The 121896-nt window shown below is 41.8% G+C and overlaps 3 protein-coding genes and 3 long non-coding RNA genes across 6 annotated transcripts; 5 read left to right on the top strand and 1 right to left on the bottom strand.

The window, feature by feature from the left end:
* The first annotated feature begins 1304 nt into the window (after positions 1–1304).
* LOC115588031 (uncharacterized) lies at positions 1305–5926 on the top strand. The gene is made up of 3 exons (XR_003985266.1): positions 1305–1427; positions 1889–1957; positions 5524–5926. It is a non-coding gene; the product is annotated as an uncharacterized LOC115588031 (long non-coding RNA).
* Positions 5927–17004: 11078 nt separating this feature from the next.
* On the top strand, positions 17005–26848 carry LOC115588025 (uncharacterized). Its single transcript, XM_030428261.1, has 6 exons — positions 17005–17120; positions 17335–17378; positions 23321–23677; positions 23775–24065; positions 25341–25451; positions 25801–26848. Exons 2-6 carry the CDS (start codon positions 17342–17344, stop codon positions 26007–26009), a joined length of 1005 nt encoding a protein of 334 aa, XP_030284121.1. The 5' UTR covers positions 17005–17120; positions 17335–17341; the 3' UTR covers positions 26010–26848.
* A 20907-nt stretch (positions 26849–47755) lies between these two features.
* LOC115588024 (uncharacterized) lies at positions 47756–51974 on the top strand. Its single transcript, XM_030428260.1, has 8 exons — positions 47756–47797; positions 48015–48112; positions 49732–50097; positions 50195–50485; positions 50927–51046; positions 51469–51555; positions 51744–51815; positions 51898–51974. The coding sequence occupies exons 2-8, from the start codon at positions 48076–48078 to the stop codon at positions 51972–51974; spliced, it is 1050 nt and encodes a 349-aa protein (XP_030284120.1). The 5' UTR covers positions 47756–47797; positions 48015–48075.
* A 122-nt stretch (positions 51975–52096) lies between these two features.
* On the top strand, positions 52097–54454 carry LOC115588030 (uncharacterized). Its single transcript, XR_003985265.1, has 3 exons — positions 52097–52140; positions 52230–53052; positions 53202–54454. It is a non-coding gene; the product is annotated as an uncharacterized LOC115588030 (long non-coding RNA).
* A 1117-nt stretch (positions 54455–55571) lies between these two features.
* LOC115588745 (uncharacterized) lies at positions 55572–88677 on the top strand. Its single transcript, XM_030429515.1, has 7 exons — positions 55572–55595; positions 56014–56126; positions 57975–58018; positions 58949–59284; positions 85181–85468; positions 85637–85730; positions 87743–88677. The coding sequence occupies exons 1-7, from the start codon at positions 55572–55574 to the stop codon at positions 87825–87827; spliced, it is 984 nt and encodes a 327-aa protein (XP_030285375.1). The 3' UTR covers positions 87828–88677.
* LOC115588027 (uncharacterized) lies at positions 81761–83947 on the bottom strand. Its single transcript, XR_003985262.1, has 3 exons — positions 83525–83947; positions 82988–83165; positions 81761–82222 (listed from the first exon to the last, which is right to left on the bottom strand). It is a non-coding gene; the product is annotated as an uncharacterized LOC115588027 (long non-coding RNA).
* Positions 88678–121896: the final 33219 nt, after the last annotated feature.

The raw sequence follows: 121896 nt of genomic DNA, 5'->3' as shown, positions 1-121896 counted from the left end.
TAAATTCAGAAGCTTCTTCACTCCAAACCTCAATAAATCTCTCCTCATATCAAAGTGCTGTAAATGTCTCAGTTGTTCTTTCTGTCACACTCACAGCTCCCTACCAGGATCTGGTCCTGACAGTTAACCACACAACCAACAGTGCAACCTGCTCAGCACGAGGAGGATACCCTGCAGCTCAGGTATCATGGAAGGGTCTGAACAGATCCAGTGATGAAGAGCTGGACCTGCAGGATGCTGAGACGTCCCCACAAGAGGATCCAACAGAGAAAACCTTCTCCATCACAAGCTCTGTCAACGTTACGGGGTTAAAGTCTGTAACCTGCATCGTCTACAACCCTCACTCCAACAAGACCATTAACAAAACTATGGAGTTGGTGGAGATCAACACTGCTGGTGAGAGATCATTCAGATCAATTCATGTGGTCTGGAAGCATCTTCAGGGATGTTTATTTAACCACAGTTAAACTATGAGGAACTGGTTTAAATGAATTATTACTTGATTGATTTGACATTTGACAAATTAGTGTAACCTGTTTTTATTCCTGGAAGTTAACATAAAGTTATGAAAGGCTTAAAAAGGTTATAAGCTGTCAGAAGCTCTGCAAGTGTTTCTGGATAACGTCCCTGGAGCTGATTGTGATCGTTCAGACAATTCTTGTGAACCACGACATGTTTCAGCAGCGTCCCAGAAGCATCTCTGAATACTGAATACACATTATCTGAATAGTTTATTTATTATTTATTATCAAGCTGCACAGAGCAGATGGAGCCAGACAGGAGGTCAGACACAGAACGATTTAGTGTGACGTTCCCAGTCTCATATGTTTCTAAGTGGTCCAAGTTCAGGTTTATTAACCACACCACTGAAGATGAACACGTAACACATGCTTTTCTGAGGAAACATTCATCCATTTTGTGACCTTGAAACACATGCCAGAGAGGAACAGGAGCATTACAATCATTATAGTTAGATAAAATAGTCAAAAACAGGTCCTGAGGTGGATAAACAGCCGATACAAAGAGCATAAAACTACATAAACAGATATCTGTCTCAAGAGATACACTGAACCCAACGCCATCAGTCTCTACTCCTTCCAAAAGTGATTTGGTTAATTGATGCACCAATCATCTGGAGGCTGTCTTGTTAGTGGCTCAGGAGAGAGAAGAAAGAGGAGAGAGTGGGTGGTTTGTCTATATAATCAATCATTGGTTGTTGTAGGCTCTAGGGTGGGCATAGAAGCTCCTGAGCAGCAGGTCTAATCCTTTGTTAATCTGTTGTTTCTCCTGATTTACAGATGAAAACGAGAGGAGTTATGTGGCTGCGATAGTTGGACCTTATGTCTTCGCCATCGTCATCCTTGTCCTCATCCTTGTTGGTCTCCTTGCTAGTGTTGTGTATGTCTGTGCGCAGTGCATAATGCAACGTGAGTGATCTTTGCTGATTTTCTATTCTAACTGTTGTTTTATGTTTCATCAACTCGTGGGATGGGATGACCTGATATGAATATACACAACTAGGCTGAAACTGTAAAGTAGAGTTGAGTTTGTTCAGTAAGCAGAAAACATCTGGTCACTTCATACCCAATCTGACGTCGTACATGGTATGAAGAGAACCTCAGTCAGCGATTTTCAAACACATCCTCTTATTTTTGGTCTGTATGTAGAGCGCCCGCCCAGTGCCGTCAGTCCAGAATGTCAAAGTCAAACACAAAATAAAAACGTCCTAACATAGTGTTGAAGTAAGTCACAAGCTTCAGCAGCTACAGCACAATATTATCACTCTGGTGGTTTGACGTTGCTGAAATACCCTTCTTATTTCATTTGAGTCATGTCATTTGGTTTATTTAGACAAACTTTAAGCATCCTTTGATCCTATATCACGCAGGTCAAGATCCAGATCCGCCCAACCAATCACCAATCGAACTTCATCCCCAAGACGGAGCTGAAGCTGAAGGTGAGCAGTTACTTGTGTTGATGGCAGCGACCTAGTCTCACCAGAACAATGCATGAAGCGGATGATTACAAATGCCAGCAGAGATCATCCATCCATCCATTTTCGTCCGCTTATCCGGGGCTGGGTCGCGGGGGCAGCTGTCTGAGCAGGGACACCCAGACTTCCCTCTCCCCGGACACTTCCTCCAGCTCTTCCGGGAGGATCCCAAGGCGTTCCCAGGCCAGCTGAGTGACATACGCAGACCAGCGTGTCCTGGGTCTTCCTCTGGGTCTCCTCCCGGCGGGACATGCCAGGAACACCTCCCGAGGGAGGCGTCCCGGGGGCATCCGAAACAGATGCCCGAGCCACCTCAGCTGGCTCCTCTCGATGTGGAGGAGCTGCGGCTCTACTCCGAGCTCCTCCCGGGTGACAGAGCTCTTCACCCTATCTCTAAGGGAGCGCCCTGCCACCCTGCGGAGGAAACTCCTCCACTTGAGGCAGGAACTCTCCCCCAACCTAAAGGGAGCAAGCCACCTTTTTCCGGTCGAGAACCATGGCCTCGGATTTGGAGGTGCTGATTCTCGTCCCAGCCGCTTCACACTCGGCTGCAAACCGCCCCAGGACATGCTGGAGGTCCTGGCTCGAAGGAGCCAACAAGACCACATCATCCGCGAAAAGCAGAGATGAGATCCAGTGGCTCCCGAACCAGATCCCCTCCGGCCCGTGGCTGCGCCTAGAAATTCTGGCCATTAAAAATAATGAACAGAACCGGTGACAAAGGGCAGCCCTGACGGAGTCCAACATGCACTGGGAACAGGTCTGACTTACTGCCGGCAATGCGAACCAAGCTCCTGCTCCGGTCGTACCAGGACCGTACAGCCCTTAACAGAGGGCCTCCGACCCCGTACTCCCGGAGCACCTCCCACAGAATGCCACGAGGGACACGGTCGAATGCTTTCTCCAAGTCCATAAAACACATGTGGACTGGTTGGGCAAACTCCCATGAACCCTCGAGCACCCTGCGGAGGGTATAAAGCTGGTCCAGTGTTCCACGGCCAGGACGAAAACCGCATTGTTCCTCCTGGATCCGAGGTTCAACTATCGGCCGAATTCTCCTCTCCAGTACCCTGGAATAGACTTTCCCAGGGAGGCTGAGGAGCGTGATAAATAGGGGGACCACCACCCCGGTCTGCACGCGATGCTGCGGGGACGTGTCAGCCAAGACAGCCCCACAACATCCAGAGACTTGAGGTACTTAGGGCGGATCTCATCCACCCCCGGTGCTTTGCCACTGAGGAGCTTCCGGACTACCTCAGTGACTTCGGCTTGGGTGATGGATGGGTCAACCTCTGAGTCCCCAGCCTCTGCTTCCTCTATGGAAGGCGTGTCAGTGGGATTGAGGAGATCCTCAAAGTTTTCCTTCCACTGCCCGACGATGTCCCCAGTTGAGGTCAACAGCTCCCCACCTCCACTGTAAACGGTGTTGGTGGAGGTCTGCTTCCCCCTCCTGAGGTGCCGGATGGTTTGCCAGAATTTCTTCGAGGCCGACCAGTAGTCCTCCTCCATGGCCTCCCCGAACTCTTCCCAGACCCGAGTTTTTGCTTCTGCAACTGCCCGTGCTGCCACACGCTTGGCCTGCCGGTACCCGTCAGCTGCCTCAGGAGTCCCCCGGGCCAGCCAGGCTCGGCAGGACTCCTTCTTCAGCTTGACAGCAACCCTTACTTCCGGGGTCCTACACCGGGTTCGGGGATTGCCGCCGCGACAGGCACCGCAGACCTTACGGCCACAGCTCCGGACAGACGCGTCAACAATGGAAGTGGAGAACATGGTCCATTCGGACTCAATGTCCCCAGCCTCCCTCGGGATTTGGTCAAAGCTCTCCCGGAGGTGGGAGACAAAGATCTCCCTGGCAGAGGGTTCCGCCAGACGTTCCCAGCAGACCCTCACGATACGTTTGGGTCTGCCAGGTCTGTCCAGCTTCCTCCCCCGCCAACGGATCCAACTCACCACCAGGTGGAGATCAGTTGACAGCTCAGCCCCTCTCTTCACCCGAGTGTTCAAGACATACGGCCGGAGGTCAGATGACACGACCACAAAGTCGATCATTGACCTCCGGCCTAGGGTGTCCTGGTGCCACGTGCACATATGGACACCCTTATGCTTGAACATGGTGTTTGTTATGGACAAACTGTGACTAGCACAGAAGTCCAGTAACAAAACACCACTCGGGTTCAGATCGGGGAGGCCGTTCCTCCCAATCACACCCCTCCAGGTAACACTGTTGCTGCCCACGTGGGCGTTGAAGTCCCCCAGTAGAACGACGGAGTCCCCGGTTGGAGCACTCTCCAGTACCCCTCCCAGGGACTCCAAGAAGGCCGGGTACTCTGCACCGCTGTTCGGCCCATAAGCCAAGACAACGGTGAGAGTCCTATCGCTGACCCGAAGGCGCAGGGAAGCGACCCTCTCGTTCACTGGGGAAAACTCCAACACATGGCAGCTGAGCTGAGGGGCTATAAGCAAGCCCACACCAGCTCGCCGCCTCTCACCACGGGCAACTCCAGAGTAGAAGAGAGTCCAGCCTCTCTCAAGGAGTTGGGTTCCAGAGCCCAGACTGTGCGTGGAGGTGAGCCCGACTATTTCTAGCCGGTACCGCTCAACCTCTCGCACCAGCTCAGGCTCTTTCCCCCCCAGCGAGGTGACATTCCATGTCCCCATGGCTAGAGTCACCATCCGGGGATTGGGTCGCCGGGGCCCCCGCCCACTACTGCCACCCATATCCCATTGCACCGGCCCCTTCTGAACCCTCCCGCGAGTGGTGAGCCCACGGGAGGGCGGGCCCAATCCTAATAACTAATTATTATCAAACAATCATAAGAATCTGAACCAGAAAAAAGAAGCTTTCACTCACAACCTGACTACCACAGTCAGTCCGGTTTGATTTGTATTGTTGCACTACCTATCAATGAAAGGCATCACATTGGACATTGGCGCTGACTGAATTTTGTAAATGGCCACACGGCGGCACTGTTGTTAACATGCTGTCGTACGTCACGCTCATGTGTCATGTTTCATCTGGTTAAAGCAGCAGAACTGCAGAAACATCATGTTGTGATCTGCACCCCTGGACGTAGACTCTTTGATTTGCTTACACACTTGGTCACGTTCACCAGGCCACGCCTCCAAAGGACTGATGACCAATTACAGACGAACAGGAAGTGATTACAAAGACAGATGGATACGATTTGTCTGGACAGTGTGCAGTTAGAAGACGCCACAGTAGATAGAGAACTGGATTTAGTTAATTACTCTGTAGATCAACATTAACCACTGGCAATATTCCTACAGCCATTTGTTTATTTAATTTTAATGAAATCAATAATCTCTCATCAATTATACCTCTGCCATGAAGATGCAGACACAGCAGAACCTGCCCAAGACCCAGTTCAGGAGGAGGGTGAGCTGCATTTAGTTGATAACAGCGAGCTAGTTTGGAAAGGCCAACTGAGATCATTTAAGATAATAACTCATAATACTAATAATACTAATAATATCAGTTCATGTCTCTCTTTCTCTTTCTAACCTCTCAGCAGCTGATGCACCTGATGAAACTGCTTCACTGACTGGGACTCCAGTTGGTATTCGCCATCGCACAAAGTCAAGCGAGGGCGCTGCTGCTTCTCCAGAGAAAGAAAATCTGTTGAAGTGAAATGAAGACAGCGTCTCTGATTGAGTCTGAAGTGTTTATGACAACCTGGATCAGAACTGAGTCAGGGAGGGAAAAACTGAAGAACTACTGCACATAGACTAAAATGATCCATGAAGACTTGATCTGACAAACTCAGGTCCATTAAACTGTGGTCCATTAGCTGTTAGTCAAACTCTGGTGCTGAATAAACAACAAAGCAAACAGACCAACAACCGTATGTCAGGATATTTCTGAGTGTTTCTTCTCTGGTGTCACACAGAGCTGCCAGCTGCACTGTGGCTCTGGAGAAGATGATCTTTTCTTAAATATGGCAACTTTTATCAATCACATAAAGAATCTCACGTCTCACAGGACTGAACGAAGGTCCGTTTATTTCCACACAAACAGAATCCACATTATCGCCACAATGAAGGCTCAACTTTGTTTGTTCACACTGAACCAAGCAGCTCCATCTGAAAGGCACTCAACTGTGTCCAGTTTATTTACAGCCTGTCGGCCAAGCAGAACCACAAGTGGTGTGACGGTACACATCATGATGTTGACATCCGTGTGTTTCCCAGTGTCATCTGTTAATCTGATCACGAACCTGCTGACTGTTTATAATCATATCCACCAAACATCCTGGAAGCTGTCAAAGTTACGTTTTTACATAATTACATCGTCACGATCAGTGAACTGAACGCTGTCTACCTCTATCACTCACAGGGAGGGAGGATGTTTTCTGGGGGAAAGTTTCGGGCCGACAGTCACTATGATTCTTTTCAATACAAGTTAAAAGTCGGTAGGACAGACAGGATGACAGACAGGATGACAGACAAGATGACAACTCTTTTCTTCAATGTTACCAAAGACACTTCCAGTTACCTCAGTACTGTTGTTTGGTCCTGTTACGTTGCTTTGTGGGTTGGAACATTTCTCTTTTATTTAATGAGTGAAGGAATTATTTATCCGTCAGACTGAACACCATCAGATTGACAGACTGCGGTCCACACAGACGCCAAACCGTCCTCCCTTATTATTATCAGGACATGATTCCCACCTGGAAAGCACTGTGTGAACGGGTCTGTGGTCTGTCGATTTATTATGTTGTCTATTTTCTTTTTTAGCTTTGAGTGTCCAGTGAGTGTTTCTGTATCATGTGTGTGTCTGAATGTTGGGGTTTGTGTTGAAGTGTTGGGATTTTTTTAAAAATTAAACAATGGTACTTGAAAAAGTATTTGATTTACTGTGTTTTCTTGTATTTCACGAAAAAACTAAGTACAGAAATGGTCAGAAGAAGTTGTGCGTGAACCAGAATTGAGCATAAAAACAGAATAATTAAGAATAAACCAAATGCTTCCACTCAAATGGAGAGAAGGGAAAGTGTTACCTGTGTGATCTGAGTTGAAGTCCAATATATGATTCTCACAGAGTCATATACTGCACAGTGACAAATCCTCTATTTACATGTGCAAGAAGGCAGAGAGAGCATGGTCAGGTGAAAATCAAACTTCAGCCTGGTTTCACACCATTTGGTCTGCAGATAAACCAGCTGACTGATATTTCTTTGGGAGCAGTAAAGTTCTGACAAGTTTAGAAAGTGTCAGGCTGGGGAAAAAAGGGGAAAACTATGGAGATATAGGAATTGGACCCAAATGCAGATAATCAGAGGACAAGAGGCAGCAATGAGGGGAACGAAAGGCGAGCTTTAAAACTAAAGCTGAAGTACGAAAACCAAAAGGAGCAAGACCAAAAACGAGACAAAAGCAAAGTAGCAACCAAGAGAGCTAAACAAAGTGCAAACAAAAGGACAAAGTACAAAATCAAAAATGCGGATTGCAAAACTCAAAATCCAACACATACCATGAGACAAGAAAGTAGGCAAGGCAGGAACATGAACATACACAGACATGGACAGGTGCATGAACAGACACTGGCAGAGACAACGAACGGACAAGGAGTGCAGGGAATTCACAGACTAAATACACAGACTAATGACCAGACAAGGAACAGGTGAGGAGAGAGGAGCCCAGGGGAGGTAACGAGAGAGAGGAGCATGGAGGACAAAACACTGACAGACAGAGGGAGACAGACTGCAACTAGGAAAATACACAGGAGAACTGTGAAAAAAACAAAAAAAAAAATCACCAGTGCATCTTTATTCAGCATTTGAATGCACCATTTCATCAAGGCACTGATTGTGTGTTTGAACACAACAGAAACAAACTGTAGTCTGTTGCAGTTGATGGTGTTTGCACTAAAAACAATTGTTATTTTTTCCTCTTCACATTTAAAGCCTCATGCAGCAGTTCTGTAACACACTGTTGGTGATGAACACTTCACCTGACTTTATATCATCAGGAGGAGGAGAGGAGGACTGGAGTGATTTTTTGGGGGAACTAATGTCGCCTTCTATATTGTAAACTGTTTAAATTGGCATGACTGTGTTACTGACTTCCAGTAAACACAAAGTCCAGTCCTGCCTGTTTACAGTCGCTGCAGATAATGAAGGAGTGGCTCCTCCTTCAGACGGCACACTTGCATATTTGAGCTGCCGGCTTTCTGTTCACAGCGTCACAGGTGAAGGCGTGCGGTGGAGGAACAGCTGAGCTGTGAGACGATTTGATCTGGTAGGTGCTCTTTAATTTACAAACAGTCACATTTATTGGGATGGAGGGAAACAGGAAACACTGATGATACGATCGAGACTTTTGTAATATTATCTAATACTTCCTCATGATGTTTTTCTATATTTGCATTTCACATGTTTTAAAAGAACACAGTCACACCCGCTCACCCTGCTGTGACTCTCTGATCATGACAACACAGCTGCTGTATCACATTCTTTATCTTTGTTTTTCAGTCCAGTCATGTCCTCCACCATCCTGCTGATCGTCCTTCTGTCTGGTGAGGAAAATGTTTCTTTTTAATAATTCATTCTTCGACTGAACAATTCAGGTACAATTGGTTTATCAAGTTTGAAGTATGTAGGAACGTATACACCTCTGGAATGATTGTCCTCAGTGTTTCAAACAAACGTGACAATCAGACGAGTCATAATTTGTTTGGCTGTAAACTGGATGTGTGCTCTTTGATTTGATTCTGCAGGGCAGCAGGGTGTCATCATTCTTTGAGTGATTATATTATTTAATCTCTTTTCTCTATATTGGGCCTCGGAGGCTGCTCGTCCTCTTCTGATCAAATGAAAGAAACTTTGAAAGAGCTTTGCTTTTCTTGTGGTTAAAAACTGTCATGCATCCAAGTTTTATATGTGACCACAGATTCACTTCTCATTATGAAGTCGCTCAGTGTGTTATGCAAGATATAATAATATCTAATAAAAGCAGTCGGTGAGCTGAAATGTACAAAGTTCATTTTATATCTATCAGCAGTGAAAAAGAACTTCACTTGGGGGAGAGTAACTTATTTAAACATTGACAATTGGCTTCAGATAAGAATATAACTGAGGTAAATGTGGTGAATTTAATGTGATCCACACACCAGCAGCAGGATTAATAATGTCAACAGTGTTTATTTAGAGGAAGAAACAAATGAGTCTGTGAACCACGGGGCTGGTTTGTTAAGAAAATGTACAGTCAGATTCACCAGACACACCCGTTGTTGTGGCAGAGGGAGATTTTGTGTAACATGAACAGAGCCAGGTGAGCTAACATCTCATTGTTCAGTTCCACAAAGAGCGACGGGTGAGGATCAATACAGAGATATTGATACATATGATCCCAGACATCTCTGTTCCTAAGATATAGTAACAGATCGATATCTAAGATCAGTGAGGTAGTGTTGGTGTGTGCAGACACTCAGCTGACAGAAACTACTCGTACTTCCTCCTGTCATACTGTAGTCGTATGCAAACTGCAGCTGTATGAATACGTAAGGCGCCTCGGGCAGAACATTATTGAATACAGGCATTATGAACTGATAGACAATGAGGCTATTTTTTACTTTTACTGCACTCTCAGTGATGCCTCAGGCCTCAGGTTGCATGTTATCTGATTGTAAAACGAGCACTCTCAGTCAATTAACATATTTAATACTGATTATTTTTTCCTAAAAAATCATATTGTTCACTCCCCCTAACCATATTAGTCACTATCAGCAAGTCCTTGGTCTCCTCTCCGTCAACATAAAACCCACTGCAAGAAACCCAGGTGTACTCTTTGACTCAGAGCTGATTTTCATCCCTCATGTCAATAAACTGGTCCAGTCCTGCTTCTATCAACTATGCTCCGTTTCTAGAATAAAACACACGCTTTGTTCACCTTCCACATGTTGGTGTGAACAAAGTCTGCAGTTGATCTGAATCTGAATGTTTGTACGTCAGGCTCAGAGTTTCTGTACAGGGACGCACCTTCTCCTCGTGAAGTTACTTTATTGTTTTTTTACTTTTCTCTTCATGTTACTGGTCTTTTGGGACTTATTATTTCTCTTTCACTGACAAATATGTTTTCTTTTTTAGCACACATTACAGGTCTGAGCTCAAAGCAGCTTCTTAAAGCCACTGTTGGAGGATCCGTCCTGATCAACTGTTCTCTCCCAGGATATCCACTGACGTTTTACTGGCAGGAGGGCAAAGAACATTTCTTTGAGTGGGACAATGGGAACATAACAAAAGACCCATCTAAATACAAGAACAGAACTCAATTCTTCGATGATGAGTTCAGTTCTGGAAATATTGCCTTCAGACTTGACAACATTTCTGTTGAAGATGATCAGAAAACATTCTTTGCCTACGTTAAACTTGATAAGCAGAAACCGTCTGAACGACGGTGTGAGTCCACGCTGCAGGTTTCAGGTAATTTCAGAAGCTTCTTTACACCAAACCTCAATAAATCTCTCCTCATATCAAAGTGCTGTAAATATCTCAGTTGTTCTTTCTGTCACACTCACAGCTCCCTACCAGGATCTGGTCCTGACGGTTAACAACACAGCCAACAGTGCAACCTGCTCAGCACGAGGAGGATACCCTGCAGCTCAGGTATCATGGAAGGGTCTGAACAGATCCAGTGATGAACAGCAGGACCTGCAGGATGCTGAGACGTCCCTGCAGCAGGATCCAACAGAGAAAACCTTCTCCTTCACAAGCTCTGTCAACGTTACAGGATTTAAGTCTGTAACCTGCATCGTCTACAACCCTCACTCCTACGAGTCCATTAACAAAACCGTGGAGTTCGACACTGCTGCTGGTGAGAGATCATTCAGATCATTTCATGTGGCCTGGAAGCATCTTCAGGGATGATTATTTAATTACAGTTAAAACACGAGGAACTGGTATAAATTAATTAAACCCGGTTTGATTTGACATTTGACAAATTAGTGTAATCTGTTTTTATTCCTGGAAGTTAACATAAAGTTAGGAAAGGCTTAGAAAGGTTATAAGCAGTCAGAAGCTCTGCAAGTGTTTCTGGATAACGTCCCTGGAGCTGATTGTGATCGTTCAGACAATTCTTGTAAACCACGACATGTTTCAGCAACGTCCCAGAAGCATCTCTGAATACATGCCGAGTTTATTTCTGACAGAAGCAAAACTGCAGCGGTGTCAAGCTGCACGGAGCAGATCGAGCCAGACAGGAAGTCAGATACAGAACGATGTAGTGCATCAGGTTAATCTTCCAAAATAAAACACCCAGTGCTGACTAGGGCTCTACGGCAGAATACAGTCAGAAATATCAACAACAAACACACTTAAAACAGACGAATAACAAAACAGTTTAACTGTGTACCTACTCAAGAACAGCAGAAGCACAAAAATTAAGAAGAATTGATGAAATGAACACAATCTGAGCCAGTCGAACACATGAAACGCTCCGTGAAGTTGTGTAACAGAGACATTCCCAGTCTCATATAATCTTACATGGTCCAAGTTCAGATTTATTAACACCACTGAAGATGAATATGTAACACATGAGGAAAACATCCATCCATTTTATGACCTTGAAACACCTGCCTGAGGGTAACAGGAGCATTAAACTCATTATAGTTCTTTTAAAGTTCAGATAAAACAGTCGAAAACAGGTCCTGGGGTGGAAAAACACATACGAAGAGCATAAAACTAAATAAACTGATATCTGTCTCTTCAGATCCACTGAACCCAACATCATCTGTCTCTACTTCTCCCCCAAAGGAAGGTGAGTAGTATTTTGTTAAACTATGTAGTTCTGGATTTGATTTGGCTACATGATGCACCAATCATCTGGAGGCTGGTTGTTAGTGGCTCAGGAGAGAGGAGAAAGAGGAGAGAGTGGGTGGTTTGTCTGTATAATCAATCATTGGCTGTTGTAGGCTCTAGGGTGGGCATAGAAGCTCCTGTGCAGCAGGTCTAATCCTTTGTTAATCTGTTGTTTCTCCTGATTTATAGAAGAGGGGAGTCATGTGGCTGTGATAGTACCTGTTGTCCTCGTCATCCTTGTCATTGTTGGTGCTGTGCTGTTCTGTCGGTGGTACAGAAGTCAACGTGAGTGATCTTTGCTTATTTTCTATTCTAAGTGTTGTTTTATGTTTCATCAACTCGTGGGACGGGATGAACTCAAGCACCAAACAGAAACCGTCTGACCTGATATGAATAAACACAACGAGGCTGAAACTGTAAAGTAGAGCTGAGTTTGTTCAGTCAGCAGAAAACATCTGGTCACTTCATACCCAATCTGACGTCGTACATGGTATGAAGAGAACTTCAGTCAGCGATTTTCAAACACATCCTCTTATTTCTGGTCTGTATGTAGAGCGCCCGCCCAGTGCCGTCAGTCCAGAACGTCAAAGTCAAAATAAAGCTTTGTTAAAAACATCCTGACATCGTGTTGAAGTCATTCACAAGCTACAGCAGCTACAGCACAATGTTATCACTCTGGTGGTTTGACTTTGCTGAAACGCACTTATTTAATTTCATTTCAGTCATGTCGTTTAGTTTATTTAGACAAACTTTAATCAAAACTTTGATCAAAAATCAGTTCTAACCTCATCATGCTGATTCAGCAGCAGGGAACCATAAAACCTTGGTTTGATTTAGCAGAAATACACTCTTCAGATAATTTTAACATTAATCTTCTCTACCCACGATGGAGCTCAAGCTGAAGGTGAGCAGTTTCTTGTGTTGATGGCAGCGACCGAGTCTCACCAGAACAATCCATGAAGCTGATGATTAAAAATGCCAGCAGAGATTATTCAACCCTAATAACTAATTATTATCAAAGAATCTGAAGAATCAGAACCAGAAAATAGAAGCTTTCACTCACAGCCTGACTACCACAGTCAGTCTGGTTTGATTTGTATTGTTGCACTACCTATCAATGAAAGGCATCACATTGGACATTGGCGCTGACTGAATTTTGTAAATGGCCACACGGCGGCACTGTTGTTAACATGCTGTCGTACGTCACGCTCATGTGTCATGTTTCATCTGGTTAAAGCAGCAGAACTGCAGAAACATCATGTCGTGATCTGCACCCCTGGACGTAGACTCTTTGATTTGTTTACACACTCAGTCACGTTCACCAGGCCACGCCTCCAAAGGTCTGATTGTCCAATTACAGACGAACAGGAAGTGATTACAAAGACAGATGGATACGATTTGTCTGGACAGTGTGCAGTTAGAAGACGCCACAGTAGATAGAGAACTGGATTTAGTTCATTACTCCATAGAACAACATTAACCACTGGCAACATTCCTACAGCCATTTGTTTATTTAATTTTAATAATCTCTCATCAATTATACCTCTGCCATGAAGAAGAAGACGCAGCAGAACCTGCCCAAGACCCAGTTCAGGAGGAGGGTGAGCTGCATTTAGTTGATAGCAGCAGCTAGTTTGGAAATACCAACAGAGATCATTCAAAGATAATAACTCATAAAAACAACAATAATAATATCAGTTCATGTCTCTCTTTCTCTTTCTAACCTCTCAGCAGCTGATGCACCTGGTGAAACTGTTTCACTGACTGGGACTGGAGCTGCTTATCACTGTCACACAAAGTCGAACGAGGACGCTGCTGCTTCTCCAGAGAAAGAAAATCTGTTGAAGTGAAATGAAGACAGCGCCTCAGATTGAGTCAGAAGTGTTTATGAGAACCTGGATCAGAACTGAGTCAGGGAGGCAACAACCTGAAGAACTACTGCACATAGACTAAAATGATCCTTGAAGACTTGATCAGACAAACTCAGGTCCATTAAACTGTGGTCCATTAGCTGTTAGTCAAACTCTGGTGCTGAATAAACAACCCGACAAAGCAAACGGACCAACAACAGTATGTTGGGATAGTTCTGAGTGTTTCTTCTCTGGTGTCACAAACAGCTGCCAGCTGGACTGTGGTTCTGGAGAAGATGATTTTTTCTTAAATATGGCAACTTTTATCAATCACATGAAGAATCTCCCGTCTCACAGGACTGAACAAAGGTCCGTTTATTTCCACACAGACTCGACATTATCGCCACAATGAAGGCTCACATCTATTATACCATGGTCTGGGGGAATACTCGATTCTGATTGGCTGCAGGGTGTCCATTAACCCCTGATATATGGACACCTACTAAGTAGTTCCAGTCAAATTGTCTGTTCATCGTTATAAATTAATGCACTAGCTGGCGTATCAAATCTGAATATGTTATTTCCAGCACTGAGTTCAGTCCGTCAGTCCTTCAGTGTCTTATCCTCTGAACACCACAGGATGGAGACTGTAACATACAAGCTGCAGAAAGTTCACTTCCCCTCTAAACTTACTGATACGTGAATAATCTCACATCCCGTTCTCTGTTCAGCTCTCTACTTCAGGCTGCGGCCACAGTAACGTTACACACGGCTGATCATTTGTTCGTAAAATCTTGCTGTTGATTTGGGGACAATGACATGACTGGTTAGCTAGCTAATCGTGTTAGCTAGCATACTGTCAAATTATATTTACTGTTTGTCAACCATGCGCAATGTTACTGACTTTGAATCTTGCTAGCATAGTGTTAGCTTTCTGGCTCATCGCTGAGCGAACTAGAATATCTCCCGTTGCCAAGTCGTATCTATGGTCCGTCCTATTTACTGGAGGAGTGAACAACGTCTCCGTTGCATAAGAATCTTACGGTAGAGTAATGACTGTTCCAGGTATTAGTCAAACCCTCAGGCGTTACCAGGGAAACAGTTATGGCTTGTGAAAAACTTTATATTTTGATTGTAAAACACATGAAAATGTAAATTAATGGTCCGAATTTCTTTTCTTTGTCAAGTGACCATGGTATAAGCGGGATAATGCCCTTCAAGGTGTCCATAATACAGGAGTTAATGGACTTCGCGGAGGCAACCGTTCTTAGGCCTCCGCATCGTCCATTTACTCCTGTTTATGGACACCTGGAAGGGCATTATCCCTTACTTAGTTCACACTGAACCAAGCAGCTCCATCTGAAAGGCACTAAACTGGGTCCAGTTTATATATACAGCCTGTCGGCCAAACAGAACCGAAAGTGGTGTGACGGTACACATCATGACGTTGACATCCGTGTGTTTCCCAGTGTCACCTGTTAATCTGAACATGTACCTGCTGACTGTTTATAATCATATGGATGTTCTGATGTGTTGTGATTGAGATCCAGACCCACCAAACATCCTGGAAGGTGTCAAAGTTACGTTTTTTGCTCTAAGTTACATAATTACATCGTCACCATCAGTAAACAGGACGCTGTCTACCTCTATCACTCACAGGGAGGGAGGAGGTTTTCTGGGGGAAAGTTTTGGGCCGACCGTCGCTGTGATTCTTTTCAATACAAGTTAAAAGTTGGTAGGACAGACAGGATGACAGACAGGATGGCAGACAGGATGACAACTCTTTTCTTCAATGTTACCAAAGACACTTCCAGTTACCTCAGTACTGTAGTTTGGTCCTGTTACGTTGCTTTGTGGGTTGGAACATTTCTCTTTTATTTGATGAGTGAAGGAATTATTTATCCGTCAGACTGAACACCATCAGACCAACACACTGTGGTCCACACTGACGCCAAACTGTCCTCCCTTATTATTATCAGGACATGATTCCCACCTGGAAAGTGCTGTGTGAACGGGTCTGTGGTCTGTCGATTTATTATGTTGTCTATTTATTTATTTTTTTAGCTTTGAGTGTCCATTGAGTGATTCTGTATCATCTGTGTGTCTGAATGTTGGGATTTGTGTTTAAGGTGTTGGGATTTTTCTGAAAATTAAACAATGGTACTTGAAAGTATTTGATTTACTGTGTTGTCTTGTATTTCACTATAAAACTAAGTACAGAAATGGTCAGAAGAAGTTGTGCGTGAACCAAAATTGAGCGTAAAAACAGAATAATTAAGAATAAACCAAATGCTTCCACTCAAATGGAGAGAAGGGAACGTGTCACCTGTGTGATCTGAGTTGAAGTCCAATATACGATTCTCACAGAGTCATATACTGCACAGTGACAAATCCTCTAAGAAGGCAGAGAGAGCATGGTGTTGTGAAAACCAAACATCAGCCTGGTTTCACACCATCTGGTCTGCAGATAAACCAGCTGACTGATATTTGTTTGGGAGCAGTAAAGTTCAGACAAGTTTAGAAAGACGGGGAGAGTTGTTGGAAACTGAAAAAAAAACAAAAACAAAACAACTCACCAGTGCATCTTTATTCAACATTTGAATGCACCGTTTCATCAAGACACTGATTGTGTGTTTGAACACAACAGAAACAAACTGTAGTCTGTTGCAGTCGATGGCATTTGTACTAAAAATAATTCTTATTTTTCCCTGTTGACCTTGAAAGCCTCATGCAGCGGCTCTGTAACACACTGTTGGTGATGAACACTTCATCTGATGGAGGATCTACACTTCTGCTCAGATACCAGAGCACGAAAACAAACTTTGTTGAGACAAGACCAAGATTACAGGACATATTTCAGTCGCAGTTAACTGATGTGGATCGCTGACTTTTCCAGCTGTTTACTGCAGTGTTTGATCGCAGAGGGACGAGGAGACACGAACAAATAATATAAAGTCAGGTGAAGTTCTTTTAGTCCACAGAACATTTCTGGAGCTTCACAGTAAAACAGAGTTGCAGCATTTTGCTAAACAACTGAAGCAGCTGACACTTGATTTAAAACATGAATGGCTCCTTACAGCTCTCCTGGTGGAATACAAGTTTTTGGAAGTGTTGGCGTGTACATTTTCTGTTTTACTGTGAAGCTCCAGAAATGTTTCTAGACTCTGAGACTTCACCTGACTTTATATAATCAGGAGGAGGAGACGAGGACTGGAGTGATTTTTATGGGGGAACTAATGTCGACTCCTTTATTGTAAACTGTTTAAATTGACATGACTGTTACTGACTTCCAGTAAACACAAAGTCCAGTCCTGCCTGTTTACAGTCGCTGCAGATAATGAAGGAGTGGCTCCTCCTTCAGACGGCACACTTGCATATTTGAGCTGCCGGCTTTCTGTTCACAGCGTCACAGGTGAAGGTGTGCAGTGGAGGAACAGCTGAGCTGTGAGACGATTTGATCTGGTAGGTGCTCTTTAATTTACAAACAGTCACATTTATTGGGATGGAGGGAAACAGGAAACTGATGATACGATCGAGACTTTTGTAATATTATCTAATACTTCCTCATTATGTTTTTCTATATTTGCATTTCACGTTTTAAAAAGAACACAGTCACACCCGCTCACCCTGCTGTGACTCTCTGATCATGACAACACAGCTTATCTTTGTTTTTCAGTCCAGTCATGTCCTCCACCATCCTGCTGATCGTCCTTCTGTCTGGTGAGGAAAATGTTTCTTTTTTCAATAATTAATTCCCCGACTGAAGAATTCAGGTAGAAGTGGTTTATCAAGTTTGAAGTATGTAGCAATGGATACATGAACTTTACTTAAGAGAGAATAAATTATTCAAACATTGTTAATTGGCTTAAGATAAGATTATAACTGAGGTAAATGTGGTGAATTTAATGTGATCCACACACCAGCAGCAGGATTAATAATGTCAACAGTGTTTATTTAGAGATTTAGAGTTTATTAGGGACTGAACGAGGGTCCGCTTATTTCCACACACAGACAACACATGATCTCCACAATGAAGGCTCAACTTTGTTTGTTCACACTGAACCAAGCAGCTCCATCTGAAAGGCACTCAACTGTGTCCAGTTTATTTACAGCCTGTCGGCCAAACAGAACCAGAAGTGGTGTGACGGTACACATCATGACGTTGACATCCGTGTGTTTCTCAGTGTCACCAGTTAATCTGAACATGTACCTGCTGACTGTTTATAATCATATGGATGCTGTTCTGATGTGGAAGTAGAATCATGTCATTAATCAAGAGCATAGATTTTCAGTTTGAGAGCATGATTTCATTCCTTTTCAGTGACACAGCTCCTTTGCGTGCTCAGATTTTTTTCTCCTCATGCTCACATTTCTCCTTCTTGCACACAAAAATTTTGCTCGCATTCAAATGTGCCCTCTGCGCGCTCAGATCTAAAGTGCACGACAACCCCCCAGTCAATGAGAGTGTGTTCTCTGCATTTTCACTCGGGTACGTTCTCTAAAAATGTCTTTTTGTCAGTACAACGCTGTTTTCACCACCTGGAGGCTTGTAGATGGCGAAGTCCTGCACCCAGCCACAGCAGAAAGTCTCGTAACTTTTTTAAAAATGTTTTTTTTTTTTTTCTATTACATTAAAACAGTAAATACAGATGAGGAGGACACAAAAAGCAAACAAACATCTTTTACAAGTGACATACAAAGAAAAAAAAAAAAAAAACGTTACGAGAAAGTCTCGTAACTTTCCAAAGACTTGTGGCTTTTAAACTCCTGCATTGTGTAGTAACTTACACCAAAAACAAGGTAACTGACGATGTCCATGTATGTGCATGGAGGTAAATGATCCAGGTCTCTGTGCCATTCCGCTGCAGGGAGCTCGTATGGGTCGATATTTTGGATGTCCGAGAGCTTCTCCAAATACCGCTGTTATGCGCTTGGTGTGAGCTTGTTCCTTAAGGTCCCTTTTCTTTCGCCTTATCTTTTTGCATTGCTTTACTTTCTTCCGAAAATGTTTTTTTTTTTTCAAAAACGCACACATATTGCATCGTTTTGGCCGACCGTCCATACGGATCTTGAAAACGCAGCACCTGAAAACGGCCTTTTTTGAAAACGGGTCTCAGGGTGGAGAAATCAGAAAATGCAGCCCTCCCGTTTTCATGTGGACGGCAAATCTGCATACTTTCCAAAATGATGACGCCATCGCCCCACCCTGCGACGTCCCATAACAACAACAACAACAATGGCCGACTACATGCTCGTGTTCATGCCGCAAAAGATATTGAGCCTTTCTTGAAACATTTCTTTGAACTTCATTTTTGCCTACTGTGGAGAGCACTATGGTGTATGAGACTTTGTTTGCCGTAATCTGAGATTTTTGATGACGTCATCTGTCGCAATCGACCCGCTGCAGACCACTGTCGTAACACCTGATCCAGGATTCAGGACACTTTTTGTTAATGAATTGAACTGCATTACATGCACTCTGCAGATCTTTGTGGTCTGGTTGGCTATGCAATGATGGCCCTTTTCTTAAGTAATTGTTAATCTTTCATGCAGCCTGAGCTTGTGGCTATTTGTCCTCTCTTGGTTAATCTGCCTCTTATTATTATTATTATTATTATTATTATTTTATTTTTATTATTATTATTATTATTTTTTTTTCTATGTTTTTGTTTTCATTCTGTTTTGTTTATGTGTGTGTGTGTGTGTGTGTGTGCGTGCGTGTATGTGTGTGTGTGTGCACGTGTGTCTGTCAGTCCTCCCCGTTTGTCTGTGTACATGTGTGTTTGTCTTGTCTGCTCTTGCTCTCCCGCTCCCCCCCCCCTCCTCGCCCACCCACTCGTTTCCCATACTCCTACTCTTTAAGATAAGGTACAATTGATCATATAAAGGGTTTAAAGATTATTCACCTTAATATTAGGAGCCTTGCACCAAAAATTGATCTTCTCAGGATCTGGGTCCAAATCCATAAGCCAAACATTATTACTCTCTCTGAGACGTGGCTGCATGATAGAATTCTAGATAATGAGCTGAAGATAGACAACTTTGTGCTTTATAGAGCTGACAGGGGCTCCAAAGGAGGCGGTGTGGCAACCTATGTTGCGTCTCATCTTAACTCCAAATGTATCACTCCCAATGTTGAACCAGTCCATTTTGAATGTCTTTTTACCAATATTATTTTTCATGAAAACAAAACATTAACTATTGGTAATATATACAGACCTCCTTCAGCCCCTGCTGACTCTATGAAATGTATTTTGTCAACTGTTAACTCTTTTGAGAAACATAGTGAATTTATTATTTTGGGTGACTTTAATAGCAACTGGCTTAGCCATTCCTCTACAAATGATAGACATTTATTTCATGGTGCAAATTTTACCCAGTTAATAAATGAACCTACCAGAGTTAATTCTCGGTCGTCATCTTTATTAGATTGGATACTTGTTACAAATCCCGAAAGGATAATCAAATCTGGTGTAATGTCTGACTGCTTTAGTGATCATTGTTTTACATATTGTGTTTGGAAAATTAAAATTCCTCGATCTCCTCCTAAATATATTGAATTCAGGCAATGTAAAAAGATGAACTCAGACCTTTTCATATATGATCTAATTAATATTAATTGGGACAGATTTCAATTAATTCCCTATGTTGATGATGCTTGGGATTTCTTCTGTCGTGAAGTGGCTAATGTTATAAATAAACATGCTCCCATGAGAACCATTAGAGTTAAAGGTTCACATTTACCCTGGATCAACTCCGACCTTATAAGCCTCTTCAAGGACAGGGATATGGCTTGGGCGAAATATCGCTCATCAAAACAATCTAATGACTGGGAAGTATATAGACTTTTAAGGAACCAATGTAAAACTAAATCAAGAAATGCCAAATCTGATTTCTATAATGATAATTTTTCTCAAGATTTCCATAACCCTCGGCATTTTTGGAGTCATCTGAATAGTATTCTTAACAAAGGCAGCAAAAGCTCTATCAATCAGCTTCATATGAACAATAGTACTATCTCTGATCCTTCTCTCATCTCCAACGCCTTCAATGAACACTTCTCATCTGTTTCTCTGCATACTACCCCTTATACCATGGCTGAACATGTTATTCCCCCTGCTTTAAATGGCCTGTTTTCTTTCAGGAAAATTATGCCTCTTGACGTTTATAATGCTATTTGTGAGATGAAAGAGAACTGTAGAGCTGGTCCAGATGGTTTAGAACCTAAATTTGTGAAACTTGCTGCTCACATATTGATGTATCCTTTGGCTGATTTATTTAACCTTTCCCTGTCCACACATTGTATTCCCTCCATATGGAAGTGTGCTCGAGTTGTTCCCCTTTTCAAAGGTGGAGACTCAACAGAGGTAAATAATTACACACCTATTTCTATAATCTCGGTAATTGCAAAAATCTTTGAAAAACTTATTTTTTGTCAATTATTTTATTATGTCACTCAAGCCAACATTTTATCGCCATATCAATCTGGATTCCGACCTAATTTCTCCACAACTACAGCTCTTCTTAAATTCACAAATGATTTGTTTTCAGCATTTGATACTGGCCAACTTACAGGTGCAATTTTTATTGATCTCTCCAAAGCCTTTGACATGGTTGACCATTATCTTCTCCTTGACAAACTCCATCATATTGGACTGAATCAGAATGCAGTCCTTTGGTTCAATTCTTATCTTCACAATAGGCATCAATATATTTATGTCAATGGGTGTCAATCCAGTCAAATGTTAGTTGATAGGGGTGTCCCACAAGGTTCTATATTAGGTCCACTTCTTTTTTCCATTTTTATTAATGATTTACCCCAATTGTGCACTACCTGTCATGTTCATCTTTATGCTGACGACACTGTTATTTACTGTTCTAATCCTGACATATCACAAATCCAGTATAATTTGCAACAAGATTTTAATATTGTCGAAAACTGGTTTAAAAACAATAGACTTGTTCTCAATATGAAAAAATCATGTTGCATGGTGTTTGGCACAAAATATGGCTTATCACACTTACCTGAGTTATTTATACATTTTAGTGAGGGAACTCCACTAGAGAGAGTAAATGTATTTAAATACCTTGGTCTTTGGATGGACCCTGAGCTTACTTTTAAACCACATATTGATTTTATTTGTAAAAGAGTTTATGGCTGTCTGGGTTCTCTCTACCGTTCAATTAATTGTTTCTCATTTCAAGTCAGGAAAAGAATCATTTCACAACTCTTACTTCCCATACTAGATTATGCTGATGTTGTTTATCAAAACACCACTGACTCCATCCTCAAACCTCTTAATATTTTACACAACTCCTTATGCAGATTTGTTTTGAGATGTCCATTCAGAACTCACCACTGCAGTATGTACGAGGCCCTCAATTGGCTTCATCCAAAATCCAGGCGTCAGTTTCACTGGGTCTTGTTTCTTTTTAAATGTATCCACTTAACTGTTCCACCGTACTTAAAACAGCTCCTGGTCCAGTATACATCCCCATACCCTCTTAGACATATGACTAATCCACTTTTCACAGTCCCTAAAATTCATAAAGAAATGGGTCGCAAGTCATTCAAATTCAAAGCCCCATCTGATTGGAATAAGCTTTCTTCCTCTTTAAAGTCCATTACCACCTTTTTCATCTTCAGATCAAATTTATTTTCGCATTTAAGAACAAGCTGTTTATGTTTTTGATATTGTTTCTGAGTTTTTCTTTGTTTTACTATTCTATTCATAAATTGCTGTGGTATTCTGTTGCCTGATGTTGCACTCTATTGCAATGTGGTTACACCCGTATGTATATGTATTCGCATATGTATGTATGCTTATATGTATGTATATATGTATGTATGTATGTATGTATGTATGTATGTATGTACGTGTTTAAGTAGGTTTGTGTGTGATGGGATGGGTGGGGCATGGGGGCTGTGGAAGTGGTAGAGCAGTGTGTTTTTGTGTTTTTCCGTCTGTTGTGCATTATTGTAATGTATTTATTTATTTATTTATTATTATTTTTATTATTATTTTTTTTTTGCGTTATCTTTGTATCTGTGTTGGGACCCCCTCGAAAACGAGATGCTGCATCTCAAGGGGTTATCCTAAATAAATTGAAATTGAAACTTACTGTCCTTGTAGTTGAGTGTGAGTCTCAGCAGCAGTTCAAACTCATTAACAGTCCACACAAACGATTCTGGTTTCTTTGCACAAACTATTTTCATCTTCTTCTTATTGTGTTCAGTTTCTCCGTCTACTTTCTGTTTGTTTACAGCACGCAAGCTTAATGCGCATGCTCCGTCTCTTCTTCTCCATTTTTGGTGAATGTCAAGCGCCACCTAGAGGCCTACAGTGTTTTCGGTCGTTTTCAGTGGATCCGTGTGGACGCAAATATTCTTAAAACGATTACGAGGAAGACGGAGGCAAAAAAGAATGTTTTCGCCCGTCTGGACGGCCCCTCACTGCTTGTCATTGCAGCCACAGTAAAGCACATTATAGTTGTAGCCAAACGTGACACCTGTGATTCTGATGAACCTGAGTGTTTATAAATGTATGCAGTTTGTTTTTTCATGATCTGTTCATGTTACAGGTTTACTTTTGTGACATTCTCAGTGTTTTGATGGCACTCATCATTTCACTTTATGATGACAACCATATTTTCTATTCTAGCACACATTACAGGTCTGATCTCAGAGCAGCTTCTCAGGGCAGCTGTTGGAGGATCTGTCCTAATTCCCTGTTCTCTTCCTGGTAATCCACTGACATTTTACTGGAAGGAGGACCAGTCTCCTAACCTTTTGTGTCACTGGGGCGGTGGGAAAACATTGCCAGGATGTGACAAATACAAGGGCAGATTCCAAGTCTTCAATTCTGAGTTTAGTTCTGGAAACATTTCCATCAGACTTGACAACATTTCTCCTGAAGATGATCAGAAAACATTCTTTGCTTTCGTACATTTTTACGATGAGCAGAAAAAAGTCGCCAAACCGTTTGAACAACGGTGCAGATCCATCCTGCAGGTTTCAGGTAATCTGAGAATCTTCTTTACAACAAACCTCAATTAATCTCTCCTCATATCAAAGTGCTGTAAATGTCTCAGTTGTTCTTTCTGTCACACTCACAGCTCCCTACCAGAATCTGGTCCTGACGGTTAAGGACATTACCAACAGTGCAACCTGCTCAGCACGAGGAGGATACCCTGCAGCTCAGGTATCATGGAAGGGTCTGAACAGATCCAGTGATGAAGAGCAGGACCTGCAGGATGCTGAGACGTTCCTGCAGCAGGATCCAACAGAGAAAACCTTCTCCATCACAAGCTCTGTCAGTCTGACTGGGTTAAAGTCTGTAACCTGCATCGTCTACAACCCTCACTCCCAAGAGACCAGAACCAGAACCGAAGAGATCAACACTGCTGGTGAGGGATCCTTCAGATCAATTCATGTGGCCTGGAAGCATCTTCAAGGAAGTTATGTTAAAGGGATATTCCCCTGTAAATTTAATCCATGGTCTAAATCACCGTGAAACTGTGTTAGACTCCCTCTCGAGAGATACAGTTTGCAGAGCGCTAGCTTACATAGTTTTAGCATCCTCAGAAACGACCACACGACAACAATACACTGCAGTAAATGGATCCAAATATAAACCGCCACCAAAAAGCCACAAATAATGCTCAGAACAGCACCAAACTTCAGCAACAGTACAAACAGGGTCCCAGCACATATTTCGAGGCATCAAACATTTGATATCACTGCCGTATTTGTCGGAAAATATCAACAAAACCACTGTTGTGCCTGAACGCGTTCAATGAACGATCGTTCATGAACTCTTTCATATTTTGGCCGAACGTGAACTGAACGTACTGTATTTCTGCCTGATGAACGTTATTGTGAACGCGTTCATTCTGGCGTTTGTGAACGGCGCGTTCTCACAATTTAACTTCGTTGCTGAAGTTTGGTGCTGTTCTGAGCATTATTTGTGGCTTTTTGGTGGCGGTTTATATTTGGATCCATTTACTGCAGTGTATTGTTGTCGTGCGGTCGTTTCTGAGGTTGATAAAACTCTGTAAATTAGCGGTCTGCTAACTTGATCTCTCGAGAGGGAGTCTAACACAGTTTCACGGTGATTTAGACCATGGATTAAATTTACACCGGAATATCCCTTTAATTACAGTTAAACTATGAGGAACTGGTTTAAATTAATTATTACCTGTTTGATTTGACATTCGACACATACATTTAATCTGTTTAACCTGTTTATATTCCTGGAAATTAATGTAAAGTTATCCTGAACATCTAAAACCAGTCCAGTCCAAAGTCAGTGCAAAGCTGTTGTTGAGATATTTGGAGCACAGACATGGTTAGGATCTCTTTTGAAAGGTTATAAGCTGCATTTAATTAAAAAATAAAACATCCAGTGCTGACTCAGGCTCTACAGCACAATACACTCAGAAATAATAACAACAAACACACCTAAAACAGACAAATAAAAAACTGTTAAACAGCGTTTTGTTAAACTGTATAGTTCTGGATTATTGTCTTGTTAGTGGCTCAGGAGAGAGGAGAAAGAGGAGAGAGTGGGTGGTTTGTCTATATAATCAATCATTAGCTGTTGTAGGCTCTAGTGTGGGCATAGAAGCTCCTGTGCAGCAGGTCTAATCCTTTGTTAATCTGTTGTTTCTCCTGATTTACAGATGAGGGGAGTCATGTGGCTGTGATAGTTGGATATGTTGTCCTCGTCATCCCCATCCTTGTTGGAGTCATTGCTTGTGCTGTGTGGTTCTGTGTGCAGTGCATAATGCAAAGTGAGTGATCTTTGCTGATTTTCTATTCTAACTGTTGTTTTATGTTTCATCAACTCGTGGGACGGGATGAACTCAAGCACCAAACAGAAACCGTCTGACCTGATATGAATAAACACAACGAGGCTGAAACTGTAAAGTAGAGTTGAGTTTGTTCAGTCAGCAGAAAACATCTGGTCACTTCATACCCAATCTGACGTCGTACATGGTATGAAGAGAAGTGCAGTCAGCGTTTTTCACACCTCTTCTTATTTCTGGTCTGTATGTAGAGCTGTTTTTTTATTGATAGTAGCGAGCTGGTCTCACCAGAGCAATCGGTGATGGTTGATTTGGTTCTATCTTTATGACCCAGCTCAAGATCCAGATCCACCCAACCAACCACCAGTCGAACCTAATCCCAAAGACCGAGCTCAAGCTGGAGGTGAGCAGTATTTTTCTCAGAATCGAGCTGGGTTTCAGCATCCCACAATGAAGACAGAAATTACTGCAGACCGCGACACCTTTGAGAAAGAAAAGCTGTTGGAGAAAGAAAATGGAAATGAAGACAGCACCTCAGATTGAGTCAGAAGTGTTTATGACAACCTGGATCAGAACTGAGTCAGGGAGGCAACAACCTGAAGAACTACTGCACATAGACTGAAATGATCCTTGAAGACTTGATCAGACAAACTCAGGTCCATTAAACTGTGGTCCATTAGCTGTTAGTCAAACTCTGGTGCTGAATAAACAACCCGACAAAGCAAACGGACAGACAACAGTATGTCATGATAGTTCTGAGTGTTTCTTCTCTGGTGTCACACAGAGCTGCCAGCTGGACTGTGGTTCTGGAGAAGATGATCTTAAATATGGCAACTTTTATCAACCACATGAAGAATCTTATTTCCACACACAGACTCCACATGATCTCCACAATGAAGGCTCAACTTTGTCTAGTCCAGAGAAGGTAAAGAGTCACCTGTGTGACCTGAGAGAACTGAAGTCCGATATATGACCCTCATGTGAGCAAAGAACTAATCCTCTATTTACATGTGCAAGAAGGCAGAAAGGGAAAAACACTGAGCTTAATCTGATGATGATCCCACGTTATTTAAAAGTGTACAACCGTTCATCTGTGACGGCGGTGGCTTGTTGCCCTTCAAGGCTTTGAAAGGAAACTCAAACCACTTGCTGTCGTGTCTCCCTGGATGCCCAAACAACTTTTTCATATAGAAGATAATGATGACCATAACTGATAATCTAAGGGTGGAGCGATGAACTGAGTGTAGTGGAGTGAGAGTGGAGACAGAGGCATGTCTTTAGAAAACATCACCTCAATCCAGGACGGATACAAACAGCTTCAATGACCCGTTTCCTGCAGAACATGAGGGAAGTAGTTCTGTGTTTGTTCTAATAACCATTTCTTTGTCTTAGCTTGCTAACAAGTTCCGTTCTGTTCCGTTTTCTTTTCCGCTTATCCGTGAGGGTCGCGGGATGTTGCTGCATTTTTCCCGCTAAGGGGTGGCGGGGCTTACTGGGGCCAAATCCAGTTTTATGGGCGAAGGCCAGGGTTCACCCTGGATGAGTCGCCAGCTCATTGCAGGACCCTTACTGATGGCAGTGGCTGCCACACAAGGTGCCAACTGCACATCAGGAGCAACTTTGGGTTTCAGTATCTTGCTCAAGGATACTTCATCATGTAGCACAGTCTTGCCCCAGGGGAGCCGGGATTCGAACCAGCAACCTGCTGCTAACAAGTGTATTGATGTAAAATTTAGTTGCAAGTTTCTGATCCAAATAGATATTTGCATTCAGAAACCTTTCAATACTGAGTCTTGCTGGAGAATTGTAATGGCTTTATGTGCAGGACTGTATTATCAGCATATAGATGGGCGTTATAGTTTGTTACAGAGGATGTAATATTGTTAATATAGATTGTGAATAAGACAGGACCGAGTATTGAACCTTGCAGAACCTTTAGACGATGGTAAAAACACGGAGAGATCGTTTCCTTCAGTCACACATTGTTGTCTGTGAGACAGGTAGTCCTTGAACCAGTTACAGGAATTACAATCAAAATCAACATCACTTAACCCCTGTATTAGCAGACGATGGTCAACAGGATCAAAAGCTTCTGTCAGATCCACAGAGAAGGCAGCACAGTTTTCACTTTATCAATGACAGGACCATGAAGCCCAACACTGAAACACTGTGGAACAACTTCATTCTGACCCTGTGCACATCACTGACCTGCTGTAAATCCAGACTTTGATCATATAATTGCAACTTTATAGCCTCATGTGAGGCAGCAGGTGTGATGAGTGCTTGGTGCAGGCCTGTGAGTCCAATTTTTATGCTCCATAGCAAACTGAAACCATTTTTTCCAACTGGCATCACTGATGAGTGGTTTAATTAAGACTGCGCAGCTGTTTAGTCCCAATCCCTTGAGTCCTCTTCACATTATGTGTGTGGAGACACTCTTACTTTCTAAATTTTATAAACTATCATTGAATCCATCTCATAACTGTGAACTTCAGACGAGTGATATCAAAGTGACCTCTACACATTTCTGTTCATCATTTGGTGACTATGTTAATGCTTGGTTTGTGGGTCTGTTTATGTGTATCCTACTCTGTGACACAGTGATCCTACAGTAATAAATACATACAGTACAAAATGTTGTTCTTTTGGGCCGGGATCTCCAGCCCCTTTTGGTTTGTTCTGTTAAACTTGTAAACAAATAAACGTTGAATATTTCACAGAAAATCTGTCTCTGGTGTCCTTTTATATATCCTGATCTCTGTGGAGAGCCATCTGTGTGCAGACAGGCTGTAACAGCTGCTACTTTAATTAATACATCATTTAAAGACGTCACTGCTTCTAAAGCTCCTATTGTTCATTATCTAATAACACCTACTATCAAACAGCTTGGTCACAGGTATGTTTTGTAGCTAATAATTGCAGAGTGGGTAGATGACATGAAACAATGGCCAAACATAAACTACATCGACATAGTAAATTATCTCAAAATTACAAAAGCACAGAAGCTTATAGCTACCTTCACAGTAACAAAATTGGGAAAGTGCTGTTGAAGAAACATAGCGACTTTATATTTCTGAAGCCAGCAGTGCAGCCCAGCCAGAGCGTCAATCAGGCCAAACATGCAGCGTGGATGATGCTGAGGGAAAGTGGAGTCGTGGAGACAGGCGGCTGCTCGTGCAGTGCCGGGTTGGGGAAGTCGTGTAGTCATGCAGCAGCTATTCCGTGGAAGGTATTCATAAACCCAAAATCTCCGTTCTATTGTTTAAACATTGGAACAAATAAATATATTCAAGGACATTAAGTTATTGTGCTTTTATTGCTGAAAGGTATATGCTTACGTTCATGCTTTATAGTATGTCAATAATAAGTGGAGAAATTATGAAGATGCTATTGATGTCATGGTTGCAGGTGCAGAATGCTGCATTCAGTGGAAAGACAGGGCTTGCATGCACAGATGAACAGCGCAGGTGGAATTCAGGGACTTCAATGAACCTTGAGCTTAAACAACTCAGTCAGATTGACTTCAGGCACCACAAGGCAGAACAGCAATACGTGAACTGTAGGGCTGTAGTGACTGAACCACTCCCAAATACACCACATCATCTGATCTGATGTCACTTTTTGTAAATCTTTGCCTCCCTGTGTTAATGTGATCTTGTGTTGACCTTTTCTCTTGCTTCTCTCTGTGTTCAGAACAGTTCTGGAAACAACAGGCCTGCAGGGGAAGGTCGAGTCCAGCAGGCCAGAAACAAGTGGGACCATTTAAAGAACAGAAAGAAGTAGCTGCAGGTTTGAATGATGATGTGGAAACTAAATTATATTTGTTTTACTTATGCAAGTTAATAAAGACTTTGCTGACGTGATTGATTTCCACCACCTTAGGATTGCAGATATCCAGGGACAGCAGAGGGTCAGCGGGAGGCCCGGCGCTGCTACTGGACCTGGTGTGTCCTCATGGATGAGGTGTTAGGACAGAGACCTTCCTCTGTCCTAACACCTCATCCATGAGGACACACCAGGTCCAGTGACCAGGAGGAGGATGAAGACGATGAGGAGGAGGAGAGGCAGCCAGGGCCGAGGAGGAAGAGGAAGAGGATGAAGGAGGACATGAGGCTGCAGAGAGGATGGAGAGACTCTTCTCTGCTCCAGAGGACAATCCTTACATTATGTCAGTTGTTATTTAGTTAATTTATGAGTTATTTTAAAATTATTTGTTCATAATTGTTCATTTTATATAATTCATGAAATAAAATATTGTTCTATTGTTACACGTTGTCTATTCCATTCAGTATTTACAGCTTAAGTATAATTTATAACAGCAAACAGCATCAAGTGCTACTTTTCAGGGACAACAGGAATGTTTTCTTTTATTATAAAGGTCTTTACATTTAGAACTATTTGCAAAATTACAGCATAAATAACTATTTACAGATTATTATTATTCACTATTAACAAAAAATGTGGGTTGGTACTCAGGTTGTTTGGGGGTCCAATCCCCTCTGTCCTCTGTCTGCAGTTCTGACTCGATCGACGATATTATTTCATAATATAATAAATAATAATAATAATAATAATAATTCTAATAATAATAATAATAATAATAATAGTAATAGATTATTACAAAAAACACAACTATCTACCAAACAAATAGGAATAATGCTTTTAAAATTAAAACCATTTTGATGTGGCAGTCAACAGTCTGTGGAGACAGGTAGTGTTTTTTTTATTTATATCTTAATTTGAGGGAATTGTTGAAAATAACTAAACAACAAACAAAGCAAACGGACCGACAACAGTATGTTGGGATAGTTTGGTGTGTTTCTTCTCTGGTGTCACACAGAGCTGCCAGCTGGACTGTGGTTCTGGAGAAGATGATCTTTTCTTAAATATGGCAACTTTTATCAATCACATGAAGAATCTCCCGTCTCACAGGACTGAACAAAGGTCTGTTTATTTTCATACACAGAATCCACATTATCTCCACACTGAACCAACAGCTCCATCTGAAAGGTGCTCAACTGTGTCCAGTTTATTTAACGGCCTGTCGGCCAAGCAGAACCCGAAGTGGTGCGACGGTACACAACATGATGTTGACATCCGTGTGTTTCCCAGTGTCACCTGTTAATCTGCACATGTGCCTGCTGACTGTTTATAATCATATGGATGCTGTTCTGATCTGTTGTGATTGAGATCCAGACCCACCAAACATCCTGGAAGGTGTCAAAGTTACGTTTCAGTGAACAGAACGCTGTCTACCTCTATCACTCACAGGGAGGGAGGAGGTTTTCTGGGGAAAAGTTTCAGGCCGACCGTCACTGTGATTCTTTTCAATACAAGTTAAAAGTTGGTAGGACAGACAGGATGACAGACAGGATGACAGCTTTTTTCTTCAATGTTACCAAAGACACTTCCAGTTACCTCAGTACTGTTGTTTGGTCCTGTTACGTTACTTTGTGGGTTGAAGTTTGGAACATTTCTCTGTTATTTGATGAGTGAAGGAATTATTTATCTGTCAGACTGAACACCATCAGATCAACACACTGCGGTCCACACTGACGCCAAAATGTTCTCCCTTATTATTATCAGGACATGATTCCCACCTGGAAAGCGCTGTATGAACGGGTCTGTGGTCTGTCGATTTATTATGTTGCCTCCTATTTATTTTATTTTTTATTGAGTGTCCAGTGAGTGTTTTTGTATCGTCAGTGTGTCTAAATGTTGGGGTTTGTGTTCAAAGTGTTGGGATTTTTCTGATAAACGATGGTGCTTGAAAATGTATTTGATTGACTGTATTGTCTTGTGTGTCACTTTATTATATAAAACTAAGTACAAAAATGGTCAGAAGAAGTTGTGTGTGAACCAAAATTGAGAACAAACAGAATAATTAAGAATAAACAAAATGCTTCCACTCAAATGGAGAGAAGGGAAAGAGTCACCTGTGTGAACTGAGAGAACTGAAGTCCGATATATGACCCTTGTGAGCACAGAACTAATCCTCTATTTACATGTGCAAGAGGGCAGAAAGAGAAAAACACTGAGCTTAATCTGATGATCTCACGTTATTTAAAAGTGTACAACCGTTCATCTGTGAACTTCCTTAACGTTCAAGGCCTTAAAAAGAAACTCAAACCACTTGCTGTCGTGTCTCCCTGGTTTAAGATTCCCAAACAACTTTTTCATATAGAAGATAATGATGACCATCAAGATAATCTAAGGGTGGAGCGATGAACTGAGTGTAGTGGAGTGAGAGTGGAGACAGAGGCATGTCTTTAGAAAACATCACCTCAATCCAGGACGGATACAAACAGCTTTAATGAGCCATTTCCTGTAGAACATCAGGGAAGTAGTTCTGTGTTTGTGTTAATAACCATTTCTTTGTCTTAGCTTGCTAACAAGTTCCGTCCCATTGTCTTTTCCGCTTATCCGTGAGGGTCCCAGGATGTTGCTGCATTTTTCCCGCTAAGAGGTTGCGATGCTTACTGCGGCCAAATCCAGTTTTATGGGCGAAGGCCAGGGTACACCCTGGATGAGTTGCCAGCTCATTGCAGGACCCTTACTGATGGCAGTGGCTGCCACACAAGGTGCCAACTGCACATCAGGAGCAACTTTGGGGTTCAGTATCTTGCTCAAGGATACTTCGACATGTAGGCAAGGCAAGGCAAGGCAAGTTTATTTGTATAGCACAATTCAGACACAAGGCAACTCAAAGTGCTTTACAGGCACACACAAATTACATTAAAAGACAAACATTTCATTTAAAAGACATTAAAAATTGCATCATAAAAAAAAAAAAAAAAAAAAACTCAGAGTAATAATGCAGTTCAAAGACTTCAGTTAAAAGCAGTGGCAAAAAGAAATGTTTTAAGTCTTGATTTAAAAGAGGTGAGTGTTGGAGCAGACCTGCAATTTTCAGGGAGTTTGTTCCAAATATGTGGCGCATAGTAACTGAAAGCTGCTTCTCCATGTTTACTTCTGACTCTGGGGACTGAAAGCAGACCGGTACCTGACGATCTCAGAGGTCTGGATGGTTCATAACGCGGCAGCAGATCAGAAATTTATTTTGGCCCGAAACCATTCAATGCTTTATAAACCAACAACAGGACTTTGAAATCTATTCTTTGATAGACAGGAAGCCAGTGTAAAGATCTAAGAACTGGAGTGATGTGATCTACTTTTTTGGTTCTTGTTAGGACTCGAGCAGCAGCGTTCTGAATCAGCTGCAGCTGTCTGATGGAGTTTTGAGGGAGTCCTGTAAGGACACCATTACAGTAGTCGAGTCTGCTGAAGATAAATGCGTGAACAAGTTTCCCCAAATCCTGCCGAGACATAAGCCCTCTTATCCTGGATATATTCTTAAGGTGATAGTAGGCTGACTTTTTAACTGTCTTAATATGGCTGCTGAAATTCATGTCTGAGTCCACAGTCACACCAAGGTTTCTGACTTGGTCTGTAGTTTTCAACATCACAGACTGAAGCTGAGCAGAGACTTTAAGTCGTTCTTCCTTGGATCCAAAAACAATTATTTCAGTCTTATCTTTGTTTAACTGAAGAAAACTCTGACACATCCAATCATTGATTTGTTCAATGCATCTACTCAGGGTATGTATGGGATTATAGTCCCCTGGTGATATGGTTATGTAAATTTGTGTGTCATCTGCATAACTATGGTAGCAAATGTCATTGTTTTCCATTATTTGAGCTAGAGGGAGCATGTAAATGTTGAATAGTAGAGGCCCCAGAATGGAGCCCTGGGGTACTCCGTTTGTCATTTTTATCCGTTCAGATGTGTAGTCACCAATAGACACAAAGTAATCTCTCTCATTTAGATAAGATTTAAACCACTTTAGTGTTGTACCAGAGAGTCCAACCCAGTTTTCCAGTCGGTCCAGTAGTATATTATGGTCGACTGTGTCAAACGCAGCACTGAGATCCAGTAATACTAAGACTGAGATTTTTAACGAGGGCCGTCTCAGTGCTGTGATGTGGTCGAAATCCTGATTGGAAAGCATCAAAACAGCCATTTATTATTAAGTAATTGTTCAGCTGTTGAAAGACAGCTTTTTCAATTATTTTACTTAAAATTGGGAGGTTTGAAATGGGCCTATAGTTATTCATTACTAATGTGTCTAGAGTTCTCTTCTTCAGGAGTGGTTTAATGACTGCTGTCTTAATGGCTTGGGGGAAGACACCTGAGAGAAGTGATGTGTTAACAATCTGTAGCAGGTCTGGAATCATGCAGTCTGAAACTTTTTTGAAGAACCCTGCTGGTAAAATATCCAGGCTGCAGGAGGAAGACTTCAAATGCTGTATAATGTCTTGAAGGTTTTTGTCATTAATTGGATCAAATTGTGTCAGGGTATTAGAGTTGGGTTTAGGTGGACAAAACGACAACACACCTCCAGTACCTGGTAGAGTGGCACTGACCGCTTGTCTAATGTTCTGAATTTTGGCAGTGAAGAATGATGCAAATTCATTACAGGCCCTGGTAGACAGATGTTCAGCTGCTACTGGCACAGGAGGGTTTGTTAACCTGTCGACAGTAGCAAACAAGGCACGAGCATTATTTTTGTTCTTGGTGATAATGTCTGAGAAGAAGGACTGCCTTGACTTTTTTAATTCTAAATTAAAAATGTAAAGTCTCTCTTTATAAATGTCAAAATGAACCTGGAGATTTGTTTTTCGCCACCTGCGCTCAGCTTTTCGACATTCCATAGCACAGTCTTGCCCCAGGGGAGCCGGGATTCAAACCAGTGACCTGCTGCTAACAAGTGTATTGATATAAAATTTAAAATGGCTTTATGTGCAGGACTGTATTATCAGCATATATATAGGCGTTATAGTTTGTTACAGAGGATGTAATATTGTTAATATAGCTTGTGAAAAAGACAGGACCGAGTATTGAACCTTGCAGAACCTTTAGACGATGGTAAAAACATGGAAAGATCGTTTCCTTCAGTCAAACGTTGTTGTCTGTGAGACAGGTAGTCCTTGAACCAGTTACAGGAATTACAATCAAAACCAACATCACTTAACCTCTGTATTAGCAGACGATGGTCAACAGGATCAAAAGCTTCTGTCAGATCCACAGAGAAGGCAGCACAGTTTTCACTTCATCAATGACAGGACCATGAAGCCCAACACTGAAACAACGGGGCCCAATTTTATTCTGACACTGTGCACATCACTGACCTGCTGTAAATCCAGACTTTGATCATATAATTGCAACTTTATAGCCTCATGTGAGGCAGCAGGTGTGAAGAGTTCTTGGTGCAGGCCTGTGAGTCCAATTTTTATGCTCCATAGCAAACTGAAACCATTTTTTCCAACTGGCATCACTGATGAGTGGTTTAATTAAGACTGCGCAGCTGTTTAGTCCCAATCCCTTGAGTCCTCTTCACGTCATGTGTGTGGAGACACTCTTACTTTCTAAACTTTATAACACCATCATTGAATCCATCTCATAACTGTGAACTTCAGACGAGTGATATCAAAGTGACCTCTACACATTTCTGTTCATCATTTGGTGACTATGTTAACGCTTGGTTTGTGGGTCTGTTTATGTGTATCCTACTCTGTGACACACTGATCCTACAGTAATAACTACATACAGTACAAATTGTGTTCTTTTGGGCCGGGATCTCCAGCCCCTTTTGGTTTGTTCTGTTAAACTTGTAAACAAATAAACTTGGAATATTTCACAGAAAATCTGTCTCTGGTGTCCTTTTATATATCGTGATCTCTGTGGAGAGATGGTGTGCAGACAGGCTGTAACAGCTGCTACTTTGATTAATACATAATTTAAAGACGTCACTGCTTCTAAAGCTCCTATTGTTCATTATCTAATAACATCTACTATCAAACTGCTTGGTCACAGGTATGTTTTGTAGCTAATAATTGCACTGTGGGTGCAAATCTTTCCATTCGGCCTCATTATATCTTCGTATGTCTTTCTTAGTTTTCTTCTTCCTTCTGTTGCTGTTTTTCTGAGAAAATGTGCAGGACTCATCGTGATATTCTCATGTGACTAACTGGGTTCAGTACTTTGTGCAGCTTTATTTTTGCTCCTCTAACAGAAAACAATAACTTACATATACATAAGTATACGTATCTGAAAGAGGAAGTGGTCTGTTGGTGCAGCGATGTCTGACACATTTTGCATCATTGACAGTTTCGTGTGCAGGCTTTGACATCAAAGAAGGTTAATTCTTTGATGGCTTTTAATTTGCAGATTTGACAAGAGGATACTTTGTATGTGGGACCTTTTCACAGATGGTCTGTTTGGCTCCTTTGACTTTTAAGTAGGACAACACAACCTACCAACATCTCAATTCATACTAATTTAGGTACTAACAAATATGTGATTTCACCCAGATGCATTTTCCATCATTCCCATCCAAACCACCGTTCAGTCCCCTTCATGATTTAGCCTGACCAATCAGGTTAGCGGACAGGTTACAAACAGTACTGACTCGATAGAGAATATCATAATAATTTAATTCATGCTCATGTTTGCTAAGGAGAAGTACAATATATGACCATTACTGTCTTTCTGATTTAGGCTTTTTCCTGTAATTGTCTGCAGACTGTCCTATTTAATCAGATGCACACAGACTTCAGGACCTGTTTAAAGACAAAGTACTTCATAATATTTGTGCTCATTTTGTGTTAATAACATGTTGAAAATCGATTTCAGTTCCATATTTAGTCCAAAACATAGTGTTCCTGATAAAATACTGACAAAATTGTGATCGCAGACACTTTTTCATGCCTTTATCTGTCTAAAGACTCCTCTCATCCCTCAAGATCCTGAGATGGCAGCTTTTGATTGACAGTCTCTTTTATATACAACAAAGCTTCATTTCTATATAATATCATAATGATATAGGTTCGGCTGACCTCTCATTGGATCATTTGCTGACCACTCAGAAAACACATTAAAGAGCCGAAAATATAATAACTGTTTGCCTGAAATCTGATCAGGGTCCAGTGTGACCAAAATGAAACATAAAACTGTATTTTTCCTTTAAATTACTGGTGGATGCTGGTATTTGTCAATAATTCCACAAATTCCAGTTCCTTTACGAAACGAGACCGCGACGAGGATGTGAGAGGAGGAAGGATGAGACGCTGTTCAGTGAAATATGAGCCAATCAATAATTAAAGTGTGGCCTGATGGATGAGAAGGAGCAGTGAAGATGAATATGAGGTGAATAAACATCGCTGCACAAACAGGACACTTCTGGTTTGATGCAGAATACAGTTCCCTCCTCTGACTCTCTGCATACTGCAGACACAATGAGGCTCTTGAGGCTTGACAGTCAAAGCGATCGATGAGGCAGTTATAAGTGTGGATATTTGTACATTATACATTTCTGCAGAGCCACACCGGCTGAAAATCACACAATACATGCTGAGTAATTCTTCTTTTCATGAGAACAGACACTGGCAGGATGTTCTGTCAAAAAGTGTCTCACCACAAGCACCTTACAGACAGAGACGTCATGTGAAGTTCCCTTGTTTGTGTGTGCAGACATCCTGCAGGTTGTGTGCACACCATAGCGTGGGAAAAATGTATGCATGTGGTTTTTAACATGTGAGATCCGTTCTCAAAGCTGTAGATGCATTATCTGTCTGTCACTCACTGCGTTCAGAGAAGCAGCGCAGACGGAGGAAGAGTGGAAGCAACACAGGTCAGTTTAATATCATTTCTCAAAAGCTGTTTGTATCAAATAAGAATCACTGCTTTTGCTTTCTGTTTTAAGAGGAGTTAAAATCTGAACATCTGATGTTGAATATGGTCTAAAGTATCATGCTGAAGTTGAAGTTCAGAGACGTGTCATTGATTCATTTTAAGGCTTTGAACTACGCTGTGACCTTTTGTCTTCAGTCTTGTCTCTTTTAAAATGTTTTCTGTTTTAGCTTATTTTCCAAATGCGATTTTTAAATGTCTTTAAATGTTATTTTGGGTCAAAGACGTGGCATGTCAAATCTGGTGTCTAAAGCACATTCATAATGTAGAAAATAAATATTACCAAACTGTCCATCCTGGGTAATGTACAGGCTTATATGTGTTTCATCAGACCTGGAAGGATGCCATGACAAATTATCAAAAAGCAGTTAAAGAAGCAACAACTTCATTCTTTTCTAAATTAATTTTAGCTAATCACTCCAACCCCAGAAATGTATTTAAAGTTATAGAGTCAGTAACCTCCCCCTCCTCCACTCCCTCCATCGATGCCTCTCAAGAAAGGTGACTCCTCAACTTACAGGCGTTAAAGCAAAGAAAAATCCTGAGCCGCGAACTTTTTGCGTGTGTGTGAGAATCAGTGGTGTAGTGGGGATTATTAAACATTTATTATTAAAAATATCTAAAATTGTCAATATTTTTAGATCATACTGGAAGACATTGCACAGGACACACAAACACACACACACACACACGCTTACTTGACTGTAATCTCGTCTCTAAACAGGCGTGCAGTCTGTCCGTATCTTGTGGGGGGGGAATCAGTGGTGTAGTGGGGATTATTAAACATTTATTATGAGTTTTTTTAATCCATGTACAGTTTTGTCAGAGCAATTTTGTTCTGCAATGAACATGCACCAGCGTATTCTCAAGTCGTATTGTCACACACACGGTCAGTCATTGATGCCGGTATGTCAGCTGTGGTTGTTGCTTCCGGTAATCGAGTTGTGTGTTGGAGAGTGCAAACAGCTGCTCTATGAATGGGCTCTGATTCGTGACGTGGTAGCACTTTTTCACTGCTAGTTGCATAGATTAGCTTTCTGGAGCACAAAGTGCAAGAGCAAGAGCACTTCTTGCACCAGCTACCAAAAGGCTTACCGTCTATGGAGTTAGAATCATGTCAAAACCTCACACACACACACAAAACTTTGTTTTTAGTTTGTACTTGAAGGATACTTTTTTGTACTTGAAGAAATATATTTCTTTGTATGTGTAAAACATGCTGTATTTGTTTCTGAAGCATGATGTATTTGTTTAATTGGTACATTTCTTATTTGCAAAACAAAATGCATTAGTTTGTGAATGATGTTTTGCATTTGCAGACCACACTGAGTTTGTTTGTGAATCGTTGGGCGTGAGTAAAACAAGTTTTGTGTGTGTGTGTGAGGTTTTGGCATGATTCTAACTCCATACATTTCTTTTATTTCGCCTACTTTAAAAAATCTGTATCATTACTTCTGTTATTTCAACCATTTATTGCAATCTATTTTTATCGTCCTTTGTAATTGTAAATTGTATTCTTGCTTTGCCTATCAAAGCACTTTGTAAACCATGTTTTTAAAAGTGCTATAGAAATAAAGTTTAGTATTATTATCATATAAAGTCAGGTGAAGTGTCGTAGTCCACAGAACACTTCTGGGGCAACACAGCTACTGTATCACATTCTTTATCTTTGTTTTTCAGTCCAGTCATGTCCTCCACCATCCCATCCTGCTGATCGTCCTTCTGTCTGGTGAGGAAAATGTTTTTTTTTAAATATAATTCATTCCTCGACTGAACTATTCAGGTACAATTGGTATTTCAAGCTTGAAGTATGTAGCAATGGATACATTAACTTTATTTAAGAGAGAATAAATGATTTAAACATTGTTAATTGACTTCAGATAAGAATATAACTGAGGTAAATGTGGTGAATTTAATGTGATCCACACACCAGCAGCAGGATCAATAATGTCAACAGTGTTTATTTAGAGGAAGAAACAAATGAGTCTGTGAACCACGGGGCTGGTTTGTTAAGAAAATGTACAGTCAGAATCACCAGACACACCCGTTGTTGTGGCAGAGGGAGATTTTGTGTAACATGAACAGAGCCAGGTGAGCTAACATCTCATTGTTCTGTTCCACAAAGAGCGACGCGGGAGGATCAATACAGAGATATTGATACATATGATCCCAGACATCTCTGTTTCCTAAGATATAGTAACAGATCGATATCTAAGATCAGTGAGGTAGTGTTGGTGTGTGCAGACACTCAGCTGACAGGAACTACTTCCTCCTGTCATACTGTAGTCGTATGCAAACTGCAGCTGTATGAATACGTAAGGCGCCTCGAGCAGAACAATAATGAATACAGGCATTATGAACTGATAGATGTGGACTTTTATTGCGCTCGCTGTGAAAAGGTTTGCATGTTATCTGATTGTAAAACGAGGACTCTCAGTCGATTAACATATTTAATCCTGATTATTTGTTCATAGTTGACTCGAGATCAACTGCAAAATGATCGCACATTTTTAAAATCTTTTCTTAATGAACCTTTAAGTGAAATTGTTCAAGTTTTAATGCTCTTATCAACATGGTAGTGCACAAATCTGTTTTATTATTGTGTCAACAATCCAGAACAACAAACACTGTTCAGAATATTCTCCACAACGACCTCAGAGGTCCTGCAAGCTCAGAAAATCTGCCGAGAGCGAAACAACAGATGGACACACTGACCTGAACGTGCCATTTATCAGTAAAATCAATACAATGTAGTGTCTAACTTCACACTTGTAAAGTTTAACTAAACAGTGTTAATCGACCTGAAAGCTGCAGCTACACATCTAGCTCTCAGTTTTGACAGTTTGTCTCATGAAGAGTTGTCCAGGAGTCTCTGTCGCAAACTATCCAGCGTGGTCAGCCTTTGGGGAGGAGGAGGACGAGGACGAGGACGAGGGCTGTGTGTTGGTGGTGTTTGAGGCTCCACTTGGCATCAAGTATGATTGTCAGGCTGAACACCATCAGACTGACACACTGCTGGCTTTTCCATCCACACAGACGGTATCTTGCCTCTGTATCTTTCATACAGACTCACTCGCATTTCCTCCTGTTTACTTTTCATTTGACATCAAGACTTTGGGTGCATGATGATAGGAAACAGTATTAGCACCTAGTCCAGGAAAAAGAAATCGAGCGATGGTCTTGTCAACAGGAGCACTCTGAATACTTCTGATTGGGAACAACTGACAACGGCTATTTGGACGCAGGCTCTTTGTTCACACGTCAACACTAAAACGGCTCTTGACTTCCTCGGATGGTCGAGAGATGAAGTTGTTCATGTTGGTTCTTGTATCTCGTTTTTTTTTTTTACTTTTCTCTTCATGTTACTGGTCTTTTGGGACTTATCATTTTTCTTTCACTGACAAATATGTTTTCTTTTCTAGCGCACATTACAGGTCTCATCTCAGAGCAGCTTCTCAAAGCCGCTGTTGGAGGATCCGTCCTGTTCCCCTGTTCTCTCCATGACAATGGAAATCTCAGCAGGGTTTACTGGCAGGAGGGTGAACAACATTTCTTTCAGTGGGACAATGGGAAAATAACAAAAGACCCATCTAAATACAAGAACAGGATTCAATTCTTCGATGATGAGTTTAGTTCTGGAAATATTGCCTTCAGACTTGACAATGTTTCTGTTGAAGATGATCAGAAAAAATTCTTTGCCTACGTTAAATTTGATAAGCAGATACAATCTGAACGACGGTGTGAGTCCACACTGCAGGTTTCAGGTAATCTGAGAAGCTTCTTTACACCAAACCTCAATAAATCTCTCCTCATATCAAAGCGCTGTAAATGTCTCAGTTGTTCTTTCTGTCACACTCACAGCTCCCTACCAGGATCTGAATTTGACAGTTAACCACACAACCAACACTGCAACCTGCTCAGCACGAGGAGGATACCCTGCAGCTCAGGTATCATGGAAGGGTCTGAACAGATCCAGTGATAAAGAGCTGGACCTGCAGGATGCTGAGACGTCCCTGCAGCGGGATCCAACAGACACAACCTTCTCCTTCACAAGCTCTGTCAACGTTACAGGGTTAAAGTCTGTAACCTGCATCGTCTAAAACCGTCACTCCCACAAGACTGTTAACAGAACCAAAAAGATTGACGCTGGTGAGAGATCCTTCAGATCAATTCATGTGGCCTGGAAGCATCTTCAGGGATGTTTATTTAATTACAGTTAAAGTATAAGGAACTGATTTAAATCAGTTATTACTAGGGGTGTCAAAGTTAACACGTTAATAACTCGTTAACGAAACATCCTCTTAACACCTTTAATTTTTTTAACACGCGATTAACGAGCGGTATTTAAAAAAAGAAAAAAAAAGAAACGTACATTGTTTGATTTACGGCTGTCGGTGGCACCTGTAGTCTTGATCCAGAGGGCAGCAGAAGAATAAGAAAGGGAATCAGAAGAAGAAGAAGCAGGGTTGGCGTTCAGTAAAAACACGGTGGACTGAAAAGCGAAAGTGAAAGTAAATGGAGAAAGGACTTATGATCGGCAAATTCACTTTCAAAACACTGCCAGATGGTTCGGTTGATAGGACAAAAGTTATCTGCACGTACTGTCGACATGAAATGAGTTACCATTGAAGTACGTCGAGTCTCAGATATCATTTGCAATCCAAACACACGGCAGATGCAGAGAGTCCACCGCCCTCCTCCCCAAAAGCTGACATCACCATGTTTTGATCCCATTTAGGGTGAGGTGATATTTTTTGAGCCTTTTATTTTCCTGAATGATTTGAAGTGTTGAATAAACATTTTCATAAAGCAAGCATATTTGCCCTTTCTTAAGAGGGCAAATAAGAGTATTAAGAACATGAAATAAAATGAAAATACATTAAGGTACATTTAGAACAGAAAAAAAAAATGCGAGAGATTAATCGCGAGTTAACTATGGACAAAATGTGATTAATCGCGATTTAAAAAATTTATCGTTTGACAGCCCTAGTTATTACCTGATTCACATTTGACAAATCAATTTAACCTGTCTTTAGTCCTGGAAGTTAACATAAAGTTATGAAAGGCTTAGAAAGGTTATAAGCTGTCAGAAGCTCTGCAAGTGTTTCTGGATAACGTCCCTGGAGCTGATTGCAATCGTTCAGACAATTCTTGTGAACCACAACATGTTTCAGCAACGTCCCAGAAACATCTCTGAATACGTGCCAAGTTTTTTCTTGACAGAAGCAAAATGGCAGAGGAGAGAGTGGGTGGTTTGTCTATATAATCACTCATTAGCTGTTGTAGGCTCTAAGGTGGGCATAGAAGCTCCTGTGCAGCAGGTCTAATCCTTTGTTAATCTGTTGTTTCTCCTGATTTATAGGCGAAAACGCGAGAAGTCATGCAGTAGTTGGATATGTTGTCGTTGTCGTTGTCATCGTCATCCTTGCTGGTTTCTGTCGGTGGTACAAAAGTCCACGTGAGTGATCTTCGCTGATATTCTATTCTGTTGTTTCATGTTTCATCAACTCGTGGGACGGGATGAACTCAAGCACCAAACAGAAACCATCTGACCTGATATGAATACACACAACTAGGCTGAAAGTGTAAAGTAGCGCTGAGTTTGTTCAGTAAGCAGAAAACATCTGGTCACTTCATACCCAATCTGATGTTGTACATGGTACGAAGAGAACTTCAGTCAGCAATTTTCAAACACATCCTCTTATTTCTGGTCTGTATGTAGAGCGCCCGCCCGGTGCCGTCAGTCCAGAACGTCAGAGTCAACATAAAGCTTCGTTAAAAACATCCTGACATCGTGTTGAAGTCAGTCACAAGCTACAGCAGCTAGAGCACAATATCATCACTCTGGTGGTTTGACTTTGCTGAAGTACACTTATTTCATTTAATTGCGGTTATGTTGTTTGGTATTTAGACAAACTTTAATCAAAACTTTGATAAAAAGTCAGTTCTACTGTCATCACAAAGGTCCTTTTCCAGAGCAACTGAACCCAGAACCAGACGTCCCTAATCGCCAAGACACAGTTCAAGAAGGTTTATTATTGATATTGGCAACCTAGTTTCACCAGGGCTGTCGATGAAGATGATTAAATCTAATAATGAATTATCATTGTGATAACAAATAATGATGTTATGAATAATAATAAGCACAATGATGGTTTGGTTTCATTGGAATACACTGAATAGATTGAATCACAAGTCTGTTCTACCCTTTACACGCAGCTCAAGATCCAGATCCAACTCCAGCCAAGCAACCACCAGGCGAAATCTATCCCCAAGACGGAGCTCAAGCTGAAGGTGAGCAGTTTCTTGTGTTGATGGCAGCAACCTAGTTTCACAGAGCAATCCGTGATGTTTGATTTTGTTCTACCTTTATCATGCAGCTCCAGATCTGGCTCAAGGTCCAGAGCCACCCAATGAACCACCAGTCGACCCTAATCCCCAAAATGGAGCTCTGTTTCACCGTCGCACAAGGAGCAAAGGTGGTGCAGCCCGCGACACCGATGAGGATGCTGCTGCTTCTCCAGAAAAAAAAAACCTGTTGGAATCCAGATAGAGTGTATATGAAAACCTGGATCAGAACTGAGTCAGTGAGGTCAAAACTGAAGGACTAGTACACATTAGTGTTGTTTTTGGCAGCCTGTTTTAATTTTAGTTTTAGTCTAATCTTTGTGTCAAACTGTCTTTTTAGTTTTTAATAGTTTTAGTCACCTTTACACTCTTTTTAGTCTTGTCAAGTTTAAGTTGATTAAAAGTCTGAGCATTTAAGTCTTATTGTAGTCGGAATTATCCGTGACTATTTTCGTCTAGTTTTAGCCGACGAAAACTGATGACATTTTAGTCTAGTTTTAGTCAATGAAATTGTAGTTTAGTTTCTTTTTAGTGATCCAATTTCCATCTATTTACTTGGATTGCATTTGCTTGTTGTACCCATTTGGTAACAGCAGCGCGCACACACACACACACACACAGACACACACACACACACACACACTCACACACAGGGCTGGCAGACTGTTACACAGCATCCATATGATTATGAACTGTCTGCGGATTTAGATTGACAGGGGATACACCTGGCAATCACTAAACTGAACTTCTCAATAATGCCGCGCAAGTGGGTATTGAGGAAGTAACGTCGCCTGCGTCTGCCCAGTGCGACCTGATGCAGCGGCTAAATTGAGACTCAGGAAAGAGAAACATTGCAGAATAATAATAACAGCGAGACGAAATAACGTCATAACATTTCGTCTCGTCTAATTTTGGTCAACAAAAATGAAGAGATATTTTAGCAGAGTTTTTATTATGTAAACCACATTTAGTCCCGTTTTCATTTGTCAACAATATTGCATTATATATGTGATAATAGCTTTCGTCACATGAGCAACATTAAAGTTGCGTCTCGTCTCATTTCCGTCACGTGATAAAGGTTTGTTGACAACGATATTTAGTCATAATTTTCGTTGACGAAAGCAACACTAGTACATACTGACTAAAGTGATCCTTGAAGACTTGTTCAGACAAACTCAGGCCCATTCAACTGTGGTCCATTAGCTGTTAGTCAAACTCTGGTGCTGAATAAACAACCGGACAATGCAAACGAACCAACAACAGTATGTCGGGACACTTCTGTGTGTTTCTTCTCTGGTGTCACAAACAGCTGCCAGCTGAATTGCGGTTCTGGAGAAGATGATCTTTTCTTAAGTGTGGCAACTTTCATCAATCACATGAAGAATATCCCGTCTCACATTTACTTCACACACACAGACAACACATTGTCTCCACAATGAAGTCTCAACTTTGTTTGTTCACACTGAACCAAGCAGCTCCATCTGAAAGGTGCTCAACTGTGTCCAGTTTATTTACAGCCTGTTGGCCAAGCAGAACCAAGAGGGGTGTGACGGTACACATTATGACACTGACATCCGTGTGTTTCCCAGTGTCACCTGCTAATCTGAACACAAACCTGCTGACCGTTTATAATCATATGGATGCTGTTCTGATGTGTTGTGATTGAGATCCAGACCCACCAAACATCCTGGAAGGTGTGAAAGTTACGTTTTTTTGCTCTAAGTTACATAATTACATCGTCACCATCAGTAAACAGGACGCTGTCTACCTCTATCACTCACAGGGAGGGAGGAGGTTTTCTGGGGGAAAGTTTCAGGCCGACAAGCGCTGTGATTCTTTTCAATACAAGTTAGAAGTCGGCAGGACAGACAGGATGACAGACAGGATGACAGACACTTTTCCTCATTTAAGTTGCTAACTTAAATGACACTTCCAGTTACCTCAGTACTGTAGTTTGGTCCTGTTACGTTGCTTTGTGGGTTGAAGTTTGGAACATTTCTCTTTTATTTGATGAGTGAAGGAATTATTTATCTGTCAGACTGAACACCATCAGATCGACAGACTGCGGTCCACACTGACGCCAAACTGTCCTCCCTTGTTATTATCAGTAAATGATTCCCACCTTAAAAGTGTGTGAAGGGGGCTGGGGTGTGACGATTTGTACCATATTTATTTTTTTCTTTTCTAAGCATACAGTGAGTGTTTCTGTACTGTATTGGGATTTGTGTTCAAAGTTTCTGTTAATTAAACAATGGTGCTTGAAAATGTATTTGATTGACTGTACTGTCTTGTGTGTCACTTTATTATATAAAACTAAGTACAAAAATGGTCAGAAGATGTTGTGTGTGAACCAAAATTGAGCGTAAAAACAGAATAATTAAGAATAAACAAAATGCTTCCACTCAAATGGAGAGAAGGGAAAGAGTCACCTGTGTGATCTGAGTTGAAGTCCAATATATGACCCTCATGTGAGCACAGAACTAATTCTCTATTTACATGTGCAAGAGGGCAGAAAGGGAAAAAACACTGAGCTTAATCTGATGATCCCACGTTATTTAAAAGTGTACAGGCGGTGGCTTGTTGCCCTTCAAGGCCTTAAAAAGAAACACAAACCACTTGCTGTCATGTCTCCCTGGTTTAAGATGCCCAAACAACTTTTTCATATAGAAGATAATGATGACCATCAAGATAATCTAAGGGTGCAGCGATGAACTGAGTGTAGTGGAGTGAGAGTGGAGACAGAGGCATGTCTTTAGAAAACATCACCTCAATCCAGGAGGGATACAAACAGCTTCAATGACCCGTTTCCTGCAGAACATGAGGGAAGTAGTTCTGCGTTTGTGTTTATAATTTGTTTGTCTTAGCTTGCTAACAAGTGTGTTGATATAAAATTTAAATGCAATCCAATGATCCAATCAGATATTTGCATTCAGAAACCCTTTCAATACAGAGTCTTGCTGGAGAATTGTAATGGCTTTATGTGCAGGACTGTATTATCAGCATATAGACAGGCGTTATAGTTTGTTACAGAGGATGTAATATTGTTAATATAGATGGTAAATGGTCTGCATTTTTATAGCACTTTTCCAGTCTGACGACAGCTCAAAGCGCTGTACAATACAAGCCACATTCACACATGCACACACACATTCAAACACTGATGACGGAGGCTGCCATGCAAGGCGCCAACTGTTCATCAGGAGCAATTTGGGGTTCAGTATCTTGCTCAAGGACACTTCGACATGCAACTAGGGGGAGCCGGGATTCGAACTGGTGACCTTCCGAACACTAGACGACCCGCTCTACTGAGCCACAGCCGCCCTGATTGTGAATAAGACAGGACCGAGTATTGAACCTTGCAGAACCCCTTTAGACGATAGCAAAAACATGGAAAGATCGTTTCCTTCAGTCACACGTTGTTGTCTGTGAGACAGGTAGTTCTTGAACCAGTTACAGGAATTACAATCAAAATCAACATCACTTAACCTCTGTATGAGCAGGTGATGGTCAACAGGATCATAAGCTTCTGTCAGATAAACAGAGAATGCAGCACAGTTTTCCCATTATCAATGACAGGACCATGAAGCCCAACACTGAAACACCAGAGACTCTCAGCTCCAACTTTATCCTGACCCTGTGCACATCACTGACCTGCTGTTAATCCTGACTTTGATTATATAATTGCATCTTGGTACCCTCATGTGAGCACAGGACTAACCCTGTATCTACTTGTGCAAGAAGGCATAGAGCATAACATAACATAACATAACATGGTAAAAGCCAGCCATCAGACTGGTTTCTCTCCATGAGGTAGAAACAGTCAACAAACATGTCACGGTTCACAAAAGCATGATCTCTTTCTGGTCTGCAGATAAACCAGCTGACTGATATTTGTTTGGGAGTAGAACAGTTCAGACAAGTTGAGAAAGACGGGGAAAGTTGTAGGAAACTGAAAAAAACCCACCAGTTTAGAATGTGGTTCATTAGTAACAGGTGATAGGATCATGATTGATTCAGAAGTAAGGATGAGGCAAGGTTCTCCTCTTTGTGCCTAATGGTGTGGTTGTGTAGTCCAGCAGATAGCTCCAGCATCCGTGACAGGACATCTATATTTCATTGTTACAGTTCTGAAGACTGAGCGAATCAGATGCTTTCACTTCCCCTGTGATGTGGAGCTGTGAGCTCGTTCTCTAATAAACCCACATCTCCCCAGTCGCTTACTGTCTCCTGTCTGGTAAGTTTTCTGCATTTTCATTCAACATTTCAGTTTTATCAATTAACTGATTGTGTGTTTGAATATAAGAGAAATGTGTAGTCTGTAGTTATACATTAAAACAAATCCAATCAACACTTCAGTCCTGTCCTGCCTGTAATATTTGCCTCAGATGATTAATAAGTGGTTCCTCCTTCAGACAGTTCACTACATTCAACTGCCTGCTTTCTGTTTACAGCTGTCACAGGTGACGGTGCAGGTGGAGGAACAGCTGAGTATCACTGTTTTGCAGTCCAGTCATGTCCCCCACCATCCTGCTGATTGTCCTTCTGTATGGTGAGAGATTGTTTATCTTATTTCATTGCTTGACTAAATGATACAGGTAGAAGTGGTTTTCAGGTTTAAGTATCTAGCAACGAATAAACCCATATCCACCCGGCTGGCCGACTGTTATATTCATGTCTGTCCTTCCGCCGTCCTACCGACTCTTCTTCACATTTCTGCACGAAAAACAGCGTCTGTCACTGGCAAAAAACTACAACTCACTGAGTGTTTGTGATGAAAAAAAAAAAATCCCGCGTGGTCAGCCCTCCGGACCGAGACTTCAGTGAACTTTCCCCTGAAAAACAGCCTCCGTTCCCCGCGAGTGAGGGAGTCAGACAGCGACCAGTTTACTGATGACGAATATGTAATTATGTAGTTTAGAGCGACACGTAACTGTTACTTTACAGGATGTTTAGTAGGTCAGGTTCTCAATCTCTACACATCATAACAGCTTCCATATGATTACAAACTGTCCGCAGGTTTAGATTGACAGGGGACATACCTGGGAATAACCGAAGCCCGGCTGGCCAGCCATCGGTCCCTTTCTTTGTGTCAGACTTAACTTTATGTATTGAGCTGTCGTTAACGTTAACCCACTGCAGCTGCATGTTCTCAATAATGCCGCACGAGTGGGGATTGAGGAAGTAACGTCGCCTGCGTCTGCGCAGTGCAACCTGATGCAACCCTAGAGAAATATTGCTAAATAATAATAACAGCGAGGCGAAATGACGTTATAACATTTCGTCTCGTCTCGTTTTGGTCAATGAAAATGAAGAGATATGTTAGCAGAGTTTTTATTTTGTAAACCACATTTAGTCCCGTTTTTATTCATCAACAACATTGCATTATATATTTGGTTATAGTTTTCGTCACATGACCAACATTTACGTTGCATCTCGTCTCGTTTCCGCCACAAGATAAAGGTTCGTTGACGACGATATTTGGACAAAATTTCCGTTGACGAAACCAACACTAGGAAGAGTGTTGCTTTTTTTTTTGGTTAAGAATTGTCATGCATCAGAATTTTGTATGTGGTCACTGTTTCACTTCTCATCATGAAGATGGTCAGTGTGTTATGCAAGATATGGGTGATTTTTATATCAGGGTATTTTTTTGTTTCTTTGAGGTGACAGTATCTGAGGAAGAAGAATAGGGCCACTGTAAAAAAGAAACAAACAATAGTTCTGACTTATTTCTGCTCTTTTTCCCCCCTGAATTCTAACCTTGTTATAATCAGAATTATTAGAATCTGAAATAACTTTATTTTTCCTCCAGAATCAGAACCAGCAAAGCACATTATTTTTGATAAGTTATTGGTGTCAATCACTGCCATGTTTTCTGAAATAAGGTCCCATGGGTCCCCACTGGAACGGTAGTTACTCGATGTAACTTTAGTTCTATGAGTATTTGTTTAGCTCTCTAACTGCTCGTCATTGCAGCCACAGTAAAGCACATTATAGTTGTAGCCAAACGTGACACCTGTGATTCTGATGAACCTGAGTGTTTATACATGTATGCAGTTTATTTTTTCATGATCTGTTCATGTTACAGATTTACTTCTGTGACATTCTCAGTGTTTTGGTGGCACTCATCATTTCACTTTATGATGACGACAGTATTTTCTATTCTAGCACACATTTCAGGTCTGATCTCAGAGCAGCTTCTCAGTGCAGCTGTTGGAGGATCTGTCCTGATCCCATGTTCTCTCCCTGGTTATCCACTGAGTCAGCGGTGGTTTTACTGGCAGGACGACTGGTCTCTTAACCTTTTGTGTCACTGGGACAGTGGGAACACATTGCCAGGATGTGACAAATACAAAGGCAGATTCCAAGTCTTCAATTCTGGGTTTAGTTCTGGAAACACTTCCCTCAGACTTGACAACATTTCTCCTGAAGATGATCAGAAAACATTCTTTGCCTTCGTACATTTTTACGATGAGCAGAAAAAAGTCGCCAAACTGTCTGAACAACGGTGCAGATCCATCCTGCAGGTTTCAGGTAATCTGAGAATCTTCTTTACAACAAACCTCAATAAATCTCTCCTCATATCAAAGTGCTGTAAATGTCTCAGTTGTTCTTTCTGTCACACTCACAGCTCCCTACCAGAATCTGGTCCTGACGGTTAAGGACATTACCAACAGTGCAACCTGCTCACCACGAGGAGGATACCCTGCAGCTCAGGTATCATGGAAGGGTCTGAACAGATCCAGTGATGAAGAGCAGGACCTGCAGGATGCTGAGACATTCTTGAAGCAGGATCCAACAGAAAAAATCTTCTCCATCACAAGCTCTGTCAGTCTGACTGGGTTAAAGTCTGTAACCTGTGTCGTCTACAACCCTCACTCCCACGAGACCAGAACCAGAACCGAAGAGATCAACACTGCTGGTGAGGGATCATTCAGATCAATTCATGTGGCCTGGAAGCATCTTCAAGGAAATTTATTTAATCATAAACTATAAGGAACTGGTTTAAATTAATTATTACCCGTCTGATTTGACATTTGAGTGCAAAGCTGTTGTTGAGCCACGTGCATGGTTTGGGTCTCTTTAATTTAATTAAAAAATAAAACACCCAGTGCTATCTCAGGCTCTACAGCGCAATACGCTCAGAAATACTAACAACAAACCCACTTAAAACAGACGAAGAACAGTTAAACTATGTAGTTCTGGTTTTGAATCTTATTAGCTAGTAAGTGGATCAGTAGAGAGAGTGGGTGGTTTGTCTATATAATCAATCATTGGCTGTTGTAGGCTCTAGGGTGGGCATAGAAGCTCCTGTGCAGAAGGTCTAATCTTTTGTTAATCTTTTTCTCCTGATTTATCGAAGAAAATGAGAGGATTCATGTGGCTGCAATAGCTGCACCTTTTGTCCTCGCCCTTGTCATCCTCATCCTTGCTGGTGTCATTGCTGGTGCTGTGTGGTTCTATGTGCGGTACAAAAGTCAACGTGAGTGATCTTCGCTGATTTTCTATTCTTACTGTTTTATGTTTCATCAACTAGTGGGACGGAATGAACTCAAGCACCAAACAGAAACAGTGTGGCCTGATATGAATGAACACAACGAGGCTGAAACTGTAAAGTAGAGTTGAGTTTGTTCAGTATGCAGAAATTTCTTACTTACTTCAAACACATTCTCTTATTTCTGGTCTGTATGTAGAGCACCCGCCCGCCCGGTGCCGTCAGTCCAGAATGTCAAAGTCAGAGTCAAAATCAGGCTGCAAGAAACAGAGAACATAGAGCGTCAATATGTTTCCCACTTATAATATAAATATACACTTATTTCATTTTATTTCAGTCATGTCATTTGGTTTATTTAGACACATTTTAAACAATACTGATCAATAATCAGTTCTTCTGTCATCACACAGGTCCAGTTCCAGTTCCAGAGCCAGTTCTAGAGCAACTGAACCCAGAACCAGACGTCCTTAATCTCCAAGACGCAGTTCAAGAAGAAGGTTTATTTTGATAACGGCGACCTAGTTTACCAGAGCTGTCCATGAAGATGATTGAAATCTAATAATGAATTATCATTATAATAACAACTAAAAATGCTAAGAGTAATAATAAGCACAATGATGGTTTGGTTTCATTGGAATACACTCTATAGATTCAATCACAAATCAGTTCTGCCCTTATCACGCAGCTCCAGATTTAAATCCAGATGCAGCTCGAGAACCAGTCGACCTGAATCCCCAAGACCCAGTTCAAGAAGAAGGTCAGATGTTTTTTTTTGTAGCGAGCTAGTTTCACCAGAGCAATCCGTGATGATTTGATTTTGCTCTACCTTTATCTTGCAGCTCCAGCTCAAGATCAAGATCAAGCTGAAGATCCACCCAACCGACCACCAGTCAACCCTAATGTACGGTGGCCCTGAAGTGCAAAACACGAAGGCAAATCAGAAAACACAACAACAAAACAGAAAACACAACAGCAAATCAGAAAACATGTTTTTTGATTTGTTGTTGTGTTTTCTGATTTGCCATTGTAATTTGCACTTCAGGGCCACCGTACTCACGCCAAAGAGCCAGCTCAGGAAGAGGGTCAGCTGATTCATGTTTTTGATAGTAGCAAGCCAGTTTCATCAAAGAAATCTGTGATGGTTTAATTTTCTTCCATCTTTGCCACGCAGCTCAAGATCAAGTTCATGCTCAAGATCCAGATCCACGAAATGAACGACCAGTCGACCCTAATGCCCAAAACGGAGCTCAAGCTCAAGCTGAAGGTGAGCAGTTTCTTGTGTTGATGGCAGCGAGCCAGTTTCACCAAACCAATCCATGAAGCTGATGATTACAAATGCCAGCAGAGATTATTCAACCCTAATTACTAATGATTATCTAAGAATCAGAAGTATCAGAACCAGAAAAAACAGCTTTCACTCACTGACTACCACAGTTGGGTCAAGTTTGATTTGTTCTGTTGCGCTACCCATCAATTAAGGACATCACACAGGACAGCACTGGCACTGACTGAACCAAGAGTTAACAAGACATGGCTGCATCTGTAAATGGCCACATGGTAGCGCTGTTGTTACCATGCTGTCGTACATCACGCTCATGTGTCACGTTTCATCTGGTTAAAGCAGCAGAACTGCAGAAACATCATGTTGTGATCTGCACCCCTGGACGTAGACTCTTTGATTTGTTTACACACTCGATCCAGTCACCAGGCCACGCCTCCAAAGGTCTGATTGTCCAATTACAGATGAACAGGAAGTGATTACAAAGACAGATGGATACGATTTGTCTGGACAGTGTGCAGTTAGAAGACGCCACAGTACATACTGAACTCAATTTCAGTTCATTACTCCACAGAACAACATTAACCACTGGCAACATTCCTACAGCCATTTGTTCATTTAATTTATATTAAATCAATAATCTCTCATCAATTATACCTCTGCCATGAAGATGCAGACACAGCAGAACCTGCCCAAGACCCAGTTCAGGAGGAGGGTGAGCTGCATTTAGTTGATAACAGCGAACTATTTTGAAAATGCCAACAGAGATCGTCCAAAGATAATAGCTCATAATAGTAATAATAATAACAATAATAATAATAATAATATCAGTTAATGTCTCTCTTTCTCTTTCTAACCTCTCAGCAGGAGTGCAAGTACTGCAGACTGCGACACCTGTGAGGACGCTGCTGCTTCTCCAGTTGGAAAAGGAAAATGGAAATGAAGACAGCGCCTCAGAGTCAGAAGTGTATATGACAACCTGGATCAGAACTGAGTCAGGGAGGGAAAAACAGAAGAACTACTGCACATAGACTAAAATGATCCATGAAGACTTGTTCAGACAAACTCAGGTCCATTAAACTTTGGTCCAATAGCTGTTAGTCAAACTATGGTGCTGAATAGACAACCGGACAAAGCAAACGGACCGATTACAGTATGTCGGGATAGTTCTGTGTGTTTCTTCTCTGGTGTCACAAGCTGCAGGCTGGATTGTGGTTCTGGAGAAGACAAGGGCAAAAAACACACATTTCTTTTCTAATCATTAATCACAAGAAGAATCTCCTGTTTCACAGGACTGAACAAAGGTCCGCTTGGTCCAGTGTTGTAAAAGGCCGTCACATACTGTACTTGAAGCTATGAAGCTACATCGCTCCTTTTCACTTTTACATTATTGCCACAATGAAGGCTCAAATCTGGTTGTTCACCAGGACCTGACCAACTGCAGCAACCCCAGATCATAGCACTGCCCCACAGGCCCCAGTACAGTAGGCACTGGGCATGACGTCATCTGCCTCCGTTCTTACCCTGATGCTCCCAATCTGGACTCATCAGACCACATGACCATTTCGATTGCTCCAGAGTCCAATATTTATGCTCCATAGCAAACTGAAACCTTTTTTTAGCCTCACTGATGAGTGGTTTAATTAAGGCTGGGCAGCTGTTTAGTCCCAATCCCTCGAGTCCTCTTTACATTATGTGTGTGGAGCTGCGCTTACTTTCTAAACTTCATAAACTATCAGTAAAAACATCTCCTAATTGTGAACTTGTTCAGAGGGTGATATTATACAGTAATAAATGTCCTGTTTATCATGGCAGGTCAGGCAGCTCTTCACTGCAGCATGCTCTTGTTGTCTCCTCTCTCTTTGAGCTTCTCCCTCTCTGGTTTTGTTATTTTAGCTGTGGCTGGAGATTTATGGTCGTTCAGTCGTCTTTGTTTGGTTTCGTCAATTTTGTTTTTTGGGTAGATTAGGGGGTCGACTGAGAACAACGGCCCATTGTGGCCTGGCTCGCAGTTGGCTCAAAGAACCTTTTGTTCTTTTGGGCCGGGATCTCAAGCCCCTTTTGGTTTGTTCTGTAAAACTTTGTGAACAAATAAACTTTGAATATTTCACTTAAAATCTGTCTCTGGTGTCTTTTTATATATCATGATCTCTGTGGAGAGCCATCTGTGTGCAGACAGGCTGTAACAGCTAGTACTTTAATTAATACATAATTCAAAGACGTCACTGCTTCTAAAGCACCTTTTGTTCATTATCTAACCCACCTACTATCAAACAGCTTGGTCACAGGTATGTTTTGTAGCTAATAATTGCAGTGTGGGTGCAAATCTTTCCATTCAGCCTCATTATATCTTTGTATGTCTTCCTTCTTTTTTTGCAATGTTGCTGTTTTCTGAGAAAATGTGCGACACTCATCTTGTTGTTCTGATGGCTTTGACGTCTTATTTTAACCTTCATTGATGGATTTCAATTTTCAGATTTGAGAAGAGAATACATTGTATGTGGGACCTTTTCATAGACAGGCTGTTTGGCTCCTTTGACTATTAACGAGGACAATACAACCTATCACATCTCATTTCTTTAGGTACTTACAAATATGCGATTTCACCCGCACGCACTTTCCATCATTCCCATCCAAACCACCAGTCAGTCCCCTTCATGATTTAGCCTGACCAATCCAGTTAGGCAGGTTAGGTTAGGTTGGCCACAGAGCTTCTTGAGGACACAGTACTGACCCCATGAGAATATGATAATGATTTGATTAACGCTCATGTTTGCCGAAAGGGAAGTACAATATATGACCATTTTTGTCTTAGATTTTAGCTTTTTCCTGTAATTGTCTGCAGACTGTCTGGATTTATTTTCTACATCAGATGCACACAGACTTCAGGACCTGTTTAAATACAAAATACTTCGTAATATTTGTGCTCAGTTTGTGTTAATAACCTGTTAAAAGTCAAGACTCCTCTCACCCCATCCATAAGATGTTTGATTGACAGTCTCATTTCTATATAATAACATAATGATATAAGTTTGGCTGACCTATCATTGAATCATTTGCTGACCACTCAGAAAGCGAATCGATGAGCAGAAAATACACTTTTGCCTAAAATACGATCATCGTCCAGTGTGATCACTCCCATGTGAAACCTGTAAAGAGTGCAGTGCTGACCTCGGTATGATGGACACTTGTATTATTCAATAATTCCACAACTTAGCCATTTCCAGTTCCTTTATGAAACAAGACAGTGAAGAGGATGTGAGAGGAGGAAGGATGAGACACTGTTCAATGGAATGTGATAGTGTGGCCTAATGGACGAGAAGGAGCAGTGAAGATGAATATGAGGTGAATAAACATCGCTGCACCAACAGGACACTTCTGGTTTGATGCAGAATACAGTTCCACTGTTCTAATAAATGGAGACTGTGACATGAAATCATGTGAGCAAACCTCTAAACCACACAACATGACAGAAAAGTTTGTTAAAAGTGTCTCACCACAAGCACCTCACAGACAGAGACATCATGTGAAGTTCACTTGTTCATGTGTTGCAGGTTGTGTGCTCACCACAGCAGGGGGAAAATGTGTGCATGTGGTTTATAACATGTCTGAGATCAGATCTCAAAGCTGTCTGAGCAACAACAGACGCATTAATCTGGGTGTGTTGTCTTGCTAGTCAGAGAGGAAAGTAGTCCCTCCTCCTTCTGCTGCAGTGACTCAAATACTCACTGCATTCAGAGAAGCATCGCAGACGGAGGACGAGCCGCCTGAGGAGTGGAAGCAACACAGGTCAGCTTCATCTCATTTCTTACAAGCTGTCTGCATCAAAATAAGAAATACTGCTTCTGCTTTAATAGGAGTTAAAACCTGAACATCTGAAGGTGGATATGGTCTTAACGTATCATGCTGAAGTTGAAGTTCAGAGACTTGTCATTGATTTATTTGAAGGCTTTGAACTACGCTGTGACCTTTTGTCTTTAGTCTCGTCTCTTTTAAACTTCTTCTGTTTTAGCTTATTTTCCAAATGCGATTTTTAAATGTCTTTTATTGTAATTTCATGCCCCTCTACAGCACTGTGAGTTGCCTTGTGTCTGAATTGTGCCACACAAATAAACTTGCCTCGTGTAAAAAATAAAGAAAGGTAAAAGTACTTCATTCACCTTTTTTACTCCAGTAAAAGTAATAGAGTACAGGCTCTGAGTATCGGAGTAAAACGTCTCCCTCTGAAGGACATTTGTGGTCAAAGCTAACTGAAGCTCACATCATATTAATATAATTCAAAGACTATTAAATTTAAAGTTAGAATCAGTAGGATTTGATAGTCGAGTCTTATTTTCAGAAATTGCCACAAGACACGAGGTGCTAACAAGCATTTTCCCCCCATTCCCACAGTCCGCCTCTCCGTCTCTTCCTTCTTCTTGCGTCTTTACGTCATTGTTTCTGACGTCATTTCCAGCGTGCCAATCACGTGTGAGAGCTACTGCTCATGTGCAGATAAATAAAATGTCCGGAACAACTATACGCCGACTGTTATCCTCTCTCAATCTATCGATCCCCAGGTACTGCAGAACTTATGTAGCTTGGTTTTGTATCTAATATCAATATATAATATCCATAACTAATCGGTCTGTAAAGCTTTTGCACGTTTTGGAAATGTATAATGAGTATAGAGAGCACAAATGGGAAGCTTCGTTTCATGCCGCTGCCCTGTTGAGATTCTCTGTGACCTTCAGCTGTCTACAGTAGTTTTGTTAGTGTGTGTAACAGACATTAGCATCCGCTAACGTAAGAAAATGTGTTTCTAAGAGTCTTAGCCAGCTGTTTGTAAGTAAACGGGGAAGAAAGACACTATTTTTCAAATTTTTGACTAGTTTCACTTGTGAGTCACTCGTTACGATGGACATGCCACGAGTGTAAAGGGTAGTGAGTGTGTGTGTGTGTGTAGATAGGTGTGATAGATAATAGATAGGTTTTGTGTATATTAAACAAGTGTAGAACGAGTGTGACTGTAATGTATGTGTTGAATATGAATGAATGTCAGGATTAAAGTGTAGTTAATGTGTATTTTGTGTTATATTATCTTTTGTACATCTTAATATTTTAAGTGAAGCCGGTTCTTGTTCATGTGGAATATTAACAGGATTATTTTTGAACTTGTGCGTGTCATCTTTCTTTTAATCTGTTGTTTATTGACAGCCTGCTTTTGACATTTGTTATTTGAGTTTTAGTGTTTTGGTGTGAACGTGATATGAACCTAAATTAGAAAAAGCTTTGATGCTGATGTAAGTTTATGTAGATGTGTCAGGAATAAATGAGCATTGGCTGGCCAATCAGACAATGTTTTACTGGCTGCTTGATGCTTCCAAGCCTGTGAATCCTTTGCTGCTGGTCCAGATTTCCTCTAGGGTAACATACAGTAACAAGTATTTTTACTTCCCACTGCTGATGTTGACCTGAGCTCATGATGTATAATATTATATAACACTTCCTCATCTTCTGTCTAAATTTGGACACTACGTCTCTAAAAGCTCACAGTGAAACGGTGTGAAACACAAACCTAAAGGACTAAACACAATGTGATGTGTTTCTATCACAGTCTTAATGATCTACTGTGTCTCTGCTCTTTTCTTTCTGCAGTCCTTTCATGCTGGCTGTGGGGCTCCCTCTGTTGCTTCTCCTTGGTAAGAGTATTCCACTCACTGGCAAGAAAACAAAAAGCTAGAGTTCAGGACACACCGGATGTCTTTTTAAGCTTCTGGCCTTCCTGTGATGAAGTTAAACATCCTGGAATGATCTGATTTACTTTGATCTGTCAGTAAACAATTCAATTTATGAGAAATGTAATTTTGCACGACATGTGATGAAAGAAAATGGATGTGTTGCATCAGCTGATATGTAGCCTCTCACAGCAGGTCTGCGACAGGAAAGGGTTGACGCTTGTGTTGTGGTTCAACAGGAACAATACAGTTAGAGAAAAGTGTGTGTGGAAGAAACTATAATAAATACATGATAAGAATCTGCTGATGTGATGTGATGAATAGTCAACACCAATATGCAAAATGCTCACCTGTCAGCGTGACACATAAATACTGCAGCACTGACTGAGGTAGTTAAGAGGTCACAAGGACTCTGGTGGTTTTGAAGGCAGCTCAGATGAAATCGCAGCTTCAGTTCTCTGTCTGTAAATCCCACATGTACATTATATTGGCTTTACATCAGTGTTACAGTCTGTGTTTCTGCCTATTTAAATGGATATTTGTAAGAAAACTCCGGACAACGTTTTTATTAGCAACCAAAATGAGACACATTTCACAGGAAGTCATTTCAACTCAAGCTGTGTTTGTGGAGACCTAAAAACGATATTAAAGTGAAACTGTAATGTATTCTTAACTCTAACCAGGGAGCTTTGTGCTTAAACGTGTCCAGATCACAGCATTGTAACAAGAGATAAATACGAACTATGCATCAACAAGCTCTTGGATCATGCCTTTGAACAAGAGTGGGCACTGACTTGCCTCTGACATGGGGCTTTTACTATCAGCTCAGCATTTTCCACATTTGAGACTGAGCATTTTCTCCTCTTGACAAACATGTTATTGTTTTGTTTCTAGCACCCGCTGTGGCTCAGATACTTGTCACTGCCAATGTTGGAGGATCCGTCCTGATCCCCTGTTCTCTCCCAGGATATCCACTCAGTCTCAACCGGTTTTACTGGCAGGAGGGTGAACAACATTTCTTTCACTGGGATGGTGGGAAAGTGATGAAAATCCAAAACAACAAATATGAGAACAGGACTCAAGTCTTCAGTTCTGGGTTCGGTTATGGGAATATTTCCATCAGACTTGACAACATTTCACCTGAAGATGATCAGAAAACATTCTTTGCCGTCGTTAAAAAAGTCGACAAACCATCTGAACAACATTGCAGATCCATGCTGCAGGTTTCAGGTAACTTCAGAAGCTTCTTCACACCAAACCTCAATAAATCTCTCCTCATATTATAGTGCTGTAAATGTCTTAGTTGTACTTCACACTCACAGCTCCCTACAAGGATCTGGTCCTGGCGGTTAGCCGCACAACCAACAGTGCAACTTGCACAACATGTGGAGGATACCCCGCAGCTCAGGTATCATGGAAGGGTCTGAACAGATCCAACGACGAACAGCTGGAACTGCAGGATGCTGAGACGTTCCTGCAGCAGGATCCAACAGAGAAAACCTTCTCCTTCACAAGCTCTGTCAACGTTACAGGGTTAAAGTCTGTAACCTGCGTCGTCTACAACCCTCACTCCCACGAGACCATCACTGGAACCGAAAAGATCAACACTGGTGAGACATCATCCAGATCAATTCATGTGTCCTGGAAGCATCTTCAGGGATGATTATTTAATTATAGTTAACCTATGAAGAACTGGTTTAAATTAATCATTACCGGTTTGATTAGACATTGCAGCAGGTCTAATAGTTTGTTAATCTGTTGTTTCTCCTGATTTACAGACGGAAACGAGAGGAGTCATGTGGCTGCAATAGTTGTACCTGTTGTCCTCGTCATCCTTGTTGGTGCTGTGTGGTTCTATCGGCGGCACAAAAGGCAACATGAGTGATCTTCGCTGGTTTTCTGTTCTTACTGTTATTTTATGTTTCATCAGCTAGTTGGACGGGATGAACTCCACCACCAAACAGAAACTGTATGACCTGATATGAATAAACACAACAAGGCTGAAACTGTAAAGTAGAGTTGTGTAAGTTCAGTAATAGGCCTGCACGATATGAGGAAAATGTGCAATAACACTTGAATACTGCGATGACGATATAACTTGCGATAAATAAACAAACATTGAAGTTTGCATATTATTAACTATACAGTAAATGATGGCTAACCTTAGTTTTGAATTGTTCGTGTAGGTCTTTATGGTTGTATTGCAGGTGGCTGGTTGTGTTTCCTCTAGAAGTTGCAACAACTGCTCGGCCTGTTTTACACAGTACCTGTGTTTGTAACACGTTGTCTCTTCTGAATCCAGAATAAGTCCATATAGCAGAAGTGCAGTTTATTTTCACCACATGGTCTTCATCAACCACATTTTCATCACTTTTCTCTCCTCCCTCAGCCATCATAACCTGGCAACCACCACCAAACTGATGCCGATTAATTTTGTCAGGGTAACAAATGGCTAGCTGGGGCTTCATCTGATTGCCCCTTGTATCCAGGGCTCCGTCAGGGGCAAATGTTGGCATGCTCAAGGTTCATGCATGGTGCATGTAAACAAAACGATTTTTCTTATTCATCGCGTGTCAGGCAGTCTTTTGCGATGTGTTTATTGCACATGTTCATATAGCAATGATGATGAAAATTCGATTTACCGGGCAGCCCTCTTCAGTAAGCAGACAAACAAGTCTGTAACCTGCATCGCCTACAACCCTCACTCCCACGAGACCATTACCAGAACCAAAAAGATCAACACTGGTGAGAGATCATTCAGATCAGTCAGTGGACTTGTTATGGACAGTTTAAAAAAATTGATAGAGCAGAACAAGAGATATCCCCTTTATACATTACAGCACATTCTTCTTCCTTTTCAAAACCAGGTGCCTACATAAACACACTTTAATGTGGAATATGTACTTGATGTAATGTACTTGATGTAAGGCGACCTTGAGTGCCACTAAAGGCGCTATCAAAGAAATGTATCATTATTATTATTATTATAAAATAGGGGGAGTTGCCCTTTAACTAAGGGATTGACATAACTTGGCTCGCCCAAGAATAACTGACCCTGGACTTGGACTGAAGGATATGAGGAAACACTTCTGCAAAGTGCCAGACGGCATCAAAGATGGACATTTGCCCTCTAGGGTGGCCCATGATGATGAACTGCTGTCAGGTCACGACCCTGGTGGGGACGACGGGGACTCAGATTAGCTCCCCTGGCACAATTTCTGAGATCTGTGTGCAGTTTTTGTGGTTTGCAAACCAACTGTTGCATCAGTTCCCAGGATGTGGATTTCCTGGGTTGACGTGGTTTCAAGTGGTCTACGTTCTACAAGTCGGTCGGATATACTGGCAATTTCTTAGAAACAACGCTGGAGACGGCTGATGAAATGATATAATTATTTTGTATACATTTTGTTTTGTTTATTTTACTGTTGTCTTAAACAAGGTCCTGGAAAACTGATTGTTGTAAAACCCTCTGCTGCTCTACTGACAAGTGCTACTTGAGTTTCTACGTATACAGCGTCATCATTTTGTTGTTTATTATCTTCGTTTATTTCAGCTGCGATCTCCAACCTTATTTGGTAGGTACTTTGTTAGTGATCTTTTGATTTCAAAATAAAACTGGAGTTTGATGTCTGAGCGTCCTCTCTGCTACTCTGTTAGAGGGTCTGTAACAACCTATAACTAAACTGTGGTCAACCATCATAACCACAATCTGATTTACAGCATACACTCCATGATGGTTGCACTCTTGAGTAATAATATTGTTGAAAAATATCTTTGTGCTGGAACAGTTTACAAAGTTTTTTCTGATGTAGCCAGACAGTAAATTTAATATGTATAATTTTCCCTAAAAGCAAGACACTCAGGAAGATAATATAACAGTATAACAGAAAAATAACTGCATCTTATTTTTTATTACTTTTCATATTTAACTTGTGACTTTTCTCTGTACTCACCTTCGGCTACATTTGAGATGTGTACGGGTGATTTTAAATAGTTTGTCAGTCACGGTCCAACAGGCACAGAATCGAGGGCTCCAGAGGACTTTTAAACTGAGAACATGATATGTCACCGCAAGATGTTGTTGAAACGCAGTTTACACGTGGCACAACTGCTGACTTGTTTGTGTCTGTGTACAACTACTCCATGTGCCAAATAGTGTTTTTTGATAGAACAGAATTGATTCTTTAACTGACAGTGACTCTGTTGCAGTGGTACTGTTTAATGCTTTTTAAAAGTGACTACGAGAAACTTTTAAGTGTTGAAACCTGACCTGTAACAGCAAACGAGACCGTCAGCAAAAAGATTGCTATTTTTATAAGTTAATTATTAACGTATGTGCTCGTGTAGCCAGTAGTGAGTGCCTCCAAGGCTACCGTAGGTGTAGGTATGCCTGGCACCTCCTACTTCAGTGTTTCCAATTTGTTTGGGCGAGCATATAAGCCGCACCGACCCAGTGAGACACTGCGACTGCTACAGCAGAGGCTCCGGTATGTGTTTGTTATAGTTTTTAAGTGCAATATGCTGTTGTACATTCTTACCCTCTGTGTTGTTGTGTTTTTAGGTCTCACTCCATTATTGACCCCCCTTCTGTGTCCACATGTTGCGCAGTAGTTCATTGCGATAATCACACAACAGTAGAGGTAAAGCCAACGCTGGATGTTGTTTGTTTGGATTACATTATTTAATCACAGCTATTACCTGCTAAATTCTTTTAATCTGTTCTCCTTTTGGTAGACTACCACTGCTGTTTTGCCTCGTTTCGTCCTGTTTTGTCTTTCATTTTGTCTTTTTTTTTGCCATCAGGTTACTTTCATTATTTCATTGTAGTAGTTCTGCTTTAGTTGGTGGTTTTGTTTAGTTTCTGTTGTGGCATTTGTCCTTTTTGTAGCATTAAATATTGTCGTTATGAGTGGCGTGTAATAGTTTCTTTTGTTATACATATAATCTGTTTGTGTTAGTGCTGTCGGCCGGCGGTGAGCGTGGTCTCACGGGTGGTGGAGGGTTTTGGTGATTAGAGTCTTTCACCTGTGCTTCACACCTACAAACTGCATGTTTGCTATGTGTGTAGGGCACAGGAGCCTGGTGAGTACTCTTTCCCCCACTTTTTAGCTGAGTTTAAAAGCCTGCCGACTCCTCTCCAATTAGTTAGAAGTGAAGAGGCCTCTTGGATGAGAGGTGACATATTACATTTACATCATGCAATGCGGGGTTGAGGTGAACAAATGAGTCCTGAGTCTTTTGCAGAAGATTGAGAGTGATCCTGCTGTCCTGACATTGGTCGGGTGTTTGCTCCATCACTGAGGCGCCAAAACAGAGAAGAGTCGCAACTACGCTGAACGGGCTTTGATTGCTCTAAGCGATGGGGGTACCAGTTGGCCAGCTGATGAAGTGGAGAAAAGTGCTCTTGGTGGGGTGTGTGGTCAGTCCTGTGTTTGGAGGCCTGCACCATTGTTTTGAATGTGTGCTGCAACAGGAAGCCAGTAGACGTCATGGAGGAGGGGGGGGTGACATGGGAGAATTTGGGAAGATTGTAAACAAGGCGCACTGCAGTGTTCTGGATAATTGTAACTGTTTAGTCGCAGAAGCTGGGAGTCCAGCCAAGGGGGAGTTGCAGTAGTCCAGGCGGGAAACGACCAGTGTTTGGACCAGGAGTTGCGTTGCGTCTTTTATGAGAAAAGACTGGATGTTGTAGAGGGTCAATCTGGAGGACCGGGCCGCAACAACGATGCTGGCGCTGGTGTCGTATCGCTTTTGACCAAAGGAGGCGCTATAATCAACAGAAACTGAAAGTTCTTCATAGTCACTTTAACTCAGGATTCGACTTGACTTGACTTAACTTGTGACATGACTTGACTCCAAATGACTTGAGTTACATGTCTGATAGATGGTCAAACTGTCCCGGAGACACTTTCTTTGAGATTATTGTGTGTTTCAGTCATAACTTTGATAAGAAATGTGTCTGAAAGGTATTCAAACATTACCTTTAATGTGAAGTCTTTATAAAATGCAGAATGGACCAGTTTGGAGGAAGGCACCGTGATGTGGTAGAGCATAAAGTTCTTCTACACATGGTCCAAGAGGTGCATACAAAATATTGTTTTTATATTTTTGTATACTGTTACATATTTTTTCAGTAATTTTATCTTTTCAGCACATTTCTGTTGTGCCTTTCATTGTGTCTTAGTTTGTATTGTATTGACTTATGAGGTGAGGAGAATGAGAGAGAGCGCAATAATAAAAGTTAAAAACACACCTGTATGATGTGTGTGTCATGATGTGGAGCATTCAGGTGGATTTTCTGTGCTTGGTGTGTTTTGTTTGTAACTCTGTTCTTCAGAACCCATCTTCATTTCGAAGTCTCCCTATACTTAGCTCCTGCCAGCTACTCACCTGCAGCATTACCTGACTTATTTGTCAAATACATTTAAACCTTCCCCCCCACCTATTGTCCGCTTTTGGGTCCTGCAAACATCCACCAACCGCCACAGTGTGGCCATTATTTAATCAGACCGGTTTGTCTACAGACAGACACAATGTCTTGTCAGTCAACTGCAATTTGTAGATAACTTGTTGTGAAGATGGAGCATTATTACTTTGGGCGTGTTATAGATGTGACGACCAGCAAGGTGAGCGACTGGCTTCTCATATTCCTGAATGCATCTATGCACAAATATATAAAACTAAGACTGATGAATTAAGCAGCTGCTGGTGAGATATTAACACTTCAAACTTTGATTTGAAATGATTGCAACCAGCTGAGATATGTCAACCATAAAGCTGGACAGGGATCTGAATGTACGTATATCTACAGTCTATGTTACAGCTCAGTCATCCTGTTAGGCAGAAGGCGCGCCTCCTCTTGTGTTTTTTTTTGTTTTTTGTCTTCTCTAGCCCCATGTGCATTGATATTCCATGCCTTCCTGTGTGCTGACCCTGGAATTATCTCCTGTTTTTTCATGCAGTTCTGTTCCGTTGATAGCTTTGTCGTTAAGTACCCGATACGTACTTCAATTATGATTCTTTATGGGACGGACCCCGAGCCACTGCTTAAATCTGCTCATAAAATGTCCAGCTGCAATCAAGCCATTGCTGGTTAGCTATCTTGCTCTATGCTATGGCTACCTAATGCTATATAGCATGCAAATCTGGTAACTCTGGGACTGTTGGAGTTTAAGAGTAAGATTAATGAACACAGTTTAATGAGCTTGAACTGGCTCATACACCCTCGCTCTAGTTTTATCAGTAAGACAGCAAGGAGACTGCTGTCAACACGTGATGTGTTTCTATCACAGTCTAAATGATCTACTGTATCTCTGCTCCTTTTGCGCAGTCTCGTCATGCTGGCTGTGGTGTTTCTTTTGTTGCTTCTCCTCGGTAAGACCTTATTTTTCATTCAATGAAATCATTATGATAACAAAAAGCTGATTGCACACCTCGCATAAAAAAACACATTACTGCAAAATAGGGCAATTAGATTTTACAAAAAAAAGTATATTAAGCTCCTGGGCTTCCTGTGATGAAGTGAAACATCCTGGAAGAACTGATTTAGTTTGATGTCTTGGCAAACAGTCTGATGAAAGAAAATGGATGTGTTGCATCAGCTGAAATGTAGCTTCTGGGTGCGATTCACGCAGCTTTTCTGTTTTGTGGTCAGGAAGCAAAGAATATGTGTGTGAGGGAGGATGAGGTTTATTTGTGCACTGTTATGTTTTTCATATCTAAAAAGGTTACAATATTCAGCCATTTTCTTATTTCAGGTTTGAGATCTTTTTTGAGATCTTAATTTGGTCAGTTTCATTAAAATAATTCATTTGGATGACAAGGCATTGGATGTCTGAATATAGTATGATATATTTAACCAGTCTGATTAAACATTCATTTTACTGTTTATACCTGAATATTCGATGCCTCTCTGTCTCAGTGTCGGGGGTCTCAGTGCTGAGAAAGCATTACCCTCCTTCTCCTTTCTTCTCTGCTGCAGCTCTGTGCCCTCTGTTTTATGTGTTTGAATACATTTGTGGTGTTGCCACAGTGGTGAACAACTTCCTACACACATCAGAGTTCATGTGTGTGTGCTTTCATTTACAATGTTGAAGAAGCACCTGGGCAACACACAACAGACGGACCTGTTTCAAGACAAAGTACTTCATAATATTTGTGCTCAGTTTTTGTTAATAACCTTCTAAAAGTCAATTTCAGTTACATATTTAGTCCAAAACACAGTGTTCCTGATAAAATGTTGACAAAATGACCCACAGAAAATGTTAACGCGGACACTTTTTTATGCCTTTATCTGTCTAAAGACTCCTCTCATCCCTCCAGATCCTGAGATGGCAGCTGTTTGATTGAAAGTAGGGCTGCATGATATTGGAAAAAACTTGCATTGCAATTTTTTTTAATCCTGCGATATATATTGCGATGTGAAAAAATACAGGAATTTTCATCAGATGACCTGATTAGCACTTTATGTTATGCTGCACTGCTGCTATCTTGTGGACAATTAACCTGCACTGATCTCACCTCTTATTGTCAATGTTATGAGTATGGCTTCTGTCTGTGTTTTAGAGAGATTCTCATTGTTATCTTTCATTGTTTGCTTTTATTGTGCTGGGACCTCAGTACATGTTTCGTTCTATCATTCGTGAATTGAATGACAATAAACAAAACTTTGAACTTTTTGAGCTCTCCATCTTAAAATGGAACATTCTAGCTTCATAATTAGATTAAACAGGTTATTTAACGACTGAAATCTGTTTTTAGTTTTGGATGACAGGGTCGGACGCCTGGAGATTATTAGCGACACATCTACAAAAATATACCTGCATTTCAAAATGATAATCATATGAGCTCATTCATGCGTGCTTGCGCCCTCCCAGAACTCCCATTCCCCACGCTAGCTTACTTTCATTTTAAAAACTTGCGTCCGTCTAATTATCCTTCGGGTGCGGGTCGGGCGTCGGTATCAATTTCTAGCATGTCGGCTCGGGTGCAAAATGTAACCTGTGCTACTGTAGGAAAACGGGTCGGATGCAGTTTTAAGTATGGCGGATACGGGCGGGTGCGGGTTTGCAAAGACCCGTGCAGGACTCTGCTGTGTGTTACCTATCGTTGTGGCACAGAACACGTGTTTGGTCAATATCATCCTTCTTGTAGCCGAAATAATTCCAGATAACTGACGTTGCTTTGTTCCTTGCTCATTTTTCAAAGTTGTTACCAGCGACTCACTCCATGTGCAGGGGCTGGTCTGCTTCAGCACACTGATTAAGAACTAATGTTATTGGTGGATCGCTACGCAGTGTGTGTCAGGTTCCTTTGAAATTAGATGAATTCATTTGCGTCCTACATGGCAGGCTCTGCGATGTAACTATTGCACACGCGTACATCACGATGGCGATGCGTAAACGATATATTGCGCAGCTCTAATTGACAGTCTCATTTCTATAATATCATAATGATATAAGTTTGGCTGACCTATCATTGTGTCATTTACTGACCACTCGGAAAGCACGACGAAGAGTGGAACATAAATTTTTGCCTAAAATACGATTATCATCCAGTGTGATCACTCCCATGTGAAACCTGTAAAGAGTGCAGTGCTGACCTCGGTATGGACGCTGGTATTTGTCAATAATTCCACAAATTAGCCATTTCCACTTCCTTTAAGAAACAAGACAGCAATGAGGATGTGAGAGGAGGAAGGATGAGACACTGTTCAGTGAAATATGAGCCAATCAATAGTTAAAGTTTGGCCTAATGGACGAGAAGTAGCAGTGAAGATGAATATGAGGTGAATAAACATCGCTGCACCAACAGGACACTTCTGGTTTGATGCAGAATACAGTTCCCTCCTCTGACCCTCTGCTGACTGCAGACATAATGAGGCTCTTGGCGCTGTCTACGTGATCCATGAGGCAGTTATATAAGTGTGGATATGAGAGTGTATCTGCCTCGTGTTGATGATTGCCTACATTTCTGCAGAGCCACACCGGCTGAGGGACGACAGGGCATCCTAAACTGTTCTAATAAATGGAGACTGTGACATGAAATCATGTGAGCAAACCTCTAAACCACACAACAAGTGCTGAATAGTGTCTCTTTTCATGAGAGCAGACACAGGAAGTTCTCATGCAAGGAAGTTTGTCAAAAAGTGTCTCACCACAAGCACCTCAGACAGAGACGTCATGTGAAGCTCAGCTGTCTGTGTGTGAAGACACGTTGCAGGTTGTGTGCTCACCACAGCAGGGGGAAAATGTGTGCATGTGGTTTATAACATATCTGAGATCAGATCTCAAAGCTGTCTGAGCAAAAATAGGAGCATTAATCTGGGTGTGTTGTTTTGCCAGTCAGAGAGGAAAGCAGTCCCTCCTCCTTGTGCTGCAGTGAAGCTGCAGAGAAGCAGAGCAGACGGAGGAAGAGCTGCATGAGGAGTGGAAGCAACACATCAGGTCAGCTTCATCTCATTTCTTACAAGCTGTCTGCATCAAAATAAGAAATACTGCTTCTGCTTTCTGTTTTAAGAGGAGTTAAAACCTGAACATCTGAAGGTAGATATGGTCTTAACGTATCATGCTGAAGTTGAAGTTCAGAGACTTGTCATTGCTTTATCTTAAGGCTTTGAACTACGCTGTGACCTTTTGTCTTTAGTCTCGTCTCTTTTAAACTTCTTCTGTTTTAGCTTATTTTCCAAAAGCGATTTTTAAATGTCTTTTATTGCAATTTCATGCCCCTCTACAGCACTGTGAGTTGCCTTGTGTCTGAATTGTGCCACACAAATAAACTTGCCTCGTGTAAAAAATAAAGAAAGGTAAAAGTACTTCATTCACCTTTTTTACTCCAGTAAAAGTAATAGAGTACAGGCTCTGAGTATCGGAGTAAAAAGTCTCCCTCTGAAGGACATTTGTGGTCAAAGCTAACTGAAGCTCACGTTATATTAATATAGTTCAAAGACTATCAAAGTTAAAGTTAGAATCAGTAGGATTTGATAGTCGAGTCTTATTTTCAGAAATTGCCACAAGACACGAGGTGCTAACAAGCATTTCCCCCCCATTCCCACAGTCCGCCTCTCCGTCTCTTCCTTCTTCTTGTGTCTTTACGTCATTGTTTCTGACCGCCATTTCCAGCGTGCCAATCACGTGTGAGAGCTACTGCTCATGTGCAGATAAATAAAATGTCCGGAATGACTATACACCGACCATTATCCTCTCTCAATCTATCGATCCCCAGGTACCGCAGAACTTGTGTAGCTTGGTTTTGTATCTAATATCAATATATAATATCCATAACTAATCGTTCTGTAAATCTTTTGCATGTTTTGGAAATGTATAATGAGTGTAGAGAGCACAAATGGGAAGCTTCGTTTCATGCCGCTGCCCTGTTGAGATTCTCTGTGACCTTCAGCTTTCTACAGTAGTTTTGTTAGTGTGTGTAACAGACATTAGCATCCGCTAATGTAAGATGTAAAATGTGTTTCTAAGAGTCTTAGCTGTTTGTAAGTAAAAGGGAAAGAAAGACACTATTTTTCAAGTTTTTGACTAGTTTCTCTTGTGAGTTAAGATGGACATGCCACGAGTGTAGTAGTGTGTGTGTGTGTGTGTGTGTGTGTGTGCGATAGGTTTTGTGTATATTTAACAAGTGTAGAACGAGTGTGACTGTAATGTATGTGTTGAATATGAATGAATGTCAGGATTACAGTGTAGTTAATGTGTATTTTGTTTTATATTATTTTTTGTACATCTTAATATTTTAAATGAAGCTGGTTCTTGTTCATGTGGAGTATTAACAGGATTATTTTTGAACTCATGTGTGTCATCTTTCTTTTAATCTGTTGTTTATTGACAGCCTGCTTTTGACATTTGTTATTTGAGTTTTAGTGTTTTGGTGTGAACGTGATATGAACCTAAATTAGAAAAAGCTTTGATGCTGATGTAAGTTTATGTAGATGTGTCAGGAATAAATGAGCATTGGCCGGCCAATCAGACAATGTTTTACTGGCTGCTTGATGCTTCCAAGCCTGTGAATCTTTTGCTGCTGGTCCAGATTTCCTCTAGGGGAACATACAGTAACAAGTATTTTTACATCCCATTGCTGATGTTATTATGACCTGAGCTCATGATGTATAATATTATTTATACCATGGTCTGGGGGAATACTCGATTCTGATTGGCTGCAGGGTGTCCATTAACCCCTGATACATGGACACCTACTAAGTAGTTCCAGTCAAATTGTCTGTTCACCGCTCTAAATCAATGCGCTAGCTGGCGTATCAGATCTGAATACGTTATTTCCGGCACTGAGTGCAGTCCGTCAGTCCTTCAGTGTCTTATCCTCTGAACACCACAGGATGGAGACTGTAACAAACAATCTGCAGAAAGTTCACTTCCCCTCTAAACTTACTGATACGTGAATAATCTCACATCCCGTTCACTGTTCAGCTCTCTGCTTCAGGCTGCGGCCACAGTAACGTTACACACGGCCGATCATTTGTCCGTGAAAATCTTGATGCTGATTTGGGGACAATGACATGACTGGTTAGCTAGCTAGTCTTGTTGTTAAACATACTGTCAAATTATATTTACTGTTTGTCAACCGTACGCAATGTTATTGACTTTGAATCTTGCTAGCATAGCGTTAGCTTTCTGGCTCATCGCTGAGCGGTCTAGAATATCTCCCGTTGCCAAGTCGTATCTATGGTCCGTCCTATTTACTGGAGGAGTGAACAACGTTTCCGCTGCATAAGAACCTTACAGGAGGGTAATGATTGCTCCAGGTATTAGTCAAACCCTCAGGCGTTACCAGGGAAACTAAGTTAAGGCTTGTGAAAAACTTTATATTTTGATTGTAAAACGCATGAAAACATAAATGAATGGTCTGAATTTCTTTTCTTTGTCAAGCGACCATGGTATAAGGGGGATAATGCCCTTCCAGGTGTCCATAATACAGGAGTTAATCAGGGGCAACCGTTAGGCCTCCGCGTCGTCCATTAACTCCTGATTATGGACACCTCGTTGGACATTATCCCTTACCTAACACTTCCTCATCTTCTGTCTAAATCTGGACACTACGTCTCTAAAAGCTCACAGTGAAACGGTGTGAAACACAAACCTAAAGGACTAAACACAATGTGATGTGTTCCTATCACAGTCTTAATGATCTACTGTGTCTCTGCTCTTTTCTTTCTACAGTCCTTTCATGCTGGCTGTGGGGCTCCCTCTGTTGCTTCTCCTCGGTAAGAGTAATATTTTCACTTACTGGCAAAAAACCAAAAAGCTAGAGTTCAGGACACACCAGAAGTCTTTTTAAGCTTCTGCTTCCTGTGATGAAGTTAAACATCCTGGAATGATCTGATTTACTTTGATGTGTCAGTAAACAATTCAATTTATGAGAAATGTCATTTTGCACGACATGTGATGAGAGAAAATGGATGTGTTGCATCAGCTGATATGTAGCCTCTCACAGCAGGTCTCATGATAAGAATCTGCTGATGTGATGTGATGAATAGTCAACACCAATATGCAAAATGATCACCCGTCAGCGTGACACATAAATACTGCAGGTCACAAGGACTCTGGTGGTTTTGAAAGCAATTCAGATGAAATCGCAGCTTCAGTTCCCCGTCTGTAAATCCCACATGTACATTATATTGGCTTTACATCAGTGTTACAGTCTGTGTTTCTGCCTATTTAAATGGATATTTGTAAGAAAACGCAGGACGACATTTTTATTACAGTTTCACTTTTTTATTAAAGTGAAACTGTAATGTATTCTTAACTCTAACCAGGGAGCTTTGTGCTTAAACCTGTCCAGATCACATTTGAGACTGACCATTTTCTCCTCTTGACAAACATGTTATTGTTTTGTTTCCAGCACCCGCTGTGGCTCAGATACTCGTCACTGCCAATGCTGGAGGATCCGTCCTGATCCCCTGTTCTCTCCCAGGATATCCACTCAGTCTCAACCGGTTTTACTGGCAGGAGGGTGAACAACATTTCATTCACTGGGAAGGTGGGAAAGTAATGAAAATCCCAAACAACAAATATGAAAACAGGACTCAAGTCTTCAATTCTGGGTTCAGTTATGAGAATATTTCCTTCAGACTTGACAACATTTCACCTGAAGATGATCAGAAAACATTCTTTGCCGGTGCAGAAATAAACAACGGTGCAGATCCACGCTGCAGGTTTCAGGTAATTTCAGAAGCTTCTTTACACCAAACCTCAAATCTCTCCTCATATCAAAGTGCTGTTAATGTCTTTGTTGCTCTTTCTGTAACACTCACAGCTCCCTACCAGCATCTGGTCCTGACGGTTAACCACACAACCAACAGTGCAACCTGCTCAGCACGAGGAGGATACCCTGCAGCTCAGGTATCATGGAAGGGTCTGAACAGATCCAGTGATGAACAGCAGGACCTGCAGGATGCTGAGACGTTCCTGCAGCAGGATCCAACAGAGAAAACCTTCTCCTTCACAAGCTCTGTCAACGTTACAGGGTTAAAGTCTGTAACCTGCATCGTCTACAACCCTCACTCCAATGAGACCATTACTGACACAGATCAATTAATGTGGCCTGGAAGCATCTTCAGTGGTGATTATTCAATTACAGTTAAACTATGAAGAAATGGTTTAAATTAATTATTACCTGTTTTATTAGACATTGCAGGAGGTCTAATAGTTTGTTAATCTGTTGTTTCTCCTGATTTACAGACAAATACGAGGGGCATCATGTGGCTGTAATAGTTGTACCTGTTGTCCTCGTCATCCTTGTTGGTGCTGTGTGGTTCTATTGGCGGCACAAAAGGCAACATAGTGATCTTCACTGATTTTCTGTTCTTACTGTTGTTTTCTGTTTCATCAGCTGAATAAACATTATTTTATGGCTGAATTCTGGATGTTCAAGCCAATACTTGTTAAATATACACTTTCCCATAGTTGTAGCAGGTTTGGCAGTTGAAGTCTTTCCAGAACTGGTGAAGTGTGCGGTGATAAATTCCGATCGGGCTGTTGACAAAATGCCACTTGTGTTCCTGATACTTCAGACAGAAGTAAAACACACGTAGCTAACTGTGAATCTTAGCAACACATTTACCCGAAACCAAAATAAAAAAGGCGGCGATGGAAGTGGTAAATGAACGTACATATTTAAGACCTAACTAAATGTAATTTACGACCTATGTGCAAAATATGGACGTATTCAAGACTTTTTGAGGCCTTAATTTTAGATACAAGACTTTTTAAGGATGCGCGGACACCCTGGAAGGATATGAGGAAACACTTCTGCAAAGTGCCATCAAAGATGGACATTTGCCACTAAGGTGGCCTACGATGATGAACTGCTGTCAGGTCACGACCTTGGTGGGTAGAATTGATTATTTAACTGACAGGGACTCTGTTGCAGTGGTGCTGTTTAAGTAAGGGATAATGCCCAACGAGGTGTCCATAATCAGGAATTAATGGACGATCCCCGCGAAGTCCATTAATTCCTGATTATGAACCCCTCGAAGGGCATTATCCCACATATACCATGGTCACTTGCCAAAGAAAAGAAATTCAGACCATTAATTTACATTTTCATGCATTTTACTATCAAAATATAAAGTTTTTCACAAGCCATAACTAAGTTTCCCGGGTAACGCCTGAGGGTTTGACTAATACCTGGAGCAATCATTACCCTCCTGTAAGGTTCTTATGCAGTGGAAACGTTGTTCACTCCTCCAGTAAATAGGACGGACCATAGATACGACTTGGCAACGGGAGATATTCTAGACCGCTCAGCGATGAGCCAGAAAGCTAACGCTATGCCAGCAAGATTCAAAGTCAATAACATTGCGTACGGTTGACAAACAGTAAATATAATTTGACAGTATGTTTAACAACAAGACTAGCTAGCTAACCAGTCATGTCATTGTCCCCAAATCAGCATCAAGATTTTCACAGACAAATGATCGGCCGTGTGTAACGTTACTGTGGCCGCAGCCTGAAGCAGAGAGCTGAACAGTGAACGGGATGTGAGATTATTCACGGATCAGCAAGTTTAGAGGGGAAGTGAACTTTCTGCAGCTTGTATGTTACAGTCTCCATCCTGTGGTGTTCAGAGGATAAGACACTGAAGCACTGACGGACTGAACTCAGTGCTGGAAATATAATATTCAGATTGGATACGCCAGCTACTGCATTCATTTATAACGATGAACAGACAATTTGACTGGAACTACTTATTAGGTGTCCATAAATCAGGGGTTAATGGACACCCTGCAGCCAATCAGAATCAAGTATTCCCCCAGACCATGGTATAAAGCTTTTTAAAAGTGACTACAAGAAACTTTTGGTGTTGAAACCTGACCTATAACAGTAAACAAGACCATCAGTGAAAAGATTGCTATTTTTATAAAGTTATTATTTATATCTGTGTTCGTGTTGCCAGTAGTGAGTGTCTCTTAGGCTACCGTAGGTGTCACCAATAAATGCCTTTAAACCTTCCCCCCCACCTGCTGTCTGCTCTTGGGTCCTGCAAACACCCACAAACTGTCACCATGTGGCTATTATTTAATAGGACCGGTTCGGCTACAGACAGACACAACGTCTTAACAGCAAACTGCAATTTGTAAATAGTTTGTTGTGAAGATGGAGCATTACTACTTTGGGCATGTTATAGATGTGACGACCAGCAAGATAAGCGACTGTCTTCTCATATTTCTGAATGCATATATGCACAAATAAATAAAACTCAGACTGATTTATTAAGCAGCTGCTGGTGAGATATTAAAACTTCAAACTTGAAAGTTGATTACAACCAGAGCTGATATATGTCAACCACAAAGCAGGAGAGGAATCTGTATGTACTTACATCTACAGTCTATATTACAGCTCAGTCATCCTGTTCGGCAGAGGCAAGCCTCCTTATTTCTTCTCTATCTGCATCAAGACAGAAGTCCCTCGAGGTTGACCAACTCGTGACTTGGCATTCAATCCCTTCCTGCAAGCTAAGCCTGGAAATGCATTAACTGTTTTTTTTAGATAGAGCTCTGTTCCGTTGATAGCGTCGTTGGTAAGTACCCGACATGCCTCAATTTATTTCTTTATCGGATGGGCTCCAAACCAGTGCTTAAATCTGCTCATAAAAATGACAAGCTGCCGACTGTAGGCTGATTTCATTTATGAAATTCAGTATAAAGGGTTTCCCCTACATGTAATTGACTGCGGCGCACCGCCACGGCAAAATAAAAGCCGCCACACCTTAAAAATTCAGGCCTATATAAATCCAGTGTTAGAGAAAGGAAATATTTTACCGTCGTCTTCCACCGCAGTCTTTGATGTTAAATAGCATGTTGGATATTTAGCTTGATAATTAGCTAGATGATTAAAATGGTCACTTAAAGCAGAGTCCTGCACGGGTCTTATTTTGCAAACCCGCCATACTTGAAACCGCATCCAAACCGTTTTCCGACAGTAGCACAAATTACATTCCGTACCCGAACCAACCCGCTATAAATTGATACCGACATCCGAAAGGAAAATTGGACAGACGCAATTTTTAAAAGTGAAAGTAAGCCAGCGTGGGGAATGGGAGTTCTGTGAGGGCGCAAGCACGCATGAATGAGCTCATATGAAATATAAATGCTTACCATTTGTGTCGCTAATAATGACTGATGATAAGTGACGCCTTGAAAATGGCGATTGTAAAACCCGAAGTCATTTTAACGTGTTAAAACCGGCTCGTGGCTAATCGAGCCATTGCTGGTTAGCTATCTTGCTCTATGCTACGGCCACCTAATGCCATATAGCATGCAAATATAGTAACTCTGGGACTGTTGGAGTTTAACAGTAAGATTAATGAACACAGTTTAATGAGCTTGAACCGGCACATACACACTCACTCTAGTTTTTATCAGACGACTTCTGTCAACATGTGATGTGTTGCTATCACAATGTGAATGGTCCACTGCGTCTCTGCTCTCTTTGTGCAGTCCTGTCATGCTGGCTGTGGTGTTTCCTCTTTTGCTTCTCCTCGATAAGAGTAACATGTTCATTCACTTACACCCTCATGGCAAGAACAAACAAAGCTGATAGAGTTCAGGGCACACCTTACGTCTTTTTAAGCTTCTGGGCTTCCTGTGAAGAAGTGAAACATCCTGGAAAGATCTGATTTACTTGGATGTGTCAGTAAACAGTCCAATTTATGAGAAATGTCATTTTGCATGACATCTGATGAAAGAAAATGGATGTACTGCATCAGCTGATATGTAGCCTCTCACAGCAACAGGGTGCGATTCATATGTTTTTTATGTTTTGTGGTCAGGAAGCAAAGAATGTGTGTGAGGAAGGATGAGGGTTATTTGTGCACTGTTATGTTTTTCATATTTAAAAAGGTTACAATATTCAGCCATTTTCTTATTTCATGTTTGAGATCTTATTTTGTTCGATTTCATTAAAATAATTCATTTGGATAACAAGGCAGGGACGTGCACATGATTATAGAGGGGCAGTGGCTCAAAGTCAGAAAAGAGCAGTAAGTGGCAGTAGTACCAAAAAAATGTTCAGGCCTTCATAACACAATATGTAGATTCATTAATGTAAAATTAATGAACAAAGTACTTGTAGAAAGCTAACTACTTAGCGGTGTATCCTGTGTAGCTGTGAGTGATATGCAATTGCCATTTCTTTTGTGTCAACAAATTATTGTCAACATGAGTTTATTCACATTATCATAATACTGAGGTTTGGAAGACACGCAATTCAGCTGCAATTCTTAAAAAGCAATGAAACACTGGTTTATTATTAGCCTTTTTTTGGAGGGCAAGTGCAAACTAGAGATACAGGCTACACATGTCAACATTTGACAAAACCAAGAAATGACTACTGTGACTAGGGATGGATCGGGATCGGGGCCGATCTGGGCATTTTTCCGCTGATCGGAATCAGCAATTTTGAACGTGGACCCAAGCCCGATTTTTTTATTATTATTATTTTTAATGTCAGAGCACAATTTATGGCAGAACGCAGACGCACACGTAATGTTACTCTGGCAAACCTGTGGATAAAATGTCTGCAGTGTTGAAATAACTTAAATTAGAAAGCGAAAGCCGTCCAACGGCGACATGTAGTATCTGCTATACATACTGGAGTTGCATTTAATACTACTCATTTGATATGGCATATAAAAATTAAAACTCAAAGAATACAAGGTGTTCACTCGAGGCAAGGCAAGGACACCGAAGCAGCAAACAGTCGCAGATACTTTCAAAAGTTATGAGAAATATCCTCGAGACAGCGACATAGCCACAAATATTACTGAGAGGGTCATGAAATTAATCGCTCTGGATAACCAGCTCATCTCCGTGGTAGAGGATCAGGGTTTTCTTCGTCACCTGGAGTTTTTGAATCCCCGGTATGCCCTACCATTTCTGAATTACATTTACTCCACGTTCGAGTTACAACGTGCCGGTATGCGCACTAGTTCCGTGGGTCTCATACAGCAGAGCATGTAAAACAGGCAATCGAGGGGATGCTGAACGCGTGTGAAATAGACGAGCAACGTGTCCACGTCATTTTATGTGACAACGCAAAGAATATGAAAAAAACAACGATGATATGGAGGTACCAAGCGTGAGCTGCGTCTCACACACACTTCAGCTGGCTGCACACGAGAGTCTGCTGTCACAGTGCAGCATCACACACTCACCTGCTAACACAAGGAAGGTGGAGGCCAATGTTGTAATAGCATGCAGAATAAGAAAGAGCCATATGAAAGTAAATACTTTTACTACGTTTAATACTACGTTTCATCAAAATAAAAAAACCTATTAAGGAACAGCTTGGATGCAGGTACTTTTTTCTTAATGCAGCTGTATTATCTAGGAAAATATTAGTTAAGGCTAAGTATCGGATCGGGACTCGGTATCGGCAGATACTAAATATTATAGGACTCGGATCGGGATCGGGGTAAAAAAAAACCTGATCGGGACATCCCTAACTGTGACTGCTACTGTGAATGTTAGTAGGAACAGCAATGTTTACAACAGCCAAGTCACAGTGAACTCAAAATCTGGAAGAAGTTTAAGATTTGTGGCAAGATAAACAGCCGACACAGACAGCTGTCGTATAAGATTATTCTTAACTCTCATTAACAAGCAGTTAGCTTAACAAGCACAAATGGACGGTCTTCTGAAATATAATTCATATTAAAGCATGTTGAATAAGTAGAAGGCGACTTGTTAACCCTGACAAGAAAGTTGTGTTGATGGATTTATAACTAACAAAGGTTCAAGTCACTCTACTGTCACATCTCATCTATGTGCGTGGTGGAGTTCTAGATGAGGCAGCGGTCTCTCGCTCTCTCTCTCTGCACTATGTGTGTGCACATGCCTGTAACAAGGCAATGATGTGACAATATAGTATGATATATTTAATCAGTTTGAATAAAACATTAATTTTACTGCGTATACCTGAATATTTGATGCCTCTCTGTCTCAGTGTCGGTGGTCTCGGTGCTGATGAAGCATTACCCTCCTCCTTTCCTCTCTGTTGCAGCTCTGTGCTCTCTGTTTTATGTGTTTGAATAAGTTTGTGGTGTTGCCACAGTGGTGAACAACTTCCTACACACATCAGAGTTCACAACGTTTTCATTTACAGTGTTGAAGAAGCACCTGGGCAACACACAACAGGCGACGACTTACATGAGTTCACGCGGAGAAACATTTTTTTAGACAGCTCTGCTTGTTGATGAAACATTAATTTCTTTGAGATTAGTGTGTGTTTCAGTCCTAAATGATCATGATTATTTGAATTCATACAGTCGTTAAAAGCTGGCAACTTGTCCAGGGAGTACCCTGCCCTCGCCCTGAGACGAGGCTGGGATTGGCTCCAGCAGCAACACCCCGCGACCCCATGGAAAGGGATAAGCAGTTACAGACAATGACATGACATGACAGTTGTTAAAAAGGGATTAAAAATGTAATAAAATTGATAGGAAATGTGTCTGAAAGGAACTTAAACATTCCCTTTAATGAGAAGTCTTTATTTAATGCAGAATGGACCACAGTTTAGATGAGGGCATTGTGATGTGGTAGAACATAAAGTTCTTCTGCCCAATCTGCCAACCTAACCACCATGCCCCCAGCCTCTGGAACTCTCTCCCACCAGATATTCGCACTTCTGACACTTATTATGAGTGGCTTACTGTATCAGACTAAAGTGTTTTTAATTGAATAGAATTGATTCCATGACTGACATTGACTCTGGTGCAGTGGTACTGTGAGTGATGTGTCGTCAGGGCGGGTTTATCCCCTTTGATAGGTAATAAAAAAGCCTTTCTTAAAGCGACGACGAGAAACTTTTAAGTGTTGAAATCTGACCTGTAACAGCAAACGAGACCGTCAGCGAAAAGATTGCTATTTTTATATTGTTATTATTAATGTCTGTGCTCATGTAGCCAGTAGTAAGTGCATCCTAAGCTACCATAGGAGAGGCGTGGCACCCCTTACGCATTTCCTGTTTGTTGGATGGACACTGCCGCACTGCGACTACAGCAGAGGCTCCGTATGTCACACTCTTTCCCATTATCTAGTTCACTCTACTGCACTAATCTGTAAGTCTATGTTCTTCATCGATGTATGTTTACAGACTGTATTACAGATTAGTCATCCTGTGCGGATACATTGTCTGTTTTGATGACTCGTGATTGGTACAGCTCTGCGGTAGCAAAAACGATTTTATCTATGTAGCGAGGCATTAACCATCATTAACTGTTTCTATGAATTGAGACTGATTAATGAAATCATGTGAACAAACCTCTTAAACCACAGGCTAAGTGCTAAGTAATGGTATTTCCTAGAGAGCCCAAAGAGGCAGGAAGCTCTCATGTTAAAATGGAATCAAAACTCTCTCTTGATAATTCCGCTCAGTTCATCTCATTTCTTAACAGCTGTTTGCATAAGAATAAGAAATATCCCTCTGGGAGCACTTGACTAGGCCGAAGCTAGCTTTAGCCCAGTCCTTCTCTCGTTTCAACGTATATTAAAAGTGGATCGTGGCTAGTTGTTTTGGTAACGGCTAAATTAGCATGCAGCGATACTTTGTACAGGGGATCACGTCGGTGCCGAGTAGATGCGCAGAGGGTTGAAACAGCGCTTGTACAGTCTGCTAACAACAAGGTTTATTTTGCTAGTTACTGTGATTAAACACGAGTTGTTTAATGTTCACAATGTATCGTTTTTCATGGGAAAAATGAGGTGCGTCCCCGGGACGCAAGGATAGTGAGTTTAGTGCGTCCTTTCAGATTTTAATGCGTCAGGGACGCAGGACGCGTACCTAGCAACATCACTGCTAATGTCAAATGTGGTTTTTATATCAAATGCAGTTTGAAGAGGAGCTGTGCCAGTAATGCTACTACGGATGGTAGTAGCATTATATATATATATATATATATATATATATATATATATATATATATATATATATATATATACTCAAGTAAAGTACAGATACCTGAAACCTCTACATAAGTACAGTAACAAAGTATTTGTACTTTATTACTTCCCTTCACTGATGTTATTATGACCTTAGCTCATAATGTATAATATTATCTTACACGTCCTCATTCTCTGTCTACATCTGAACACTACATCTCTTAAGACTCACAGTAAAACTCTGTTAAACACACACCTGTAATGGATTCAACTGAGTGTGTATGAGCCAGTTCAAGCTCATTAAACTGTGTTTAAACTGATAAATCTCTGGTTTTATCAGTAAGACAGTCAGACAACTCCTGTCAACATGTGCTCACACAATGTGATGTGGTTTTATCACAGTTCTAAATGATCCACTGTGTCTCTGCTCTGCTCTTTTTTTGTAGTCCTGTCATGCTGGCTGTGGTGTTTCCTCTGTTGCTTCTCCTAGGTAAGATTAACATTTTAATTCAATGAAATCATTATAATAAGAAAACAAAAAGCTGATTGCACACCTCATAAAAAAACACATTACTGCAAAATAGGGAAATAAGATTTTTACGAAAGTCTTTTTAAGCTTCTGGGCTTCCTGAGATGAAGTGAAACATTCTGGAAAGAACTGATTTACTTTGATGTCTTAGCAAACAATTCAGTTTATGAGATATTTCATGATGCACGCGTCTGATGAAAGAAACTGGATGTGTCGCATCAGCTGAAATGTAGCCTCTGGGTGCAATTCACACAGTTTTCATGTTTTGTGATCAGGAAGCAAAGAATGTGTGTGTAAGGGAGGATGATTTGTTCAATGTAACATTGAAAAAATGTCAGGTTGTTTCATTAAAACAATTCATTTAGATAACAAGTTACAATGTTATTTGGATTTGTGAATATAGTAAACTATAAGCCACGTTATTTAATAATCTCTGAGAGCAAACAAGACAAATTAACAAAACAAGAAGACACTTGTCTTCTTGGATACAGAGATGCTTGTAACCACAGTGGCAGCTAAGTTAAACAGCTGCATAATAATTTCATTGTTGTTATAACAGGTTAAGTAGCTATAAAGCTCAGCAGCTTTTACAAAAATATACCTTTTTATTTTTACTTTTTAAGTTTAAGTGTTTTAATTAATAAAAATAAATAAATCATTTTAAGTTGCACATTCTGTCATCTAATATTTTATTCCATTACTTTTGATGATTTTTTATTTGAAAACAGGCTTTCAGTTTCTTTATGTTCATGTTAAAAGAGCGCATTGTGCAATATTTATTTTAGAAGTTACGCATGTGAGTCAATTGACAGCACTCATTTTATTTGATACAGCCTATACTTTTCAATAAAAAGGACTATAAATTGACATGCTTTGATATCATTCTTATATATACTGCATATCATTTATCATTTTAAGCTCAATAAATTCAGATAGGTATTTGACTGTAATTTCAAACATTTGTCTGGTAAATTGAAAACCTGCCGGTCACATTGTCCGGTACCAATTTTTTCTAGCGGAAACCCTGAATCCCACTAAGCTGGGCATGTAAATGTACTGAGTGTCGGTGGTCTCAGTGCTGATGAAGCATTACCCTCCTCATCCTTTCTTCTCTGCTGCAGCTCTGTGCCCTCTGTTTTATGTGTTTGAATACATTTGTGGTGTTGCCACAGGGGTGAGCAGCTTCCTACACACATCAGAGTTCACAGCGCTTTCATTTACAATGTTGAAGAAGCACCTTGGCAACACACAACAGACGACTTGGATGAGTTCACACGCCGAAAACATTTTTCAGACGGCTCTACTTGTTGATGAAATATAAATAAATGAGCACAACATAGAAAAGTGGAACTGAAGCTGATCCCTTCATAACGATCCAAGCAGATACGTAATATTGGTAGTATTGATATTTTTGGATCGATCCGCCCAACCCGATACTAAAGCACTGTCCAGTTTACTGACGGGTAGTTGGAGGTGACATGTCCCGGGGCTGCAGTCTTCTCTGTATTGATGTATTTATACGTTAAAACACAAATGTTAGGGGCGCCGTTTAGCTCAGTTGGTAGAGCGCACGTCCCATGTGCCGAGGCTCTGAAGCGGACCCGGGTTCGACTCCCGACCCGGGTCCCTTTGCTACGTGTCACTCCCCCTCTCTCTCGCCCTCTTTCCTGTCATATCTTCAGCTGCACTATCAATAAAGCCCAAAAAATATTTAAAAAAACACAAACGTTACAAACAAAGTGACTGATGGAGGCGGTGGCAGATCCGCTGCCAAGTTTTGTGAGGTAACATTATTTTTTAGGTAAGGAGTCAGGTGGATCTGAAGACGGCTCAGATGAAATCAGAGCTTCAGTTCCCTGTTCAGAGCAATCAGTCTCAATCATCCAAAGTAATCTTATTCATATTGTGCATGTGTGTGTGTTTGGGGAAGAAAGATTTATATTAGGGGAAATGAAAACAATGATGAAGCCGAGTGTGAGGGTGTGTGAAGCAGTTGGCCTACCACAGGACCAGGTGCAGTAGAAACAGGATGCGTTCAATGACCACAGCGGTATCTTTGGACACTGTCTCTCTCTCCCGCTCTCTAGGTCCTGGTGGGAAGGCTCGCCATCAGCACCAAAGATCCAAAACCAGGAACAACCAAAAGTGCAAACAAAACAAAACAAACAAAAAACCCAGACCTGTCAACAGACAGTGTCAGAAAAGTATTTAGTTTTACTTTTACTACTGTTTGCCTGTCAGTAGTAATTGTCTCCCCTTTTAGAGTCACACAAAATGCATCAATATGGACCTTTAATTACAAAACAACACTGTTGGCTTTGCATCTTACTTTCTACACTTATAACATATAGGCTGTGTTAAAGTAATCAATATATACTTTGACACGTGCTAAAAAAAAAAAAAAAGAAATTGCTTTCATCCACTTTACAACCATAAATTACACCAAAAACTCCAGTAAAACAGTAAGAGCATAAAATTAAGTCAGTGAGGTTCAAGTTAAATAAAATCTCTCATTCAGAAGAAAAGACAACTGTCTCACCATCTCTCTTATCCAGCTGGGCACATTCACGTGAAATGGCGGTGCTCAGTTAGCTCACAGGGTCACAGCCGTTGGTAGAGATGAAGTGTGGGCGGGAAGGTCACAGACATCAAAGGGCCAACCGCTGTCCGAGCTAACGGTTATTAGCTAACGGCTATTAGCCAAGGCTACTAGCGTTGGAGCTAGCGACTGTGCTAATTCGCCTTTTCCAAAGATATTCCACAAGTACGTTGTAAAAGTCAGAGCATACCGCGTACAGCATATATTATCAAGGTTAACTAGTATTTCCTGAAGTTTCATCAACTTTTTCAATCTTTCACCGAGTGTTAGCATCACCGTCCCGTTAGCATCAGCGCTCCTGTTAAAACGGAAGTCTCGTTAGCATCAGTGCTCCTGTTAAAACGGCAGTTCAGTTAGCATCAGTGCTCCGACACAATGACGTCTCTGTCTCCTGGCGCACACAACGGGAGCCGGGGGGCGGGACTAGATGTGTTCAGTCATCTCTCATTGGTCCAAGACAGCTTGTCAATCTTTCATGATATGTTCACTGTATATTGGATATCCTAATTTATCAGAATCAGAATCAGAATACTTTGTTAATCCCCAGGGGTAAATTGTTTTTGTTCCAGATCCGTGCAAAGTACAAATAGACATACAGCATGAATGGGAACAAGAGATAACGCTAAAGATATAAGTAAAATATTAAAATAGACAATAAAATAAAACAAAGTAAAATATTAAAGTAGACAATAAAATAAATAATACAAAATAAAATAATAAAGTGAACAATCTGGAAATACAATATACAGTGAAATGGTTGTAACGTTATAAATGAAATGAGAATGAGTAATTATAGTATTGTTTTTATAAATAAATAGCCATTTGATTCTGATCATCAGAGGGAGGAGTGACTTGCTGTGGCTCGTGGTGCATTTAGGAGCAATTAGTCTCTGGCTGAAGGTGCTCCTCTGTTTGACCAGAGCGTTGTGGAGAGGGTGTGAGCCATACTACATCACCCACAACTTCAACAGCATTAAACAACTTGAACAACTCTTATGTTATTTTGAGTGAAATAACAAAACTGCAATACTGTAATAGTTATTTTTTTCTCTAAGTTACTGTCATGTGGGTTACATTAGCTTCATCGGTCACTGCCTTTGTGCATTTGTGATGGAGCCTATCCTCCTCCTGATGAATATTTCTTTGTTTTCTGTTTTAGCACCCAGCTTGGGTCAGAGAGCTCAGCTTCTCCATGTCGCTGTCGGAAGATCCGTCCTGATCCCATGTTCTCTCCCTGGACATCCATACAGTCTCAAGTGGTTCTATTGGCAGGAGAACCAGCACGTTTTGTTTCACTGGGATGGGAAAACCATCCCAGTACAAAACAACAAATACAAGAACAGGTGTCACGTCTTCAAATCTGAGTTCAGGACTGGAAATATTTCCATCAGACTTGACAACATTTCTCTTGAAGATGATCAGAAAACATTCTTTGCCTACGTTAAATTCTACGATGAAGAGAAAAAAGTTTTCAAACAACCTGAAGAACAGTGCAGATCCATGCTGGAGGTTTCAGGTAAATTCAGAAGCTTCTTTATGCCAAACTGCTGTATATGCTGTTAATGTCTTTGTTGTTCTTTTTTGTCACACTCACAGCTCCCTACAAGGATCTGGTCCTGACGGTTAAGGACATTACCCACACTGCAACCTGCTCAGCACGAGGAGGATACCCTGCAGCTCAGGTATCATGGAAGGGTCTGAACAGATCCAGCGATAAAGAGCAGGACCTGCAGGATGCTGAGACGTCCCTGCAGCAGGATCCAACAGAGAAAACCTTCTCCTTCAGAAGCTCTGTCAACGTTACAGGGTTAAAGTCTGTAACCTGCATCGTCTACAACCCTCACTCCCACAAGACCAGAACCAGAACCGAAAAGATCGATGCTGGTGAGAGATCATTCAGATCAATTCATGTGGCCTGGAGGCTTCTTCAGAGATGATTATTTAATTTTAGTTAAACTATGAGGAAGTGGTTTAAATTAATTACTATCTGTTTGATTAGACATTGCAGCAGGTCTAATAGTTTGTTAATCTGTTGTTTCTCCTGATTTACAGACGAAAACGAGAGGCATCATGTGGCTGCAATAGTTGTACCTGTTATCCTCGTCATCCTTGTTGGTGCTGTGTGGTTCTATAGGCGGCACAAAAGGCAACATGAGTGATCTTCGCTGGTTTCCTGTTCTTACTGTTGTTTTCTGTTTCATCAACTTCTTGTGAATATGCAGAAGGAAGGGCTGTCACTTTATATTCAAAATTCGATTGTTCGTTTGAAAGTGGGGGGAAAAGTTCTATTCGAATATAATGACCTATTCAAATTCAAAATGTACGCAACAAATAAGCGCAACAGACCGTTTGAAGTAGTTTGCCTTGAGATCCAACAGAGGGCGCTCTAAAACTATCAGCTTGACCTATCGCACGCCCTATTGACCCTTGACCTATTAATTCAGCTAGTAATATTATGTTGTTTGCTACGAAAATGGGGGACGCTAGCGAGCAAAGTCGTCCCGAGCAGACAATCAAGACACCAAAACATCTGAGAAGTAGTTTATGGAAGTATTTTGGACAAAGCAGCTGTCTTACTCTACAACGACAACAAATCTGTGGACTCACCTAGCTTACAACCTTGTAAGCTAACGTTAGCAGGTGAGTGTAAGAGACCTCGTCTGACTGCTTACTACTCGGCACGTTCAGCTTCAGCAGGCCCTTTGCCAACAGCTCGTAAAAATTCCATCACCGACAAGATAACACGATTTATATGCCATCATGCGGCCCATTGGTATCATTTTGGGATCTCTGGATGGAACTGGAGCTTAATGTCGTGTGGTGTTGTCGGGAGGGGGAGTTCCGAATACATTCAAATAAATTGCGCGTCATTTCAAATTCGTTCGAACTTGATTTTTTGAAAAAGTGACAGCCCTAGCTGAAGGCCACAAATCTGATTTTCTTGGTGTCCCCTAGGGTTCCATTTTGGGGCCTTTTTTGTTCTCTTTACATTAATACATCTATAAGCTGACGTTAATTTCATTTATTTACATGCTCCCTCTAAATAACAGGCAATGCAAGACCTTCAGTCAGTACTGCAGTCGTTACAAACTGGTGCACTGAGTTTTAAAATGACTTTTTTAATGATCTGTAAAGGATGTTTGTGATCTTTTTAAATACTCGCTGTCATTTCCTTAATGCTTTAAGTATTTTCACATCCAAGGGTGATTTTGAGAGGGTGTCTTCATACAAGTACTTCGGTAAACAAATAGAGGACGAATCAAAACTGTATAAGTTATGTGCTGTAAAACTAAAACACAATGCTGAAAGACACTAAAAGGCTGACTGACCCGTTTCACATTATACAAGTTTTCTGACCCATCTTTAAAACAGAAATGTAAATTACTGTTGGCTAAAAGTGTTTTTTCTCCTTATTTACAGAGGAGGGTGAGCAGAAGAATGCTGGGATAATGTTATGCTACTTGGTTCCAGGCTATGTGTTAAAGAGAGAGAGAGAGAGAGTGACAAATTAAGTTAATATATTCAAATTATCAATTTACCATGTGCCAATAGATCAGAAACTGAAAAGAAGATGCAGATTGAAAATCTGGAGGGTCCTTGGGTCAAAGTACAAGGTTAAACAACATAATTAACCCATTAGCTTCATTGGTAAACAGCTAATGTTAGCATTCAACGGCTTTTTAGCTTTATCAGTACAGTTTGTTGCATGCTTCATGAAACAATAGAAAAGGCATAAATTAATTCTAAAATATCTGGAGTGACGTCGGCCATGTTTCAAAGTAAACTGGCCTACATTTTTGATAACCCATTAGCTTACGTTAAGCAACAGCTAACATTAGCATTCACCAGCTACCTAGCTAACATTACAGTTTGATACATGCCACACAAAACAATACAACATGTGTAAATTCATTCTATATTATCAGGATGGACATTAGAACATATACTAAGGGGAATACACATTTGATAAACCATTAGCTAATGTTAGCATTAAACTCCTAGCTAACCTTACTGTGTGATTACATCCAGCGCGTTTCACTGCCAGGCTCAAATCAATGCGTCCAAGATGTCTTAAGTGTGTTTAAACCTGTATTTTAATCGGCGAGTTGGCAGGATGCCCTGAAAAAACGTGATGATTGTTTTTATCTTTATTCACAGTATTCATTGTTGCCGGAACGGGTACCAGAAACACGATGAAGGAGGCTCAAGACAATCAACCCCGCCCGTTCTCTTCAGGAGTTGAACCTGCTCGCTGAAGCAAGTTTGATTAAGATTTTATTTAGTAAAATGTGACATATCACTGTCACTGTGTTGTGTGATAAAACGTCAATGTTTTACTGCAACCTGCATGGAAAAATGTTTACGGGGTGTTTGTTGAGTTTATTTTACTGTTGTCTGTTGGTACAAAGTGCTTTTAGTGACCCAGAAGTACTGAGGTGGTTGATGCACCTTTTCTACGAAATGGGTGCGTCTCTTCCAGGAAGTGCTCTCTGTGTTAGACTTTATATCACACTGTGGTCTAACTGTCATAACCGCTACCAGATCCAGTGTTGCAATAAACCGCATGTGATAATAATAATCATAACTGTATTTGTAGAACACAGTTTACAAACCACTCAGCCAAAGCATCAAAAACAAAACTGCACAACTGACTCCTGCAGGCTCATGCTGCTTGCCGCACATGGTTCACAGACGGAGAAGCCAAACATGCAGACAACTGTGAGGATTTTACCTGACAAACATCTGCATTTGATTTTTGTCTTAGTATTTTAGTCTCTGTTCTCTACAGAGTGGACCTATACTGTTAATAATCCTCAGAGAGTGTGTTATAGTTGCCAAAATCACACACGTCTGTGCAGAGTGATGAACGTGCAGAGTTTACTTGTCAAAGATGTGTAATGGATGATTTTAAATAGTTTGGAAGTCAGTCATGAGAGAGACAATATGGCATGTTACCAGTAGATGGTGCTGAAGCTCACTTAAAACTGCAGCTGCATATAGATAGATAGATAGATAGATAGATAGAATTACTTTAATGATCCCAGACTGGGAAATTATTTTGTTACAGCAGTAGTGGGTCCGCAAATAAAACATTTCATACATAAATAGAATCCAATATATACATAGTGTATATATACAGTGCACAGTGTGCTATAAACAGTTAACAATAATAATATATACAACAAAACAAAATATGCAAAATATACTATAACAATAATAATATATACAACAAAACAGTAGAGAGACCAGAGTTCTCTGTCAGGCAGAGGTGAGAGAGTTGTTATATAAAGTGATGGATTGTGGCAGGAAAGATTTCCTGTATCTATTGCTACGACAGCGAAGCTGAAGCAGTCTTCCGGAGAAGGTGCTCCGCTGTCTGACCAGTGTGAGTTGGAGAGGGTGGAGAGGATTATCCATGATGATCCATATGTTCACCTGAGCGTCAGAATACAGTTTTTATTGATTGCTTTGATGCAGCAGTCAACTCAAACTCCACATTTTCAAAACAGTTAACACACAGGTTGAAACAGTGGCACGCATGGTCAAAATGACTCATTTTGTTTGCAAAAGGCTCTAACCGTGCCAAAACATTTAAAATATGCAACAAAAGCTAATTTTGCCTTCAAACAACACAACTTGCAAACAAGTGTATGAGCTCTTCAGTAATCAACCATTACACAGTGGACAACAAAACACAAAATACAGCACTCAGTGCTTATCGGTGCACCATTGCTTGTCATTGTAGCCTATTACTGTCGCAGCTTTCATGCCAGTGCCATTTGTTGTCAAATTTACCTTATTGCAAAGAATTGAATCCAGAATCACAAATGCTTTGATGCAAATTTTATTGATTCCATTGATTCTTTTGTTCAAACTGTGGCAGAAAACTGAAATATTGTAAATATTACGCAAAATACATGGAAACCAAAATAAAATCTATCAGAGTTTAAGAAATTAAGAAAATAAAATCAAATCTATTACAGTAAAGTATCAAAATCTATTACTGTAGAGTAAAAGAAATTGCCACTTGATACTCAGTCTCTTCTGTCTTGACGATGGGGCCACATGGCCTCATCCACATCACATTCATTATCCTCTCTTGCAATGAACCAAGGGAAAAATCTTCTTGCATGCCATCCAACCTTGACATTCCTCTGCACCTATTTCTCACTCTCATCTGCCTTAGACCTCTTCAATCCATGTTGGCAAAGAACAACACAGCCGCTGCACTTTTTAAGGCCTGCAGACTGATTGCTCATTGAAGATTTGTGTTCAGGGGTGTCAAACAGGTGCTTTAGTGATTTCATACTGATGTAGGTAGTTTCTAATAGTTAGGAACAGATGGTTTCTGTTTGGTTACCAGAGCTAAAACAATGGAGTTTGGATTGCTTGAATAACATCCATGTTAACTGTTCTGCAAAAGGGTGGAGAAAATGTGTCAATTCAATGAGAAAGGGTTAACACATCTGCAAGAGGTGTCTTGTGCTCTGCTGAGACAGTGATGATGAAAACCGAGTGGATTCCAGTTTGTTTAAACAGGTCAAAGCAATCAATAAAAACTGTAATTATGGTTGCAAAACATATTCATGTAGATAGATAGATAGATAGATAGATAGATAGATAGATAGATAGATAGATAGATATGATTGAGTTTCATATGTGTTTCTAATGTTAAATGGACACTGGTGTCTAACTGAAATGTTTAAATGTAGATATTTAAAGACGCAGCCTGTGTGGCGGGTCGTATGTGGTGTGTGTTCTGGGTTCAGAGGATAAATCTGTCTAATGGGAGCTAAAAAGCTTAAATTGCAGCGTCGGTGTGGGAGGATCTGAGGCCGATGGACCGAAGCGTTGAGCCTTTTTTTTTTTAAGCAAAGCGAGTTGGAGACATTAAGCTGTTAGACAAACCGGCTCAGGAGGAACAGACTGGGAGAATGCCTTTCAAATTAGCTGAACAAACAAGGAGAGGATTTTCTGCATGGTCAGGAAAAGAAGGAAAGCTGAGAGGTCAGAGATATACGACACCGCTCGGGTCACGGTCGAGGCTCCGAGGTCACATTTTAAAGAATTATCAAAGATCTCACCTGGTCAGACAGAAACATTTGGTTCGTCTCTTCAACAGAACCACGTGAAGATCGGATGTACACGTGTGTCATGTTTGTTACAAAAACAACCGTTAAATGCAATAAATTAAAAGATTCCAACTTAATATAAATAATGCTTCCTCTCCTGTGTTGGAAAGGTTTTGTCATCGCCTCACTCGAAGTATCTTATTTGCATTTTCCACCAATAGATTCCTGAAGAACCTGAATGAGGCTGACAGTCGTTAATCGTTGTTATCTCGCCGCTACCTGGAGCCGTTGAGTAGAGAGAGTTGGGATAATATACGTTTAAAATGCCGTTCATCACGTGATTCATGGAGTCTTGAGATAGTTCCAGGAAGTTTCTAAGTGGGCAATTTAAATGCATGAAAAGAGAGAAAGAAGTACGACGTTTGGCAGTTTGTAGTTAACTCCTGACTTCTGGAGGACGGTGCTTGTTCAGAGTCGGTTCAAGTCCGCCTCCTCTGCAACCTGTTGGCCCACAAACGTAGCTCCAGGGGCTCACGGGGGCTGAAGTCCTAGGATGCACTTACTCAGTGCCCCCTCCTCCCTTCCTACACTGGACCTTCGGAGCCCTCTGGTTCCTGGTTCCCATGTCTCTGCTGGGATTAATCCCTGAACCACAGGTGTGATAATCCCAAACAGAATGGGGCTGCTGAACACTGGGACTGACAGTGCTCAGGCCCCAGTCTGCTTTGATCAGGGGGGCAACAGCTGTTGTTCCTGTTGGTCCACAAACTGAGCCTGGACCTGCTTCCAGAGAGTCTGGAGCACAAAACAAAGGCCTGTTGTCCCACAGAGGGGCGAGGACGCTGTTCGGTGGACGGACAGTAATGTCCTGTGAAGGCAGAAGAGATGGAAACCTTCTTCCACAGAGAGCGTTGAGTTTCTGGGACGTGTTCTGTTCCACGACCTCTCAGAACTATAACATTTTAAAGCCTAGAACAACAGAGAACAGTAAAGGTAGCTGTATTTTTAGAACCGTGTGTTCGGCCCGGACTCTTTGACCTGAATATAGTTTAAATCAAGGTCAGTCTGATGTCAACACAGAAACGCAAATAATTCAAATCAATGTGAAATCAAAGCAGAAGCAGGTCATCTCTTGGGCTGGGTTTGGGTCGGTTCCTCTTTTTGGGATTCTTCAGAGTCATTAGTTTCTGTTCCTGTTCTCTGTCTATGAACTGCAGAAGACACCGCAGAACAGACCTCATTAAAGAACGTCTGGAAAGTTTCTTTTTGCTTTGATTCAGAACATGTTCCTCGATTCACTGGTTGTTGTTTTTAGTATTGACTTTAAAACTGCTCTCCTCTGAGAATCAGACGAAATACATCACTATCCTTTAAAAATCTTTTAAAACATCATTTATAAAATGACTGTTAATAAGTGTATTTTCTTGTTTATGCTCTTATTCTTAGGATTTTATAATTCTGTAACTGTTCCGTGTATTTTCAGTTTTTCTGTTTTTAGGCACTTCTGTTGTTTTTTCAAAACTGCTAAGTAGATAAAGTTTCTGTTTATAGTTATTAATAATATTTTAATAGTCCCTCAAGTGGCATTTTAATGCAAGTTTACACAGATAGACGGCAGCAGAACTGCTAACTGCTGCTCACAACGCTACCTTGGTTGAAGTGACTAGCTGCTGTTAGCAAGTAGCTCAGTTAGCTCTGGAGCTAAGTGGCCCTATCAGCTCTCTGAAGTCTGCACCCTCAGGTGATGGAGAATATTTTCACTTCTTACTCTGAAATGTGAGGACTTATCTCCATCAAATCATTTTTTATTTAATCAATGTTGTGTTCAAATTGTTTTATGATGATTTAGTAGGTTTGCTTACTTTGGTTAAAGAGAGAAACTTAAACGCAGACGGTGTTCGGTTGTATTTTTCTTGAAAATAATTAAAAACTGACCTTTCTTGACATTTTGTGAGTTTGTTTTGTTGCATTATTAGAAGTTGTGAGCTCGCTGCTGTTACATCTCACAGCTGAATCTCTGAGAGTCATTACATTATCGCTGTTAGCTCATTTGTGGAATGTTTTAAACTGAAATTCTACACAAATCTTACAAATTGCCCCTTTAATGGCTTCTAGGATAAATCTAAACTTCCTTAATTGTGAAACCACATTCCTGATGGCAGTGGCTCAATGTCCTGCTGACAAACAGATCTAAAGCAGCAAATGTAAGTGTAAGAATGTTTAACTTTTCTTCTTTGCATTCATAAATTTTTAAATAAACTCCGAAGAGTTTAAAGGAGATCACAAACTGAACATGAACTCTTTCATCACCCACAAATGTTTCCCCCTGAAATCAGCCGGCTCATGGAGGGGCCTCTGGGTATTTCCTCCGCTCATCATCATCAGACAGACTCGATCATTTGCGTGATTATCGTAGAGCTGCAGGAACATCACCAGGACTCTTTACCTCTGACCTCTGACCTCCTGGCAGTGAGCAGAGATGCTTCCTCTTCCACCAGCTCCTCTGTCAGAGAAGCACTGTCAACAAAACGTCCGCATACTTTGATTGCTATTTCTCCCAGAATGCACCAGCGATGGACCTGCAGGACCGTCCTCCTCGCCGTGCAGACTGCATCAAACTTCCTCTTTAACAAACCTCCTGAATTATTTCTGCTGCCACTAGAGGGCGACGCACAACAACAAATGCACATTGGACAGTTAGAAACACATAAAACTCCACCAGTATTCAGTCTTACTGTGTGTATATTATAGCAGATTAACTGGTTTATTACTATGTGTTCATATTTTATGTATTCTATTATAAATATGTGTATTTCTTTGGGGTCTCGATGGGGTCACGTGGTCCAGTTCTTCTGCAGTGATAGAATGTAACTAAGTACAATAACTCGAGTACTCTGCTTATGTAGAGTTTTGAGGTATTTGTACTTTTAGGCACTTTATTGTATTTACATTTTCTGCTTCTTTATGCTGCCAAATGCTTAACTTTTTATTCCACTGCATTTAATTGATGAACTTAGTAACCATACTTTGACGAGAACACACTGCATCGGAGCCAAAGATTGATTTTCTGGATTCAACAATTGGTGAATATATGTTTAATTTACTTGCCAGGAAATAACTTTTGATACTTGAGTACATTTAATATCTATATTTTTACTACTATTCATATTGGGGAATTCCAGTTTTACCAAAATGATATTTAAGAATTATATTTTGACTTTTGTATACTTTTTACAACACAACATGTCTGATTATATATACATTTTATATATATTTTTAAGTTACCCCTGAAAACTGTTTGCAAGTCAACTTTTATTTTATTTTAAAGGGTCACATTCTGGTTAAGAGTTAAATGACTTTTATCTTCCTCTTCTTTCTCTCTGTCCTCACCAAACTTTGCATCATTAAGATTCAGGGAACATTATCCAGGATGTAAAAGTTAAAGTGATGTGAAGGGATAACAAACACGTCTGCATCCGTCCACCGGAGGGCAGCCTTCACCACAACATGCTCAGACTCCTCCTGTGTCCTCCTCATGTGTGTTTGTGTATGTTTGTGTGTTTGTGTGCGGTTGTGTGTGTTTGTGTTGGGGAGTCGATGTTGGTGATGAGAAGTCTCGAGCTCGGACTTTCCCACTCCGCATGAAGCACCTTTAAACTGTTCAATCATCAGATGTGTCGCTGTCCATGCGAGTCTGCTGCTCAGATCAGGTGCTGCACCAACAACGACACCCTGTGGTGACCAGGAGCACACACACACCCACACACACACACACACACACACACACACACACACACACACACACGGAGGTGACTGTGAGTTAATATACCCTCCCAGTTGTCCTGTCAGGTTGTGTTTCACAGAGCCAGGGTCGCCCTTTATGTCCCAGTCTGAGCCTCTGCCTTTGATTCATAGTCACACACACACACACACACACACACACATACACCCACATGCACAGACATGCACAGACACACACATACACACACAGACACACACACACACACACACACCACAACTGCAATCAGATTAAATGCAAAACGCATGTGTGCCACGTCAGAGCACAGCCAGCTGTGTGTGTCTGTCGCCGTGTGTGAAAAAAGACACACAATGCAAACACACACTAATGAACACACACACACATGTTGTACACACACACACACACACATGTTGTACACACACACACTCAGATACAGACAGACACTTCTGGATCTTACAGCTGCAGTTTGGTTGAGGAACATAAACTTCCTGGTTCGGTTTGTAAAAGTATCTGATTACATTTATTATCGTAGCGTGACGTCACTGAGGGTTTAACAGAACACTTTTAGTGGGTTCTCTCCATTTTTATAACATTCCCTGTTCAAACAGAAGCTCAGGGTCACAGGCTGGGATTAAAAACAGGCTGGTAACTAATCTGATGTTGAAAACATCACATCATTGTTACTGACTCGGAGGAAAACACAACGAAATAAATAGTTTGCAAAAAAACACCTGATATCAGTTTCTTCATTTCAGTCTGGTTTAGGGATGTTGTGATATTGTGATCTTTAACAAATGAAATACTGACATCATGTTAATAATTCCAGAGCGAAGAAGTTTGACCTCGTGCATCTTCTGTTGTGGCTGTCGTCGTTCTTTGTGTTTACTTTTTAAACAGCTATAGTTACAGACTCTCTCATGTTTATAGTAAGATTTGACAACTGGCACTTTCTTTTGCAAATGTCTATAGATGTTGCATGAATCTCCTTATTGTGATTTTGTTAAATGTGTCATTAAAATCTGAAATACTGTTGCAATGAGTTTGTAAATCCAGAATGTGTCTGTGCCCGGAGCAGCTCGATCCTTTAAAATCTTAAAATCGGAGCAGTTATTGCTCGTATGTGTCTCTCTGGCCATTTCATAATCCACATTAAGCACACATTTTATTTTTATGGGTCTGTTTCTGCGCCCTGTATGCGCCAACAAACCACAACACCGGCGTTACAGTCTGAAGTTTTGAAGCCTCCCTCAACAGTTACTGAGGTGAGAACATCGTCGCCGTGAGGAATGACGGATAAAACCAACAGAAGTACAGCCACTGTTGTAATAAAACAGAATGATCCTTTAAGCTACTCGCTCCCGTCAATGATTAAAAAGGACTTAAACACATTTCTATACACTCTGTCCTGGGACAATGAGGCGAGCACATAAACAAACCCCAGCAACAGTCCCAGTCCGCGGTACCAGCCGGCCTCCCTGCCCCTGGGATAGGGCCGCTGACCTTTGCATGAATGGGGGGAAGATATTGACTGACAGCGCTGGCTGAATAGGAAGCCCGGTTAGCTCCCAGTCCAGCACTCGGGTAAGCTGATACCCTCGAGTCCCCCCGCTGCCCGAGTAAACACGGGCCAGAGTCCCCCAACCAAACTGCAACAGTCACTAAAGAGGCCGTCCTCCTCCCGCCCTGCCTCCCCCGCTCCCATGTCACAAGGCCAAATCGATGCATCTGACCCCTCTTTTCTCTTGTGCATGAACTTTCACCCCCGACCCAACAAAGACAGAAAGAGAGGGAGAGAAAAACTTCTTCATCAGAGTGTTTCAGTGTCAGTGCTGCACAAACAAAGCTGTCCTCCAGCTCCAAGGAGGTTTGTGTGTGTGTGAGCTTCAGATGGAGAGACGGACGACCACTCGTAAAGACGTCCTGAGAGGGAAGTGTGTGTCTGCGACCAGAGAGAGTGTGTCAGCTGTCGCACACTTGAAAGTTAGACAGATTACTTATACTTGGACTTTCCCTCTCTACATCTGAACACAAACATCTGAACTTTCTCCCCCTCACATTTTCAAAACAGGCTTGTTAGACGCAGCGAGACGAGACAAAGACGTAAAAGCCGTAAGAAGGCGTAAACAGACAGAGAGGGAGACTGGAATGTGGAGAAAAGGCGTGTTAGTGTCTCGTATCTGCAGAGAGTTTCTGATTTTCTCTCTTTGTTGCTGCTCGGGACGCTTTACCAACCCAACATGTGTCTGTTTGACGTCCTGGGAATGAGACTCAACAATCAACTGTCTTTGTGGTGCGTTCAGGAACAGCTGGGACAAATCCTACTGATTCTACCTTTAACTTTAATAGTCTTTGAATTCTATTAATATGACGTGAGCTTCAGTTAGCTTTGAGCACAAACGTCCTTCAGACGTAGACTTTTTACTCTGATACTCTGAGTACATGTCAGAGCCTGTAATCTATTACTTTACTGGAGTAAAGAATCAGTACTTCTACTTTTACCAAAGTCTGTTTTTACACGATTATCTGAACGTCTCCTGGAGGACAGACTGTGAGGACTGTTGAATCTGCAGAAGGTAAATAAATTGATTGATGTGTCAGAAACACATGACAACATATGATGATCTTACAGAATATGATGCGTTGCTGTAGATTAAATTAACGAACAGTATATAAAGCGGTTAAAACGAGCTCTGCCTTCATCACTGTGTGACTGTGACTCACAGGAAGACGATGTCTTTCCTCCTTTCTCAGCGACTCAGATCGACTCTCGTGAAGATTCATGTGCGACTGCCGTCGTCTCTGCATGTGTCTGTGAAATCTTCAAACTTTAAAATCATGTGAGAAGCAGCTGAACTGTTCCCATCAGTCGGTCACAGTGTGGACGGAGCTGGGAGCAGAGAGAGGCATCATTCCCACCTGATCCCTGCAGGGAAGGAAGAGGAAACAGGCAGCAGTAGGAAACTGGGAATAATGGGCAGAAAACTGATGTTTAACTACTTAAATGTGGGAACTGAGGCAGAGTGGCAGTCGGGGGAGGCTTGTTGAACAGGACGACAGAGAAACAAGTGAGCAGGTGATGTGACGAGGAGTGTTAGTGTTCATTTAAGCTGTTTAATTCCACTCTTTACTAATCACACCAGATAATTTCTGTCGTGCAATTTCAGAAAAAACGCAACTGAAAGAGATTTTTAAGGCTCAACTTTCAGAAAATCATCATCTCATTATTTTAAAACCACAAAGCTTCAGATTATCTCTCACGACTTCAACGAGAGGAGTTAAAAACACATGAATTCAGACTGATTTTAAAATGTTTTAAAAGTTAACATCATTAATATCTATCTATCTTTTGACATTGTAGAAACTAGAGACGCAGTAGAGACTTCCATCCACCCAGCCGGCTAACTTCCAGTTTGGTGCCGAGCTAACTTGAATGGGGATAAAATAATGTAACCGTGTGGCTCTTCTGTACTTTCCAAACGTTTTTGGACCGAATGGCTCAAACTGTGACAGTGAAAAGAGTAATTTCGTAAACTTCTGGGAACATAGAAAGTGTTTTTGCGCTCCAGTTCATCGCGTGACGATGTAACTTCACGTTCTGGCCACTAGCTTCAGAGTGTGGTGCTCTACTGAGGGGCTCCGGTTAAACCCGTGGGCAGTTTTGATGCTAAGCTAAGCTAACCTGCTGCTGGCTGTAGTATTAGTCTATATTAGGAGATGAGAGTCAGTCAGTCGTCTCATCTGCATCACAGCAGGAATTAAAACATACTATGTCTCATATTTGGGGATCAGCTGACTTTTAATTGGACCTATTCAAATCAATTTAAACTCAACTGGACTTTATAAGATCTATAATATGTACAAGATGTTTTGTGTTACGTTACGCTCGTGTTGCTGTGAGAGGACGTCGGGACGTCAGGCGGGTCGGCGGGTCGAGGTTGTGAGGTCACAGCGAGGCAGCTGGTCAGCTGGAAGAACCGGGAGCACATCTGTCCAAACAGCTCGGCCCCGGTCCACAAATAACAAAACCACTCACACACCACAGTTTACTGGCATCTGTGTGAGTGGGAAGTGTGTGTGTGTGTGTGTGTGTGTGTGTGTGTTTGTGTGTGGGTGAACACAAAAGTATTATTCCTAAAGAATGCTATAAATGTTTGTGAGTGTGTGCTTGTGGTTTTATAATGCATGTTTTTACAATCACGTTTAGGCGTAGGAGTGTGTGTGTGTGTGTGTGTGTGTGTGTGTGCATGTGTGTGTGCGTGTGTGTGTGTGTGTGTTTTATAGTTGTGAGGTCAGCAGGTTGAAGAAAGTATTCTCTCGCTCACTTTGTTGCCGTCAAGGTGAACAAAAGGTGAAGGGGAGGAGAGCGACCAGGTGGGTCTCACCTGACCAGGTGTGACAAACACACACAACTTGTTTGAGTTCACAGGGGAGACAAAGACGTGTGTGTGTGTGTGTGTGTGTGTGTGTGTGTGTGTGTGTGCGTGTGCTTGTGGCTTCTTCTGTATATTTAAATGCATTTGTTTGCCTCTGGTGTGTTTAAGTAGGCAAAGTAAAATTCCCAGCAGTGTGTGTGCCTCTTTGCTGTGTTTGTGTGTGTGTGTGTGTGTGTGTATGTGTGTGTGTGTGTGTGTGTGTGTGTGTGTGTTTGTGAACAGTGGTCTCTTTAACGGCCCGCACAGCTCCCCAGGCTTGGCTGTAAACCAGTAACAGTAGTGGACTTTTATTGGGGCTGTTTAGCTCATTAAAACCAGGACGGACACCTTTCACCCAAACAAGTGCTGCTGCTGTTAAACTGCTGCGTCGCGTTCAGATCGGACTCTGACTGACACCTACGGACACTGTTATTATTCTGTATGCTTGTTTATTGTCAGCAGATCCCGTAAACCAAAGCCCAGAAACCACCAGCGTTCCTGTGAGTCCGTCTCTTAATAGTTTCTGTCTGTGGCTCTCAGCTGCCGGCACTTTTTATTCCTACTGAAGCAAATAAACAACAACAACAAAAAACACAAACGGGAGGAAAAAGTGCATTTTTTGGAGACTATTTTCAGCTGTGGATGGATTCACATGGAGCGCACGAGGGTTTAATCAGGTTGGTGTGTGTGTTTGTGGACCGCAGTGTGTGTTCATGTGGCTCACAGCTGTCGGACACTGAAAGAAGAAGTTATATCAGTTTGTTCCACACATACGGTCGATACAGTCACTGTTGGAATATCACCAAACCTCTCTGTGAAATATGCTTTGAACAACATTTCTAATCACCTCAGATACCTTCATCGAAGGTAAGGAAGCCGTCTCGTGTCTGGACGTCGGTGAGGCGGAAAAAGAAGATTTTCTGTCTGCATTTGTGTAAAAAAACTTCCTCTTCCTGTTTTGTGTCCTAAAGAAAATCCAAGCAGTGTTTCCATCAACGAGGACCCAAATCTAAGATGGCAAAACACAGGTTGAAAACTGAAGTTTAATAAAGAAGCTGTTCTTCCAGGCAGGGACAGAGTTACAAACCAGAAGCTTTCTGGACACCAACAACCAAAAACACCAGGAACAAAACAGACGAACTGACCGACAGAGAGGACGAGAAGAGGACTTAAACACACCGGAGGTAAATCAGAGACAGGTGAGACGATCAGGACGAGACAGGAAACACAACAGGACACGAGGATGAACCTTACAAAATAAAACAGGAATTCACCAAAACAAAAACCACAACAAGAAACGCTTCAGAAAAAAATGCAGTAATGGGAAATGGAAACACCTTTTCCAAATACACATGATCATTAACACATACGTTGTTGGCGACCTCTTCTTCTTCTACTCTGTTAATTACAACGCCAACTTCAGACAGTCGGTCATTTATTCGCTACAAACCAGTTAACTAAAACATTTTCTCTTCATTCTTTATTGAAACATTTCAGAAGTTTGCCTGAAATCACCAGAAGTGAAAAGCTGTATTAGTCTGTAAATAGACAACATTACGGTTACAGGACTTCCTGCTCATACATACTTTACACATTAAACTGTAAACCGATCGATCGACACATCGATGATTCTCCGTGTTAACGTGTCAGACGTTTACTGACGTGTTTTGTCGTAGAAAAAAAACATGAAAATATCATAAATCTCTTTGTGGACTCGTTCCTGGCAGAGCACGATTCTGAGAGCAGAGATGAAAACATGTGTGAAACAAATGTGCAATGAATCTTTTGTATTGTTTCAAACATTATTGAGTGTTTTAATCAGACGCCAGATCTTGTAAGTTTGTTTTTGTACCTGTGTAATTCCATTAGTGGGACTGGGTCGGTGCTGATGACTTGCAGCTGGGCTGCAGGTCACAGCCGAGTCACTCGGGTTTACTCAGGAACTCAAACTGCGTCTGACGGAGCGACTCCACACCTCCAATATTATTTGGAATTTCCTCAATTCCTTAAGTTTCACGAAGACGACGTTTCACCTTCACCACATCGCACGTCCTGCAAAACTTTATACGTTGTACCTGGAATTATACGAATTAATCTATTAAAATACAAAAATCCCTCGAGAGTTTTTCTAATCTTCAAAGAAAACTGTAGATATCAAACCTCTGTCGCTCACTTACCGAGGAGCTGAACAAATATTAGACTTAATGGATGATCGATGAGCTTCACAATGCTGCATGTGTGGAGCCAACAGAGCCGTGTGGACTCAGTCTGCTGGGTCGAGCTGCATCTGCTGCTTTAATGTCAGAGGATCAATGACGGGCGCCGGAGAGCAAACACGTGACGAGGACGAGGATTTTATACACATGTTGTGCTTAACAGGGAAGACAGAACTCTGAACTGAAATAATCCTGCGTTTTAACATCATCTGCAGCTCGTCGCCTCCCGAGAGAGAAAGAGAAAGAGCGGAGACGTCACCGGAGACTCCTCGTCCTCCTCGCTGACCTGCAGTCAACCGAGCGCACCTGTTTTTCAGATGAATCCTCCTCGGAGCTGTAATCCAACTTTCCCATGGAGATTACAGCTTCTGTGGCTCTCTGATTTATGTTTTTGTGCGAAATGTGAAAGCAGCTCAATAATGAAAAGATACGAGGGAGAGGAGGGAGATAGAGACGGAGGCAGCGGAGGATTTCATGGTCACACACAGATGTTCAACCCCACACAATGCTGCTCATGTCTGGTATTTACTGCTTCCTGGTTCCTCAACAGTTTTATTGGTGTGTGTGTGTGTGTGTGTGTGTGTGTGTGTGTGTCATGGACGTTTCAAGGTTATTTCTACTGCCATTAAAAAAGATGTCCCTCCTTTCTCCTGCTGGAAATCAAGGTTAGCATCGTAGCGTTAGCATTCTGCAGCGTTCTGGACTCGTAAAAGTGAATCTAGAAGGCTGAATGATTCTGTCTCGTAACGCTGACGGGTCAGAACTCCACGACGGCATGTACGTCCTGTTACAGAGCGTCTGAACAAGACGTCAAAATCCCCCACGGAACAAAATCACTGTCCTACAGGAACTCTGCAGACGTATAAATCACAAATACATCGTAGTGTAGTCGCGCTAAAATCAAAAAGTTTACAGGTAAATACATAAATGAAATGTCCTCGTACTTCAAATAAAAATAAAAGTACATTATTAGATGTAACAGCAGGAAAAGCAGCTGTAGTTGTTTGGTAATGTGAATTTTTAATTTACTTTTCTTTTTATTACTCTGTCTGTTTCTTCGTCTTCTTCCTGGAGTGGCCACACCTTGTTTCTTATTGCACAATTATATAAAAATAAAACTGTTACGACACAGAAAAGATTTCTAACTCTCCAGTGAGAAGTCAACAGTGTTTCTGACCGATGAGTGAAAGTGAAAAACTGGAAATATGACGTTAGATGATCAGAGAAACACTTTCGAAGCTCCTTAAATCTGCAGTGACGGCTTCTCTTCAGTCACCTGGAGGCGCTCAGGTGTGAACACATTATCGACTCATCATCACCTTTTGTTGAACTCGTTAGCAAACAGTCGCTTATTTACACATCCAGCAGTCACAGAGCGACGCTATCAGACGTCTGGAGTCACTCTTGATTAGCTCCTCTCACTGTTAAACATTAAAGTCTTCTATCTCAGTGATTCTTCTTTATCTCTCATAGAAGAAATCAACCTCACATCTCCCATCATTTCAAATAAAAACACTTTTATTCTCTATAATGAAGTAAAAAAAGCTCTGTGAAGCCTGGTGAAGCTGCAGATTTTGATCGGTATGTTGCTTGACTGGTGTTCAGAAGATCACTGGTTCGAATCCCGGCTCCCCAGGGCGGGACTGAGCTACATGTCGAAGTATCCTTGAGCAAGATACTGAACCCCAAAGTTGCTCCTGATGTGCAGTTGGCACCTTGTGTGAAGGCAGCCACTGCCATCAGTAAGGGTCCTGCGACGAGCTGGCGACTCATCCAGGGTGAACCCTGGCCTACGCCCATAGAGTGAGACTGGATTTGGCCCCAGTAAGCCCCGCAACCCCTTAGGGGGGAAAAAGCGGCAACATCCCGCAACCCTCATGGATAAGCGGAAAAGAAAACGGAACGGAACGGAATGTTGCTAAATATTGATCGGTGCACAGAAAGTGTTTCGATCCTTTCATACACAGAAACCTTCTTCTTCTTCTTCTTCTGAACACTTTCTCAGGACTCTCGGTAACTTGCAGCGTCTCTGGACCTCATGCGGACTCTCCGACCAATCAGCCTCTTGATTTAAGAGAGTGTTTACTTTGACTCATTAGTGGTTAACTCCCACATGCCAGACTCAAACCACCGACGGTGTGAACAATGCCCAGCCCGGCCTCACAGCCGCCGCCTGTGAACCCTCCTCGCTCGCCTCTCACATGCCCACGCTGTTATTCCCCCCTCGACTCCAGCCGGGCGCAGGGGGAGCCGCGCGTTAAGAGGCAGCGCTCGGAAACAGGATACTGTGAGAGACCTTTTGTGTCTCCGACTTTGACTGAGAGAAAAGGAAAACACGGGAGTTTCTCACCTACTCAGGTCCACGTTGGGGGGGCGGAGGTGACGAGAGGAGACGGCTGCACCACCTGGCTGACGGGAGGTGCTGGTGCATGACAGCTTACTCCTGATGTTTCAGCTCCTTGTTTGGCCGAGACTTCATTTTATTATTAAAAGTACGATATCTTTACATAGGTAGAGTTTGAGTAAATGTACTCAGTTACATTGTGTCACTGGGCCGAGGTTTCCCACACAGTCAGAGGATGAAGGACAACAAGTGTTTCGCTTGTTGATAAAACTGAGGAACCAACGAATAGAAGTTTATGTCTGAGTGTGTTGTGAAGTTAATGTGGAATATCTTAAGTATCGTGTGTGTGTGTGTGTGTGTGTGTGTGTGTGTGTGAGAACCAGACTGGAGGCTTTATCACAGTCCAACAACACATCCGACAGTAGCAACATGTGTGTGTGTGCCTCATAGTTTCGTATATATACAAGTGTGTGTGCTGTCGTCTGTGTTTGTCTGCAGGTTTGCTGACGAGGCTGGCACTCATCAGACGTGTGTGTGTGTGTGTGTGTGTGTGTGTGTGTGTGTGTGTGTCTAAGTGTGTGAGGAATGTTAATGGATGGCAGACAGAAATCGAGGCAGAGAGCAGAACAATTGAAAATGGATGAAGGAAACGGCAGCTCAGATTAACGAGGCTGAACAATGCACAGTGTGTGTATGTCGAACCTGTGTGTGTGTGTGTGTGTGTGTGAGCGATACACTCACACACACACACACACTTTAATTGTTCTTCATCACCTGCACACATTGTGTATTGAATTTTTGATTTTCAATTTTTGGGAGGAAGCTTCAGAAGGCTGCGGTCGGTCCTGCTGATCCGACTGTGAGCCGGAGGGAAAGTATCTTTATGTGTGAACACTTAAAGCTGCAGCAGAACAAGCTAATAAACATTTTGTCAATATATTTTAGATGAACGTGTTAGCAAACAATCTAGCAGATAAATAGCGACATTAGCATTCATGTGCATTTCTCCGTCCACCCGATGCCTCTAAGTCCAATCTTCACTCTCTTTTTGCTCCATTTTTGGTCTCCACCACTGAGGGAAACATCTGATTAAGTATATTTTTTCTAGATATTTCTGACTATGTATATGTTTGTTGTAGCTTTTTTGTTGTTTGTTGCTAAATATAGCCTCTTAATGTGGCTAAACCTAGTGTTAATGAGCAGAAAAACAATGACCAAGAAGCTTTCAGCCAAAAAAGTAGACTCCAGTCATCGTGTCCTCCCTCCATGCTGACAGAGAGTCAGGTGAAGTTTCGTGGTCCACAAAATGTTTCAGCATTCTGTTAAACAGCTGAAGAAGCTGGAGACTTAAAATGGAGAAACAACACGTCTCCACACAGCTCATCTGGTGCGTTCCAAGTCTCTCAAAGATCCCAAACTGATCTGAAAAAGTCGTTATTTACAAGGTTTTTAAGCTGAACTCTTCTCTGTCGCTGCTGAGCTAAAAGCGTCAACGTGCACCTCGTCTGAAGCGGCTGCACGAGCTCGACTGAGCACCACTGATGCTAATAACGTCTTTTCAAATCAGCTTGAGATCTTCTGGACGCCTGACGAAGTCATATTTTTTATTTTGGTAGTTTCTCTGTTTTAAATCAAGTCTCCAGCACCTTCAGTTGTTTAGCAGAATGCTCCAGAAATGGAGGAGGGAGGAGAGGAGGGCTGAATCTACATATTTTGGGGAACTTTATTCCTTTAAAATCACTGTGAAATTTTAAAACATAACCCAAAAATCACAATTAGTCTAAACCAAGTGTCTCTTTTCCTCGATTTCATGACGATACGACGTCACACTTTTGCAGAACGTGTCATTTAGTCTACGATGAATGAAATCAGGTCTTGGTCTCCATGTTTCCCCTCAACACATCCACAGTCTGCTCCCACTGAGCCTCCTGGTCTCTAAACTCTCTGTAAGTTAAAGAGAAGTGATTGAAGGCGCTGATCTCAGCACCACTTCCAGCCTTTGTGAATAAAGAGAAAACAGTCGTAAAGAGTGGATCATCTCCCATCATTACCTCTCCTCCCTCCATTTCTCAGGAGCATCCTGAGCCCAACAAAGGTCTCAGGAATGTCTCCTCCTCACTCCCAGGCGCTGCTCCGGCCTCAGGAATGTGGAGGAGGAGGTGGAGGAGGGAGAATTCAATGAAAAGAAAAGGGAGAGAAACGAGGAGGAGTCCTGCGTCTGGTCCCTCCTCCTCCTCCTCCTCGACCAGGCGATCGCCTCCACTCGTCCCAGCGTGAGAAAGAACAAAGCGGCGGAGGAGGAGAGCATGTCGTTTCTCTTCCAGGCCCCATGCTTCGTGTCACTAATTGCAGGAATGAGAGGAATGAGATGATGGAGTCTCGCTGGTGCTGAAGTCTATTTGTCAGTCTGTGTTACGGCGGCTCACAGCTGCACGCTGCAAGACAAAAGCCTGAGACAGTTACAGAGCTTTGAAGAGAAGGAAGAAACAGGTGATTCTGGAGGGGAGACGTATTGTTTCTTTTAGCTTCAGAACAGAAACCCTGTGAGATTTAATTCAGCTCTGTGTGATTTATTAGTCAAGCATTCAAAGACTTTAATGTGGTTGGTTAAGCGGTTTGGTGCTTTTTGTTGTTCGTGTATAAAAAACACTTCATGTTGGAACAAACACGTTTCTCGCCTCGGCCCGATTACACGACAACATCTCGCAGCGCAGCGAGAAGCCATCTTAGCTCTCGCTGCGCGTTCAGACAGAACATGAAGCACGCTGCGGAGGAGGTGTACCTGAATGCATCACGATCCTCTGCTCCTCATCACCTTTCTCTACGAACATCATAGCTCGGTTTGCAGAATGGTAGCGACAAAAACTGAATCTGTAGTTTTCACCTCAGCAGCACCTTCCTCCTCTTCTTCAGGCCGTCGCTACGTCATGGCATCATATTCTGAGTAGTTCCTATCGAGCAGACGTTATTAAACCAGATCCTGGTGACTCTCAGTCGTCACAGAGTTTATTTATCAATCTTTGAAGGTGAAATTGAGCCTAGAACAGAAACGTTTGGGCCCGATGATACTTGCTGCAAAAGACCTGCTGGTTTTTTGGTAATACAAACATATGGACTAAAACTCACCCTTTTCTTTTAACACAGTGTTTAGTCTGTAGTTCATATAATTGATGGCATCCGTGACATGGCGTTACATTATTACCCATCTGCCGACCGCGTCGCCCTGAAATTGTGTTTTGATACGACTCATTTAAAACAGGAAATAGGTTTCTTGGAGGAAGTGTAATAGCTGCCTGGATCAGACAACATTTCCTCGACTGCATGAAACACCACCTTCATGTGATTTTGCTTTAAGTGTTGATGAAAAGTCACCGCTGACTTTTCCGTATTAAAATCACACCGGGATCGTCACCAGGTGATTCCAGCTGGTAAACATAATCATGAACGCGTTAAACGATGCTGTCGTCACTGCAGGCGGACGATGTTTCTGTCTGCTCGGATGGAAACTCAGAAAACTTTTAGGTGCAGAAAACAAGATGTTTTGGAGTCTTGTAACGTGGAACACTTGTTCAGAGATGAGCTGTCAGCTGCGTTCTCCCGTCTGCTCTTCAGTATCAGCCTGTGATCTCTCTCCCTCCATCTTGTCTTTACAACTCCTGCTGATTTCTTTACTTGTTCCGACACGCCGACACTCCTGAAAACCTTCTCTCCGTCTCATCTGTAAGATTTGTTCCCCAGCAGCCTCTCTGATCAAAGACGTGCAGCCCTCCTTGTGCTCCTCTCCTGTCTTGGGATGAAGATGAGAAATGTTCGGATCAACAGGCCTCGCCGCTGCTGACTTCGCCGCTCGCTCGCTCGCTCGGTGATGAAGAAGGTGCTGGTCCGGTGCAGCCCGGGAACAAAGGCAGACATGACGGAGTGCGTTTTAGTTATCTTTTTTATTTAGAGGCCTAACGACCAATGGGATCCGTCGGGGGAGTTAGATGTGAAGCGAAGTGACGGGAAGTGTTGGGTTTGATCAGGACCGCATGTGGACTCTGTTACAACAGATCCACGCTTCATCTGCAGCCGTACTTCACCTTCTGATGGTGGAAACTCCCTCGGGTACGACGAGATGACTTTACTGTCGGTGCTGCCAGGGAGCACTTAGCATAACAAAAGCTAAGTGGCTGTGTGTGTGTGTGTGTGTTTGTGTGTGTGTGTGTGTGTGTTTGTGTGTGTGTCTGTGTGTGTGTGTGTTTGCAGTTTTTCTTAAAACAAGTTTCATCCGACCACCACTCCCTCTTCCTCCACCGCTCGCCTTCAGGGACAGATTAACCTGTAACACACACATGCACACACGCACGCACACTCAAGAACTCCAGAACTATCTCTCACACACACACACACACACACACACACACACACACACACACACACACACAAAACAATGCCATGGAAAACCCAGTTACAGGAACGGTACCGGATGTGAGGAGGTCCTGGTTCAGGTGATGGAGTGTGTCAGCATGTGTGAGAGTGTGACTGTGTTGACTGAGCGAGTGTGCGACCAAGTTACCAGTGTGAGTGTGTGTGTGTGTGTGTGTGTGTGTGTGTGTGTACATGGGTAAGAGGGCAGAGGTCGTGACAACAGCCCCGAGGTTCAGGAGTTCAGCTGAGGTCCTGAGAGAATCCGCACGACCGCCTCTATCTCTGCCTGATAAGCCTGCAACAACAGCACGAATACACCGGATGTGTGTGTGTGTGTGTGTGTGTGTGTGTGTCACTCGTGAGCTGCTGTCGTTTCCAGTTTGTGTACGTTTGACTTAGAAACAGATGACGGTGACGAGGAGGAGACGAGGTTTAACTGCAGACTGATAGTTTCCATAAAGTTGCCATAAAATGTCAAAAATGTTAAATAAATGTCTGTTTTTTTAAACCTTCAGATGACGAATTCTTAACTAATAACTACATAAGTGATAAAAACATTTGTCCACCACTGTGTCGAGGTTTGGGCAGCGATGCATCGGACAGAAAACACTTCCGTGCATTAAACTCTGCTGTACTGAATCTGTAAGAAGCCTCTGAGCAGGTTGTTTCTCATCATATTCACGATAATTAAAATCAAGAACGAACTAAAGTGGAGACACATTTTCCCCCTGAAGCACTTAAACACCACACAGATTCCTCAGACAGCTGATTAAGACTTCTAACGCAGGATTTGGCATTTTCCGACACGTCAAAAGAGAAATTTGGACACATTTTCACAGCGTCACAGGAAGTGATCAGCTGTGAGGACACTTTTCTTCTCCTGACATTTTACAGATAGTGTGTGCCGTCACTCCCTCCAGCTCCTCCACGCCGCTTTATTTTTTATTCCTGAACAATTTAATTATAAACGTGAACTTTCTGTCTCGCCGCGTGTTTCCCATCTTATCTCCGCTGAGCGCTCTGACTCGTTCACGTTGACACGGCGCCAGCTCTCCGGCAGCGGAGGATTGTTCCCGCTCCCCCAAAAAGTTTATGTTTGCCCACAAAAAGGCGCAAAACAATGTCGACTTCTTTTGTGACCTTATCACAAACACAAACGTGCATCACAATTAGAGAATTGGAGGCACGGAGCCACGAGGAGGAGGAGGAGGAGGGAGAGGAGACCTCGTGTTTGGAAATTAAAATAACTTTCAGGCTGGCAGTGAACGTGGCCTTTTTCCTTTCTCACAAAACAGTAACTGACGATTAATTAAAAAGCCGTGGAGCAGTCAGCTGTGCAGCCTGTCACATTTACTGCTTTATTTTCCTCCTCTGCACCACGTAATCCTGTCAGCGCTCTTCCTCACTCCTGAAATTTAAACCCTGTGAATGTTCTCGCCGTGCCGTCTGTCCGCGGCGTCCTCGGCCCTCCGCCTGCCTCCCCGACAGCACAACCAGAGTGCAAAAACAAAATTAAAATGCAATAACAGGAGGAGCTTATTTTCTTTGGCCTCCTCCGTCTTCTTCATAATCACAAAACAAAGAGATCTGGCCTGAGCGACTCCCCTCACCCTCCCTCCTCCCTCCTCCCTCGCTCTCCCAACACAACCAGGAGAAAAGACCGGAGTGTCGGCTTTTACATGCTGAGGGGTCGCAGACCTCTCCTCACCTCCCCCCTCCATCTCACCCCCTGCATCTCCTCACCCCGAGGGCTGAAAGCGGTCATGTGGGACGCTCAGCGGCGCGGCTAACGAAGGGAACGAGTGGAGGAAGGAGGAGGAGGAGGAGGAGGAGGAGAGGTGTAGCTCCAAGGAAGGGAGGCGAGATTACAGGTGGAGATAACCGTCTGACATGGAGATGGTGTTGGATGGAGGAGACAAAGCAGATGTGGAGCACGTGGACTGAAATGTGAGATAAGGGAAGGTGGAGGAGGAGTTTAGTGCTAATGGAGGTGCGGTGGAAGGAGGAGGTCGGCGGCCATCTTGGCAGGAAGTCAGGAAGTTGATTAACCTCCGAATTAATTAAAGTAGATCGTTGCATTTGAACTGAACAAAATATAACGTTTAATAAACTTTATTAGTCTACTTGGTCATTTTGAATCAATCGATTTCTTCGTTTTTTTTCAAGTAAAGTAACTTTGTCAGATTTTACAGATCAGAACCAGAACTGTCGAGGGTCCGAGCCAGCTTTACTGATATCTGATGTCCAAATTCTAATTAAATTAAAACAACTGAGTGAAGGACGACGGGAACAAACGAGAAACACAGACGAACCAACGAAGAGTGAGCAGGAACAAGGGCGGAAAAGCAGACAAAGACAGGAAGTGACACATAATCTACAAAATAAAACAGAAAACCAAACCAAAAATAACAAACCGTGACGATAACGTCTCTTTTAAATGGTCACCTGGACTAGAAACGTTAGAAACGTCGCCCCAGAAATACGATTTAAAACTCTTTCTGGTTCGTCTGCTCTCTGAAAACGTCTCTGGTTTACAGATAAAATGTTCATGATGATCAGTAAGTACAAGAAGTACATTTTTACGTGACAAACAACTTCCTGTGACATATTAATGTATCTTCTGTGAAACAAACCTTTCACCAAAATGTCTAATCTGTCGCTGAGAAGACGGTTAGTTTGACAATCCGTCGGTTTGCGTGCACAGACGTGGTGGATGAACACGACTCTGCAGTAACGTCACTTACTTTACATTAACACTTCACTTTAACTATCAGGCACTCACCGCCTGAAGTCCTGACAGGTCGCCCAGTTTTACGGCATAAAAGGTAATAAAACAGCAGCGGAAACTTTTTAGAAAACACTCGTGCAGCATGAAACGATTCTTCACCGTCCATTTGTGTCCTGAACAGCTGCTGCGCCGCCAAAAAACCCACTCGAGTGAAAGAGAAGTGCTGTTTGTTTGTTTGTGAGTGTCGGGAACATTTTAAATGGACAGAAGTGAAGTGCTGCAGGAGAGCAACGCTTCTGCATGAATATCTATGATTTTATAAACTTTCTGCTGCTAGTTGAGAGAACTTGTGGCTGTTTTGATGGAAATTTAGGAAACTGAGTAGATTTTTTTCTTTATTGTGGCCTCGTTCACTCCTCTAACTTCTGTGTTTGGAGACTGTAAATCTTATCAGACCACAGTTTCCTCCAGCTCAGGCCTGTGTGCGGGTGATACAGGTGTGTTGAGTTGAAACTAATTACTAAAACGTCTTCTTTAATTCTGTTTTGATCTGTCGGTGAATCGATGGATAACGGAGCTGATCCCAGATTATCTCATGTCATTTCTGTCCGGGGATAAAAACACAAACAAAAAACAGGAGAGAGTTGGATTAGTTTTAGGGAGGGAAACAAAAAGAAAAAGGAATAAAGGGTTAAACTGACTGTTAAAGCCTGCAGACCCCCTGAGAGGAGAAGAAGAAAGGAGACAGAAGAAGAAGAAGAAAACAAAGAGCGAGACAAAATGAAAGTACAATAATGAGAGGAAGAGGATGAGGAGTGACGAGCTTCATCACTCTTCATCGTGTCGAACATTAACACATCCATCCTCCCGAACAGCTCGTGTTTGTTTCTGATGCATCGCCAATAAATCACCTAAAAGTGAAAGTGAAATTAAAGAGTAATAAATAAAAACTTTAGTTTAGTGAGGATTTATCTGAGCATGTGCAGACAGACGTCTCTGTGACGCCTCCTCGTCAGAGCCGACGTGACGAGCGGAGATGAGAGTGATGGCTTCAGGAGGAGGAGGAGGAGGAGAGGAGGAGAGGAAGAGGAGACATGAAATCAACATGATGAAGAGTTCAGAGTGTTTCTACCTGAGCTGTCTCGATGTCTCATTATGTCACCGTGTTGTTCTCAGGCTGATTTGACTGAATGTGTCATCACAGACATCAGACACGTGACGGAGGAGACGGAGGAGATATATTTCTGGGGGGATGGAGGAGGAGATATATTTCTGGGAGGATGGAGGAGGAGATGAGGGGGAGCAGAGGTGTCGTAATCCAAATAATGACGTCATCGATAAAAATAATCTTTTCTTTCTTCAACTGAAAGTTTTCAGGGTTCGTTCGAGGTCCGACTGGAGCTCATTTAACATGACGTCATGTTTGCATCTGGAGCTGTTTATGTCTGAGAGGGGGAATGTAAATGTGTGTGTGTGTGTGTGTGTGTGTATAAATGTGTGTGTGTGTGTGTGTGTGTGTGAGTGTGTGGTTCTGATCCAGCCTTTCCTTTAGGGCCTTGCCTGGCATTGTGCTGCTTCCTGTGCCGGCAGACATTATCAGTGTGGGATCAACAAAGGGACAAAAGGGCTCCGGACACACACACACACACACACACACACACACACACACACACACACACACACACACACACACACACACAAGCTAGCTCACTTTTTTCCCAGGCCTCATGGAGCCACCAATAGCTTCCTGTCTGTCTGTATTACGTATCTATCTATCTATCTATCTATCTATCTATCTATCTATCTATCTATCTATCTATCTATCTATCCAATCACCTTGTTGGCTTCTGGGTTGTTTGGTTTTTATCTCACTCCAGCAGATAATATTTTTATAGAACTGCCTGTGAGATAAAGATCAGATGATAACATGTCCTGCAGGAATCAGAAGGTTTTCATCCTGCCTGATGTTATTAACGAGAGGAAAACACTCCTCATACTTATAATATCTGTAGATGCTCCTCTGAAGAGTTTATCTCCATCTTTTTGGATATTTCTTTAGACTCTGGGAGCGAGGTAGAAGCCTCTCACCCAAGAGACAATTAGCTAATCTGTGCCTGTGTCTGTTTAGAGGACTCTAATCTTCAGTCCTAACAGAGGCAGCGTTAGGAGCTGGACTCGCCTCTGTCCTCAGTGAAAGGTCGAGAGAGGACATCGCAGGAGAAAGACGGCACAGAAAATAGGTGGATTGAGCCGGAGGAGGAAGAGGCGGTGAGCACGGCGCTGATCCCAGATGATCTCATGTCATCCAAAAACATAAACAAAGCAGAGCTGAGGATCAGAGAGGAGGAATAAAGGGTTAATCCATCTGTTAAAGCCTGCAGACATCCTGCAGAGTGAGAGACAGAGGGAGAGGGAAGAGGTGAAGAGCTTTGTCACAAAGTGAATCTCTATAGTCACAACAAGGTGTTTCTGCAGGAAAATGTAGGCAGCAATGCAAACCAGCTGTACGTGGGTTCTTCAGGGGTCAGACAGCGTTCATGTCAGATGAAGTATGAAGATATAAAAAGCTGTGCAACACGACTGAGTGTGACAGTCTGAGAACCCCTCGACATGTGAGACACAAGCAGGGAAACAATATAGACAGAAAAGTTTCCACGGTTAAAAATCACCAGACTCCCTTTACAAATTACCCAATTTTAAGAGTTGTTGGGTGAAAAGGAACTTAACGAACAGATATGAGAAATACAGAATCATCAGAGCCTTCTTGTAAATTTAGCATTCAATGAAAACATGAAGTTCTTTGTTTCCTTTACACTCACTTTATGAACTGAGACAACAATTTGACACCACACAGTAGACAGTAATTAATATAGTCAAATCCTGGAGAAAGTCACCAGACTGCCTTCAAAAAATGCTCAATTTTGTGAGTTTTTGTGTTAAGAGAAACTTATAAACTTTGTGAAACAATGTCTCTGACAAATTATTTTTCTTAATTTGGACCTTCTTGCAAATTCAGCATTGATATTATTGAATTAGTTGTTTTTTACCTTGTAAAAACTTGTCATGGTTAAAGAAGCTTCTCTTACCTGCCAACATTTAGCAGATTTTAACTGATTTAATAATTTACACTAAATTAATGAAAGAAGCAAAAAAAAAAAAAAAAACATTTTATCTGCAATAAGCAGTCATCAGTAACCAATATAGGCCACTTCTTTGTTGCCTGTGGAGAAAGTCACCAGATTCCCTTTAAAAAATTCTACATTTTTAGAGTTGTTGAGTGAAGAAGAACTTAACGAACAGATATGAGAAATTCTGAATCATCTGTTCCTTCTTGTAAATTCAGCATTAAATGAAAACATGAAGTTCTTTGTTTCCTTTACACTCAGTGTATGAAATGAGTCGACAATTTGACACAACACAGTAAACAGTAATTGATATAGGCAACTCCTTGACAAAGTCACCAGACTACCTTCAAAAAACGCTCAATTTTGTGAGTTTTTGCATTCAGAGAAACTTATAAACTTTGTGAAACAATGTCTGACAAATTCGTATTAATTTGGCCCTTCGTGTAAATTCGGCATTGATATTATTGAATTAATTGTCTTTTACCTTGTTAAAACTTGTCATGGTTAAAGAAGCTTCTCTGACCTCCCATCATTTAGCAGCTGTTTGAACTGATTTAATCATTTACACTAAGTTAATGAAAGAAGCAAAGAAACTTTTTATTTGTGATAAACAGTCATCAGTAACCAATATAGGCTACTTCCTTGTTGCCTGTGGAGAAAGTCACCAGACTCCCTTTAAAAAACGCTCAATTTTACGAGGTTTTGCGTTCAGAGAAACTTTATAAAATTTGGGAAACAATGTCTCTGATAAATTTCCTAATAATTTCGCCCTTCTTGTAAAGTCGGAATTAATGTTATTTAAATAGTTGTTGTTTTTTGTACCTGTTTTTCTATGTAGGCTACTTCTTTGTAGCCTGTGGAGAAAGTCACCAGACTCCCTTTATAAAATTCTCAATTTTAAGAGGTTTTAAGTTTGGAGAAACTTTATAACTTTGAGAAAGACTTTCTATGATAAATTCTTAATAATTTGGGCCTTCTTGTAAAGTCGAAATTGATATGATTTAAATATTTTTTTGTTTTTTTTTAACCTGTTTTTCTATGTAGGCTACTTCTTTGTAGCCTGTGGAGAAAGTCACCAGACTCCCTTTAAAAAATGCTCAATTTTAAGAGGTTTTAAGTTTGGAGAAACTTTATAAACTTTGAGAAAGACTTTCTATCATAAATTCTTAATAATTTGGGCCTTCTTGTAAATTCGGCAAAGTGTCACTTGAGACTTAAATCTGTCCACTTCCATTGAATGGCATTCAATGATCCTCTCTCTGCTCTGTGTAACTTTCCGTCTCCCTCGCTGTAATTCTGTGGCCTTTGGGACTGAGGGCTTTTGACGAGCACTGAGAGTTAATGGCACATTGGAGTCAGACAAAGGCACCCTGTGGATACAGAGGCCGGAGAGGAGGCACTGGAGAGGATGAGAGCGCAGGACGAATCTTGGAAATAGTTAGAGAGATACAACATGTGGTATTGAGAGAGAGAGAGAGAGAGCAGAGATGGAGCGAGAGAATGTATAAATGAGGGAGAGAAGAGAAGAGGAAATGAGGCGAGACGGTCGATGAAGGGAGGAAAACAAAAAAAGCAGGGCCTTTATTCCGGCGTCCTCTTTTATCGATCGGTAAAAGAGGAAAAAGTGAAACACTGCATCCCCGTGAAAGTTGCAATCCAATAAGAGCTAATGAGATATCATTTGAATGCCAAAAGGTCCGGGAGATAGTGGTGCGTTGAGGTGAAGAGGTGGCCTGAATGAGTCGCAGTGGATTCCCAGGGAGAGCGCTGGTGAAAGGAGGCCGACCCCCCAATGGGTCACTCTGTTCACTCCTTCTTTCACCCCTCCGCTGGTTTCCTCTCTCAATCAGATCCATTCTGCTGCTCTCAGCGCTAATCCACCCGACGCCGGCTGAGAAACACTCTCATTAGCCTCTCTGAGTGTGTGTGTGTGTGTGTGTGTCTGAGAGACTCAGTGTCAGATGTTGTGAACAAACCGAACAAAAAGCCTCAAACTAACTGCTCCTTCAGTGTCATTTATACTCATTATACAGGTGAAGTAGTCCCACTTCTTACTGGATACTGTCTGAAATATAGTTTGTACACTTGGTGTGCAGACGGCCGGAGTAATGACGCCATTAACGCTGACGTGGCTGCAAATTAAACTGTACAAATGTTTGACTCCTGCAATCAAGTTTCATTTAGTTAATAACGTCACGGCTAACCTGACTCGTCAAACACGGTCGAGGGATCATCAGCGTGTCTCGACTTTAAAGCTTTATTGTTTCTGTCAGACAGAAAGATGAAACGGAAATAACAACTTGAGCAATCAGCCGTTACTTTGATTATTTGCTTAACGACTTTATGCTTTTATTTTGAAGCTGTAGAGTCTTGTAAAAGGGTGAACGGCGTCTCTTCGGTTTGACTCGGTACAACTGGACTACCTGCTGGACGGTGCGTCTTATCTGGATCCCCGCAGCACGACCAAAAGCATCACCACTGCCAACGTTGCTCCGCTAATTCAGTTATTAATTTCCTATAATCTTCACAATAAAAGACTTGTGTTATTAAATCATTTGAACCAGTTGACAGTGAAGACAATGAAGCAGTGAAACACAAACAGAACAAACATTTCTTTTAGAAACGTTTTCTGCACAGACACGAGTTGATCTCGGTTTGCTGCAGTCGTGAGTCGACACCGCGGCTCGCTTGGAGGCGGGGCGGCGGCGGTGACTCCGGAGCAGATCCGTCGCCGGGCTGGTTCAGTCTTTTTCTCCAGTCGTCTGTTGTGTGAGTTCATTTTGAATAAATGTCCCATTGAGCTGCCAGCCTGCCGTCTCTAGCACTTGGGTCCACCTCGTCTGCTCTCATTGTGACAGAATCTGGAGACAAAACACGACGACGCGAACGGGCCCGGCCGTCCATCAGGCCCGGCCGTCCATCAGGCCCGGCCGTCCATCAGGCCCCCGCGGGCGTTTGATCCTTTGTTGACATGAGAATATTGAGTAGAGCAGCTTTAAATAGGAGCGAGGCAGGATGGCCGATAAGATGAAAGGTGGTGAGGTCAGAAGATGTTTCCATGACCTCATCATGTAGCTGGTTCTGCTCATCAGCTGATTCGTCAGCGCGTGTTTCTGCCCGGACGCTCAGACGCTCTGATGCAGGATGAAGGGCTGTGAAGTCTCTGACCTCACACAACAACACGGCGCCGCTTCACACCATTTGGACCACTTTCCTCACTTAAGCAAAGTGCTTTCGGGCTGATTAGCAAAGCGCTAACGGTCGAGGCTGTGCATTAATCACCTGCAGGAGCCACCGGCTGAGAGCAGGGAGGGGAACGAGGAGAGAGCGGAGAACCGGCAGGATCGTTTAAAGAAAAACAGCCTCATAACAATGACCATTCACCGGCTGTGGGACTGTTTCCCCTGGGAAAGCTTTACAGTCCTTTCCTGCTATAACAACAGACCACCAGAGAGAGAGAGTGTGTGTGTGTGTGTGTGTGTGTGTGTGTGAGAAAGCCTTGTGAATGGGAACTACATGAAAGTGTGTGTGTGTGTGTGTGTGTGTGTGTGACTGATTTTATTTGTGTATTTGTTGACGTAATATTGATTTCTGTGTCTGTGTTTCAGTTATATCTCGTAGATGTGTGTGTTTGTACGTATGTTTGTATATACATGAAGTGCATGTGTGTGTCTGCTAATCGTGTGTGTGTGTGTGTGTGTGTGTGTGTGTGTGTGTGTGTGTTACCACCTGCAAAACTCGTTACAAAGGCCCACAAGCGGCGGTCTGTTGAACTGATCGGATCACATTTCGGCTGCGGTCACAAGTCATCATCACTCTCTTTGAACAAGCACCCTCTCACACCCACTCAGACACACTACACACACACACACACTACACACACACACACACTACACACACACACACACACACACACACACACACACACACACTTTCTCTCACCCAGATCTCCAAAACACATTTATTCCAGTGACTTCAAGGGCATGAAAAGTGTCAGAACTTTAAAAAAATCTCCCGGAGGTAAACCCCTCTGTGTGTGTTTGAGGCTGACACACACACGCACACACACACACACACACACACACAGACGAACACACACAGACGAACACACACACACATGTACACACACACACACACACTGTCTCTTACACACCTGAGGGAGAAAACAAGAATAAAAGCTTTTAACTTGCAGGAAACCGGAGTCTCTGGAGCAGCTGTCCCGTCACTCCGGCCGGCTGGAAGCGATGTTGTGACATGTCGGGACAAAAGGCCTCGTCGCCGTGCGGTTCTGCAGACGAGACGCAGAACTGCTGCAGACTGCGTGTGTTTAAACGCCGACAGTCATGAATAACGTACCGAGGTGACGGCTTCTTCTGTCTCACAACTGTGTTTTCATACTTTGGGGTGAGAGAGGCGGTCAGTAAATACATCACGCTGACAGGTCGTGTTGGTAAAGAGCACGTGGAGAACGGAGGTGAAGACTGTTTAACGACAGATAACGATGGAGGTCAGTCAAACAGATTAACGTGACGTGTTTGTACAGTATCGTCCTGTTTACTCAGATCACAGAGGAATATGACTGAGAGGGAGAAGAGACGTCCAGAAATTTACTGACTGCTGTGGTGAGAATAAATATTGTCCACTCAATCACCAGAATACATGATAACTGTGTGCTGGATGAGGAAAACTGGCCCGGAAAAATCTGTTTTATTTTTTCACCAATTCTGTTTTTTCCGTTTTAAATTTTGGGCATCCAGTTTTTTTTTTACCTTTTACTCTTATTTTACAACCAAAAACAGTTTCTTTAATGTTAATGAGTAAAATGTACACAAATTAAATAGAAATTAACTTAAATTTATTGAGGTGACAAACACATTTCCTCAATACTGTAGCCAGAGTACATTAAAGTGCATCAAAAACATTCTGACTTCATCATGTCTTCATGCAGTCGTATATTTTCTGTTTTTATGGGTTTCACTGAATAAAAACATGGTCAGCTCTCAGACAGATCCAGTAAATGTTTGCATACCAAAATTGTTCTGAAAATTTAAGTTGTAAATATTTAAAAAAAATTGCAAAGATGACCAACAAAATGAGAAATTATACTCGTGATGTTAAGTTTCTCAGTTTTTTTGGCTGATGAAGACGCGAGCCGCTTCTCCGTGCTTACATTGTTTTGACGGGGAGCTCAGTCTGTGGAGGTTTGTTGTGCTCCCAGATCTGCTTCCCTCCGTGCAGTTTTCCCCAGACATATGTTCCTCGTCAAATTCCGCGATATTCCACGTTAAAAAATAGATTCCGTTTTAATCGGCCAAATCCGTCCGCAATTCTGTGATCACAGAAATCAAAGGGCAAAAAAACAAAACAAAAAATTTTTTAAAACATCCGACAGTTTCACACTTAACTGTCCTCCAGGTTACGTCACATTCTGAGATCGACACTTCTCCACTGGCAGGACGGCGGCGAGCGGAACAAGCTACTGCTAACGTGAGTTGTTCAAAAACCTTCTTTTTAGTAAACTCTGTGTACACAAACAATGTTCTCAATGCTCGTGTTCATGTGTAGAGACCCTGGTGATACTACCAGCAAAGTTTCATGTTGTGTCGAGACTTCTTACTGTTTTAAAAATAGAGATTTTGATGCTATCGCTAAAGTGCCCGTAGCACTCCCATTGAAAATGAGTTTAACATGAAAACGACATAAGGTAAATCTTAAAAGTGCCTCTTTCGTTGTAATTATGCTTTTACACGAAGGTTTGACTCATATACATTCACAAAAAAAGCCTTGGATGCTTTTTGGCGAGAGTTTCACTTTAAGATGGTGAAACACAGTCTTGAGTCGACGTGTGCAGGTTTTGTTTCTTACTGATTTATTAAAAAAGAATAAATGTTTTGTGAAGAAAACTTCCCTCAGTGTGTGAATGAGTAGATAATGACTGAACTGTTATTTTGTGTGAACTGCTCCTTTAACCAAAACAACAATCTTGTACCATAAAGTGTTTTTGTTGCCTAAAGCTGAATCCTGCACACCTGTGCGTCCCTGACCTCCTCCCTGCAGGCCTGCTGTGGCTCATAAATGAAGCGCCTCCTTTTTACTAAAAACAGAATTTCGAGGATTCAAACAGACAAAAAACACAATTAAACACTCAGTTATGATCCGACAGACAGACTGAATCAAACCCAACCCTTTTTTTTCTGGCATGAACGTTGATAAATGTAAAAAATACTTCATTTTCATAACCGTGCTCAACTTTTTTGTTCTGCTGTTGCGCTTTTGTTTTGTTCGCCCTGCACACATACCTCAGGTGCAGCGAGGGGTAATCTCTGACAGATGCCGCGGACAAATGAAAACACCGAGGCATTAGCTTGGGGGGGGCGTTGGGGGGGGTTGTGGGACCTGTCAGAGCCGGGCCGGTTGTGCAGAACCGTGAGGACAGTCGATCCAACAGGTTAATTGTCTGTTCTCAACCCCAAACCGTCCCGCACCCCGATCGCTCGGTGCCGTGAAGACATCTTGTGACATCCAGCGTTCCAGACCGGTGACTCGGGCTTTTCTCCTCCTCGGACCCCCACCTGCTCACACACACACACACACACACACACACACACACACACACACACTCTCATGCTGACAGGGTCCACTCTGTCTGGCCCCCAGCTGTTTGGCCACAGATGGGTGGCTTCCTGTCAGAGTCTTTTCCAGATGTAAAGGTTTTTTTCTTTCCCTCTTTCTTTCACCGCCTTTCTTCTTCTTCTCCTCCCCTCAAGTGTTTTGTGTGTCTGTCCCAAATCATCAAAGCTCATATCAGGACTCCCGGGCTTCCTCCGTCTGTCTTTTCAACTCCTCCTGCAGCATTTGATGGAAATCACTTCATCTTATAGGTGAATTTCAGCTGGGAAGTTAATTTTTATCTCCCACTTTAACCATAAAAACGCGGCACTGAATCAGGAAGGAGCGACTCACATCTGCACGATTTGTTTTCCTTCCTTAGAAACAGTTTAAAAGCATGAAAACATCAGATTAAATGTTAACAATCTATAATTAAACCTCCGCTGTCTCCTTCCTCCTCACCTCTCCTCAGAATAAGACCACACTGACATATGGCTCAACAATAGACACACGCCTTAAAATATTAACTTGCTCCACCTCATTAAGGCTCTCTCAGTCATAAAGCCCTTCTGTGAGGCGGCAGTATAAACCCTGGTCCAAGCCGTGGCCCTCCCCGGCCCGCGGTGCTCGTCAGGCTGCAGCAGCAGCAGCAGGATGTGGCCCCCCTCCTGCAGCCTCCACAAAGGCCAGTATGGCATCGTTAATGGTGCATGTTGGCTTAAAAATCGACCCGCAGCTTAGCAGGAGATGCTCTATGAAATGGCGTCTACAGAGTCAACAGGGGGGCCCGGTGCTTTGTGTATGAGGAGTGAGTGTGTGTGTGTGTGTGTGTGTGTGTGTGTGTGTTGGAGCAGGAGGGGGTTCTGAAGATATGCACACTTTGTCCAACGATCCAGTTTGTGTTGAGAAGCTTCTGCATTCTTAAACTGGCAACAGACACGAAACGTTATGAAGTAAATGTCGATCACACGACGTGATGGTAGATTAATGACACGCTGACACTTTGGTAACACTTTGTACTTGTAGTCAACATTATTTAATAGGTTTTAAGTCCCTCATAAGTCTTAATAACATGCTTATTACACTCTTTAAACCTTAATGATGCTACTTAAGGTCCGTTATATTCTGCCTTCATGTCTCCATTATAGACGATTATAAATGAATGAATGAACTCACTTTTTCTCTCCTCTCCTCCCTCCACCCAGACGTAAACTCCTGCAGGAGTTACTTGTTTGCATGAATTAATACTGAGTTAAATTAAATCATCATGTAATTTTACCTCGTCAGTAAACAGGCATGTTTCCTCTCTCTTCTGTCCGACGTGGTGTTGATTCTCTCTTGTTTTCAGATGTTTCAGGATCAGTTCAGCAAAATGTTTCCCTGTATTATATTTTGTTAGAGCTCAACAGTTACCGCCGACTTTTTTAACGGCTCTGGTTCGAATTTGCCATTCATTTATTCCACTGACGTTTCATAAAATCCTTATATAAAGAGTTTTAGGCCTGGAACCAAACCAATCAGCTCGGAGATGAATCGTGACCATAAAACATTTAATTCGGCACAAAAAAAATGTTGGAAAACTGAGAAAAAAGCAAAGGTACAAGACTGTGCACATAATTATCTTAAGAGTAAAGCAAC

The sequence above is a fragment of the Sparus aurata genome, chromosome 9 (assembly GCF_900880675.1).
Source record: "Sparus aurata chromosome 9, fSpaAur1.1, whole genome shotgun sequence".
Lineage (NCBI taxonomy): Eukaryota > Metazoa > Chordata > Actinopteri > Spariformes > Sparidae > Sparus > Sparus aurata.
Note: the sequence above shows the minus strand (reverse complement) of the source record. Positions and strands in the feature narration are given on the sequence as shown.

Bases quoted from the DNA above. Each gene is read 5' to 3' on its own strand.
- LOC115588745 (XM_030429515.1), top strand. From the start codon at position 55,572: ATGAAACAAGACAGTGAAGAGGAT. The intron at 55,596-56,013 runs GTGAGAGGAGGA...TTGTCTTGCTAG, and splicing joins AACAAGACAGTGAAGAGGAT to TCAGAGAGGAAAGTAGTCCC. The intron at 85,731-87,742 runs GCAACATGAGTG...CTTTATTCACAG, and splicing joins TTCTATAGGCGGCACAAAAG to TATTCATTGTTGCCGGAACG.
- LOC115588025 (XM_030428261.1), top strand. From the start codon at position 17,342: ATGTCCTCCACCATCCTGCTGATCGTCCTTCTGTCTG. The intron at 17,379-23,320 runs GTGAGGAAAATG...TTTCTATTCTAG, and splicing joins GCTGATCGTCCTTCTGTCTG to CACACATTACAGGTCTGATC. The intron at 24,066-25,340 runs GTGAGGGATCCT...CCTGATTTACAG, and splicing joins CGAAGAGATCAACACTGCTG to ATGAGGGGAGTCATGTGGCT.
- LOC115588024 (XM_030428260.1), top strand. From the start codon at position 48,076: ATGTCCCCCACCATCCTGCTGATTGTCCTTCTGTATG. The intron at 48,113-49,731 runs GTGAGAGATTGT...TTTCTATTCTAG, and splicing joins GCTGATTGTCCTTCTGTATG to CACACATTTCAGGTCTGATC. The intron at 51,556-51,743 runs GTTTATTTTGAT...CTTATCACGCAG, and splicing joins AGACGCAGTTCAAGAAGAAG to CTCCAGATTTAAATCCAGAT.